Genomic DNA, 144,179 nt, shown 5'->3' with positions numbered 1-144,179 from the left:
ATCGCCACATTGTGTACCGTTATTCGTCACTCCACACAACATTTCTCCAGTATTCAATCGTCCAATATTTACACTCATTACACCAAACGCGGCGTCATTTGGCATTTACCGGCGTGATGTGAGCCTTATGAGTAGCTGCTTTCCCATGAAATCCCAGTTTTCTCATCTCCCGCCTAGCTATCATAGTACTTGTAGTGAATCCTGATGTAGTGTGGAATTCCTGTGTGATGGTCTGGCTAGATGTCTGCCTAATACACATTACGACCCTATTCAACTGTCGGCGGTCTCTGACAGTCAACAGATGAGGTCGGCTGTATGCTTTTTTGCTGTACGAGTCCCTTCACGTTTCCACTTCACTATCACATCGGGAACAGTGGACCTTGTAATGTTTAGGAGTGTGGAAATCTCGTGCACAGACGTATGACAGAAGTGATACCCAATCACCTGCCCACGTTCAAAGTCTGTGAGTTCCGCGGGGCGCCTATTGTTCTCTCTCACGATGTCTAATGACTAATGAGGTCGCTGATATGGAATACCTGACAGTAGGTAACAGTACAATGTACCTAATATGAAAAACGTATGTTTTTGAGGGTTCCTGATATTTTTAACCACATAGTGTATGTCTCTCGCATTCTTGTGCAGAATGTATCGCTTATCACCACCTTGACAACTCGCAACAAACTAAATAGAAAATTCACTAAATAAATGGCTACCATCACGTTTAAAGCTCACACTGGCTACGCCATTCAACGCAGAGCGATGAGAGAACCACTGAACGCTCACTTGATGTAGGAGAATGCTCGACGCAGATGCGCAGAACTAACCTAAACTCGACCGCCATCTTTCGTGACTCCCACTTTTTTCTGTTGACCAGGAATGCCCTTTTTGCCAGTGCCAGACTGCTTTTTATTTCCTCCGAGCTTCTTCGTCTTGGATTATTTTGCTGCATAAGTAACAGAATTCCCTAACTTAGTCTACTTCGTGATCACCAATTCTTGTGTTGAGATTCTCGCTGTTCTCGTCTCTGCTAGTTCTCCTTATTTTCATCTTTCTTCGATTCAGTCTCAAACCATTTTCCATTCTTCCGTATATTATTCTTGTCAATAAAATGTATGCATGAGCAAGTAAACTGACTGTGCGGCAAGCCTCACGATTGACGGCTCTTCCTGTCTTCGGAACCGTGTAGATTCCAGTCAACAGAAACTGTAGTTCGTGTTCACTTTCACTGAAGATAGCAGCGTCATCAGCGAATCTTATTTCACTCTTGAACCTTTCTTTTATTTCCGTCATTGCTTCTTCGATTTATAGCCTAAACAAGAGCGAAAGACTGTCTATCTCCCTTTCCAATATGAGCGTTTCCTTCTTGGTCTTCCAGTTTTATTCTTCTCCTTTGGTTATTGTAAATATTCAATATTACACGTCTATACCTATAGCTTATCCCTATCTTTCATAGAATTTTGAACATCATTCACTATATCACGCTTGCTTTTTCCAGGTCGCAAGTCCTCTGGATATGTCTTTGTTTTTCTTCATTCTTGCTTCCACTAGCAGTCGCAACGCCAGAACTGCCTGTCTGGTGCCTTTACCTTTCCTCAAGCCAAACTGATCGCCATCTAACAGACCCTCAGTTTTCTTTTCCATTCTTCTGTATATTATTCTTGCCAGCAAATTGGATGCATGAGCTGGTAAGCTGATTGTGCGGTAAGTCTCGCAGCTGACGGCTGTTCCTGTCTTCGGAATTGTGTGCATGATGTTTTTCCGAAAGTCTGATAGTATATCTCCAGTCTCACATGTTAATATACACCAATGTGAATAGTCGTTTTGATGCAACTTCCCCGCCAGCCGCTGTGGCCGAGCGGTTCTAGGCACTTCAGTCCGGAAACGCGCTGCTGCTGCGGTCGCAAGTTCGAATCCTGCCTCCGGCACTCTCAAACATCGAAGATGTATATATACAGACAGAGGTGACGAATGAGAATTTGTACCAGGGCAGGGGGGGGAGGCATGCTCGGGTAGTCGGTGCAATTTTCAAAACCACGGTGCCAGGTTGCTGTAGCGATTAGTGCATTTGCCTTGTGAACAGGAGACCCGGATTCGAATCCTGGCGTCGGTACAAATTTTCATTTGTCGCTTTAGTCTGCATATATATAAACACGGATTTTCATCATCAGTATACAGGGAAAGTCTACACTCACATATCGTGCAGCACTGCTTATAGCGTCTGCTCCTACGTAATAGACAGATGGTAATGAAAGGACAGACTGACCCATATCTCAACAGATATTGGTTTCTAGACAAATCCTTACAAGAATTTTTATTCTAGTTTTGATCAACACCAACTTCTGTAGGAATATATTAGACTTCTTTTAAACGGCCTGTATGTGCTCCTCAAGCCATTACACAGTATTTTCTGTCCTACTCCATTCTTGTATTGAAGGAGAAAAAAATGACTCAGCTCATTCCTCAGTACATGCCCTAGTTTCTCTTATCTTATTCTCATGACGCCCTAAGTGAGATCTGAGATTTGGTAACAGTCTTCATCGAACAGCGGCCCTCCTAACAATATTCTTCAGGAACAACGTCGCACTGTTGGCCAGAATCCTGAAAAACTGTCCATAAATAAATAAAAAGTTTGAAACTAAGAAATTTCGTTTAATAGGGTGGCTAGAGTAATGTTGGTGCTGTTGAATCATGGTCTTAAAAACGGCCAGCTGTCCCTTCTTCAGGTAGAATTTCAGGTCCAGTGTGGCAGTCGTTAGCGAGCCGAGTTGAGCTACCCGGGTTAGAAAACAACGTCGTTGAGATTAAATATTTTGTTCAGGAAAATGAGATCGAAGTTGTTCCAGAAGGTATTCTCATAATTAGGAACACTTATTTCATTATGTACTCATTAAATAAGTGAAGTAATGGTATTTGGAAGAGAGAAAGGAACCAATGGAAATATTACTTTGAATGGAGAACCCCTCAAAGTGGTAGAAAGTTTCACTTATTTAGGGAGTGAAATATCTAGGGATGGAAGAATAAGTAACGAAGTTAATAGGAGGTTACAGAAGGGAGGCAATTTCTACCAAACAATAAAACATCTGATTTGGAATAGTGAGGTTTCAGAAAGAGCAAAACTCCTTATGTATAAGAGTTATTACATCCCCATTGTCACCTATGGTGGAGAAACATGGACAATGACAGAAAGGGACTGGAGCAGACTGCAAGCAGGGGAAATGAAATTTCTCAGAGCAGTTAAGGGAAAAACAAGAATGGACAGACTAAGGAATGTAGAGATTAGAAAGGACTTCAAACAAGAATGTATGAGAGAAGAAATTGAAAGAAAGAGATTAAGATGGTATGGGCATGTTAAGAGGATGCATGGGCAGAGACTCCCCTAAATTATGGAAGAACTAAATATGGATGGGAAAAGACCTAGAGGGCGCCCAAGAACACGGTGGAAAATGGGAGTGAGAAAATCTGTTGAAACTGGCAGCAACTGGAGGAAGAAAAGTAGTGGGAGGGCCGAGCCAAATGGAGAGGACTCGTCAGCACCCAGACCCAGCAGTAGCTGAAGCGGGATTCAGATATAGATAGACTCATTAAATAACTATTTGCTTTTGTTAATTAACGTGTTGCCGTAACGCAAGCAAATAAATTGTAAAACGCGAGAAAAAAAGAGAGATAAGTGTTATATTCCTCGGCATTCCGCCTTCTATTTCATTCTGTCTTTAAGTACGCTCAATTGTTTTCCCGAATCGGCCTTAAAATCCAACTACTACCCGCAATGCTTGCTTTGAGTCGTTTTCAGAGTGACAGTTGGAAAATGCCGTTATTTACACTGAGAAAATGAAATTAAAATTTTAGTAAACTGTGAATAAAACACCCATACACACATAATCATAAAACTGTTATTTCTATAAGATTCATAATAAACTACTGCAAAATAAAAACATAATTACTACAATTTCATCAATCGGTCAACTGTTCGAAGACCTGCAGCAATCAACAAACAAATTAATAAGGAAATATTGCCAAATCTTTGCTAGAAAGTCTTCTCGCTTGAAAAATCTGCAGAATGTGTTCCGGAGATTTCTAGTAACAATCGAACCCTACACTTCTTCCTTGCGGAAACCATGTCCCAGGAAAGTGAAAACTTTGTCGTCGGAAGCTGTTTCCCTCATGGTAGCTGCTGCAGAGGATTATGAGGAATCAGAAGCTGAGATTGATGATGAGGATACAAGTGTCGGTGAGAAACAATATGAAGAAGGAAAAGAAGGTATGTATATAATAAGAAGATTAATATATATTTTCAGTAATAAAGACAGTAATAGTGGCAGTTTTATTATAAAGTTTACCATTAAAATTATACGTGTTCACCGAAAACATTTTTTTTTCCACTTCATTAATTTCTTTCATAATCAAATGGTTCAAATGGCTCTGAGCACTATGCAACTTAACTCCTGAGGTCATCAGTCCCCTAGAACTTAGAACTACTTAAACCTAACTAACCTAAGGACGTCACACAAATCCATGAACGAGGCAGGATTCGAACCTGTGGCCGTAGCGGTCGCTCGGTTCCAGACTTTAGCGCCTAGAACCGCTCGGTCACCCCGGCCGACCTTTCAGAATCTTTTCGTCATACTCTGCCATTTTGAATTTTTCAATTTTGATTTAAAAATCGCTATCAGAAAGGGCAGATACTCCATTTCTGGCAGTATTGGAGCAGATTTTGAAATTTTGATCAGATTCTGGCCCACTGAGCATCGAATTACTTCCAAAGACTCCCTGTTAAGCTGTCTGAGCCCTACTGCCACTTATTCGTAAAGACTGTACGGGCCTGTTATGATCCTAATACCATAGCTCTGAATGCATCCGTCGTCTGCGGCCGTGCTGACTTGATAAGGACTCCACACGCTGGATCAGTACTCTAAAATTGGTCGCACTAGCGTCTCGTATGCAATTTTCTTTGCAGGTACACTGCACATACCAGAACCCTACTACTTACACATCTAACTCTTCTATTCCTATCTCCTGAAACTTATTCTACATGTCCGTCCTAATCCATATAGCTTTTTCATATTACACCTACTCATTTAAACGTTGTGACATACCCTAGACGGTAGTCAGTAATCTTCTAATCGTATGTTATCTGGTTCTTTCTCTTTATTTTATAGCGACTGTGTTGTACCAGGTATATTCAGAAAGTAAGTGTACTAGATGTTTAAATTTTCTTTAGAAAAAGTGAATCTGAAAAAACAAATACTAGACGATATTGTTGATAAACTTGTTGACTATTTTCACACAAAATCGCCACTTCGTGCAGTGTGGTGAGTCGTGGCACAAGCTTTCTTTATGCCTTCCCCAAAGAGCTCTCCCACCAGCTCCTTCTCCCACTTCATAACTTCTTTCTGCTCCTGCTCGTCAGTTGAAAAATTTATTCCACTCATGTGTTCCTTCACGTAGTTGAAAATATAATCTAAAGGCACCAAGTCGCGGGAATATATGAGGTGGTTCAAAACACAACCAAATGAGTCCAACTGCCCCTTGGTAGCTAAGGCTGTGCGAGGATGGGCGTTGTCGTGTAACGAGCACACTCCGCTCGTCAGCATTCCATCCTTTCATTTTGAATGCTCCTTTTTGAGGTTTTTTGTGCCTCACGATCTCGTTGTGCATTAATGGCCTGTTACTGAGGCAGAAATTCGACCAAAACGACGCATTTTCGGTCCCAAAACATTAAGTACATGATATTTTTCCCGAAATTGTGGCTTCGACGAATTGTTTGGCGGATGAAAATTGCCCTGACCACTGTGACGACTCTTATTTTATCTCAGGCGTGTAATGAGCCACCCACGTTTTATCTCCAGTCGTAACAGAGCTCAGAAAATTCTCGCCTTCCAATTCAAGTCGCTCGAGAAACCCGAGGGCGCTTTCGACCCGATTTTTCTAGTACTCATCTGTCAGTTGTTTTGGGACCCATCCTCCGCACGGTTTCCAGTAGCCTAGAGTTTCTGTGAGTGTCTCGTAGAAGTGAGATCTGGAAAGTTATGGAAACATGGCGCAGATTTCACCCACAGCCAATCGGTGGTCTTCACAAGCATTTGCCTCGATTTCTTGCACCAATTCATCAGTCAAAATGGAAAGCTTTCCACACATTTGTTCGCCATGAACATTTTTTCTGCCTCCGCTAAACTCCGTACATCACTCGTTTTGTTCATAACGTCTTCGCCGTAAACTCTTTTGATTCGCGAAGAAATTTCGGTGGGTGTTATTCTTCCGCGAGTAGAAAGCAGACGACAACTACGTGGCTCGCACTTCGTGCCGATGTCTTTCACGCAACTGGATACTAGAACGTGAGTTTACATGCCACCATGTTCCTGCGATGCTCACAGTGGTGACGGGAGTCCGTTCTACAACCCACTATTGCCAATAACGACAGCCTCTTATGGTCACGGGACACTTACTTTCTCAACGTGCCTTGAATTAACGCACATTTAAAGAGAGTCGCCATTAATTAAACCAAGTGCAAACCTTTTTAAAACTCCTATCCTCACGAACCCTATACGAGCGGTACGTAGGGGTCTGTAGTACACTCCTGGAAATTGAAATAAGAACACCGTGAATTCATTGTCCCAGGAAGGGGAAACTTTATTGACACATTCCTGGGGTCAGATACATCACATGATCACACTGACAGAACCACAGGCACATAGACACAGGCAACAGAGCATGCACAATGTCGGCACTAGTACAGCAATGCAGGCTGCTATTCTCCCATGGAGACGATCGTAGAGATGCTGGATGTAGTCCTGTGGAACGGCTTGCCATGCCATTTCCACCTGGCGCCTCAGTTGGACCAGCGTTCGTGCTGGACCTGCAGACCGCGTGAGACGACGCTTCATCCAGTCCGAAACATGCTCAATGGGGGACAGATCCGGAGATCTTGCTGGCCAGGGTAGTTGACTTACACCTTCTAGAGCACGTTGGGTGGCATGGGATACATGTGGACGTGCATTGTCCTGTTGGAACAGTAAGTTCCCTTGCCGGTCTAGGAATGGTAGAACGATGGGTTCGATGACGGTTTGGATGTACCGTGCACTATTCAGTGTCCCCTCGACGATCACCAGAGGTGTACGGCCAGTGTAGGAGATCGCTCCCCACACCATGATGCCGGGTGTTGGCCCTGTGTGCCTCGGTCGTATGCAGTCCTGATTGTGGCGCTCAACTGCACGGCGCCAAACACGCATACGACCACCATTGGCACCAAGGCAGAAGAGACTCTCATCGCTGAAGACGTCTCCATTCGTCCCTCCATTCGCGCCTGTCGCGACACCACTGGAGGCGGGCTGCACGATGTTGGGGCGTGAGCGGAAGACGGCCTAACGGTGTGCGGGACCGTAGCCCAGCTTCATGGAGACGGTTGCGAATGGTCCTCGCCGATACCCCAGGAGAAACAGTGTCCCTAATTTGCTGGGAAGTGGCGGTGCGGTCCCCTACGGCACTGCGTAGGATCCTACGGTCTTGGCGTGCATCCGTGCGTCGCTGCGGTCCGGTCCCAGGTCGACGGGCACGTGCACCTTCCGCCGACTACTGGCGACAACATCGATGTACTGTGGAGACCTCACGCCCCACGTGTTGAGCAATTCGGCGGTACGTCCACCCGGCCTCCCGCATGCCCACTATACGCCCTCGCTCAAAGTCCGTCAACTGCACATACGGTTCACGTCCACGCTGTCGCTGCATGCTACCAGTGTTAAAGACTGCAATGGAGCTCCGTATGCCACGGCAAACTGGCTGACACTGACGGCGGCGGTGCACAAATGCTGCGCTGCTAGCGCCATTCGACGGCCAACACCGCGGTTCCTGGTGTGTCCGCTGTGCCGTGCGTGTGATCATTGCTTGTACAGCCCTCTCAGTGTCCGGAGCAAGTATGGTGGGTCTGACACACCGGTGTCAATGTGTTCTTTTTTCCATTTCCAGGAGTGTATATTCCTAAAGTCATCATTAACAGCCAGTTCATTTAAAGTTAATAGGCTTCCTCAGGATGCTTAACGTCTACCTTCAAGAGTCTTCCAGTTCAAGTCTTTTACTATCTCTGTGACAGTGACCATTCGTGCTGCCCTTCTCTGTATACGTTCAATATCCCCTGTTAGTTCTATCTGGTACTGCTCCCACACATATGAGCAGTATTCTAAAAACTGGTGACAAGAGTGATTTGTAACCAATCTCGTTTTTAGAGTGATGCACTTCCGCAGTATTCTACCAATTAACCGAACTCTATCACCTGCTTTACTCACAACTGATCATTCCCTTTTATATCCCTGCAGTGTCTTACACTCAGGTATTTGTATGAGTTGACCGATTCCAGCATTGACTCGTAGATATTATAGTCACAGGATACAACGTTTTTTTTTTTTCGTTTTGTGAAGTGCATAGTTTCACAATCCTGAACATTTAAAGCAAGCTGCATCTTTGCACCACTTTGAAATCTTATCAAGATATGACCGAAAATTTATGCAGCGTGTTTCAGGTAGTACTTCATTATAGGTAACTGCATCATCCACAAAAAGTCTACAAGTCTACAAGTTCATTAACATACAATATGGGCAACAACGATCCTAATACACTTCCCTGGGGACACCTGGAAATACTTGTACATCTGACGATGACTCTACATCCATAATAATTGCTGCATCCACCCTAACAAGAAGATTTCAATCCAGTCATAAAATACGTCATTTGATACCCGTATGATCGCACTTTTGACAGTAAGTGTGGTACTGAGTCAAATAATTTTCGGGAATCAAGAAATACTGCCTTCTTCTAAAGCTTTCAGTACGTCGTACGAGAAAAATTAGAGATGGGTTTCATATAATCCATGCTGGCTGGCGTTGAGGAGATCATTGTATTCAATCTACCTCATTATATTTGAGCTCAGAGTATGTTCTAAGATTCAACAACAAATCGATGTCAAGGATAGTGGACGATAGTTTAATGGATCACTTGCGCTATCCTCCTTCCAGAAGGGTGTGACCTGTGTTTTTTGTCCAAGAACTGGGCCTGGCTTTTTTCTCGATGGATCTACGACAGACTATAGTTAGAAGATGGGATAACTCAGCTGCAAACTCAATATAGAATCTGACAGGAATTCCAGTGGGCCCTGGAGCTTTGTTCAAATTTAACTAGTTCAGCTGTTTGTCAACGCTACCGACACTAATGCTTATTTTATCCATCTTTTCTGTGGAATGAGAATTAAATTGGGGCAGTTCGCCTCGATTTTAATTTGTACAGGAGGATTTAAAAACGGCGTTAAGAATTTCAACTTTTCCTTTGCTGCCCTAAATTTTAGTTGCTGCCTCATTCGCTAGGGACTGGACGGTAACTTTCATTTGACAACATTCTGTTACAGTTGTCACTGTAGGCATCAAGAAGTGCTCTCTTTAACAGCCAAATGCGTTTCGTTCAGCATCTCTCTATCTGTAGCCCTATTTTTTATTTTACACCTATTATGCAGTAATCTCTGTTTCTTTGGACATCTCTTTACAGTGACTGGATACTATCAAGGTTCCCTCCTATTATGATCATTTCTACTGGGTAAATGTCTATCCAGTGCATAGTCAACCATTCTTTTAAACTTGAGCCATAGTTCCTCTACATGCTCTTACCATGTGTTGAAAGTTTCAAGTTCCTCATAGAGATATAACACTAATTATTGTTTATCTACATTACTGAACATGTATATCTTTCTGCTTGCTTTAGTTGTCCTTTGTACTTTGGTAATCATTGTTACCACAACAGCGGCATGATCACTGATACCAGTTTCGTCGTGGACATCCTGAAAGAGGTGTGGCCTATTTGTTGCCATTACAACGAAAATATTTGCATCATGAGTTGGGTAACTAACTACGTGTTATACGTAGTTTTCAGAGAAGGCATTCGCTAATCTTTCACAATGTCTTATCATCCCCACCATCAATTTAACTGCAATTGACCCAATTAACTGTTGGATGATAAGGCCTCCACCGATGATAGCAGTATGATTGGGGAACTTACGTATAAGTTAACTGATATTTTCGCTAACATTTTCGATTACGTCAGGAGAGGAATCGGGAGGGCTATAGAAGGATCCAGTTGTCATTTTATATCAACGCCTGGTACTGAATCTTGCCAAGCAATCTCACATACAGCTTCAATTTATATCACGGTGGATTTGAGAGTCTTGTTTACTGCGACAGATACACCACCGTCATTTCCTGTTTGTCTATCCCTTCGATATTCACTTAAATTTTCCTCAAATATCTCGCTGCTGTCAATTTCAGTTTTCAACCAGCTTCCTGAACGTAGTATTATATGAGCTTCACTGCTTTTCATGAAGCCAATGCTTAGGCAGTTCATCATTAGTATACTCTCACTTGCGGGAGGTACTTTTTCGCTCTTGCACTGATGCTCCCTGGTTTCTTACAGCTATCGGTACCTGGATTGGATGGAGCGTCGTCTACTGTAACACACTACACACCTGATCCATTTAGGGTGACGCTACAGTTCTCAACCCTACGGCACAAATCCAGTAAGTCGCAGCCTAGCTTCTCTCACAACCTTCGAGGTCTCTGGTTCAGTCCTTCCACTCGACTGAAAACCAAAACGCCTCGATTAGTTCTGGATACAATGCTAAAAATTATGACCGTCGTTGAAACTCCACGCGCAATGCAGGTCTTCTCAGCCTTCGCTGACCTAGGAGCCCAGGCGAGAGGCAGCATTGGTTCCAATGTGCGTCACAATTTGCAGTTTTTTGCAGCCTGCTCCCTCAATGGCTGCTCTTCAGCATGTTAGGCCCCCATGAATACACACTGAGTGCACAAAGTGTTCTTTCCTGTCGCTTGCCGCGATTTCCCTAAGGGGTACCACCATTGGCTGTGTGTTTGAATTGCAAGCGATTAATAGACCCACACCCTTTTACGTTTGCCTCCTCTTGATGCCAGACAGAACACGTTTCCCCAAAACATTTGAAGTGAGTCTCACTGACTCACTTTCAGTTTCAGTGAAAGACAGTGTCTCAAATTTGTTGATTAGGGAGATCGGTACAACATCCTGAGTCCTCCCTGGTCCTCATCCACCCTGTACGGAACGCCTAAATGAAACCATCCCTTTTCTCGGGGGGCACCGAAAACGACGTTTCCAAGTGTGATAAGCAACTGGAACACACCGTTCACGCTCCTGACACACCACCGACGATTCAACTGTTCTCTAAGGACATCATGAGACCAACCCCACTGAATGTGATCGCACCAATTTGAAGGGTTGTACGAGCTCAGTTTTTACTCTCGTACACAAGGATGAACCGCCAGGGACCGCTCAAAACGATTCGACGAAATATGAACCTGAAGTTCTTTGGTGTGACGTCACGTGCGCTGCACTGCAGTTGAAATTGCTCGTTAATATTTTATAAAGTTTTAGTCTTCAGTTACTTATTTCAAAGTTTATTTATGTTAATATTTGATGTAAAAGTAACTTGTTAGGGGAGTTTCATTGATCTCAGTCTTGCTTTCTGTGTTATTGACTCGAGTGGTCTATTATTCGTGAGTGTGCTTACGTCATTCGTCTAAGCCTCACGTCTCAGTAGTGTGTTTACATTTTGCGGCGTGCACTGCAGCTGTAGCTGTTGTAAAGCTAAGTAGTGACAAACTCCTTTGTGCACTGTTATACAGTTACGAAATTTAAGAGTTTTCAGCGGTGTTTCGTGTCGTTTGTGGCGAAGTAACGAATTGATAAACTTTCGGAAACGTTCGCTCGCTGTGTTTTTTAGAGTTTTCTGTGCGTTGAAGTCGTTTAGTAAATTTCTAACTTTAGTTTTACTGCCGTTTCTTATTGTTTCTAGTGAAATATTTCAGTAAAATTTGCATTCAGTGTTTAAACTTCGTTTAGTGTTCCAGTGGCCGTTGGAACTTTTTGGTTTTAGCTAATAACTTTGTGAAGTTTTGTTGGTATTGGTATTAGCTGTGGTGTAGTAGTATTACAACAAGTAGTTGCTTTCTAAGCAGACAGAGAATTTCGAGACCGCTATTGTTAGTTCTATAAATAGTTCTACTGGTGTAAATGAACTTCGGTAACGTAGACGTATAGTTTTTTCCGTAACTGTAAAATCTTACCATGAGTGAGAAGTGTGGACTCTGTCGTAGGTTTGTGAGTAGTGGGTTACGGTGTGGGATTTGTGCAAAGTATTTTCATTGGGGGATGCAGTGGGGAAGCCAGTGGGCATTCTAGTGAGATCCTCTCCTGGGAATGCAGAATCTGTAGTAGAAATAAGTTAATAGAGGAGCAGGAGCGTAAGATCTGTGCCCTTCAAGTGCAGTTACAATGCGCAAAGGAGGAACTAGATAGGGTGAGGAGGGTGAAGGGTGGTGGGAATGGCAACTGGCAGTTGGCAAGAAGGTAGCTAGGGAAAGCAGGTATTCAGACAGTTTTACTTTGCGAATATGCACTAGATTTGACCAACTGTCAGAGTTGAGTATAGAGGAGCCTTGTAGATGTAGGGAACATGCAGCAGTCCTCAGCAATTAGGAATGGTTCAAATGGCTCTCAGCACTATGGGACTTAACATCTGCGGTCATCATTGTCCTAGACTTAGAACTATTTAAACCTAACTAAACTAAGGACATTCCTCACATCCATGCCCAAGTCAGGATTCGAATCTGTGACCGTAGCAGCAGTGCAATTCCGGACTGAAGCGCCTAGAACCGCACGGCCATCAGCAATTAGGAGGCCTAGGTTAGTTGCACAGTCCAGCAGAAAGGAGGTTCTACTGCTAGGTAGTTCTCACGGTAGAGCTGTGGGCCAGCAGTTGCAGAAAGTGTTGGGGAATTAGTACCAGGGCACCAGTATTGTGAAGCCTAGTGCAGGGTTAGCTCAAGTGACTGACAGCTTAGTGGAATTATGTAGGAATTTTACGGAGGAGGATCAGGTAGTTATAGTGGGTGGAGCCGGGAACAGTCTTGATAGGGACTGGGATTATGATGTAGGTGGTGACCTACTGAAACTGGTAGCACTAATGTGCATTTCGTGCAACTGTTTCAGCATCATGATCGGCCTCACCTTAATGCGGCTGTTAGGCGCGTTAACATGGGGCTGGGGAGAGCGCTTATGGAAGAGGTCATGGATCACATCTCAGTCGTGCCAGTTGGGTCCATCAGTAGATCGGGTTTCACTAGGCATGGCATGCATCTCAGTAGGGGAGGCTGGCTAAGCTTGTGTGTGTGTGTGGGGGGGGGGGGGGGGGGGTAGTGGTGGTAGTGTCACTCATGGAAAAATTCCTCTATTAGTTGGTGTTAGAGTTGCACCTTCTTTAGATTGAAGTCAGCTGATAGGTATACCTACTTAAAGGAAGTCCCTCTGAGAGCTCACCTTCTGAGGATGTAAGGTTTCCAAGTAGAGAAGAAATTAATATGTTTCATCAAAATAAGATGTATTAGAGATAAAGTTAGTGAACTGCTTATAGATTTGGACTCTGAAATTATTGGTATAACAGAGCAACACTTAAATAATTTGACAATTCAGATGCTTCCTTTACAAGGACACAGATTCGTTGGCTGTTTTTTTTTAAGGAGTTCCTTGCGGGGTGATGGAGTGGCTATGTACGTGAACGGGTAACTCTAAAATACTTCTGTTTGCTGATGACACTAGCTTGGTAGTAAAGGATGTTGTGTGCAACATTGACTCGGTTTCAAATAGTGCAGTACATGACATAAGTTCATGGCTTGCAGAAAATAAACTAACGCTAAATCACAGTACGTCTCAGTTTTTACAGTTTCTAACACACAATTCAACAAAACCAGACGCTTTACTTTCACACAACGGGCATATTAGTGAAACTGAACAGTTCCAATTTCTAGGTGTTCAGATAGATAGTAAGTTGTCGTGGAAAGCCCACATTCAGGATCTTGTTCAAAAACTTAATACTGCCATTTTTACTATTGTGGAAATGAGCGTTTGGCGTCATTGGCCGGGAGGCTCCTTACGGGAAAAGGTCACGCCGCCTTGGCGCAGGTCTTATTACATTCGACGCCACCACATTGGGCGACCTGCGCCCCAGATGGTGATTACATTATGATAAAGACAAAAGACGATAGTGTGAAACCCAGCTCGCGCTATTCGTCCACAAGACTCAGAGGGCCATAGACACGGGTTCCCAGGTAGATGCCGTGTTTCTTGACTTCGGAAAGGCGTTTTATACAGTTCCCCACAGTCGTTTAATGAACAAAGAGCATATGGACTATCAGACCAGTTGCGTGATTGGATTGAAGAGTTCCTAGATAACAGAACATAGTATGTCATTCTCAATGGAGAGAAGTCTTCTGAAAGTGATTTCAGGTGTGCCGCAGGGGAGTGTCGTAGGACCGTTGCTATTTACAATATATGTAAATGACCTTGTGGATAACATCAGAAGTTAACTGAGGCTTTTGCGGATAATGCTGTAGCATATCGAGAGGTTGTAGCAATAGAAAATTGTACTGAAATGCAGGAGGATCAGCAACGAATTGACACATGGTGCAGGGAATGGCAATTGAATGTCAATGTTGTTGTTGTTGTTGTGGTGGTCTTCAGTCCTGAGACTGATTTGATGCAGCTCTCCATGCTACTCTATCATGTGCAAGCTTCATCTCCCAGTACCTACTGCAACCTACATCCTTCTGAATCTGCTTAGTGTATTCGTCTCTTGGTCTCCCTCTACGATTTTTACCCTCCACGCTGCCCTCCAATACTAAATTGGTGATCCCTTGATGCCTCAGAACATGTCCTATCAACCAATCCCTTCTTCTGGTCAAGTTGTGCCACAAACTTCTCCCCAATCCTATTCAATACTTCCTCATTAGTTATGTAATCTACCCATCTAATCTTCAGCATTCTTCTGTAGCACCACATTTCGAAAGCTTCTATTCTCTTCTTGTCCAAACTATTTATCGTTCATGTTTCACTTCCATACATGGCTACACTCCATACAAATACTTTCAGAAATGACTCCCTGACACTTAAATCTATACTCGATGTTAACAAATTTCTCTTCTTCAGAAAAGCTTTCCTTGTCACTGCCAGTCTACATTTTATATCCTCTCTACTTCGACCATCATCAGTTATTTTGCTCCCCAAATAGCAAAACTCCTTTACTACTTTAATTGTCTCATTTCCTAATCTAATTCCCTCAGCATCATCCGACTTAATCCGACTACATTCCATTATCCTCGTTTTGCTTTTGTTGATGTTCATCTTATATCCTCTTCTCAAGACACTGTCCATTCCGTTCAATTGCTCTTCCAAGTCCTTAACTGTCAGACAGAATTACAATGTCATCGACGAACCTCAAAGTTTTTATTTCTTCTCCATGGATTTTAATACCTACTCCGAATTTTTCTTTTGTTTCCTTTACTGCTTGCTCAATATATAGATTGAATAACATCGGGAAGAGGCTACAACCCTGTCTTACTCCCTTCCCGATCACTGCTTCCCTTTCATGTCCCTCGACTCTTACAACTGCCATCTGGTTTATGTACAAATTGTAAAGTCTTTCGCTCCCTGTATTTTACCCCTGCCACCTTTAGAATTTGAAAGAGTATTCCAGTCAACATTGTAAAAAGCTTTCTTTAAGTCTACAAATGCTAGAAACGTAGGTTTGCCTTTCCTTAATCTTTCTTCTAAGGTAAGTCGTAAGGTCAGTATTGCCTCACGCGTTCAAATATTTCTACGGAACTGATCTTCCCCGATGTCGGCTTCTACTAGTTTTTCCATTCGTCTGTAAAGAATTCGTGTTAGTATTTTGCAGCTGTGGCTGCAAAATGTCAATGTAGACAAGTGTAATATGCTGCGAATACAAAGAAAGATAGATCCTTTGTCATTTAGCTACAGTATAGCAGGTCAGCAACCGGAAGCAGTTAATTCCATTAATTATCTGGGAGTAGGAATTAGGAGTGATCTAAAATGGAATGACCATATAAAACTAATCGTCGATAAAGCAGATGCCAGACTGAGATTCATTGGAAGAATCCTAAGGAAATGCAATCCGAAAACAAAGGAAGTAGATTACAGTACGCTTGTTCGCCCACTGCTTGAATACTGCTCAGCAGTGTGGGATCCGTATCAGATAGGGTTGATAGAAGAGATAGAGAAGATCCAACGGAGAGCAGCGCGCTTCGTTACAGGATCATTTAGTAATCGCGAAAGCGTTTCGGAGATGATAAACTCTAGTGGAAGACTCCGCAGGAGAGACGCTCAGTAGCTCGGTACGGGCTTTTGTTAAAGTTTCGAGAACATAGCTTCACCGAAGAGTCAAGCAGTATATTGCTCCCTCCTACGTGTATCTCGCAAAGAGATCATGAGGATAAAATCAGAGATATTAGAGCCCACACAGAAGCATACCGACCATCCTTCTTTCCACGAACAATACGAGACTGGAATAGAAGGGAGAACCAATAGATGTACTCAGGGTACCCTCCGCCACACACCGTCAGGTGGCTTGCAGAGTATGGATTTAGATGTAGACTGTAATAGAATGGAGAATCGATAGAGGTACTCAAGGCACCCTCCGCCACACATCTTTAGGTGGCTTGCGGAGTATAGATGTAGATGTATATGTAGAAGACAAAGCGGGAGTCTAACTCGGGCCCGTAGGACGGCAATCCGTCACGCTGACCTTTATGAGCGGAGGAGGGGGGGGGGGGGGGGGGAATTCTACATTTCTATTAGAACGGTATCTGAGGTCAGTGATCGTTCTACACGAAAATTAGTCTACTTTACTTACTTTCATTCGTTTGTCGTATGGTATTATGTTGGGGTAACTCTTCGCATTCTAAAAGGATATTTTTGTCTCAGAACCGGGAGGTTCGGTCAATAAGTGGTGGAAGCTCACGAATCTCTTGTCGACCTCTGTTCACGAGTCTGGATATTTTGATGTTGGCCTCTCAATATAAATATATTCCTTACTGTTATTTCTTGCTAACAATTAGCTTATTCCCAAGAATAAGCAGCTTACACTCGGTTAATACTCGGCAGAAATCAAACGTGCTTGTGGATCGGACTTCCTTAACTCTTGTGCAGAAAGGTGTGCAAGAAACTGCTGCGTCCATTTTCAATGAGCTACCACTCGAATTCAAAAATCTTATCAGTAACCCACGAGCATTCAAATCGAAACTGAAGTTTTTCCTCATGGGTCACTCCTCCTATTCTGCCGAGGAGTTCTTTGAAAAATTAAGCTGATTCTTATTGTATTGTTGATTGCGTTTATTTAATCTTATGGACTGACATTTTTCAGGTTCATAAACATTTATTTTTATCTGTTATTACTTTGTTGTAATTTGATGCACTGACACGTTCCGTGACCTTGGAGATTTGCTCCTCAATTTGTTCCTACGGAACTTGACGTGTAAATAAAATAAAGTAGCAAAGGTTGTTTCCGCTTTTACAGTCTTGTTTGACGGCCTCCTGTGGCGTGATCAAGGATGAGAGCGACATTTTCACGTTCACGAATAAAACGGCAAACCACACACTCGGTGCATCCGCGTACCTTTGTTGAACAATTTAAAAATGTACTTGTACATCTGTAAGGATGTCCTAGGCGACTGCAGGCAGGCTACGCTGCTACTCTTGCGCCTGATGCAGGCATGCGGAATCGGAGAGACGTCGAAGAGGTTGCCTACCTGCAAGTGCCTAAGATTTCATCACAGATTGTCTTCGTATAGGCACATTTTTAAAGTTCTCAACAAAGGCGGGAGGATGGTATCGAGTGTGTTACGAAACGGTGGGAGTGAGGGGGGAATCTTAGACTGACTTACTGCCGTTTTATTCACTCATGTGTCCATGTTGCACTCCATCCCCTGCTCCTCGCCCCCCCCTCTCCCACCTCGTGATCTCGCCACATGAAGGCACAAAAGACGAGGGCTGGAAAAGACACCCTTCGCTGCTTCGGATCACGTTCAGCTTCCGTCGAACTGTTTTGAACGGTCCCTAATGGTTCCAACCAGTATACCACAACATTAAGTTGGTCGCACTACACTCCAAAGAAAAGTGATAAGGTTCAACGAACTCGCAGACTACAGTTTCCTTGGAAAAGGGTTGAATCGTCTTCAGTGTCAAAGATAATAAAAAACGTAGTCTTGTTGCTCTTCGAACTACGAACTGTCATTTTTGAACACGAAATTTGTGGGAATCAACGCCCCAAGGGCAGTGGTGGTTGCATTGACCCGCTTTATGCCACCCCCAAACCCTTTTTAAGTCGATTCAGAGTGGCGGTGTATCTGAAATGTCTTCCTCTCCCACTCATAAGAAAGCCGTGCGATTTCAGCGCTGGGCGTCGTGGTTCTGACCTCCATCGCGGACACGTCAAAAGAAGGGTTGAAATTAGGGTGTGACAACCTTGATATCTTGTGAAACGTCCACGTGGCATTGGGCAGAATTGTGGCGAAATATGACGCTAATGTGATGTGGTCGAACACGACTCAGTCGAGCTCAAAGTTTCTTCTGTGTTGTCACATACGCATCAGAATTTATGGTGGTTCAACTTGGTATGATGTCTACAAGCAAGAGTCCTTCGGAAACAATAAACACCGTAGCAATAACTTTTCCAGCAGAAGGTGTGGTTTCGAATTTTTTTTTCTTGGGTGAATTTACATGATGCCACTCCATTGATTGCTTCTTCGTCTCTGGTGAAAAATGATGGAGCCATGTTTCATCACCTGTCACAATTCTTCCAAGGGATTCATCTCCACCATTCTCGTACTGTTCCAAAAGTTCTCTGCATACCGTTTTTCTTGTTTCTTTGTGAGCCACTATCAACATAGTGTGAACCCACCTGGCACAAACCTTTTTTAACGCCAACACTTTCAGTATTCTGCAAACATTTCCTTCCCCTATCCCAACGTAGCGTTACAATTCGTTCACTGGATGCGTCTGTCAGCAGTCACCAGTTCGTTAACTCTCTGCACATTGTCTGGAGGGTGTGCAGTACGAGGACTGCCGCTGCGAGGACAATCCTCAATATTGCCGTGCCCGATTTCATCATGTAACCTGCTTGCCCACCGACTAACTATACTGCGATCGATAACAGCATCTCCATAAACCTTTTTCAACCTCTTGTGGATGTTTCCCACTGTCTCGTTTTCACAGCATAGGAATTCTATGACAGCACGTTGCTTCTGACTAACGTCAGGTGTAACAGCCATCTTGAAGACATGCTGCGAAGTGCGCCACTCACAGGAACAGATTGAAAAAAGTTTGAAAACAAACTGGAAGGATGTATCTACACACTGTAAAACTTTCACACATGCAGAATGAAAACTGTATTTTTACAAAAATAGTGTACATTTCTTTTGGAGTGACCCTCGTAATAGAATAAGGGAAATCAGATCTCACTATTCGAGAATGCAATAATAGAGAATTATTCTGCAGGCGGTTTGATGAACACCCTGCTAGGAACATAAATTTGATTTGCAGAGTAGACTGTAGTGCAGTTGTTGCTCATTTGCTTTGTTTTGTAAACAACCATCTATTTAATCTGCCAGGAAGTTTCATATCAGCGCACACTCCGCTGCAGAGTGAAAATCTCATTCTGGAACCATCTATTTGTTAGTAAGCTATTTAGTAAGGTTTCAGCTCTCACCTGATACATATCTACAGAGTGGCAAGTTAGGTGTTTATCTTTTTCTCTATTTTCCATGTAGTGCATTTATTAAATTTCATGCGTGTTTATCTGTTTAAAAGGTTTAATCTCGCATTTTTGTAAGTGTAAATTCATTGTCTGTACAGCAATAGCTGCTCATTGAACAGCTATCTACATAGCTCATTAATGCATCAGCATCCATTGCTGAGACATCTGGAGGGTAGCCAGTTGCATATCTAGGATTGTCTGCTTTTACAGTTTACTTCTTCAGTTAGTCCTGCTAGGATGTGCGCATGTTGTGTGTGGATGCAGGAGGAGCTGGCCGCAGTTCACAAACAGCTGAATTTGCTTTTCGCTGTGGTCAGTCACCTTCAGGCTGCTGCCTCAGGGTGCAGCAGTGGCAGAGAATCAGGTGTATCGCATGAGGCACCTCAGGTGTCACTTGCTTTGCCCATGGCCTCTGCTTTGGAGCCACATCCCAGTGCAGCCAATGCGATGGATCTGCTCTCACAGCAGAGTGAGTGGCAGGTGGTAATGTTTGTGTCACTGTGGCCACTCCTTCAGCAGGATCCGAGCAGGCACACAGGGGGGAGGTATTTACTAGTTATTGGGAGCTCCAATTTTATGTGTATTATGGAGCCCCTTAGGCAGGTAGCATTCAGAGCAGGAAATAGTCAATGTGCACTCGGTGTGTCTGCCGGCAGAGGAGGAGGGGGGGGGGGGGGGCGAGCCTCATCCAAGATGTGGAGGCAGCCTTGTCAATGGCTCTCAAGAATGCAGGGTGCATGTTTTGGCTCACCTTGACACTATGATGCTTGCCTCATGGTGATCCTCAGTTCATATAGACAGCTGGCAGAGATGGTGAAGACTGCTGGCCTCATGCGCAGAGTGCAACTAGAGCTCACAATTTGCAGCATCATTCCCCAAAGTTGATCGGTGTCCTTTGGTTTTGAACCAAGTGGAGGGTCTCAACCAAAGGTTCATCGATGGTCTTGACTGCAGGTTTCTAGACCAGCGTTACTGTGTGGGGATTTGTCTCTCCTAGACAGATCAGGATTGCACTACACAAAGGAAGCAGCTACTCAGATTGCAGAGTTCTTGTGAAATGCACATGAAAGACTTTTAGGCTTGGCATTAGAGGTGCCCTTAGGAATACTTGTCAGTCGATAAGCAACAGGAGATGTCAGTGTTCAGAAGAAAGACACTTTGACTGTCACAGTTTCATCAATAAACTGTGAAAGTCTTTGTATTAAAGTTCCTGAATTTACTGCCCTCCGAGAAAGTTCTTGGACTCAAATTATTCTTGGGACCAAGAGCTGGCTGAAATCCAAAGTGGAAACCGCTGAGATATTTAGCGAGTCATGGAACGTAGATCTGAAAGAAAGATTAGAGGCCAGAGGAGAGTGAGTGTTCATTGCAATTGACAAAAATATTGTCTTTGTTGAAGTCAAAGTTGAATGTGACAGTGAAGTCATCAGGTTGTGTAATAACAAGTGTATGTGGAACAAAGTACATATTTGGATGATTTTACCAGCCACCCAATTCTGCAGTGACAGTTCTAGAGTCATTCTAAGAAAGTCTATGGTCAATAGGGCATAAATACCCACATCATGCAATACTGATTGGAGGAGACTTTAACCTGCTGAGTATAGACTGAGATGTCTATCATTGCAGGATGTACAGACACGGTCATGTGAAATACTTTTAAACACATTTTCTGAAATTTGTCTTGAGCAGCTAGCTCAGCAGCCCACACAGAATGGAAATATCTTAAACCTTGTAGCTACAAATAGGGAGGACCTTATCAACAACAGGGATTAGCTATCTTGATGTCATTATAGCAACTATGATTATGGAAGTTAATAAATTAGTCAAGAAGGCCAGGAGAGTGTTTCTGCTAGATAGGGTAGATAAGCAGTTGTTAACATCTCACACAGTCAATTGACTTCACTTATTTCCAGCAAGGTGGATGTAGAGGAACTATGTGCAAAGTTTAAGCAGATTGTAAACCATGGTCTGGAGTGTTATATTCCTAGTGAGTGGATGATGGATGGAAAAAACCCACAATGGTTTAGTAGCAAAATTCGGCACGTGCCAAGTAAGCAGAGACTGTTGCACTCTTGGTTCAAAAAGTAACACATAAATAACAAGCAAAGGTTAGTAGAGATTTGTTTGTCTGTGAAAAGATCTATGCAAGAAGCATACAACTACCACCACCCTCACACCTTAGCAAAATGTCTGGTAGAGAACCCGAGAAAATTCTGGTCACATGAAAAATTGTGATTCTAAGGCTTCCATTCAGCCCCTTGTTGATCAGTCTTGTGTGGCAGTTGAAGACAGCAAAACAAAAGCTGTAGTTTTAAATTTCACATTTAAGAAATCATTCACACAGACAATTGTACAAACATACCGTCATTTGACAGTTTGTCATCCTGTATGGATGAAATAGTAACAAGTATACCTGGTGTAGAGAAACATCTGAGGGATTTGAAAGCAAATAACTCACCAGGTCAGAATGGAATCCTAGTTTGATTTTACAAAGAGTAATCTACACCATTGGCCCCTTACCCAGCTTTCATTGATCAAGAGTCTCTCACCCAGTGCAAAGTCCCAAGCAACTGGAAAAACTGCAGGTGATTTCCATATATAAGAAAGGTAAAAGAACAGACCCACAAAATTACAGACCAATATCTCTAACCTCTGTTCGCTGCAGAATCCTTGAACATATTCTCAGTTCAAATTTAAAAAAAAACCTTTCTTGAGACTGAAAAGTTTGTCCACGCATCAACATGGTTTTAGAAAGCATTACTCGTGCAAAACTCAGATTGCTCTTTTCTCACATGATGTACAGTAGAACCCCCCTAATCCGACCTTGGATGGTCCGTCAGCCTGGTTAGTCCGACCACGCTCAGGCTCGCGAGTCTGTGCCGACTTGTCACTGATTGGACACCTGTCCGGCCATTGTTGCTGTGTCTATCGCTGTGCATATTGTTATACCTTACGTTACTGTGCAGTTTTATCCTTTGTTGGGAATAAAAACCGTCGTTGTTTGCTTTATTCAGTGTTCTCTACAGTACTTATTTCTGTAGATTCATTGTGTGTACAGTTGTTTTTCAACATGTGTGGGTTCGAACGTAAACACGTAACTCCTTCACTACATGAAAAATTTGCAGTGCTACAAAGACTGGACGAAGGAGAATCGCTCCAAAAAATTGCAAAGGAACTGAATGTGGGTGTTTCGACAATTAAGGATTGGAGGAAGAATCGGAAAGACATTGAATCCTATACAGTTACGATTGAAAGTGAAAACACTCTGAAGAATTGCAAAACATTAAAAAAGCCTAAACTGTAACTGCTTGATAACGCGTTGTGGATGTGGTCTTGTCAAGAAAGAAGAAAAGCAACTCCAATATTCGGGCCAATTCTCAAAGAAAAAGCGATGGTTTTGCACAAAAACTGGAAGCCGAAATTAAATTTGCTGCCAGTGAAACCTTGATTGATCGATGGAAAACTCGTCATGGTGTCAGATTTGCTTTTATTTCCGCTGAAAAACTATCTGCCGATGCCGCAGCTGCAATGGAGTTTTCTGTTAAGTTTCAAGATATTGTAGAAGAAAATGAACGGTTACCCTGCCAAGCGTATAACATCGACGAGACAGGGCTGAACTTCGAAATTTGGCCAACAAAAACGGTCGCAGCTTCAAATGAATCCGTGGTAGGGACGAAACTTATAAAAAATAGAATAACCGTCTTTCCTTGTAGCAATGCAGATGGTACCCACAAGCTCCCCCTTGTTCATCATTGGCAAATCTAAGAAGGCAAGGGCAATCAAAAATATTAACTTATCCTCCTTGCCGGTTTATTACCGCAATCAAAAATCTGCTTGAATGGACTGCAACCTTTTTAAATCCTGGTTTTTCGACGAGTTTGTGCCATCGGTCGAAAAAGACTTGAAGCAAAAAACCCTGCCTGTACGTGCTCTACTGCTATTTGATAACGCACCATCACATCCACCTGAGGAAGCTTTGGTGAAGGGGGACATAAAAGCTCTCTTTCTGCCTCCTAATGTGACCACTCATCCAACCAATGGATCATGGCGTTATCGAATGGTTAAAAAGGCGATATCGCAGAAAGTATATCAGATCAATCTTGGAAAAATCTGAAGGTCATAACTTATTTGAAACAATGAAATCCCCGAACATCAAAGAAGCTATCTATACAATCGCTGCAGCATGGGATGAACTGAAACCTGACACACTGTGGAAATCGTGCTGTAAGCTTTGGCCACAAGTTATGTCTGAAAATCAGCATACCGAAGGTGAGCAAAACAAAGGTGCACTGGAAAGAACCTAACGTTCCTGACAATGAAGTTGAAGAGTGGATCATCGAATGTGACAAAGACTGTGGCGCTTTTGAAGAGCTCAATGACTACCAGATTGTTGCTGCTGTTAGCCAGGAAACAGTCAATGGGGACTCGAACGGCGAAGACGAAGCCCCCACCCGGATTTCACACAGCGATTCACAAAACGCTTTTCACGTCGCCCTTCAATACATCGGGCAGACTCCAACTGCAATGGACGTTCTGTGGATAAAAAAAAATGGAGGGACACTGCTTCTAAATCTAGAATAACATCTGCTAAACAAAAACGCATCATTGACTTTTTCCAAGTAATTTGTTTTCGTTTCTCCTGTAAAAACAGCGCATACAGTGTAATAATTTCTTAGTTTATACATACAGTAGTTTATTTCTTTGTAAAAAATTTCTTTTTTATGTGCAGTGCTATAAACAGTTTTTAGTTTACAGTATATATTGTTTATACGTTAAGTACAGTACAGTACTGTAATTTGTTTGTCGTTTTTCCTTTTAAGACCAATACGTATTATTGTGTTTGTAGACATTTTTTTTAGTTAATATATTGTTTAACACTGTCTAAATACATCTTTTATATTACTGTATACGTGTTTTAGTTCTTAAATCGTTTAATTTTTTGTACTAATGTCATTTTATATTTTTTGCAATATTAGATTTTTCGGATAATCCGACCTTTTTTTCGTTCCGACCATGTTCCCGGTCCCGAAAGTGACGGATTAGAGGGGTTCTTCTGTACTGAGAACTATGGATGAAGGGCAATAGGCAGATTCCATATTTCTAAACTTCCCGAAGCATTTGACAATATGCCCCACTGCAGGCTGTTAATGAAGGTACGGGCATATGGAATAACTTCACACATATGTCTGAGTGGCTTGAAGATTTCTCAAATAATCGAACCCAGCATGTTGCCCTTGATGGAAAGTGTCCATCAGAGACAATACCCTTGTCTGCAGTGCTGCAGGGAAGTGTGGTAGGACCACTGTTGTTCTCTACATACATAAATGACAAGGTGGGCATCAATCTGTGTTTGAACCCTGGTGTATGCTAAGGTGTTAAAGTTGAGTGACTGAAGGAAGATACAAGACAACGTTAAAAAAATATCCGCTTGGTTTGATGAATGGCAGCTAGTCCTATGTGTGGAAAAATATAAGTTAATGCTGATCAGTAGGAAGATCAAATCTGTAATGTTCAGATACTGTCTTACCAGTGTCCTGCTTGTGCAGTCAAATCATTTAAATATCTGGGCATAATGTTGCAAAGCAATATGAAATGGAACCAGCATGTGAGAACTCTGACAAGGAAGGCAAATGGTCGACTTTAGTTTATTGGGAGAATTTTAGGAGTGGTTCACCTGTAAAGGAGGTCATATATAAGATGCTGGTGTGACCTATTCTTGAGTACTGCTAGAGTGTTTGGGATTCATACCAGGTCAGATTGAAGCAAGAAATCGAAGCAATTCAGAAGCAGGCTGCTAGATTCGTTACCAGTAGGTTGAAACATGTAAGTGTTATGGAGATGTTCCGAGTACTCAAATGGGAATCCCGGGAGGGAAGGTGACATTCTTTTCAAGAAATACTATTGAGAAAATTTTGAGAACCAGCATTTGAAGCTGACTGCTGCATGAATCTACTTCCACCAACATACATTTAAAGTAAGAACCACAAAGCTATGAGAAATTATGGCTCATATCTAGGCATACAGACAGCCATTTTTCCCTCGCTCTATTTGCAAATGGAACAGGAAAAGAAACTGACAAGTAGTGGTACAGGGTACTCTCTACCACACAGCTTTTGGTGTATTGATGTTGATGTAGGTGGGATTTATAGAACACACTGCCTAAATGAATAACAGCTGTCTCACCTTGAATGATTTATTGCAGTGCACTGCTGAAGTAGTTCTTCTAACTGCAATAAATTAACATACCAGCTCTTGTAAAATTTGCTTTACAAGTAACATATTGTAAATGAATTTCAGAGCACATTGAAACAAAAGTGTTGTGTGTAGTGCTAGTTAAATTTCACTTGATTCAAAATTTGTGAAGAAAAATTGATAGACGATGAATAACCACCAACCCCTGCATTACAATTTACCACTAAGGGTAGCATTAACTTGCATGAGCTAAGCCATTCAGTCCACCATAATAACAGGAGGAGGTAATTCATGGAAGGTCACTGAAATAATTAAATCACTGGATTAGTCTTGTAAAGAACTTTTGTTTCAAACAAGATACAAACCTTGAGACTGTCAATGATTTTCACCCAAGTGGTGCTACATGCAACCAAACAGTAGTTGATCCATGCTGAGGTCATCAATGATGCAAATAGTCTAATAAACTTATTCAGTAATAAATCCACAAACTATGTCCAATGACTAGCTAGCAATCAGTCACAAATACAGTTAGGAGATTAACAGCTATACATCAAGCCACAGTGATCAACAGTATTAGCATGAGAGTAAGCATCTAGAACTGATGACACCACATTTTGATACTAGCTGTTTATGAACGTTTCTCTGTGCCAATCTGTAACCAGTGGAATGGTCCATGTGAAACTCCACTGGTAATATTGATGCAAAGCTCAGTGAAAGCACAATTTGCCAGCAGTCTGCCAAAACTTCATCAGACATCGTTGAGCACTGGGTGGGGGTAAAAGTTCCTTTCACTTTATGCGACTCATAGGAATGGTAGTAGATAATAATGTGATGTGACCTGTGATGTACAGGTGAGATTACTGTTATGCTCCTTGCCAGTGGTGCTATAACAAAAAATGAAATGACTTCTTTTTCTGGTTAGGCCACTGGGAACCTGTCCTTATCACCCCACAACAGTGAACATTCACAGGTAAATCTACCTCTACATTCATAGTATGCAAGCCACAATACAGTTTGTGGCAAAGGATACCTTGCATCATTACTAGTCATTGCCTTTCTGCTTCCGCTCCCAAAGGGAGTGAGGGAAAAGTGACTATCTACACGGCTGTATAAGCCCTAATTTCTCTTAACTTGTCTTCACAGTCCTTAAAGGAAAACCACAGTGACATCAATAATATCCTTCTGTAGCCAGCCACAAATGCCCATTCTCTAAATTTTCTGAATGTTTCACAAAAAGAATGTTATCCTCCCTGCCATGATTCCCATTTGAGTTCAAGAAGTATCTTTATCATACTTGATTTGAGGTATTACATATCATTCTAGCAGCTGCAGTACAATTCAATAAAGAAGGCTGACACTACTCCCACATCTATCATGGAGGGCAGGCAACACACTGGGGGCTTGGAAATCATTTATTTGCTTCTAATGTATAAGCCACGCAAACCTGGTTAATAAAGCAAGTCGATACTGCTCCAACACAACAGGCCTGTGATGCAGGGAAATCTGTGTTGGGACCCAGCAGTTGGTTTCTTGCCCTTAACATGTAGGTAGGGCTGCAAAGCAGGTTGATTTGGCAGGTCAATACTGCTTCCATACAACATGCCCATTATGCAGGGCAATCTATACACCAGGGGCTGAGAAAACACATTTTCCCTCCCCTTTTGGAGCTAGGAGGTTATGAACCCCACTTGTCATCTGTTGTTGTTGTTGTGCCAGATGTGACTGAAATTGATCCAGATGTTCGAGAGGAGATCCCAGACATACACACGTACAAACTGCATTTTATATATGATAAATATATCTGCAGCAGAATACTGCATTCTGCTACTGAAAATTGGCAACAGTTCATAGAAAAGATTCATATTACATCTTAATTAAAGGGTTATTGAAGGTTATTGCAATTTCCTTAGCAACTAAGTCAATAACAAAACATTGACATATTGAGTAAGTAATTAAACACATGGAAGATAAATTTATTAAGGAATTACTTGTCAATGAATAATATTTAAGTTAATTGACAAAAATTGCATCTCAGAAGAATTTGTAAAGCCCACAAGTCAAAAGATAAGTGGCTGAAAGTATAAAGAACTATAAGCAGTATCATGCACAGCTTCATCATGCCACAGTGATTAGCGTATTCTACACCAGTTGCTTACCACCAAACAGCAGCCTTGGTTGACAGAGTACAGCAATCTGGTTCCCTGTCAGAGCTTGATGCTGCAAGACATGCAAGCAACTCTGGTAAGCTGTACTGAAGTCAAATTTAATTTGTTTATTTGTTTTGGCTGTGGTGAGTGTTGTGGGGTAGTTAAAGTGCAGTTTGTATATAGAGGACTTTTTATGGAGTTACCTCCAGCAGTGTGATAGTTATCACATTCAGATCCTTTGTTAGTCATTCAGCGTTTGTACATGCAATAGACTTTGTCAGGACATTTCCTTATTAATACCACAAAATAAAAATTTACACTGTTGTATTTGGCATTTCTAAAACTTCTTCTAAGTTGTGCAGTGTCTCCATGATTTGATTGACATGCTTAGCAGGAGAAGATCCGTTTAAAATTAGACATTATTTTCACAGTAAACCTGTTCTGCTTAGGAAGATGGAGGCGGCATTGAAGGCTCTTGCCGATTTAAATACTAAGTTAGAACAGACAAATAACAGACTAGATACTAGTAAATGTAAATATAGATGCTTAAGGTGTTAGGCTGGATACTATGAATGCATGTTTAAACACCCAAAGTGTATCAAAAAAATGATTCCTGAAATAATTACTGAGATGATCACTGAATTAAATAATGAGATAGCACAAGTAATAACTTAAAAATAGAATTAAAATCTGATTTACAGGCTCTTAAAAGCTGAATTAGAAGCAGTTAAGCAGATATTAGATGAATATGTGATTCCTGTGAAGAAAAGTTCAAAATAATAATATATCTACATAAGAAAATATCATTTTAAATATAACAATAGTTACATTTTGGTGTATTTGTACTGTCTGATTTCATTACAGATGTACAGCAAGCATATTGTGTTGAACTTAGCAGTGAGTTTAAAGCAACTTCAGACACTGTCAGTCTTAATATTTCAAACAAAAGTGGCAAGTTAAGCAAAGTAGAAATTTCATGTCCCACTTTTACAAACTTGGATGTATGTACTAATGATTTATCTGAGCAAGAGGATCAACAAAATGTTGAGTTAACTAGCAACACACCTCATTTGTTAGATGATGTATGTAATAAATCTATTTGGGAAAGGTTATTTAATTTTCATGCAAAACTTCAGCTCAACTGGTGGAACATACACTGAAGTGCCAAAGAAACTGGTATAGGCTTGTGTATTCAAATACAGAGATATGTAAACAGGCAGAATATAGCACTGCAGTCAGCAATGCCTATATAGGACAAGAAGTGCCTGGCACAGTTGTTAGATCAGTTATTGCTGCTACAATGGCAGGGTATCCAGATTTAAGTGAGTTTGAACATGGTGTTATAGTTGGCATATGAGCAATGGGACACAGCATCTCTGAAGTGGGGATTTCCCCATATGGCCATTTCACGAGTGTACCATGAATATCAAGAATCCAGTAAAACATCAAATCTCTGACATCACTGTGTCTGGAAAAAGATCTTGTAAGAATGGGACCAAGAACAACTGAAGAGAATCTTTCAACATAACAGAAGTGCAACCCTTCTTCAAATTGCTGCAGAGTTCAGTGCTAGGCCATCAACAAGTGTCAGCATGAGAACCATTCAATGAAAAATCATCAATATAGGCTTTCAGAGCCAAAGGTCCACTCATGTACACTTGAGCAAATGGCACAAAGCTTTAGACCTCGCCTACACCCGTCAGTACTGACATTGGACAACTGATGACTGGAAACATGTTGCCTGGTTGTATGAGTCTTGTTTCAAATTGTATCAAGTGGATGGACATGTACAGGTATGTAGACAACCTCATGAATCCATGGATCCTGTATGTCAGCAGGGGGCTGTTGAAGCTGGTGGAGGATCTGTAATGGTGCGAGGCGTGTGCAGCTGGAGTGGTATGGGACCCCTGATACATCTAGATAAGACTCTGACAGGTGACACATATGTAAGCATCCTGTCTGATCAACCTGTGCCCATTCATGTCCATTGTGCATTCCAACAGACTTGGGCAATGCCAGTAGGACAGTGTGAAACCCCACATGTCCAGAATTGCTGCAGAGATGTTCCAGGAACACTCTTCTGAGTTTAAACACTTCTGCTGGCCACCAAACTCCATAGACATGAATAATATTGAGTTTATCTGGGATGCCTTGCAGCATGCTGTTTGGAAGTGATCTCCACTGCCTTGTACTCGTATGGATTTATGGACAGTCCTGCAGGATTCATGGTGTCAGTTCCTCTAGCACTACTTCAGACATTAGTTGAATTCATGCAATGTCAGGTTGCACACCTCTACTTGCTTGTGGGGCCCTACATGATATTTGGCAGGTGTGCCTATTCTTTGATTCTTCAGTGCATTACATTTAGTTGATTGTGTCAATAATATAGACATAACTGAAAAGATTTTGGTAAACCATCATCTTATTTTTATGTGATAGTGTATTCTAAAGATAGAGTTTTAACATTAAGTATGGAAATTGCTTATGGAATGGACAGAGTGAGGTTTGACTGTAAATTCAAGTTTAAACAGTATGTTGCATCACTTGATGACTAAGTATTTATAAAAAATTAAAAAGAGATGAGAAGGAAGATTTGAAGTAGAATGTAGTTGACATCCTACCTGTATCAACCAAATTGAGTTACCTGATTTGACTGGTGTATCAAGAAGTGCATCTTGGGATGCATTTTTCAATGCAACTAGCACAAAGTTGTAGTTACACTCCATGTGTCATCAGAGATTCACATTCTTTGTGAATTTTGCAGAGTGATAGGCACAGGGGCCCAAGTTGAGTGTTATATTCCTTCATTTTTCACTTTTTTTCATAATGATCATTCCCTTATTTCCTATCCTGTCTGCTTTGAATCATATATAATTTTCCCATGTGGAAGTTTCATTCTATTTTATTTAAATCATATTTCCTTTTATGTCCCTATCATCTGTGGTGGATTCATGCTATACTTGTAGCTACCTCAATTTCAATGGGGAGATGGCTTTTTTCTTGCAGATTTTACTCAGTGTCTTTGACTACAAATTATCCATTTATTTTGTCTGAATATATGCTATTTGTGATGGATTGGGGTAATGTGTTTTGCTGGTTACATATTTTTAAGAGTGTTCAATGACTGTTCTGGAAATAAAACGTGAGATGATGCATGGCTGCCAGTTATTACTGATTGTCCAAAACTGTTATGGATAACAAAGCTATGGGAAGTTACTAAAAAATTAAGGAAATAGACAGTCTAAAATTTGATGATTTAAAAAATCCGAAAAAGTACTGATTACTTTTCAGTAATTGTATTCTATTAATTCCAGATATTATGATGTACAAGGTTCAGCACATTCAGAATCCCCATCAGAAGTAATCTTGTACTCTGTCAGTGGTTCAGGTATTGGCAATCCTTCCCCATGTAGGACTGGACATATGGCAGATAGAATGTTAAGATAGATCGCTGCCCACTTCTTTTTAGATATTCCCATCTTGATAGGAGGAACCATACATAAGTAGTAGTCACTGACATGGCTAGTTGGCTCATGCCAGATCAAGGGCACTGCAAAGGGCATTGAACGTCCTTTCCCATGCATCCAATTCCTGAGATTGCTGGCACAAGTGTTGCAAATCACATATGAAGCCCAGGGTTCATCCTGATCACATAATATGCACCCAAAATAACAACTGTAAGCTTTTTAATCAATGGAGTTATTTGCTTTTTGTGAATCAAATGTCACTTCTCCACTTACATAGCAAAATGTGTCAGCACACATTCTTATGCATCAAGGGATCATCAATTTAGTACTTAAGGGAAATGTGGAGGATAAAAATCATAGAGGGAGACCAAGAGATGAATACAGTAAGCACATTCAGAAGGATGTAGATTGCAGTAGTTATTCAGAGATGATTAGCAAGGAGAGCTGCATCAAAAACCGGCCGCGGTGGTCTTGCAGTTCTAAGCGCTGCAGTCCAAAACTGCAGGACTACTACGGTCGCAGGTTCGAACCCTGCCTCAGGCATGGACGTGTATGGTGTCCTTAGGTTAGTTAGGTTTAAGTAGTTCTAAGTTCTATGGGACTGATGACCTAAGATGTTAAGTCCCATAGTACTCAGAGCTGCATCAAACCAGTCTCTGGACTGAAGACGACAACAACAACAACAACACAAAATATTATATAACTTTTAGTGTCTAGGTATCTGCTGCAAGGATGATGAAGAGCACACATTATGTACTTATAAAAGAAGATAACCTAATATTGAGGGTACATGACAAAAGTCAAGAAAGGCAAAAATTTCTGAAATGTTCAGAGTGTCTCGTTATTGATACAAGCAGTCAAAATACGTGGATATGATGTTGCATTAAGGTTAAAGTAAATTCAAGCTGCAAACCAATAAAGAAACTGACATCAGATTTATCATTATGCAGAGATGACAATAAAAAAATTATGGAAGAATTCTGTTGTATGTCATACTGAACACATAATTATCACAATTAAGCAAATACAACTTGCATACATGACTATATTCTCAAACAACTGAAACCATACTCTGGTAAAGTGATGTGTAAACTCTCCATACACCCAGCGAGTGAATGATGGTCACAATAGTTGATTCATATACTAATACTAGTCAACAGCCATTTTGCATCTGGGATGTGATACATCAACCAGTATGTATTATGGTGTGTATAATCAAAATATACCTATCAAAATGTTTTAACAATACCATTTTTGAGTTTTTAAAGAGTTTTTAAAATTTTTCATATTCAGTAGTTCACTTTTTGCTGTTCTTCTGTTTTGATGTTTGTTTTTTATTTGCAGAGGAGAGCTAGAAGATCTACAAATTGTCAGTAAATGGTTGGTGTGGTAATCCAGTGGTGTGGAAGAGATCCTCAGTGAGTGTTTCCTATGAAAGATAGTGCAAACTTTTTGTGTTTAAAACTTAACTAAGAAAAATGGCAACTAGTAAATCTCATTGCTGTGTAAACCACCCCAACAACTTTTGCTATGTGTGTGAGAAATTAACTCCAAAGAAAACAAATCACTGATTTAGAAGGCATATAAATTGTATTCTGATTTCCTGTTGGTGATCAAGATAAAAGTTTTGCACCTCACATTGCCTGCATAACCTGTATTACAACCTTAACAGAGTGGTTGAAAAGAAAATGCTAAGCCATGCCATCCACTATTCTGATGGTGTGGTGTGAGCCTAATGACCATTATTCAGACTGTTACTTCTATTTTACAAATGTTTCAGGCCATTCAAGCAAAATTAGACATAAAGTACAGTATCAAAATGTATCTTCAGTGCATTTTCCTGTGCCCCATGATGAGGGGTTGCCTGTTCCTGTCTGTAACTTGAAAGCCCTGGACCCAGACACCATGTCAAGTGAATCAGAAAGTACTGAACCTATAAAAGAGTACTGTCCTCAATATCATGACACTTCACTTCAGCTCTTCAATCAAAAGGAATTGAAAGATTTTTTGTGGTCTAAAACTTTTGAAACAGCAAGCTGAACACTGGTGGGTGGAGACTGCAACAACGAAACCTTCTAGCTGCAAGGACAAAAATTTCCTGTGTCAGATCAAGAGGTGCTTCATTCACTCAATATTTTGATATGCCGAATTCAATGTGTGTATGCAGAGATGTCAATGGTCTGATGATGCAGTTAGGTGGGCATTATAATCCACAGGATTGGCAACTATTTATTGACTCCAGTAAAACCAGCTTGATACCAGTACTACTGCATAATGGCAATGATTTTCCATTGGTACCTTTGGCTTACACAGTTGATATGAAAAAACTTACGAAATCATGACTATGCTGCTAGAGGCAATCAAATATCAGGATCATGAATGGCAGCTTTACTGTGATTTAAAAGTTGTTGCACTCCTTACAGGCTGGATTCATTAAATACTGCTGCTTTTTGTGCCTTTGGGACATCTGTGACACCAAGAACCACTATACAGTCAAGGAATGGCCTATAAGAAAGTCATATGTCCCTTTAAATGTAAATGTGAACAATACCCCATTGGTTGAGCCCAATAAAATCATTTTGCCTCCCCTTCATATCAAGTTGGGTCTTATCAAGAACTCTGTAAAAGCTCTGGATAAAGGTGAGGCCTCCAATCACTTAAAGGAAAAGTTTCCCAAATTAAGTGAGGCAAAGCTGAAAGAGGGTATATTTGTTGGACCACAAATAAGAAACTCACAGATATCCAATTATTTGCTTGGTCTTCTTTTAAAGCTATTGTGTAGGGCTTTTTAGGTAACATAAGACAAAAACTATGTTACCATTGTGAATGATATGTTGGACAACTATAAGGACATGGGGGTGCAGAATGTCACTTAAAATTCACTTTTTACATTCTCACCTAGATTTCTTCCCGGAAAAAGCAATGAGTGTGGTGAATGCTTTCACCAAGACATTCTTACCATGGAACACCATTACTAAGGCCATTGGAACCTTTCAGTGATGGGTGACTACTGCTGGGGCCTTGTTAGAGGGATGAAATGGCAAACAAAAAAGAACTCCGTCATTGCATTTTTCGAAAACCAAAGACGATTAAAGGTGAAAATATGTTCTGAACTAATTTGAACTTTTTATTGGCATCATGCCCATATATACATAAAAATAGTATTGATTTCAAATGTTATGAATATATATTTTTGTTTGACTTAATTGTGTCAATTTTCATTATTACAATTCTTTATTCTGCTGTGTTTCTAGGAAATGTGATGTCATAGAGAAAAACTGATTTTACCAATGTATTCAGCACCCCAAAATTTACAAATCAGATGCAGACAAAATGTTTAAATTTGTTAACTAATGTAATTTAGTGTCTAAAAATAGGAAGCTGTTTGGAGGTTTTTGTTATCAATTTTTCGTGTGTTGCATGTACATATAGATTTCTTGTGCCTTCAAGGAGGGACTTTGGCCACATTATTACCTACGTTGCAGCGCTTGCATGGGCTTTGTTTTCTTCTTGAGTCAATGTCCTGGTTTGAAGGAGCACAGTGAACCACTTAGTTAAAGCACACATTGAAATAATTTGGCATGATGTACTTGCCAGACAGCAGAAGATACTGAAATTTCATTAATGCCATTCTTTTGTCAGAATTTAAGATATTTACATATCTTGTTCCCTGTATTGTCAAATATTGGAAGAGGAGAAGCCATTGTAGCTTGAGAGGAGATAGGCATGATTCTCATCACAGAAGATATGGTTTGTATTCATTTATCAAAGATTATTTGTTGAACTGCAACTGTGATGAATCCGATCAGATTTGCACCATAACAGTCTGAAGAAAATTTCATTTTTGGGTGTAGTCACTGAGTTGAGACAAGCCAACAAAATCTGACTGGAACACAAATCTACAGTCATGTATTATCTACAGCAGAACATTGTAGCTTGTTGATTGAACCCACAGGTAATAAATTTAGCAGCTCATCTGTGAATTGTGTTGATGTTTTTCTTTAGTCAAACCTGGAGTGGATCCCAAATAATCTAGCAATACTCAAGAATGGGCCACATTAGTGTTCTGTACATGGTCTCCTCTATATATGACCTAAACTTTCTAGAATTCTCACAATAAACTCAAATCAATCATTTGTCTTATCTACTACCAACTTTAAGTGCTCATTCCATTGCATATTGCTTTCAGAATTACACCTAGATATTAAAATGACATGACGGTGTCAAGCAATATGCCACTAACACTGTTTTTGAATATTACAGGATTGTTTATTCTGCTCATAAAGTCATCCTGATTCCCCTACAGTCATTCAAAGCTGGCACTTTCTATACACTCTAGCATCATCAGCAAACAATCACAGATAGCAACTCACACTGTCTGTCAGAACATACACATAAATAAAATAGAAAGAAACTTCCACATGGGAAAAATATATTAAAAACAAAGATTCCAAGACTTACCAAGTGGGAAAGCGCCGGCAGACAGGCACATGAACAAAACACACACACAGAATTACTGTGTGTGTGTTTGTGTGTTTTGTTCATGTGCCTGTCTGCCGGCGCTTTCCCGCTTGGTAAGAACATATACGTATCTAGAGAAAAAGAGTGGTTCAGTCATATTTCTGTGGGGCAGTCCTGATGATATCTTTGTCCCTAATGAACACATGCTGAATAGGACATTGTAGTAGTTGCACATTGACATTAGCTGCATTAAAAATACCTGCTGCGAGGTGGTGCTGCAGTCACAGTGACATACCATTTATCATGAAAAAAACTTTAATATGATATTTAAGAAATTTTCTTATCAGTGTTTGTTTTATTTAAAGTATGCAAATAACATTTCTTGGTTTGAACACTTTTTTAATTCTTACCAGTCGGCTGGTGTGGCCGTGCGGTTCTAGGCGCTTCAGTCTGGAACTACGTGACCGCTACAGTTGTAGGTTCAAATCCTGCCTTGGGCATGGATGTGTGTGATGTCCTTAGGTTAGTTAGGTTTAAGTAGTTCTAAGTTCTAGGGGACCGATGACCACAGATGTTAAGTCCCATAGTGCTCAGAGCCATATGAACCATTTTTGAATTCTTACCATCTGATAAATAATATGGGTTCCATTTTATGTACATTTTTGTAGATATCTCAAGATTTTTATGAGTGTTATCATGACATTAATAATTGCGTCTATTTTTATTCCTTCTAATGTCGTAGGAAAGATCTGATAGAAAGTAAATGCTTTTGTGTTAATGGGGATCACCCACAAAAAAGCATAAACATTGAGGTGTCAACCAACAAGCACACACATGAAGAAAGAAAATTTGCATTCTTTTGGAGTAATCCTTTATTGAGATAGATCTCTCTCTCTCTCTCTCTCTCTCTCTCTCTCTCTCTCTCTCTCTCTCTCTCTCTCTCTCTCTCTCTCACACACACACACACACACACACACACACACACACACACACACACACACACACACACACACACTCCATGGCGCCAGATGGATGCACAGTTATTATCGTATGCCCAGATGCCACCATGTAGGGGCATAGGTGTGTGTAGGCATGGCATGGATGTGTATGTGTGTGCAAGAGTGTATTTTCTCCGTCCATTTGTGCTTCAGCTCAAAATATGTTTATTCTCTTCAGTGTTGGAAATAACCACCATGCCTGCATTGTTATAGACACAAATTTAGTGAAGATGGCGGCATCCATATTATTACTGGCCTGACAGTCATCAATATGGCAGTGTGTCCATAGTATAATAAGTATAGCACTCTTTCCAACATTGAAGACAGAGTAATATTAAGAGTGTGGCACTCAGTGTTAAAAACATTAGTCGGGCAATATAACTCAACTGGAAATGCAGATACAATACAGACAGCCAAAAACTGAAAACATTGCAAAATGTCAAAAGGCAATAGCAACACACAGTCCATTGCCCCTTTCTCACAAACACTGTTTTCCTCCATGGCATATCTTACAGGAGCTCATAACATAAATGATTTGTTACCATCACTATAAGAGAGAGACTGAATCACAATTTTTCGAATCGAGTATCATGTCTGATTGACTAACACAAATTATCATGGCATCACCTCTACATGAATCCATCAGATTACTTCTCAGAAAAAGACCTTCAAACTCATGCTAACACCACATACATGGAACTGAGGTAATCTCCACTTACTCTTGAATTTTGTAAAAATTTGATACACAACTCCCGATCTTCCAACTCTGGCCATAATGTATGGCAATTAAATATTAATGATGCACCATCTGTACATACCATACTGTTGCTTTTTGCTAAATGGATGAGGTGATAAGACTGACGAATTATTAATGCTAGCTTCCCCCCGATTCCCAATTACCTTAACATTTGGTCACGCTTCCAGTTTGCTGTTGTCTCGACCATGGCTGCCAGAAAACTCCATTTTGTCTAGAAAGGGTTTCTAATAACTGAAAAGAACATTTATAGCAGGCAGCAGGGAAATTCTAAATATCAAGACAGACATATCTGGTAAAAATTTAAATATATTGTCCCAAAAGCATGTTTAAATGCAAGGTAGCCTATTTCAATAGAAAAATGGTTACCCCACCCATAATTAAGTCAAACCTGGCATGAAAATATATTCCTGCATGTCAAAACAAATGAAACAAGTAACTCAAACCTAAACATAAACAATTATCTGAATAACTCCTTCAACTCTTGTTTAGAGAGATCATGTTCTGAGAGTTATGTTAAAATGACTGAGATGGCTAGCACCTCATAGCTCATAGGTTGGTAGTAGTGGAGTGCCAATAATTCTGGGAAGGGTGGGATAGTTTAGTGTCTCTGGTATGAAGTAACCATGTCATGAATTTCAAACCAGTGGTTTGACTAGCCTTTATGGATTTTTTCCATCTTTCAAAATATCATGAACAATTGACTGAAGGCCAGAATGAGATTTTCACTCTGCAGTGGACTGTGCACTCATATGAAACTTCCTGGCAGATTAAAACTGTGTGCCGGGCTGAGACTCGAACTTGGGACCTTTGCCTTCCGCGGGCAAGAGCTCTACCAACTGAGCTACCCTAGCATGACTCACGCCCTGTCCTCACAGCCAGTACCTCATCTCCTACCTTCCAAACTGAAAATCTCATTCTGGAAACATCCCCCAGGCTGTGGTTAAGCCATGTCTCTGCAATATCCTTTCTTACAGGAGTGATAGTTCTGCTAGGTTTGCAGGAGAGCTTCTGTAAAGTTTGGAAGGTAGGAGATGAGGCACTGGCGGAAGTAAGGCTGTGAGGATGAGGCACGAGTTGTGCTAGCGTAGCTCAGTTGCTAGAGTACTTGCCCGCGAAAGGCAAAGGTCCCGAGATTGAGTCTCGGCCCGGCACAAAATTTTAATCTGCCAGGAAGTTTCAATTAACTGAAGGTTTGGAAAACTACACCACATGCACAAGATGACAGGTCTCTGGTTAGGTAAGCCTACAGTGTTCTCTAATTTCCAGGGGAAAATCATTTGATACCATTTATTTAACAATTAATTCCAAAATATTTTGAAATAATAACAACAATATCAAACTGTGACCTAAGTCAGTCAATTCATAATTTTATGGACACTATGAACCTGTGAACAGAATTGTAAATTATCTGTTATTGATACACGCTCTGTTCCTCAGGAAGCTGTACAGGCTGCAGGTGGCTATTTTGTAGGCCATGTGGCAGGTTGGAGGAAACCTCTAAGTGACCCCTTTGAAGGGCTCTGCATGAATACACAATCGTCGTTAATGATACAGAATTCTTCATAAATGTGAGTAACAATAACAGAAAACACAGTAAAGACAAATTGCAGACACGTCTGAAAATATATATCAACACTGAAAATGTTTACAGCAATACTCTCTTCACACTACTTCAGTATTAAATAAAATCATTCTCATCAACAAACATAATTACATCTTAAAATCTGACTACCTACTTTGTGGATTTATCCATGGATTTTACTACATGATTTATCCTCCTAACCTAATATACACTCCTGGAAATGGAAAAAAGAACACATTGACACCGGTGTGTCAGACCCACCATACTTGCTCCGGACACTGCGAGAGGGCTGTACAAGCAATGATCACACGCACGGCACAGCGGACACACCAGGAACCGCGGTGTTGGCCGTCGAATGGCGCTAGCTGCGCAGAATTTGTGCACCGCCGCCGTCAGTGTCAGCCAGTTTGCCGTGGCATACGGAGCTCCATCACAGTCTTTAACACTGGTAGCATGCCGCGACAGCGTGGCCGTCAACCGTATGTGCAGTTGACATACTTTGAGCGAGGGCGTATAGTGGGCATGTGGGAGGCCGGGTGGATGTACCGCCGAATTGCTCAACACGTGGGGCGTGAGGTCTCCACAGTACATAGATGTTGTCGCCAGTGGTCGGCGGAAGGTGCACGTGCCCGTCGACCTGGGATCGGACCGCAGCGACGCACTGATGCACGCCAAGACCATAGGATCCTACGCAGTGCCGTAGCGGACTGCACCGCCACTTCCCAGCAAATTAGGGACACTGTTGCTCCTGGGGTATCGGCGAGGACCATTCGCAACCGTCTCCATGAAGCTGGGCTACGGTCCCGCACATCATTAGGCCATCTTCCGCTCACGTCCCAACATCGTGCAGCCCGCCTCCAGTGGTGTCGCGACAGACGTGAATGGAGGGAAGAATGGAGACATGTCGTCTTCAGCGATGAGAGTCGCTTCTGCCTTGGTGCCAATGATGGTCGTATGCGTGTTTGGCGCCGTGCAGGTGAGCGCCACAATCAGGACTGCATACGACCGAGGCACACAGAGCCAACACCCGGCATCACTGTGGGGAGCGATCTCCTACACTAACCGTACACCTCTGGTGATCGTCGAGGGGACACTGAATAGTGCACGGTACATCCAAACCATCATCGAATCCATCATTCTACCATTCCTAGACCGGCAAGGGAACTTGCTGTTCCAACAGGACAATGCACGTCCGCATGTATCCCATGCCACCCAACGTGCTCTAGAAGCTGTAAGTCAACTACCCTGGCCAGCAAGATCTCCGGATCTGTCCCCCATTGAGCATGTTTGGGACTGGATGAAGTGTCGTCTCATGCGGTCTGCACGTCCAGCACGAACGCTGGTCCAACTGAGGCACCAGGTGGAAATGGCATGGCAAGCCGTTCCACAGGACTACATCCAGCATCTCTATGATCGTGTCCATTGGAAAATAGCAGCCTGCATTGCTGCGAAAGGTGGATATATACTGTACTAGTGCCGACATTGTGCATGCTCTGTTGCCTGTGTCTATGTGCCTGTGGTTCTGTTAGTGTGATCATGTGATGTATCTGACCCCAGGAATGTGTCAATAAAGTTTCTCCTTCCTGGGACAATGAATTCACGGTGTTCTTATTTCAATTTCCAGGAGTGTAATTATATGAACAAATTTATTTTTCAATCAGTAGTTCAGTTTTGTAATACTACTGTCATTGGGACAACTGTCTCATCCCAAAGAAATCTTGAAAATAATTAAATATTGCTTCATTCAGTAGCATTTCCTTCACTGAATGTGGACCTCCTCTCCTTTCATTTTCCTGATGTTAGATCCTATGCCACAAGGCTGTCACCAAAAACTGCACACTACACTATAATACTGGTCCTTCACAGTATGCTTTCCTTTTCCAGCACATTGCCCATGGACATTCATGGACATTATCCTCTAGGAGCAGAGGGGGGAGGGGGGAGGGGGGAGGTGGTAGTAGGGAGGTGGTAGTGGGTAGTAGGTAGTAGTAGTGTGGGTGGCTTCACGGCATCACTCACACCTGGGCACTCCACTCTCAGCTGAGTCTCAGTTTGTTTTCCCAAGGCTCTGAGAAACTCACAGCCAGCAGTCAGCTATCATCGATTAAGTGTTATAGTAACGGAGAGAAATGGAAGTCATTACAGCAATGTTCTACAACCCATTTAACTCTTTGTATAAAATGCTGGTGACTAACAACTATGTTGGCTCAGTTGACACAAAACACTCCTCAAGTACCAGAATTTCCAGTACACACATCTTCCAATACAACATACCAACAGAAAACTTGAAATTGCTATCCTAAAATTAAACAACAAAGCAAGTGGATTCCAACCAACTGTTATGTTTTCCTCCCCCCAGATTTTTTCTCTTTTTGCATATATCTTCAATAGCATTATTTTTATGACATGTGTACAGTATCTAAGTGCCAAATATTGACATACAATTTTTCTAATTTAGCTTTAGTATTTATTATATTCCTTTGATGATCAGTAGTTAATGAGCTAATTAGTTCATCATAATTACAAAGTGTGCTAATAACAGGCCCCAGTAATTTTGGAACTTTATCATTGTTCATATGTAAATATACACCCAATTACTAACTTTAAGATAAAGAAGAGAAAAATATACCAGTACATAAGTGAGTGAAATATCCAGACAGCTAATAATGAAAACATATTAGCAACTTCTGCCTTCATTTAGTTTTGGTGTAATTAGAATTCTTAGCTAAAATGTTGAACTGAAATAGAATCCCATACCTTGGGAAACTAGACAGTATAATTCAATAGCAAGTATTGTTGTATCTAAAAGTCCTCATTCATAATAATTTCTCTACATCATAATATTAATCGGGAACGTAAATGTTTTTATTGTAACTTGTTAAACTCTGGCAAACAACAGTAGATAACTGTACTTCTAATTATTGTAAGCTTATAAAAGAGTGGCTGTCAGAACTGATTTTCATCAGTCTACAGAAGGTTATGAAATGTGCAATATCTGTGTCCACAGATAAGGGGAATGTACTACAGACAAGTTAGAACAAAATGCTGTTTCTACAATGTGCTAAATTCCATGTCAGAGATTTTATTTAGTGACTGTTTTTATTTATTTACTGTGAACTTACAGTTAATCTCAAGAACTGTTTTAATCTTCAATAATGCATTCTGCAAACTGTGATAATAATATTGGACTATGAACTGCATTATTTTCAAAGTTTACTTACTGTGCACAATGTGTTCATCTTCATATGATTATCCACTTTGAAAGACAATGTAATTAGTCAATTCATTAATGATTTATTCACCACATGGAAATTATTGTGTATCAATGTGTTTATATTAGGTTGCTATAATAATTACATTATAGGACATTGAGTACAGTATATAGCTAACCATTTATCTATGCATAAATTTTTGTAAATGAGACTCAATATGGCCATAAACAGTGAGTTTCTCTCTTTTTCTCTTTATAATGGCAGAGAAATTTCACTCTTTTGATTTGTCAGTAGTATTTATGCAAGGCAATAAGTGTGAGGTTAAGTAAGCTGTCTTTTCTTGGTATTACTTTTGTTTTCTCACAACAAATGTTCAGTTATGAAATGCACAGCAGACAAGAAACTTATACTAACTCTTGTTTGTTCCATTGCTGTGTTGTGTACCATGTATATCTCTCTTAAGGAATTCAGCTGGCCCTTTTGTTCTGCTTTTAAATTTGTCCTTTTTTAAGTGATCTAATTGGTTCATGCAACACAACAGGCCTGGATGCTCTTTATTTGCTATCAACACTTTCCGATTTTCATTCTGCTGTGAGTGAATGTCTCCCTTTTCCTAACCCAATCCCACATCTTTCCATCCACATTTTCTGAGTCATGTGTTGCAAAGTAGATTCACCTCTCAAGTGGTTGTCCTTGGAGAGACAAATACAGTGTTTTAGTGTGGATATGACCAAGGATGGCATTTTGGAAATTGTCTGTCTAGTAAGATGAGTTTTAGCACCACAGTGTGATCCACTGATCTAATGTACTTTAAGGTGGGTGGGGTCTGTTGCATAGGTTACACCCAGTACCTCAGCAGCCATTTCCAGGGTGTACCATGCTAGAGGAGAGACATTTCATACTCTGTCTCCACTCTTATCTACTATGGGGGAATGCTTTCTTATACTACTGGCCATCTCCTTCTTCAATGACAACCTTTCATCTTCTGTTCCAGTCAACTATTCCCTATTGTTTAGGCTTTTGCTCTGCTCTCTTTGCTCTCAGTTTATAGACTGGAACTACCAGATCTCAGATAACCACAATTTAACACTCATCTAAGATAATAACTGAATGCTAATAGACACAGACAAGCAAACAAAAAATTATTACATTTACACTATATTGTGAACCATATAAATTTCTCCTTTTCAATAACAATTTGTGACAGACAATCATCATATCACGCACCAGATAAGTGCTTAACAAATGGCACAAGAACAAAAGACAAGCAGAAACTGAAAAGTAAAGTTGTAAAGAATATTCAACATTTTGTAAAGTGCTGTTTATATAGAGCAGTTGTAAGCTTTTGTCAATTTAGAAGACAAAAACAACATATTGCATTATTATATTTCACTAAAATGTTTATTCACTTTATACCTGTGTACTGAATGCAACTTAACCTTACCTCAGTCTCTTATACTGTTGACAGCAGTGAGCTTGTTGTATTGAGTTTGCTTTATTGGCTTCATTTTTCAGTTTTCGTGGTGTGAGTGCACCAGTTATTTATGTTCATTCTGTGTACAGCCATGTTCTGTTTAAAGTTTGACTTACATTCAGCTTACATGAAGATGAATAAATTGTGGATGTACAGGATCCAGAAATTTGGTAGTAAAAATTTCCAACTGTGGGAATATCAGTTGCAAATTATTTTTCACACTGAAAAAATGCTTGATATCAAGTGGAAACTGAGGCCAAATGAAGCTGATGAGAGTGTCACCACTCACGTCGTCTTAAATGCTCATTCTATCTACTGTGATGGAATTTCACCAATTGCAATCTGTTATGACGTGCACAAATGCAGCGGAAATGTGGGCCAGACTAAAGACTATTCATGAACAGCTATCTGCAGGTAATAAAATGGCCTTAAACCAGACATTTTTTGATCACAGAATGTTGCCAAAAGACACAATCGTACAATGCATTAATCAAGTTGAGTCCTTGGCACAAGCATTAGCTGATATTGGGGAACCTGTTGCACAAGCTGACAAAATGGCTAAAATTTTGGGAAGTCTGCCAGCAAAGTTTGCAATTTTTTTGCAATTACCTGGGACTTGTGTGCTGAAAATCAACAGATATTCGATAATTTGACTTTAAGGTTATTCAAAGAACAAAAACTTTTACAATGTAATGAAAACTCAACAGCCTTCACAGCAGTTAATGCAGGCAAAATGCACAAGTTCAGTTCAAATACCAGTAACAACAGTGTGTCTAACATGGTCAGTAGAAAAGATGTTGAATTTCACTACTGTCACTAAAAGCGAAATTTTAAATCTGAGTACAGAAAACTTTTAGCAAAACTTAATACAAAAACTTATACATCTGAGCACCAAGCTTTGAGTGCAGAACATGCGTATGCTTTTGCTCCAGGTTGTGAAAACATTTGGTCAGCTGACAGTAGTGCATCAAAATATATGAAGTTGCACAAAGAGTGGTTCAACACATTTAAGCCAATTGAGTTGGATGACTCATTTGTTCAAATTGGAGACAGCTCGATCATCAAAGCATTGGATCAATTGAAGTATTGTCATTAGTTGAGGGCAAATGGCAACCTCACACTTTTGAAAACACATTATATATTCCAAAGCTGAAAAAAAAAATATTTTCGGTGGGAGCAGATAAGAGGAATGAAAGTTATTTTTGATGACAATAGAATGGAAGTTTGCAGTTCAGGTCTAATTGCAGCAGGAATTGAGATGGACAATCAGTGCTATCAAATGTTGTTTAAATGTCCAAATGTACTACAAGCATATCCTGCTTTCCTGAACTCCACCATTATCTGGCATGAGAGACTTGGGCACATCAATTTCAGTAGTCTCATGAACATGGCTGATGTGAACTTAATACCTGGTTTCAATGTGGAGAAGTTGAAAATCTTCAGTGTGAACCATGTCAGTATGGCAAGATGGAGAGAAAATCATTTAATTCAAATTTGGAATCAAAATCAAAAGTTCCTGGTGAATTTATTCATGCAGATTTGAGTGGATGGATGAGAAAACAGTCTCTTGGAGGTGCATAATTGTACATAGTTTTCAAGGATGATTGCACTTCATACAGGTTCATGTATTTTCTTAAAAGTAAGCATGATACTTTCCCTGTGTTTTTGGAATTTCAGAGACTGACTGAAAGACAAACTGGAAGCAAAATAAATGTTCTGAGAAGTGACAATGGGACCGAATTTATAAATGAGCAATTTGAAGATTATTTCAAGCAAAATGGTATAATACATGAGAAAACAAGTTCCTATACATCACAGCAGAATGGCCAAATTGAAGACGAAAACAGGTCCATTACTGAGTGTGACTTGTCTCACGAATTGTGGGCTGAGGCCGTAAACTGTGCTGCATATATCTTAAATTGCTGACCATGCATTGCGAATGACAATGTTACGCCTCTTCTTGAGGACACATAAGGAAGTTTGGATCAGCAGCATACATACATGTTCCTGATAAATTTAGATTGAAATGGGATAGTAAATCAAAGAAATTTATCAAGGTTGGCTATGATGGGTACAGGCCTGAGTAAAAAAAGGTTACAATCTCCTGTAATGTCTATTTCAATGAAGAACAAACCCATAGCTTAAAGAACAAAGATATACTGAATTTTACCTGGGAGACCATGTTGCAGAAAATGTTCAAGAGGAATCTGAAGAGGATGATCCTGGTGAACACATGACAAAAAATCAAATGATGAATCTGAGAATCAGTCTAAACTGCAAGCACCTGCTCATTTTCGGGACCAAGATAGAGCTTGTTCTCCCATCATCTTTGAACCTCAAACTTTTGAAGAAACAATGGCATCATAAGAGTCATCAAAGTGGAAACAAGCAATGGAAGAGGAAATGACATCCTCGAAGAAGAACAAAACTTGGGATCTAATATCATTACCACACAACCACAAGGCAGTTGGATGTAAGTGGTTCTATTGGGTGAAGCAGAATTCTGAGGGAATAATTGACCACTTTAAAGCTAGATGATGTGCAAGAGGTTATTCATAATGAAAGGACATTGATTATGAAGACACATTCTCTCCTGTGGTCTGATATGATTCAATCAGAGTTTTATTAGGCATAGCAGCTTAATGATATATGGAAATTAGGCCGGTTGATATTCCTGAGTGGGGATTTGAAAGTAGTAGTTTACATCGAGCAACCAAAAGGTTTTGTTCTAGAAGGCTCAAATAAAGTTTACAAACTGAAGAAGAGTCTATATGGACTCCATCACCAAATGCAGACAAATGTGTTTTCCATGCTTTAACAGGTGACACTGATGTTTACCTGGCACTTTATGTGGATGACCGCTTACTGTTTTGTATGTCTCAAAAATACTGGAAAATGTTTTGACAGCACTGAGATCAATGTTTGAAATTACTGTGGGCAATGGAAAATACTTCTGTGGATTGGAAATTCAACACAGCCCTTCTACAAATAAATCTATGTAGGCCAGAAAGATAAATCAATTGTTTACTTCAGAAGTTCAGCATGGATGATTCCTAGGAGCATGGTGAGCAGGTTTTTACATAATCCGGGTCTCGATCATTGGCATGCTGTTAAAAGGATTATGAAGTATCTACAGCAGACCAGGGACCTGACCATAAGGTACAAAGCTGACTCTACTGGACTGGTATTCTACTCAGATGCCGACATTGCTGGTGTCTTTGACATTCGTAAGCCGACAACAGGCTATGTGAGCTTGTTAACAGGTAGGCCTGTGGCAAGGTGTTCACATCAGCAGAAATGTGTAAGCAGATCAACAATGGAGGCCAAATACATAGCAGCTTCAGATGCTGCTACTGAACTTGTTTGGTTGCGTAGTTTTCTCATTGACTTTGGTTTTCAATTAGACAAACCAGCAACACTCCATATTACAATCAAAGAGCTATTCACCTGATTAAAAACACAGAGCATCACAAACATGCCAAGCACCTTGACATTAAATACCATTATATACATGAACATGTTGAAAATAATGAGATTGAAGTGTGTTATGTTTACTCTAACAAATAGTTGGCAGACTTATTCACAAAACCTTTAACCACAGACAAATTCATATCAAACAAAAAAGCTCTTTCAATGATCTCAAAACAAACTCAATAAAACAAGAGTGGGAGTGTTGACAACAGTGAGCTTGTTGTGTTGTTTTCTTTGGTGGCTTCATTTTCAGTTTTCGTGGTGTGAATGCACCAGATATTTATGTTCATTCTGTGTGCAGCTGTGTTCTGTGACACTATAAAATTATATTTTTGCTTTTTTGCTTTTGTTGTTATAGTTACACTGTAACTTTTGGTTGCAATAAAGAAAGGAGCAATAAGTTATTTTTCCTCCTATATAGTGTTTTTTGCTCTGTGATTTTCTGCCAAACATAATTAAAGACATCAGATACAGTGAACGTTGAATGATATACTGGAAACATCACCTCTCATGGAAAATATTCAGTAATGTAAAGATTGGCTAACTCAGTAACATTTGTATTGCACATACATTATGAGTTTAATGCATAATTATATGCTAAATCATAAGTCAGTCACTTTTATTAAATAAGTCTACAAATAGTTACATGATCGTAATTTATTGTTAAACAGTGACCACTAAATACTCTATGTAGACAGAAAATAATGTCACACTGGACAAGTGTGGGAACTGCCACAAAGTAATGAGAGATGGTGGGCACTGAGAATACTTGCTAAATTTTTTTCATGTTGTGTACTGCGAAGCAACCTGCTTGCATGGATATATGGGTAGCCTTTGGCTCTGTAATAGCTGAACCTGTTGCTCCATGATTAAGGAAAGAAAGCTATAATATAATAAATAAATATTTAAAAAAATGTTTGGATATATGGAATTTATGAGATTAATTTTTCGGCACTTGGACAAGCATAATAAGCTGGGCTATGTCAGTAAATGGATTTATATTAGCTCTGCATGAACGAAATATTCATTTTCATGCCATATGTTTGTGCTTATCAATTAATAATACTATGTCCAGTTACCATATTCACCTACAAAATCTTGACCGTGCCCATGTTGCGTTAATTGGATCTTCGTGAATACTCAGATGTACACAGGTGGGCTTCAGTTCTCCTTATTACAGTACTACTTGGAACAATGACTCGTACGATCTTTCAGTTAATAAATAATACTATATTCTTTCCTTCAGTGCACATAAAACATACAGACTTTTCACTTATTCACATACCTAAAATGGCAACATCTGATTACACTCTAAAATAACATGCATCTACCTTCATTCATTAGCAGGAAGTGAGTCCTTCCTCTTACCAAGTAATAGGCAATACATTTTATGTTTTTAACATTTGAAAATCAAAAATACATGGTGGGTGCAGGCTCTATGCTGGGCTACTACTTCACCTTTTCTCTTTGCCTTTAAAGAAAATGAAAACATAAAAACAAGAAATGCAAAGGCACATCACAAATGCGCACCTACTGTATACTGTTGGAAATAAGTCTCTTTATTTAGGGAGACAGTATACAGTAGCCTTATTTACATTGGGGCTCATAGTTTGATCACTTAGTGCATGTCAGTAAAGTTTTAATACCCTTATGCTACTGCAAGTATATCTACAAAGCTTCATTTCTTTGTCCATTTCAAATTCCCAGATGTAAATACATTCACATACATTTATATTACATAACTGCACATCCATCTTATGCTTAGTCTGTTATTTATTCTAACATTTGTTAAGTTGTATGGTGTGAACAGGGGAAAATTTTTTAATTTCTTGAATTGGCCTTCCACCTTGTTCTTAAAAATTGTTTTTCTCACTTGCTTTTGGTTCATTGGCAGTTCTGAGAAGGTGTTTTTTCGGCACATGCTACCTCATTGTTCACTGCACTTATGGCCAGTACCAGCTCATTGTGCCCATCGTAGTGACCCAAGTGCCATGTGAGCAGCAGCACTTCCCTAGCATCCGTTATAATGTCACTCCAGACTTATGAAGTCGGTGTTGTATATTCCCTCCAGTCTGGAGACTGGATACGATGGATTCCAATGCTCAACCCTAAGAACACTAACACCTCATCTCGCACCTGAACGAGGTTTTCGGCCAGTGGAATTGAAGGTAAGGGCCGCACTGCAGAACTCAGCATTACCTTCCATTGTGCATTGTAGTTTGGCGATCCTCACACATCATCTAGTGGTTATACGGATTTCCTCTGATTTCTCCATTGCACATGCATCACACTTACTGTATTTATTTCGCTAGACTGTCGTGTTTACTTTTATCACAGCTCAGCCATTATTTTCACTATTATCAGCCCTTACTATTTTTATATCACTTCATATGTGAGAGTATTTTACTCATCCATCGCATTGCACTTCACATACATACATAAATGGTTCTTCTTCAAGAATAAAAATATCACATAAAATTCACAATAGTACATTCATTTTACATAGACACAGTCATTGACAATAATAAAGTTGACAAATGTACAATTCACATTCACATTTTATATATAACTACATGACATGCACCATCTTTCACACTAGTATGTAAATCAGAACGAATCTTGCATTTATTCTGAATATTTGCATTTTCTTTTCTTGTCTTGCAGGAGCAACCTCCTGCACATTTTTACCTTCACAACTATACATAGAAAATAGTACATATATTTTACATAGACATAGACATTGACATTGACAATATTAAAGTAGACAAATGTCCTATTCACACTAACATTTCATGTATGGGCTTCATGTTAGACACCATCTTACCCACTCATAAGTAAATTAGAAGGAATCTTGCATTTATTCTGAATATTTGCATTTTCTTTCTTGTCTTGCAGGACCAGCCTCCTGTGCATTTTTACCTTCACAAATAAACATGAAAATATGTTCCAGCACTACCCACTACATGGAGAGAGAGAAAAAAAGGATTTGCTAGTGTTTGCCTCAGAGATCAAGTTACTTCTAGAATTGCTACTTGTAGTACATTGTAAGTGTACTTATTCTATCCTTGGCATTTGATAAATCTTTGTATTACATACATTGTTGACAAGTGCTCATTTTTGAGTGAGTATGGGGAATGTTTTATCCCTTGACTATCCTGACTTCATCACTATTTGTTAATCATCATAATAATTCACATTCATGTACACATACTTCAAGCTGCATGTCCACCTTATTGGGGAAACAACATATACGTGTTTACCTTTGTAACATGTGACCGGTAATTTTACTGTATTTTTGTCATGTGTAATTCCACTCATAATTAATTCCCACTAAAGGAGAAGGCACTTAAGCTAAATGTACTTCTTTCGCTTCTGCATATGTTAAGAGCTCAGTGTAGAAAATATTGTTTCATTCCATTTTGTGTTCATCCCTCATACAAATTCTATATCATATTTTCATTCATATTCACCTTATAGTAGCTCAAGCTGTAACAGTTAGTCGCTAAGGAAATATTTTTCATACTAAGTTGTTTTACATTCTGATGTACACGTAGCAAATTACTGTGCTGTGGTGTATGTTAATTGCACCGTGTACCTTTGTTATTGCTGACTTCGCTGTCGCTTCTTTAATCTTCACTGCTTCTTCAAGATGTTCATTTTCACAATTACTTACCATACATGCAACATCATCATCATACTTTGTTTTCCACACTCATGCAATCAATCATTCATTCTAAGACTTAAAACTATATATCCTATTCTTTCTTATGTTGCCTCCGTGGCCCTTTCCTAGGTATCCCTGTAATATTACTCTTCACGTTCATCACCATATACCCATATAATTATTCATTAAAAATCTTCCACATAAATCTCCATTTATACCTATGTCTTACTTGCAGGGTTCCCACACTAGCACCACCGCCGTATTGGAATTGAGCATTTGGCGTCATTGGCCAGGAGGCCCCCTACGGGGCAGGTCTGGCTGCCTTTGTGCAGGTCTTATTGCATTCAACGCCACACTGGGTGACCTACGTGCCAGATGGGGATGAAATGATGATGAAGACAACACGACATCCAGTCCCTGGGTGGAGAAAATCCCCAACCCAGCCAGTAATCGACCCAGGGCCCCTTAGGATGAAAGGCTGTCACACTGACCATTCAGCTGTCAGGGCGGACACTGCCCTATTTATTTCTTCCCATAAATGTAAATAAACTCATATTACTCTTTCATTCTCTTCCTAGCTTCACTCCATGTATGGTGTCACCACAAGCATAGATTAACTAATTAATATCTCCAGTTGAATCTGAAATCTTTCACACTCACTCTATTTCCTAGTATTATCCAGCAGTGAAATTCATTTATTTCTCCATATTGCTTTTGAAACATATGGTACTTACCTCTGTTATTTTGTTTAAGTACATGTAATTATGTTGTGTCTATACCGTTTGGTTTTCGTATTTACTTAGCCTATATCCCACGTGTTGTACAATTCATGTTCACAGTTTTATTTTGCTGCTTTTGGTTTTCTTATAAGGTACCATGTAATTAATAGCAACTAACATAAATGAGTTCTGTAATACCAAATTTGTAGGTATGTATTCTCCCTGTACACCATGCTCACTACTTCTAATGTTGGGACGTTAAACACTAACCACCACCACCACAATGTTGTCTGTCAAGAAGCGCAGTTCTAAAAGTGCACAACTGCTCCTCTTGCTAATCTTTTGTAGTATGTTATTTTATAGTTTACATCTCAGTCACACACATTTTTCTGTGTGTTTATTTCATTCTACCTTTCTCATCGTCTCTTAATTATGTGCTGTTTGTGAGTCACTTAGACCTTAAGTTGTGTGCTAACTGCATTCTTTTATGTGTACATGTTGCTACTTCTCTATTAAACTTGTCTCAATCCTGTTGTGTATAGTCATATAGGTCATCTCCTGTGTATATTCTCTTCTACTTTGAGTACTTATACTTACTTCTAACTATGTGCATTCAATAGCCTATGTTAAGCTCACAAGTCTAGCGTATTCTATGCTCCTTATAGTTTACTTGCACCAATGCACTCCTTTTCTTAAAACTACATATGCTTAACCTAATGATATACTCTTAAAATTGGTGATTTTTACAGTATTGTCTCCAACTTGGAAATAAATGTCTCTATTAGTTTTGCTTGAGTAACTGATTTACGTTGTAGTAATCAGGTGATAGGTACGCCATTTAATATCACTTCTGTTTTGTCCAGTTGGCTGCAAGCCGTCGATGCCGATTCTCTTAAATTCTAAAATGGTTTCTGTCACAGTGTTCAGTGTGTCTTTGCACATATTAAAGGGGACATTGAATTCAACTTTGCATTTTGCACACTCTATCCCTACGATTAACTGTTAGCCACTTCGCACATAGTTGTTAAGGTACACTCCGCTTTAAGCGTGGCTGTGCATATCAGTACACTTCCCCACTTATGACTATTACTTAAAGCTCACGCACTGTAAATCCCTTTCTTTTCCATCACTCTTATTCAAGTTTTTTTGCCTGATGTAGTATAACAATGCTACGTAATGGTTTTCACTCGTTCAGTATTGTGTATAGTTGTTTTAGTTCTTGTTGTATATTCTGTGATTCCTTAAGGAATATCAAAAGGTTTCCTTTGCTTCTATAGATATTTAAGTTTTAAGAAAGTAAAATATCAAAATACAAGGAAATTTTCTATTCACTAGGCTGGATCTCATTCTTTGCATGTTAAATAGTAGAAGAAAATTGAACATTCCTTATTGGCTGGACAGAATAGTAGAAGAGGGAGAGGGTACCAGAAATATGAGTATTGTACTCCTAGCAGGAGAGGAACTGAGTGCCAGTCAGTTTATTCATCAAAGGGCAACAAACGTCCTACCTTAATGCGTTTTACTGATATTACAGATAAGAAAAGAATGAGACTTGAATTTTCATTTAATAAATTTTCGCAAATCTTTATGTGGATACATGCTTTTTATTTTACCATTTTTTATATTTCCTATCACGTAGCACCCAGGATGTGGCTTGTCAACCCAATGATATATGGAACAACATATAACAATTGCCATTTTTATTCAATGCTTTTAACTTCGATGATTTTGGGTCAGTTCTTAGTAGTACCTCCTGTCCAATCTGGAATTCTGTTACATTTTTCAATTACCTGCCATAAACTCCTTTCCTTATTTGAGCTTGCCCTTCAAATGTTATTAGCATTTGTTATACTTTCTCATCTAAGGCTATGTCTTTGTGTATCAGTTTTGCCCATTCATCTAGTTCCACCTTTTCAAACATAAGTTTGGCCAGTGTGTACCTTATTGATGTATCCTGAAACGGACCCAGGTATTCTATCCATTTCTTTTGATTCTGTGGTATATATGTCTGGAAAAACCTATTAAATTCATGAAAGCACCATTCAATGGGACTTGCTTCTGGGTTGAACTTGGATACTAAAATATGACATATGTTTTGTGATTTCAAAAATTATTTACATTGGTCACCTGTAAAATTTGAAGCATTATCAGTTAGTACTGCATTGGGTTTCCCAATGCATGTTACATAGTCTTCCATAATCCACCTTATGATTGATCCAGGCCTAATTGTTTTGACTGCATATAGTTGGCGATACTTACTAAAAATGTCATACAGGGCTACGATGTATTTGACCCCATCATGGTCTTGGAGATATGGTCCTGTGGCGTCAATTCGTACAAAATCCCTTGGTTGCTTTGGTGGTATTGGGTGTAGTACATTAAGATAGGTCCTATTCTGATGCTTGACCTTTCTAAAAACCGCACAGCATCTGATAACTTGCTCTATACATCGCCTCATATTAGGGAAATAACAATATGTAGAAATTTTAGCAGCACACTTTAGCACTCCATAGTGTCCACATGCGCAGTGCGTGTCTTGAATTGAGTCCACATATTCCTGAGGCGCACACACACACACACACACACACACACACACACACACACACACACACACACACACACACACACACACACCTTAACCATCTGTCAATCTCTTCTATGAAAAAGGACGTCATTATGTATGATGTAATACTGCTCTAAGCATTCGTGTGTTATAGATTGTAAATTTTTTATTACCTCGCACCATCTTGAGTCTTCTTCCTGCAAGCATTGCATGTTTTATCACATTTTGATATAATATGGTTTAAAAGTTCCATCATTTATTAAAAGTACCTTGAAATCTGATGATTGTTCCTCTAACTCATGGAAATCAATGAGGCCTTGGGGTAACCGTAATAGTGCATCTGCCAAAACATTCTGTTCCCCTTTTATGTACACTATTTCAAAATCAAACTCTTGGAGATAACATGCGCCACGTTGCTTTTCTCTTATGTAACAACTTACATGTAAGAAGAAAGGACAAAGCTTGATGATCACAGTAAACTGTAGTATGTTTTCCCCAAAGGTAATATTGAAATTTGCGAAATGCCCAAACTACCACTAACACTTCTAGCTCAGTTACAGAATAAGATCTTTCACATTCTGTGAGGGTTCTACTAGCAAAACTGATTGCATTGACTTCTTCTGTACTATCTTTTGTCATTATTTGAAACAGACATGTACTGAGCCCCTGATAACACTCATCGGTGATTAAACAAAAGTCCAACTCCATATCTGGGTGTTTAAGGATAGGTGCGTTAATCAGCGCCTGCTTAATCTGCTGAAAATCATTTTTGCATTCCTTAGTCCACAACCAACTGTGGTTTTTAGGCAATAAGTTTAATAATAGTGAACTACTGTTCAACAATTGTTGTGGCAGAAATTTTCTGAAATATTTGGCCAGTTCCAGAAAACCTTTAATTTGTTTCTTTGTGTAGGATGTTGGGAAATTGCATTTGCATCTAGTTTATGGTGGTCAGGTAAAACTCCTACTGGTGAAATGGTATGCCCTAAGAATTTTATTTTGTCTTTTCCGAATTCTGACTTTTTAAAGTTAACTGTGACATTGTATTCACCAAATTTTTGAGGAAGCTTTTCCAAAATACCTATATGTTCATCTCATGGTTGAGTCACAATTAATAGATCCTCAATGTAGAGTGTAACCTGGCTAAGCAGTTCCGGTCCAAGTACTCTGTCTAATGCTTCAATAAATACACCAGTGCACACGTTTAATCTGAAAAGTAGCACCCTAAACTGGTAGTTCCTCCTGGCATTTATGAAAGCTGTATACTTTCTACCCTCTTTATGTAATAAAATTTACCAGTATGAAGTCTTCAAATTGAGGGATGTTAAGAACCTAATACCATGAAACTTTAATAACTTCTTTTTTAAATTCTCTGGCCTTGTTCTTATAGGAATGATGATTTTGTTTATTTCTCTCTTGTCTAACACCAACTGCACCATTCCAGCAGTTTTACCAACTGCAAGAATCGGACTGCATGAAGGTGAGTGCGATGTTTCAATAGCCTTCCATCTAATCTTACGCTCTATTTCTTGTCTTACTGCTTCTTTCTTTGCCCAAGGACGACATTCTACAATAGGTTTCATGTGGGTACACTTTCATTTTACATTCATATCCCTTAACAACACTGGGTTGTTTACAAAAAATGGTATGATACTTAAAGAGGAATTTCGTCAATTCACTTCACTGTTCATTGTTAAGAGAAGTGGATTTACTAATTTTACTGTTTACTGTTTGCTCATCGAGGATCTCCTAACCAACTTCTTCAAGTTCCATTTCATTTGCCATTAAGTTTTGAGGGTAGATAAGTTTAACATGAATGTCAGGTATCTGCCTAGTCTAATTTGTCATTGAAGTTCTTATTAAGTCCACTGTCAGTGTGCGCTCTCCTACATGAAATTGACATTCCCCACAACCAATGTCTATTTTTACCCCACATCTTCTGAACACCTCCATACCAAGTATACAGTTCACTATAAGTTTGTCTATCAACAAGAAAGTACACTGCAAAATTACACCACATATACTAATGGGTATGCTGGCCTGTAATTTTATAACTTTTCTATTTACTTCCCGTTGTCGTTACGATCTTACAGTTCTCTATGGGTAGTGTGGGTACGTTTACTTCCCACACTATCTCTTTAAACAAGCTGGTCGACACCATGCTTGTTGATATACCAGTATCCAAAACAACTGGTACATCTATGTTTCCCACCTTTACCTTTAGTGGTGCTTGAATAACTTCACTTACCTTGCGTGTTGTCTCTTTCTTTTCAGTGAACAAATCTTCTTTCATTTCTGCAAGTTTGTTTCAGTGTCTACATCCTCCTTTCTATTTCTATTTGTGTTAGGGTTTATGTTGCTAATATTATTACTGTGGCACACTGTCAGTTCATTATCTTCTTCCTTTAGTCATGCTCGATTACTATTTTCTCGGGGTGGTAAAGGTATTGTTTAATTTTCTGCTGTTACTTCTTCTATGTTCACCATATGTTCATGTGCTCGCCAGTTCGTGTCCCGGTTGTTTCAGTTTGACTGTACAGGTTGCTGATTCTCTCTCAGATCCCTTTGTTTCACATTCCGATCCTGTTAATTTGCATTTCCTTGTCACCTAGTCACTCTCAGGTTTCTCCTATCTTGGCTATTGCCATACACGATGATGGGGATGATGGGGATGGGGATGATGATGGACCCGCACTGCCGTACTAAGCAAGGTCTTAGCGGAGGTGGTTTGTCATTGCCTTCCTCCAACCATAATGGGGATGAATGATGACAATGAGGACGACACAACACCCAGTCATCTCTAGGCAGGTGAAAATCCCTGACCCCACCAGGAATCGAACCCAGGACCCCATGCTCGGTAAGCGAGAACACTACCGCGAGACCATGAGCTGCGGTACCTATGAGGCTGATTTTTATTTTCATACCTTCGGTCATCCTGTGGTTGATAGGTAAACTTATTGTACAGACTTCCATTGTGGTGCAGTGGTGCATAAGGATGCCATTCACTCATACGCACACAACCATTACAGTTTCCAAAGGAATTTGGGTTGTGTTCATTACCATTAAGATAACTAGGCATGGCTTGCCCATCTTCATGAATCAGATCTATTGAGTTGAGCACTGAAAGAAAATACTGAAGATCATATTCAGGAATTGTTACTAATTTTTCCCTAACATTTGCAGGCAACTTGATCCTTAAGATTTTCAATACATTGACGTGAGATCAGATTATTCCAGTAGTGGGTCTTGTTTAGATATGTTTCAAAATAGTTTCTTAGCCCCCAAATCTTGGATGATATGATACTGGGTTAAATAACTCTCATCTTAATCTCTCCTGGATAGCTGTTGACCAGTATTTATCTAAAATGCATTATCAAAGTGATAACATGTCTCACAGAGTTCCAACATCTCTGTAGCCCACCTTCTGTGTGTCCTACCACATATTTGATCCTTTGACCTTCTGTCCAAGTCTCAAGCAATACATAGGGGCTCGGACAAACACTACCCGGTGTGTTAACTTTGTTTCATTTGAAAATACAGGAAACTGTTGATGTTTCATTAAATTCCTGTCCATTAACAATGCTGTCCAGCAGGATGGAGCAGCATTTACATGCATTGATGACATATCCATTTCACAAAAGTCAGCATACTGTCACGCAGCTTGGGTTGGGCATTGTTGTCTGCGCCACTGATTTCTCTCACCGGCTGATGGCTGCTTATAGCTCCGCTTACCACCCCCAATGGTAATATAACCATAGTTTATACTAAAAACAAAGATTCCAAGACTTACCAAGCGGGAAAGCGCCGGCAGACAGGCACAATGAACAAAACACACACACACACACACACACACACACACACACAGAATTACTAGCTTTCGCAACCGATGGTTGCTTCTTCGTGTGTGTGTGTGTGTGTGTGTGTGTGTGTGTGTGTGTGTGTGTGTGTGTGTGTGTGTTTTGCCCTCTCCCTTAAAACCCACATCCTTTTGTCTTTACCTCTCCTTCCTGAAGAAGCAACCATCGGTTGCGAAAGCTAGTAATTCTGTGTGTGTGTTTGTGTGTTTTGTTCATTGTGCCTGTCTGCTGGCGCTTTCCTGCTTGGTAAGTCTTGGAATCTTTGTTTTTAATATATTTTTCCCATGTGGAAGTTTCTTTCTATTTTATTTATATAACCATAGTTTGTTTGTTAACTATTTCATCCATTAACCTTTGTTCTACCTGTTTGATATCACGTTCTATGCATTTTAAAATTTCTTCTTCCTTGTCCCCCATTACTTCCTTTACCACTTCCACATAAGTACGCTGTTCACGTATGCATTTTTCGTGAATGTTGTGTTTCATCTTTTGCATTACGCTTTACTGTTTTATAAAGTTGCACAATGTCTGAGTTGATTCTCTTCTGTTCTAACTTCAGTAATCCTACCTCCATTGTGAGTTTCTCTACATTTTCTGGTAAGTCATCACAGAAAGAATGCAGGTTTGCTACTTTTGATTGTACATTATCTATGTTAGCCTGTGTATTCTTTTGCATGATCTGTAAATTATCCTGAGTTTCTCTGCTTCCGTATAGCTCCTGTCCATTTTTCTTCCACTATGCCTTTTAATTTTTCACTCATATCGTGAACTGAAGTTTGGACTTGTTCATTAATTTTCCTATCCATTTCAGTGGAGATTTGCGAAATCTGCTGTGTGAGCTTCGTATCCACATTATTGAGTTCTGTGCGCAAATTTCTTACCTCGTCTGAAATGTGTGCCATGTTTGTATTTACCTTCCCAATTTCAGACTTTACTGTGGTCATGTCTGCTTTCATATTATTCATGTCTGTCTGTATTGTGTCTAAACTCGCCATCTTTGAATTGATTGTGTTGTCTGTTAAGGCTCGAAATAAGGTTGCATATCTTCCCTAGTCACTTCTGGCCTACACCTGTCAGTATCTCCATCTGTACTACACATACTACTTTCATTTTAAATATTCCTTTGCCTTGAGGTGTAGCTGGCCGGAGTGGCCGTGCGGTTCTGGGCGCTACAGTCTGGAACCGCACGACTGCTATGGTTGCAGGTTCGAATCCTGCCTTGGGCATGGATGTGTGTGATGTCCTTAGGTTAGTTAGGTTTAAGTATTTCTAAGTTCAAGGGGACTGATGACCACTACAGTTAAGTACCATAGTGTTCAGAGCCATTTGAATCTTGAGGTGTCATTAATTTCATCTACTGTAATCAACATATTACTTGTAATGAAATGTTCCATATTCACGGGCGTCAAATGCAAAAATGGTATGTTGCACCCAGCATCCAAATAATCATCGCCTGATGATTCCAAACCACTCATTGTTGTGTTTTGCAAATGCAAGGCAACTACAATGGCATTTCAAATTTAGAATGCCACTTCCTTATTGTTTTGTCCATACATTATAGAAATCCTTGTGCCTCTGCAGTTACCAAAATTAATATTTTCTCTGTTTGGATTTTTACTTCCACACTATTTCTCATGTGACAGAATGCATATACAGCTATGTAATTGTAGTCTCAATTGTTGTTCATTCAATACACTTTTCGTACTGATAAAGAAATGTCATTCTCTCTACTTGATTGCAATTGTGTTAACCTCTGAAGCTTTAGGTTCTGGATTTTAGGAAATAGGTACTTGGATTTTCTAGTAGGTCTACTAGGAACGCATTTTCTACATGCATTGCACGGTCCTACCTTATATTTGTCTTTGACTGGTACTCCCTCTATTGTGCTTTGTTGTCCACTCTTGGTATTGTTGTCTTCTTACTTCTAATTTTTTATTATTTCTTTTTCTTTCAGTTAGTATTTTTCTAGTGTTACATCATCATCTCTGTCATGTCACCAGTGTACAAGGAACATAAACGAATTATTAATATACATGTATATTAAGTCTCTTAATGATACTAGTACTCAGTTTTGCCCACTATGTATCATGCCTGTCACTTGTTGCCATTTTATAGTATAATAAAAAAAAATTTTTTTATTGTTTGGATATATGGAGTAAATGAGATTAATTTTTCAGCACTCAGACAAGCACAATAAGTCTAGCTATGCCTGTAAGTGGATTAGTTCATACTAGTTCTCCATGAACGAAATATTCTTTTTCTTGCTGTAGATTTGTGCTTACCAATTAATAATACTATGTCCGATCACCATATCCAACTACAAAATTTTGGCCGTGTCCATGTTGCATTAATTGGATCTCCGTGAATACTCTGAAGTACACAGGTAGACTTCAGTTCTTCTTACTACAGTACTGATTGGAATAATGACTCATACAGACTTTCAATTAGTAAATAATACTATATTCTTTTCTTTAATGCACATAAAAATTACAGACTTTTCACTTATTCACATAACTAAAATGGCTACTTCTGATTACACTCTAAAATAATGTGGTTCTACCTTCTTTCAATAGCAGAAAGTGAGTCCTTCCTCTTACCAAGGAACAGGAAAAATATCGTGTGTTTTTTTAACATTTGAAAATAAAGAATACATTATGGTAGGTGCAGACTCTACACTGGACTACCATTTGTTTTTCTCTTTGCCTTTACAAATGAAAATATAAAAGTAAGAAATGCAAAAGGTACATCACAAAGACCATTTGCCAGTACCATAGTTGAGAATTGCAGTTGGCATCTATGGAGTTAGGACTGGGTAGATGATTGGACTGTGATCAAGACTCTTAGATCACACAAGATGTTAAAGAGATAATGCAACTGTGCTATCTCTAGTCTAGATGTCTCCAGCAGCTTCACTGCTATGGAGACTGTACTCAAAAGTATGTTGACAAACCAAGGAGTTCTGGAAAACTGACAAGATGGGAAAAGTTCAAACTAATGTCAGAAGTAGACAGATGGTTCTAAAGATTAACAAAGCCCTTCTGTTAGGGATTAGTCGTGGGAGAAAAATGTCTGAAGTAATACAGAACTTGCTTGGTAGTGAATATCAGGTAACTAGTCATGCCAAGTGCAGGGCTCTGCGATGTTACCTGGGATTACACACTCTAGAGAAAAATCTTTGTACAAACTTTCATGTTGTAATTATTGAGGGGGGGAGGGGGGGGGGGGTGCTGGGAACTGTTTAGACCATAACCTTGATTATGCAACTGATGATGATATTGGAGACATCACTGGGAATGCTCTTAAGACATCTATCTCTACATCTATAGTCTGCAAACCATCGTGAGATGCATGGCAGATGGTACGTGAAGATTGTCACTCTGTCAGCAATATGATGGGCCCTAGATGCAGCATTCCATTGAATCCATACATGCAGAAATTCATGAGTCACTCAGCATCTTTGGGTGATAATATAAAATATTTTCAAATGAAAAGGTGTAAAACTTTGTAACAACCAAATGTGTTGACATTTTCATATGCCACTTTGGGATAATGTAGTGAGACATCCAGGGTCAGGAAGCATGTGTCTTCACCTCCCTCTAAAAAATTCAAAGCTGAGCCCTCAGTAGGTATGGTGATGCTCACTGTCTTTTTCACTGTCCAGAGTCCAGTACCCATTGAATTCCTTGAGCATAGAAAAATCCTTAACAATAATATTCCATAGGATATGAAAGTCCATCAGAAGAAAATGGCCTGGGCTGCTCACATAGGGAGTGATTCTACTCCATGATAATGTGTCTCCACAAGTCTCCAAGATCACACAGTGTCACAGCGAAGTTCAAGTGGAAGCAGCTTGAGCATTGACCCTACAACCCAGATATGTCACCCTGCAACTTCCGTATCTTTGGTATGCTAAAAACATCTCAGAGGGAAGTGTTTCAACTCAGATGGTGAACTGAAGGACACAGTGGGAAACATGCTCCTGTCATAGCCACAGGAATTAGGGGATCAGGGAATCCTTCAGCTCATCAAACAGTGGGATAATTGTGCTCAGGCTCCTGGTGATTACTTTTGGATAAACACTCGATTATACCCGCAGTGTTGTTTCATACCTTTTCTTATTAACACCCCTCGTACGTCAAGGTGACTGATCACATTGTAGTACCACACAGAGAATGGTCTACATCTGAATGTTTCTGGTAAGAAGTTACTTGCACATCTAGTTTTCAGAACGTTGTCTGTCCAATTCCTGTGATTTCCAATAATTTCATTCAGCCTTTTGGTTAAATATTCCCCAAAGACAGAGCTGCTGATTAACTATAGACACAGTTGAAACAACAAATGCAGAAATATGAAACAGTATTTTGGCCAGTATTAAGATTAACAACATGTTGGGACTTTTCCATCAAAATGTAAGAAATTTGGTCAGTAAGAAAAATGAGTTACTCATTTCAATAAAGGATACTGAAAAATATAAAGGCATTTCTAGAGATTTATTATTCATAACTGAACATTATCTGAAAATAACAAAAATTGGACAGTTGCACCTAGATAGATATAAGTTAGCATCAGATTAAAACATAAACATAACAAGAAGAAAGAGGCAGTAGTTGTATATACAAAAAGTGAAATAAGGTTCCAGGATATAGACCTCAGTGAATTCTGCAATGAACAGTTATTTGAGTGCTGTACTTCAGTAATCCACTTGGAAACATATGAGACAGCAGTTCTGATAGTCTATAGCAGCAGTCAGTAAACTTTGTTGCTCAAGAACCAGTACTTACACTGAAGACAGTACCTTAGGCTGCATGTGTATCAGCCTTACTTTTCATTGCCAACCTGCATAAATTAGTATGTTATGAGGCCATGATGGGCCACTGGCTCCTAAGTACAGAACATTAAAAGTTGGCACCATTCAAAACAGTTTGCAATGTAGCAGCTTGAATTTGACTAACAATTTATTAAAATTTTTTCTTAAACTGTAACCATAAAAAGCAATATTGTGATATCAATCACACAAACAATGTTAAATGTCTTTGACTATCAATTAAAAGGAAATGAATGAATACACTTCAAGTTGCAGACAGGTAAAATTAAGACACTTACATAAAGCTTTTGGCCACAGCTGTCAACATTAAAAGAGAGACCCACACCATTCACATACACAAGCAAGCACACCCCACACACACACATGACTGCCATTTCCAGCACCTCAGCCTGAGATGTTGGAATTGGCTGTGTGTGTGTGTGTGTGTGTGTGTGTGTGTAAGGTGTGCTTGCTCATTGTGTGAATGGTGTGTGTCTCTCTCTTACTGATAAAGGCTGTAGCTGGGAGCTTTATCTAAGTGTCTTTTAATTGTGCCTGTCTGCAGCTTGACATGCCTTCCTTATGGTAAGTAGCTATCTGTCTTTTCTTACATTGTTGATATTCACACCTGGAGTCCATTGTTAGAAATGCACAAATAATTAATTTTGATAATGACAGAACCTAAGGAAATGAATTAAAATTTGTACTGTGGACAGGACTTGAACCCAGGTCTCCTGCTTATTAGCTAGCCATTCTACCACTGCAGCAGCACCACTAATACAGCTATATTGTCTTAAATCATCAGTATTTTTACCAAGCCTCTCCAGTGCTGGAATAGCACCCCAGCTTTGTATGTAATGGGGAAGTCCTGCCTGTTCCTCAGGTGTATGTGATCTATTGATCTGATGGAACTACTATCGCTTCAAACCACATGAGTCTCAATTTTATCTTCACTAATGATAGAAACTGAATAAATGAATAAAAAAGTACAATATCTTGAGAAAACTGTAATTCCATCAGGTCAGTAGAATAATTATTTGTTAAAGAAACTAAAAGCATAGTAAAGAATTTTTATAGTAGTTATAATGACTGTAATATTCAGAGGTTATATGGAAATGTCTTAAACTATTGAGTAGGCTGATAAGGAATCTGGGGATTCACTATGGGTTTTCAGTCCATTTTATGTGGATGGCCTTGGCACCGAGAGCTGACATTTGAAGGAATGGCAGCCTTGCATGTGGACACAACTGTCACATCTGGCAATGTTAATGTTTTATAAGAGCTAAAACTGTTCACATTCAAGTGAAAGTTGGTGTGATAGTGGCAGTTGTGTTGTAAAGTTGTCTTCAGAAATTACAGGTTTTGGAAGACAAGATTAGTCAACATTGATCTATGATCGAAGTTCAAGCCAACATTACATCCTGCAAGCAGCTTGGTCATATTAAATTACATCCATCTGGAAGAAGATATGAAGAACCTCTCTAGTTATCACTTTGTTGACTACAGCAGCAAAGCAGCTACTACAAAAACAATGTAAGAACTTTTTTGAAATCCAAGTGGATAGAACTGTATTGAATATCACAGTCCAAACTTCATACCCTATTATGGAATAGATTATATTATTTAAAATCATTTCTTAAAATAATTGTCCCATGTTCATAAACATTATCCTGTTTCCTTGTCACTGCTTTTTTTTATAATTTTGAGTAAAGATAAATGGACAAAAGATCATATTAATTTTCAAATATCATGACAATTAGTCCAGTGAAACTGTCAGAAAAAAAGCCTGTACCTTGCAAAAGGTGGGGTAGAAGATTTTATTTTTTTAACTCGTTCATATTGTTGGAAAGGTTAGAAAACCAAGTTTTGCCAACAAAATTTCTCTTGGGAAATCTTTCTGCAGTCAAAAACTTCAAAAATTTCGGACTTTTTTCAGTTTTTTCAAAATATCTGTTTCATTTGCTCCTATTGCTCTGACTTCTAGTTTCTTTTTGAAAGAGCACAAAATTCTCTGCAAATTTGATTCTTACCATTTTTTTCTACTCCCAGTATCTAAGGCACTACAGTGCGTCAAAAATCGAAATTTTTCAAATTTCAAGCAAAGTGGCAAATTACCTAATTTTTGAACACTGTTATTTCAGTTTCTATTTGTGTAGTATAAACATATTACTCATCATGTTATTTATTATAATTTACCATCTCACTCTGCTGCAGGGCCAGGACAAACAGCACCATATTCAGTAACTATGAACACATTCACGTCAGATTGCGTGAAGTTTATTTGTGTTACAATATGTAATACGATTGCATGCAGGTGTCGTACATTTTCTACAGTTGATTGACTTTAATGATCAGTTATAAGAAAAAGTGGCCACCTCTACCTATAGTATATGTTGAGACTCGAGGAAAAAATGAATTTATCAGAATATGAGAAGTTCACAACTAAAGGACATTTTACAATCTGGCGATCAGAAAAGTCTTGGTCAAGGGTTCCTTCTGACATGACTATAGAACAAACGTTTATGAGAACCATGAAGAGTTCTGGAGGACTAACTTCTGGCTGAGGAATCACGGATAGTGTATTAACCAGATGGACATTGGGTATGATTCACATGCAGAACATTTGTGAAGAAATTGAGTTGTATTGCGAAGTGAGCACAGTAACGTCAGAACAGCATGTAGATGCAAGAAGTTGTCGCATCGAACGAGATGGCATATACTTGCATAAGCTGTGTGATTGGTTTTCAGTGCACCCTCCCTTCCCTGAAAGTGATTTTATAATGTCTATCAGCAGTGGTGTTGTCGGTACGGAGGATGTTAATTGTCATATGTGTCACAAAGAGGGGGAAAAGGGCATGAAAAGAATAATTGGTGACAATTTCCATGATGTAAAGTTCCGTAGAAAAGATAAAGTTGTGACTCTCTTTTCTGCATTCAATTCTGTAAAAGCTGGGTGCACTAAAATTACTCCTGTTGATCCTTTAACGCTTTTCCAAAGGATTTGTTTAATGAAACAAAGTGAAGAAGAGTTAAAAGCCTTTCTGAAATATGAACTTGCTCCTTACCCAATGTCCCCATTCTCAGAAAAAGGCATGCGAAAAGGAACAAAATCTTCATTCTATAATGCCTTCGTTACAGTGGAAGATGTGAAGTCAGGTGGACTGAGTAAATTTTTTGTCATTGATGGAGGGTACCTTATCCACAGAGTGACTTGGACTCGAAATGTTTGCTTCAAGTCGATAGCCCAAAGCTATGTTTCTTACCTGCAATGTCATTTTGGATCTCAATTTGCTATTGTATTTGATGGGTATCCGTGTGAGGGAGACAAATGTAGCACAAAGAGTGCTGAGAGGGTTGGTAGGTCCAAAAAACATTCTTCAATTGACATTGTGGTTGAATCAGAGATGGTGAATCAAGTCCCTCAGGACAAGTTCTTGTACAATGAATGAAACAAGATGTGTTTGATCACACTTCTTAAAAGGAATTTCTGGAGTGTAGCATTGAAGTGCAACAGGCACAAGAAGATGCTCACATTATGATTGTAACATCTGCCATTTCAAGAACCAAAGATTTTGGAAGTGTTGTCATTGTAGGAGAAGATGTTGACCTGCTTGTGCTCATGATAGGTTTGGAGCAAGGCATTGAAAACTTTTTTCTTAAAGCCAGGAATAGGAAATGCAGAAGACAAGTGGTTTTCCACTGCATCTTACAAGTTTGACAGTGAATATATTCTGATCACTCATGCATTTACAACATCCGCTCCTTGTTTTTTTTTTTTTTTTTTTTTTTTTTTTCCCCCTCAAGGAAAAATTAAGTGCTGCAATATTGTTGTGAAAAATGAACACCTAACCTCAGCACTTTGCATGTTCAATAAACCACATGCTACCTGTGAAGAAATAACAGCAGGAGAACAGGTTACCATCGCATTGTATAGTGGAGGTGTCAGCAGTTCCCACACACTAGACCATTTGCGGTACCAGCTATTCGCCAAATCTGCCACAAAAAGCAAACTGAATCTTGCACGGTTGCCACCTACACAAGATGCTGCACAACATTATTTGTTGTGGACTTACCAACAAGTCCAAAGTTGGATGGGAAACTACAAACCTCCTGGAATCACAGTGACCACGGTCCAATACCTGTTATAATGAGCCAAGATCCAGCACTGCAGAAAAGCGGGTTTGAAATGTTCCAAGAAATGTGTTGGGATCAACTGTGAAAAGTGCCAAAATTTTTATATGAAGACAGTGAAGAAGATGTTATGGAGGATGTTGAGGAAACCACTGACGAAATCAACGAGCTTGCCGAGACTGACTCACTGTGTAAAGAAGAAGTCATCTGGGATCAACTCTATGTACAGACACTGAATCTGTAACTCAAGGTATTTCTGGTGACACTGAGGAAACTGGTACACCAAAACGTTGGAAGTGATGCTCATATTTGTCTCAAGTGCGCTGAAGTGCGATATTACAAGTATTACACACCCAGAACTGTCAACATTTTTAGTAACTGACAGTGCATTTTAATTGTAATAAAACTACTTATTTTTAATGTCAACTGTGTGTCTTTTATACACAAGAATAATTACCTACCTAATTAGGTTGCCTATTGCAGCTAATAATAGTTCAGTTCCCTGAGACAATTTATTTTGTGTGTGTGTGTGTGTGTGTGTGTGTGTGTGTGTGTGTGTGTGTGTGTGTGTGTGTGTCTTAATCATGTATTTTTATATTTATAGTTCTACAAATACCAGGGCTGAGTTGGCTCATAGTGAACTTCAGGTAGTGATGTAAGAATCGCAATAGTTGGGTGCCCAGCTATCCTCATGTTGCATACAGAGAAATTGCATACCTGAAAGTGAGGTGGTAAATTCCAACATATAACATGATGTATACTTTATTTATACTACACAAACAGAAACTGAAAAAAATTGTGTTGAAAAATAAGGTACCTTGCCACTATGCTCAAAATTAGAAAAATTGGTATTTTTTGAGAAGCTGTAGCGCCTTAGACATTGGGAGTAGAAAAAAATGACAAGAATCAAATTTGTAGAGAATTTTGTGCTCTTTAAAAAAGAAAATAGACGTTAAAGCAATAGGAGCAAAAAACTGAGATATTTTGAAAAAACTGAAAAAAGGTCAAAATTTTCTAAGTTTTTTGACTGCAGAAAGTAATCCCAAGTGAAATTTTGTTGGCAAAACTCGGTTTTCTAATCTTTCCAACCATATGAACTAGTTGAAAAAATAAACTCTTCTACCTCACCTTTTGCAAGGTATAGCTACTATTTGACTGGACTAAATGGCAGATTTTTGTTATTTTGATTAATGTTATTTTTGATAGAAATGACAGTTTTAAATCTATTTGTATTTCTCTGGAGTTTATTGCTTGCATTGCCAATTTTGTTTCTGATATTGGTCTTGAGACTATATTCGAAATTTTGTGAGTTATTTAATTTTCACTACAGTAATTCGTAACTGCAAATTTTAAATATGGTAGCAATTGAGCTACACAGTAATCTCACAGCTATATTGATTCCAAGCAGAATAATGACAGTTTTAATTAAAGAGCAGAATAAATGCCAGTGACCAACTGAGTGACAAAAGGAATCAGTTTTTTCTAAGAAGAGATCAGGTGTTGTGTTAAATGATTTATTGTGGTTGTGCAAGGTAGTGACTGGTTTGCACACTATTCAGTTATAAAAAGAATGATACAGCAGCCTGTTTTATGTAGCATGTAATTGTCAAAACACTGGATTGCCCATAGCTAAATATCATAATATGTACCAAATTTAATAGCTTTTAAAGAGAACAAAATGAACATATTACCTAATAATTGTTATTTTCTAGTTCAAAAGAAATTCTTTCCCAATTAAAGACATTTCAAAATGTGACTACATGCAATTTGTGTACTTCATAATTTAAAAGAATTGGTCTCATGTGAAATCAGCAGGTTTGGTTACAACTTCATGTCAGCTGTTCTCTGTTTCAGGTTGCTGCTGCCCTCAGCGACCCCAAAGTTCTGAACTGTAACTGCCTGATGAAGCATTGTTGTGCTGTCTTCATAAGCAAGAGGACAATTAACTGAAAACAGAAACTTTACTTATATGTAACTGCATTATGCAATCTGAGACATGATTACAAATGTTTACTAAATGTTTTGAATTTCATTTTTCTTCTGCTCATTATATATATAATTGATTAACCATTTATGCAGTGTAGCACAGTTGCTTACATACAAGTGTTAAATCTTTTAAACTATAAACTGGAATACAAAGTCCAATACACCACATTAGCTGTACTTATTAAACTGAGTTTAAGACTCTCACAGCCAGTTTCTCAAGTTGCATCTTCTGGTGTACATCTGTGCAGAAAATTTTATGGATTAATTCTTTGATAATAGTGAAATGAAATTATCTGAGATATTTTCAAAGTAGTGAGTCAGTATGTTTAAATAAGGAAGAAAAGATGTGCATCTGTTTAGGAAACTAGATGTGAATCATACACATTCTCCAAAGAATGGATCTATTAACATATAGTAAATAAGAATTGTAATTTCATACCAAAAGATTGTTACTTATAATGCCATGTCATATGATGTAGGTAGCTTTTACAGAAGGCCACAGAGTAACAGTTGCAAAGTTCTCTGCCTTCTTCAATTGGTAAAACCATCATCAGTGATGAATGTTCAGTTTATAAAAGCAAAGCAAAGGAATGGAATTAGGAATCAGAAACTGATCTTTAACTACAAAATAGTGAAGCAGTAACTAAAATTTAAAAAAGATATGGATATAGTCTCTTGTAAATGGAAAAACTGACAAAACTGGGGGTGACCTTTGATAAAATCACGAACTTCCATCACTTGATAGATTAAAATATGTTCCTGTGGACCTATGTGAAGTATTGGACAGTGCCCCTCATAAATGTTACCCCTGAAAATATTGGGTCCTGGAGTAATTGAAGAATAAAAATAATGTTACTGACAAAAATTAATAAAACTGGAAGAAAATGTGGAGTGTTTGGTGGAAGAAATTGCCTTTCTCACTATTAATAAAGAATGATTAAAGGAGGCAATTTCTTCCACCAAACACTACATTTTATTCCATTTTTTCACTGGTTAGTCAGGACAATAACCATAAGAACTACCACCATATTCCTTAAAATGGTCCCTTTCTAGAAAGAACCAGTAAACATTTTAAAAAGTATGATATATATATATATATATATATATATATATATATATATATATATATATATATATATATATATATATATATGTTGCATTTTTTATCCTGCATAATATAGGTGCCAAATATAGACACACTGAACAGTCACTTAGTAACCCATATAAGAACATACAGGTTTATTCAATTTCCTGTAATGACTGTTCACAGAATTTTTGGGCAAACTGGTAGAGGTTTTGACATTCACTTTAAAGAAAATCTCCATCTGAACAGTTCAAAATCCACACTAACATCTCAGTTGATAAGCAACATTCTATTTCAGATCTCCACAATAACTTGGAGATACTACATAAAGAGACAAAGGGTGGTATTTTAAATGTGTTTGAGGACTTGTATATATGTGTTATAAAAGTTCAGAAGGGAGTCCTCTGACAATTCTCTCAACAAAGAAACAGGATTAATACACAGAGTTTTATTGACTAATTTTGACTGTTTGAATTTTTGAAGTAAGCGGTCTCAGCATCTAACTAGTTGGATAGCTTATGACAGGCTTTTTATTTACATTAATGTTTGAGTTTACTCCCACTGTCAGTCCACATTTAGGTCATACTGATTCCTTTGTTGCATATACTGTTTTTGTGATACAGAAATAAGTAGCAAGATCAAAATTTTTTCACCTTAGAAACATTATTACATTTTTTTATCAGCCATGTTCTGTTCTTATGTACATGGATAGTTTGAGTCTAATAGATGATGTTGTGGTAACAGTTCTTCAGCAGTGCACTAGCAGCACACTTTGGTTCTCTATGTTGACCGTTTTAGTCTGACTTCCTTAACTGTATCAGTACCCAGATGGCAGCCGCCACACATGTTTTGTCAGGCACCTAGTAGCTTGTATTGTCAGCCACTATAATTACTATTATGTTGGTGACAAACACACAGAAGTGTGTCAGCTTGCAGTAAGCTGAACTACAGCACATCCTTCCTCCTTTGAATCACTGGTAGCCTTCAAAATGTGTTAAAAAAATTTTATTCGCTATATTTTTATAGATTACTTTCATTAATTTTCATCATTAACTTCATTTATTTTTATTTTTCAGTCACTCCAGGATCCAATAGTTTCCTAGTTAACATTGATGAGGGGGCTAAGGAAACCTAAACTGTTGGAACAAGCCTTGGAAGGCCCAATGGTACCGACCAGTCGCTGTGTCATCCTCAGCCTACAAATGTCACTGTATGTGGATATGGAGGGGTATGTGGACAGCACACCGCTCTCCTGGTTGTATGTCAGTTTACAAGACCAGAGCTGCTATTTCTCAATCAAGTAGCTCCTCAGTTTGCCTCACAAGGGCTGAGTGTACCCCGCTTGCCAACAGCACTCGGCAGACCGGATGGTCACCCATGCAAGTGCTAGCCCAGCCTGACAGTGCTTAAATTAGATGATCTGGTGGAAACAGGTGCTACCACTGAGCCAAGGCCATTGGCATTTATGAGGGGTACTGTCTACTATTTCACATAGGCCCACTGGATCATATTTTAATTGGTCAAGTGATGATAGTTCATCACGATTTTAACACAGGTCACTCCCATTCTTGTCAGTTGTTCCATGTTACATGGTACTACCCCCAACTATTTTTTTTTTATTTTAGTTACTGCTTCACTATTTTTTAGTTAAGGATCAGTTTCTGATTCCTAATTCCATTCCTTCATTTTTATAAACTGGACATTCACCATCTTTTGGTATGAAATTACAAATTTTAATTATTATATATGAGTAGACCCATTCTTTATGGAATGTATGTGATCCCCTCCTAGTTTCATAACCAGATGCATATTTTCTCATCCTTATTTAAACCTATTAACTCAGTACTTTGAAAATGTCTCAGAGAATTTCATTTCCCCAATATTAAGGAGTTAATTTATTAAAATTTCTGTATAGATGTACACCAGAAGATACAACTTAAAAGTTGTGAAACCAGCTGTGTGTGTCTCTAATCAATTTAAGTATGTACAACTAATGTGGTGTATTGAACTTTCCATTCTGGTTTATATTTTAAAAAGTTTTAATGTTGTTTGATATGTAAGCACCTGTGTTATACTGCATGAATGGCCAATCTATTATGTATAACTGCTTTAGATGTAGCTGACCTAGTTTTAAAATTATTTTTGGTCACTGCATTGTGTTACATCAGCCTTAATTCAGTTTCATATTTGTTTGCTACAAAAGGTACAAAATTTGAATATAATGCACTTTCATAAATCTACATTACTTCAGAATCAAAATTTATACAATAGCAGCTGTCTATTATGAGTCATGCACATTAGGGATATGTCAGTACTGAAAGACAAACAATAAAACATACCTTCTCACATCCTCTTAACTCTACAGTGACCATTCTACTTACTCTCTGCCACTGAAATAGGTGGCCAGCTTTACTTAGCTCATAGCTAAATTCATCAACATCAATTTAAATTAACAATAAAAGAGATTTCTGGACAGAACAATATGTAAAATAACAGAAAGGCAATATCTCACCTAAAGCAGATCAATGTGTGGAGCACAGTAAAACATAATGGAAAACACCATTTACATTGGCTCTCAACCACTAGCTCCTTTTCCAGTAATAATACACACATTTGCACACTCAACCACACAGACCCCCAAATGCATATTCCAATGTCCACAGCAATACTCTGTGGTCAATGGAGTGTGTGTTTGGGTGTCAGTGTGGTTGTGTTCACAAATGTGTGTACTTTTGCAGGAAAAAGAGCTGGTCTTGACAGCTAGTGTTAATTCTATTCTGTGTTATGAGTTACTGTGCTCCACGCATCAATCTGCTATAGGTGACTGGTTGCCATTCCCTTATTTTATACACAGCTCAATTAAAATTAAGCACATCTGAAAATATTACTGTTTCTGTAAGTGTGTTCGTTTTTTGCAGAGCTGTAAAATTTACACTGTTAATGTTAGTTGATGTTTTTGGATTCAACTGTTAGTTGCTCATTGCATATTACTAATAAAATACAGCTGAGAACTGATGGCCATACAAATGCTTGATCATGGTCATATGTGGCCTGTAGGCTGTAGTTTGATGGCCACTGGTCTATAGCCAACAACAGAAAATATTTTAAAATTCATTAAGGAATTAGAGTAAGTGTAAATAACTGAGAAGAGACTGTATGTTGAGATTCCAATAGAGATTTCATTTTGGATAGTCCTGTTTGAAGGCAATTTGAGTTACATATTTCCAGCTTTGATCTGACCCATTGAGGAACTTCTCCAAGAAGATAGGAGGGCATAGTGCAACAATGATTGATAATTTATTTATAAATCTCAATGTCTGTAATGAAATAGATGTGAGCCCCATGATAAATGGATCATTCAAGTACGGAGGACAAGTGTCAGCAATAAAACATCCCCTATGAATCAGGTAAAACAAGTAAAGGAAAGCAAAAAAATCATAGAACTGTAAATGCTGACTCACAGTATTCAGAGAGAGTTTACAAGATAAAAACTGAGAAGTGATTTACCAAGGACACACAGTAGATGAGAAATTTAATTCTTTCTTAAAAGTTTCCTTACATCATTATGAATCCAATTTTCCTTCACAACAGATCTGTTGAAGCCAAGAAATAGGTTGGCTGACATTTGAAATAAGAAATATTGTAGTGAAAAATTCTTCAGTGTGTCACAAAAAATAAACAAAATATATAAACCATGTACTACAGACGAAAATCAAAGTCCAAGGCAAGGATAAATTGGAACATTAATGAGTTTGAAATGAATAAACTCAGTAAGGCAAATGATACTGAACTTCTTGATGACATTAGCAGCAAGATAACTGATATGACATTTGAATCATTGGGTACTAAATTCAATGATGTCTTCTAATAGCAGCTTCAAAATTAAGAAATTGTCAATTGAAAGTAGATCCAGTAAATTTACTTAGAAAGGTGATGCATACATCATCACCAACCATCAGTTTTGCCAACTCATCTGTTAGAACTATTACAAAAAACATGTCACTAAAGAGAAATAATATTTCTGACTATCTCAAGCAAAGTACTAAAGTCTTGTGCAGACTTGGCAGTGGCACCCTTCAGCTGCCTTTTTAATGAGTTAATTTATTTCCAAGGTGTGTGTGCCGAAATGCTGAAGTATGAATTAGTAACACCAGTTTACAAAAGTGGAGTTAAGTTCCTCACCTTTGTAAGGTGTGTTCCATAAGTGACACAACCAATTTTTTCCCATCATGACAATTTGCTGCACTGTTTCCAACCAGCTGGACTATGTGAAGCGGATGTTAGCTTTAGAAGTAGACCAATGTCAATCACCTATGAGCAGATGGAGAGTCAGGATATGTGTTTCAGAAAACCCAATTTTGAAGTTACTTAACATCGTCCAATGGATCATTCTGTGGAGCAACATTACACAATCAAATTTTGCATTAATTCTGGAAAGTTCACCACTGAAATATTTCCATTAATTCAGTAGACCATTGGGACTGATTGTTTGTCAAATCAGAAGTTGTTCAAGGTGGGCTGAGAGGAGGTCATTGATGAGCCCTACAGTGGACATCCATCAATCCCCTAAATCAAAGAAAATTTGATGCATATGTGTGACTGTAAAATGCCACCCTTAAATGTGAGAGAGGAGGGAAGCATTTTAATTACTACTGATGCTGAGTGAGAAAAAACATAGTTTCTTTAGTTCTGTCCATAGCTGGACAGTAGTAATAGTGAATTCTCAGTCATGCCACTGGAGAAACTTAATAATTTCGGCCTCCACCATTCACAAGTATGAAGGTGAGTGAAAACTAGAAAATTTCAATAACAGTTAATGAAAGTTCACATAATAACTTAGCTGCTCCATTTGATGAGATACTCAACTTTGATATCATCGGGGTTGTTGCTTCAGAAAGTCCCAAAATTCAGCATGACTGTTGTACTCATTTTTTAAGTAAATACAGAGTATATCACTCTTCTTGTCATATATTGCGAATTTTTATCATGTTCATTGGTGGAATATACACTGGCCATCTAATAGCATCCAAAAGACTTTCACACAGACAGATTCCAAAAGACAATCATGCAGTCACATCATGGCTCATACACCACTTCTTTTTATATAAAATTAAACACTCAAACACATTGTTAAATGCCATATTTACATAATAACAATTGGAAGGCATGAGATGATTTTAGTTACTTACATAAAAATATGGACCACATTTTTCTCTATACGTTCTGAAATTCAATTTGGAAAAGTTTGCTTAATTTCATAGACAATTTCAATGAATTTTACAGTACAATAATTTAAATTACATTTTAGTTAATCATAAGCAAATCAATTTGAGTAAAATATTGTTAACAGTATTTTGGTTTGTTCTCAAGTAGAGCTACCATTTTAAATAATCATAATGAATGAACATTGTAGCTTTTCAAAAAAAGAGAAGTAAATTTTCAAGAATATGTGGTGCAACATGATTGCACAGTTCATATCACAGAATTTAGATTGTTAACAGTCAGCTTAGGTACTCCCCTTAGGTGTTAATACATGGGTTGAAACTTAAATAGTGGCAACTATTTATTCACCACCTATACAAAAGAGTTAAATGTTTGCATCTGTTACTGTCCTTCAAAGTAGTCGCCAGTGTTTTGTAGAACCCGTTGCCAGTGATGTGTAAGGCATAGTATACAATTAGCAGAGCCTGTTCTGTTGATGGTGCGAATGAGGCGGTCTAAAGTTGTTGATGATTCTCATGTACAACTGTGATGGTGTTATCCTAATGCATTACATCCCTCCACCACAGACCATCAATGCACAGTATTACTGTTCAGTTTTGGAGCATCACTTGTGGCCAGCTTTGCAAAAAAAGCGACACACTTTCTGCGCAACCCACCAATCATTTTGTACAACAATGCCTGGGTGCATACAGCACAAGCTGTGACTGCTCTGTTCGGTCGATGGGACTGGGAAATACTGTACCATCCATCATACTCCACCAACTTAAGTCCTTGTGACTTTTATTTCATTCAATCAGAACTGTTCCAGAGATTCAACAGGTAGTAGACTGCTTCGTTTGCACCATCAACAGAACAGCCTCTGCTAATGGTATACTATGCCTTCCACATCACTGGCAATGCATTCTCCACAATGCTGGTGACTACTTTGAAGGACAGTAACAGGTGCAAACATGTAACTATTTTGTACCAGATGGGAAAAATAGTTGCCACTATTTAAGTTCCAACGCTCATATAAATTGGGTAGCACATTAATGTGAAATTTAATCTGGGATAGTAAACTCATTTGTACCAATTTTTTTTACTGCAGTTTACTACTGGAACTGAGTACAGACATAATGGTATGAAGTCCAGAAAGTTATAATTCAAGATATAGTGACCTCTTCGGAGAAGATGTCGTGAGGAAGCAGTTTCTGATAAGAATGGGAAGGTAGTTCCATTTCAACTGTAGGAATTCTGACTAACAGCTGAACCTTCAATTGATGGCAGAAAATCTAAACATGACTAAAATAACCATTTATTGTACTGTAAATTAAGATTTTAACATGACAAAAGTGTGTGCCAAACTGGTCCCAAAAAGTGTTGACTGATGAATAAAAGGACTTGTGTGTGTTCTAATGCCAAGAACACATGTAAATGTTTGAGAATGGTCATAATGAAAAACATAGGTATCACTAGTGATGAGTGGCAGATTTTAGAGTACAATACAGAGACAAAAAGGCACTGTTCAGAGTGCCACATCCCAGCATCACACTGCCCCAAGAAGGCACACATGAGCAAATCCATAATCTAAACCATGCTCACTGTCTTCTTTGACTTCAGAGGCATTGTCCACCACAAATTTGTACCTACTGGGACCACTGTGTATGCATATTTCTACTTGGAAGTACTCAAAAGCCTGGAAAGGACGTTTACACACTGCCAAAGCAACATTAACTTTGTTGTCAACGAATTTCTGTCCAGGATCCACAGCCTGTATCCTCATCATCAGCCCTACAGTCCTGACCTAGCTACCAAGGACGTTTTTTGTTTCATTGGTTAAAAGGAGATGTGAAAGGGAAACATTTGGACACAACTGTAAAAAAATCAAAGCTCATGTTACATCAGTTCTAAAGTACTTCACAGAGAAGGCCTTCCAGAATACTTTCCAAGCCTAGAAATACTACCTCCAGAAGTGTATCGATGCAGGAAAATGGTATGCACAGGTTGGCTGTTGGACAGTGGTCAGGATTCAGTGGTATCCAGTTGAGAGGATGGTTGTAAGGACAAAATGTATTGATGCTGTCAAATTTGCTGGTTCTCCAGATTTGTTGCTAAAGACTAATTGATACATCAATACCTGAGAAGTCCACCAACAGACTGAGTGTACATGGTCCCCAATAGGATAGAAATGATGTATGTTCAGCTCAAGAGCTGGATGGCAAGAGAGAGAGATCTCTTTGCTTCAATATGCTCCCCATTTCACACCCAGATGTCACGTGTCCCTCTCCAAGCCTTTTGATTGCTGGACAGCTTCCACCAGTATTATTCTGTAAGTATTAAATCATCAGCAGTGTCAAGTCAAAAAGCATCACCTCATCAGCATTGCCGACCGTGAGAGTGGAGCTTGCCCAGCAGCACATGGTATCTGGTCCTAGCCAGCCCACATCAAGGCACAGATCACAAGAAAAATTTAGTGACTCAAATGACAAATAAAAAAGTGCTTTGAAAATTTAAATTACATACAGTCTGTCAACCCAACGTATCTCCTCCCCCTTCCCAGGAGCAGAGAATCTGGTCCGAACTAGGATGTAAACTGATAATACTCCCTTGGCCGTTGAAATTTATTGGGAACACTATTCAGTAAGGGAGGGTGAACCAGATCAAAAATGGATTTAAGTGAAGCAAAGTTATAATGATACAATATAATGGAAGCTGTAATAAAGGTATACAATTTATAGTATAGTTGTGTGATGTGGATTCAGTTCCATAACCAGCTTTACAATGACAGCTGCAAAACAGGCAAGGTGGAATGGTGGTGTAGTGGTCTGGCAACATGGAGTATAGAGGAGTGCTACCACAATTATCCACAGTACAGTGAACAATAAACTATTACCAATGAGGACAAACAGCAGACTATGCACTGCTACAGTTGTGAAAGGACAAGGGGGTGTCTTCATTTACATAAGAAAAAGGGCTAGTTCACAATCAGTGACACCAGTGTGTAGTGATAAAGTGAGCCACATGTAATAATTTATCTGAATACAAAGCTGAAGTTCATTATGTTGCATAACAGGTCAAATCTGCCAGTCTTTGCTAACAATCAAGATTTTATTCATCTGCCAAGCAATTTGTTTTTGCATAACAGTCCATGCCAGAGGAAAAATATGGAGGCATAAACATTCAAACTCACTACTAGATCAAGTGACAGTAAAAATATCTGTGTATTTAATGTGCCAGAAATCTCAGGCAATGTACTGTAGCAGCATTTTAGCAGTAAGGTAGACTTTATTCCTGAATGGACTAAATCATCTGGATAGGTGCCAAGTGATATGAAACACACACATCAAAAAAAGTTTTGCATCACCTTGGTTCCGAGAGTTATGGAATCTGTACAGAAAACATAAATATCATTTCTGCCTTTTTTATTGCTCATGAAAACCACACACTGCATGTTGCACCACCATACAGTGAGACCTTCAGAGGTACATCTACTACCAAGTAGCACATCCTCTTGCATTGATGTATGCCTGTATTCATCATGTCATACTATCCACAAGTTCATCAAGGCACTGTCCCGCTCCTCAATGGTGATTCAGCATAGATCCCTCACAGTGGTTGGTGGATCACATCATCCGTAAGCAACCCTTTTCAATCTATTTAAGGCATGTTTGATAGGGTTCATGTCTGGAGAACATGCTGGCCACTCTAGTCAAGTGATGTCGTCATCCTGAAAGAAGTCATTCACACATGATTGGGGAACAACTTGTCATCCATGAAAGGATACCTCGCAAATGTGCTGCCGATACGGTTGCACTGTCAGTAGGAGGATGGCGTTCACATATTGTACAGCCATTATGGCACCTTCCATGACCACCAGCGGCATACATCAGCCCCAAAAAATGCCACCTCAAAACAGCAGGGAACCTACACCTTGCTGCACTCACTGAACAGTATATCTAAGGTGTTCAGACTGAACAGTTTGCCTCCAAACACGTCTCCGACAATTGTCTGATTGAAGGTATATGTGACACTCATTGGTGAAGAGAATGTGATGCCAGTCCTGAGCATTCCATTCAGCATGTTGTTGGGCCCATCTGTACCGCACTGCATGGTGTCGTGGTTACATAGATGGACCTCGCCACAGATGTCGGGAGTGAAGTTGCACATCATGCAGCCTATTGTACACAACTTGGATAGATCCCCTGGATTGTCACTAAGTCATACTGGATAAAATTTGTAATCTCACTGTGCTGCTATACTAAGTAGCTACACTGAGGATCTGCCTATTGGTAGCAAGAAGGTTATCCTGGATACGCATAAGCTGTACGTGTTGATGAACTGTAGAATCATGATTTTCAATTGCGAAAGGCGTAACCTGTTGGATGGCCTTATTCCCCTGATCAGTGCCTGACTGATCAGTAGTACCAAATATGTCTTCTTCATTGCTCCACAAGTATTGACTATTGAACCAAGCTTGTTTAACATGATGGGGCAGTAAAGCATCACAAACACATTGCATGTGTTCTTCTGCAGTAGTAATTACTTGTCTTAAGTATCATAGCACACAAAGGTTTGACTTTGTCCAAACTGTTCTAGCAGTGGTTCACAAGTTGGCAGGTGCTCTTTAACTTGTTGTGGTACTACTTTGTCTTTCCTGAGTAACATAAGGTTAACGCTCACAATCCGATGAGGAGTATATAGTAGATTGTCCAGCCATTCAAACATTATGCCAGAAGTTGAAGAATGGTTTTGAAATGGTAGAATTCTAACACCACTGATATACAAAGTAAACAGAATACATTACTCATTTCAGTTGGCTGGTGGCACTACGTGAAAACACAACAGCTCAGGTAGTTGAACCAACAAGCGAGGGTGTCACCAGTTTGGGACATGTTGGCAGTTGCGTACCACAGATCCAGCTACCTAAAAATGCACCATTACACAGTGCTAAAGCTTGAAGGGAAACTCCTGTGGCTGGATTAAATTTATAACAATAAAACAGCATGCTCCACACAAGGCATCTGGCAATAAATAAGCTTACTAGTGGTTACCTGTAGTGTGTTATGCCAAGTGAGTACAAGTGCTTCAGTGATGGTAAGTTTGTTTGGCTTGGACTTGAACACTCAGCTGAATGTTCATGGCATGTGGTGACCTTACACTCTAGTGCAGAACCTATGCACAACCACCAAGTTAACAGAAAATAACAAATTGTATAGATAAAAAAATCTACTCACCAAGCAATAGCAGAACACATGTATAAATGTATTTAAAATTGCAAGCTTTCAGAGCAAGTGGCTCCTTGATCTGGCATAAATGGTGAAGGAAAAGGACTGGTTCTGAAAGCTTGAAAATTTAAATACTTTTATATGTATACTCTCCTGCCACCTCTTGGGGAGTACATTTTTCTATCTATCCAATTACATTATATTTTCCAAAATTGATTATTTTTGTAGAAACTAATAAATGGATAGCAGAAAATAATAAATTGATATCATAAATTGAGTGGGCTACTGATACTTCAGTAGTATCTCAAATAGTGTTGACTTGGTGTAGGATTTCTTCAAGTGTTATGCTTTTTCTTTTCCCAAAGACATGTTATTTGGTCACTGAGTGCAAAAACAAGTGAGATCACATTGCAGCATAATCCAGTGATGTGTTCATCAGAAGTGTTTCTTTTAACTCACTTGCAGTGAAATGCTGGTTCTTGTGGGGTTGAGCTGAATTATATTGATGTGCGGCAGTGGTTGTTGACGATTGATTTAAATACAGTGATAATGATTCCAAATGTAATAAGTCTCTACAAACTGAGAGCAAAATCAAATGATGTCAAATTAATTTGCCTCTTCTTTCTTGACCTCTAGTATTTGCTACTTACTTTTATAAAAAATTACTGTGTTCAAAGAGGCTGCTAGGTATAGGTGGTCCTTCAGTGCTTAAAATGTTTCTATAATGGTGTATAGATAGTCATTAAGGTGGCAAATGTGCAAGAGGTTTTGTCTCCAGACATACGCATAATATATGGGTAATTAGACTGAAAAATCATTGTATAGTCAGGAGCACTAGTATTGTAGCAGGCTATGTCTGACAATGTGTCTTTAACTGAGGTGCAAGCAGCTTTTTGATGACTCAGGTGAGCAATGCCAAGTGTTTGATAAGCCATGTACAGCATGAGTACTGTTACATGGCTTCAAATTTCATTAATGTCTTAGAGACATTGTTCTAAACACCTTGCACTATGCAGCAGGGAAGGGATACATGGAGTTAATAACATGTCTTACATATTGAATATTTAAATGTGCCTGCAGATACATGGGCCAATAATGGTCCTGTACTTGTGTTAAACTGGGGTGCAACTTACTTTCATTAGGTGTTTCTTTAGGGGTGCAGGAGGGCAAGAATGAAGAACATCAATAGCAATGAGGAAATGTTCCTTGAAGGCGGCATCTCAGAAGACAAAATAACATAAATTTGAATTTAATTCAGCAGTAGTACACATCAAATTTGTTGTACCTTAAGTAGACAGTAGGAAATGGTGCCTTTAGTTTCTGAAAATGGTATCTTTGAGATAATAACCTCCAACAAAGACAAAACACATGTCAATGATTCTGTTTCCTTTTTAGAACATACTCGTAGGATGAAGAAGAATTTTATATTACCGTCAAGAGTTTACAGTTAAAACAAAAACTTGCACATTGGCAATTATTGGTAATGAGGTCAAAATTAAATGTAACAGTCCTAATTCTTTCTTGGAGCAGCTCAAGAACTGGATGTGGACTGCAGTATGCATGGATGGCCTAACAGGCAACACTTCCTAATTGAACTAGGCGGTCTGTCTTGTTGCATTCATAGAGCACACATATTTGAACTATTAGGTCTACACAAACATTCTAGTTGATCAGATAGGGAGCTGCTGTGAAAGTGTCTGCCATCATAGTGAAAATATATGTAGCTTGAACAAGAACTGACATTGACGAGTGATATTCTAATGATCTTTCTTCTTATGACCAATGAATAATGAAGAAAACATGGTCTTCAACCAGTAGAAGAAGAAAATATTGGTACAATGTAATTAATACACCAGTATCCAAATAGTAGAGTAACAGATTTACTGAAGACCATGTGCGAGTTGTATCATGGTGCAAATTTTGTAGGTTTGGTTCACAGTGTTCCAACAGTGGTATTACATGCAGTAAGATGCACTGGTGCTCCGTGGTGAAGCATAATATGGGCATTATCAAAAAAGGAATGTATGGTGTGAACTATGGTCTGATTATGCCCAGCTGTGGCATGTGCTCGCACTAATCTCACTGGCAAAGTAGAATTCGTTTTCAAAGGATGAGGATTTTGTAATTAATCAGGAATACAATGTTGTAATACAATAATGTGACTGATAGTTATCACTCTACTGCTTAGTAAACAAATATAATGAACTACAAAATTTTCAACAAATTAAATTGTGAAAAAAGGAGTACTGGACCAGAGAAAGCTTAGTTATGAAATATGATCGACAGTGACATTGACAGAATTTCAGTGTAACAAGAATCTGTGATTCTGAGATTTATTAGTGACCTGATGTCTGAGTTTTCAATTAGGATCCCAGTATTAGCTCCACCCCCATTTAAACAAGATGTTTGCAAAAGCATATGATGAAACAGTCAACTTTGTTAAGGGCATGTTCCTCTGCCAAATGTGCCTGTTTCGAGGGTGACAGGGGCAACCAAAATTCAATAGAAAATATTGGCTACCTATTGAGCCCTTTTACCTGAACTGTTTGACAACACTGTCATACTAACAGGAGAGTGGTTAAAAACCACTATCCAATGCTTTACCTGAATATTTATATTGCTAGTACAGAGTAAACTATCTACGAGACAGATTTAACCATGATTTATTGCACAATAGTCATTCTTGTTTCTACGCTCACCCATTAGGGAGAGCAGCAAAGGTACCAACAAAGAAGAAAACTCCAATTTTTACAGTGGAAAATCCAGGGTAGAATGTAACAACATTATGAGGAGCATCTCCACTATATGGGGAGTAGCAACTATCCTTTTCATGAAATGTTACTCTAATTTTTATTGTTGATAACATGAGCAGCTTGTCATAACTGAGGATTATACAGTATGAGTCAAAAGTACAAGAGGTGGTTGTTCTGTATGGAAAAATCTGGTGGGGGGGGGGGGGGGGGGGGGGAAAGTAAGACAGTTCAGACAGTAAGAAAAGGTTGCCAATTTATACGAAAAGTTTTGAAAAAGTAGTAACTTAGATTGATTCTTTTGTAGTGGGATAGTCTGTCAATGGATAGACCAAAATGTGGACTAAGATTTCACTTCTGAATCAATTACAGATAAAGCTTATCAGTTTCCAGCAAACCCCGTCTTATGTAATCATAGGATGGATGGTAGACAAACATCAGATACAATGAACAGTGACCTGATTAGCAATATTAAACAAAAACTTATTCCAATGCAGAGCATTACATGTACTTGGAGCTGTGGGCAGTGCCTGGTCACACAAAATCTTATCCAGTATTTCACAATTGGCCAGATCAAGCAAGAGCCATGAATTGACAATATCACTAACAGGATTGGCCACATGTAGTGCCATGTTGACAGCTGACTTCTCTGCTGTGCAGGTTTTAGTTTACCATAATTATTCTTATTTGGCATTCTTTCACAGTTTGGGAGTTTTCCTTGAGTCCCCAAATAACCTTATATTACTGTTTCATAGATCAACATAAATTTCCTCTTAGTAATACAGAAAAGTGTGTAACTGTATTGTTGCACCACTATCAAATCAGCTATACAAAACACTGCACACTTACAACAGACTATGAAGACAAAAGACTTGCATTTTCTGGGTATACTCTCCTTTACACGCAGAAAACAAACATTGGCTAATGAACATGATTGGTGTTAAACAGTAATAGATGTTTATATCTTGTATGTGTAGGGACTTGGTTGCTATTAAAGTTATATGGTTTGAATTGTCTACAGAAGTTCGCCACAACTTCCAAACACTGTTGTTTCATTAGTTATTGTCACTGACTAATGTTTACTAATGAAAAATCTTGTTTGTGTTTGCACAAAGAAATATAGTAGGCCCTAGCAGTAAAAATCCATCAAAACTGTATTAGACTGTTAGAATGCAAATCTCAAACTTGGTTGTGTACTAACTGATCCATTGGCAACAGGTAAATGAAACACAGTTTATGATGTAAACATCTTCAGGTGCACACCAAAACCCTACATCATTTGTAGTAGCTAATAAATGACAGTGAAAAAAATATCTTTTCACATATGTTTCCAGTTTTGCTTTATACTAATGACCATCCATAGCTAAGTTTTGCTAATGAAACCTTAACATGTACAGATGGTTTAAACATAGCTGCGTATTTTTTTTTTAACTGTTGTAGTGTAAAACTGGTCAGTGAACCTTGTATCACTACTGTGTCTCTCACCTGTCACCTGTAAAGGTGTAGTTGAACTTCTAGGTCTTTGAAGAAGCAGCATATTGCACACACACACACACACACACACACACACACACACACACACACACACACACACACACACACACACAACTGAAAGACACATGACTACAATATCTGGCCACTTAGGCCAGATGACAAGCAACTGTGCACAATGAGAGGAGCAGTCTGAGTAATAGGGCTACGGAGGAGGCTGGGGTGGATAGGGGGAGGGGTAGCAAGATAGGGGCAGGAGACAGTAAAGTGCTGCTTGCGGGAACATGCAGGGACATGAGGGAAGGACCCTAGTAGTCTCCTAACCTGTTGGGCCTTAAAGCTATGGTTCTAAAGTGTGTCACATACCTGGTAAATTACACCAAAATGCTGACACATTCAGTCAGAAAGTCAGAATGGTGAAGACAGATGATGGGTTGCAAGAGGTACAGGAGAAACATGTAGAATGTCACCAGTATGGTTCCCTTCAGATTTTGTTACAGAGGCTGCCACATTGCATTATAAGATGCCTCTTGGGAACAGGGTAGTAATTACCAAGGAACTGCAATAATGACAGCTTACAAGGATGCTATAGTTGATGAACAGCCTCAAATGCTAGAACAGCTACACGATTTTTCTGGAAAGGCAGACAGACTGATGATGAAAAATCTATACGGAACTGTTTGCCTTGTGCATAGAGGGGTAACCTAGGAGCTAGAACCTCCTTTATCAGAAGCAGTTGATAGTTTCCCAGTACCCACTAATGTTAAAGAATTGTATAGGTTCTTTGAACTTGTGAATTATTACCATAGATTCATCAAGGATTATGCCATGCTAACTAATCCACTAAGTTGTTGAAAATAAGTGCAGTTTCTGAGGATACAGAAGAATGCAAGTTAACTATGAAACAGATCAAAAATGTACTGCCAAGTTCTTCACTATTAATATACCCAGTCTTAAAAGGCCTTTTATCCTTTCAACTAACACCTCAGACTTTTCTGTCAAGCTGGTCTCAGTCAAGAATAAAATGGCGAGAAATAGCCATTGGATATGCTTCCTGCCTGCTTAATCAGGCAGAGAAAAATTATAGTACAACACAGAAAGAGGTACTGACACTTATGTTTAGAGTCATCTATTTCAAATGTGGTGTCTGTTCTTTAAAATATGTCCAAAAGAACAGAAACCACACTTCTTTATGTTCACCTGATGGTGGCTAATGGTACCTTCAGTATGGTTGAGTGCTGTGTCACAAACTCTTGCAAGACTCAGGTGAAGCTGTGCACAATGCGGATGATGCATGGTGGTTGCTACATATGTAGGGTGTAACAGGTTGAGATTTGGATTGGATGGAAAATGTGCTCGGGTAGCTAAACTGATTATGGCAATCGCTTGCATAAAGCAGGAAATCTGGATTCAAGTTCCAGACAGCACGAATTTTCACTTTTTGTCATTGGATTTATTTCAGTGAATGATTATGTCATATATTTCAAATGTTATTTGTATGGAAGAAAATTCACTATGGCCACTGACCATGATGGTTTTTTGAGGTAGAGTGTAAGTGTCAGGTGTTGTCATTTTATTTACAGCTCTCACATTGACAAACAGACAATAGGTCACTTCCCCATGGATTGATTTCTTTGGCATGACAATGACTGTTGAGCCCTACGGCCTGCTGAAGCTTATATTATATCTGCATCTAACTGATGTTTGACAGTATTTTCCACAATAGAATGTAAAAGACAAGGAATCTGATAAATCCTCTGAAACAGGATACAACAACTTTCATCCTGACTCAGTTAGGTACACCTACTTTTTATATAACTTATTACTAAGAAGTGGAACAACTGTACACACTTTTCTCACTGGCAACTGCTTTTTCTTTTCACATTTGTACTGATACCGTCACTGTAATTCTACTTTCCATTCTCTTGTAAATACCTCTACTTCTTTCTGCCCAAAATTAATAGTACACACTGGAACACGAAATTTCTTTCCCAAAGCCTCTGCTCTGCTCTTTACGCAAATTTGTAAACTATCCAGTACGTTGTTTTGACAGAACAGATCAACCAAAAAGGTAGATCTCCTTGATTTTTTGGGCTTTTGATGTCTATCCACAGAAATGCCACTACTAATTGTGACAGGAGTGGTAGTTTTAAGTGTTAAGGTTTGCGAATCTGTGGAAACCTGCGAAACAGGCCTTTTTTAAATTGTTTTAAGGCCCCTCCTACCACTGAAACAGGTGGTTAATTCACCGAATCAAACAGTTTGTGTTTTATAATCTATCACACACTGGTACTGATCTGAGAAGTTGTTTCCTAGGATAACATCAGAATCCCTTATACCCTTCCACACTACTTCCACGTCAAAACCCAACTCCTACTGTGTTTGTGACTACCCAAAACACACTGCTGCTGGCACTATCACTTCCTTGCCCAGAAGCAGCTTCAGTGCCCACTTGAAGCCATGAGAAACAAATAAAATGCTAAGCTGTGGAACTGTATCAGCTAAAACTTTAACAGTCCTCTCATGACTGTTCCGTTGTAATACTACTTTTGTAATCTCATCTACATCCTTTTAACAGACAGGATTCATCACTTTTACTGAGGTTGGAGTTGGGTGGCAAGGCCTGCACCCAACTCATGCCATTTCCCTGTTGTGGTCCCTTATACTGTCTGTAATTTCACAGAAGGTTCCTCTATTGATTATACTGCCTTCATGCCTGGGGACAGATATTGCCAATGTGCCCTATTTCATAGCAATTGGGACAATATGGTGCTCGGCACTGGTCAGCGGTATGCCTGGTTTTTTACAGCACCTACAGGGTGTGTCATTAGTGGGACATGATTCAGTGTTATGTGGTGGAGCAGAAGAAAATCTTCCCACCTCCTCGTGTAGTAGGGCTAATGTCACAGCTTCGTGTAAAGACATTGGTGAGACTCTTAAGTCTCACTACCTATTTATAGGTTTATACCTCTGATAAAAAATCAACCATGCAAACCTCAGGTCCTTCTATCAACATGTCATTTCATGTCACTTCTGGTCCCAGCACACATGTGCAAATGTCACCATCCATATTTGGTCAGCAAAAGCCTCCAAGTCCTCACCTGGCTTTTGCCACATTGGACAGATGGTCCCTCTAATAGCAAACACCTTTCTCATCTGAGTAGTGCTCTAATAACCCTCATCCCAGAACTTCAAACTTTCTTGCATCTCTCACTGTGCCTGCAGATTCAACATATGTATGAGCATCCACTGTGAGCTTCAACTTTTCTTCATTTAAAAAAAAAATCCAAATAGCCAGGAACTAATATTTCCTACATCATGGTCACCTTGCAAAAGTGTAGTTACATTTTCATTTGTATTCCCCAATTAAAAGGGGATCAAAGTTAGAGCAGGAAAACTGTTCACAGTAGTAGAAATGGAGGTCACAGAACTAACTGCAGACTTCTATGGAACTTCTGCAGGAGTTTGACTACTTTTTGCATGAAACTTCCTGGCAGATTAAAACTGTGTGCCCGACCAAGACTCGAACTCGGAACCTTTGCCTTTCGCGGGCAAGTGCTCTACCAACTGAGCTACCGAAGCACGACTCACGCCCAGCACAGGTAGGAGACGGATACTGGCAGAAGTAAAGCTGTGAGTGCCGGGCGTGAGTCGTGCTTCGGTAGCTCAGTTGGTAGAGCACTTGCCCGCGAAAGGCAAAGGTCCCGAGTTCGAGTCTCGGTCGGGCACACAGTTTTAATCTGCCAGGAAGTTTCATATCAGCGCACACTCCGCTGCAGAGTGAAAATCTCATTCTGGAAACATCCCCCAGGCTGTGGCTAAGCCATGTCTCCGCAGTATCCATTCTTTCAGGAGTGCTAGTTCTACATGGTTCGCAGAAGAGCTTCTGTAAAGTTTGGAAGGTAGGAGACGGATACTGGCAGAAGTAAAGCTGTGAGTGCCGGGCGTGAGTCGTGCTTCGGTAGCTCAGTTGGTAGAGCACTTGCCCGCGAAAGGCAAAGGTCCCGAGTTCGAGTCTCGGTCGGGCACACAGTTTTAATCTGCCAGGAAGTTTCATATCAGCGCACACTCCGCTGCAGAGTGAAAATCTCATTCTTCTACTTTTTGCATAGTTGCCTAAAACCTCAATACCTCGCATTGCACTCCTAACTGAATGTTTTTAAGAGTGAGCTTGCTAATCTCTGACAACTGTAGCAACACTACATTTGGTGGGTTCTTGTTTTTCTTATTGTCTAGAACCTAAGTCAGGCTTGGTTACAAATCAGGGAAAGATAATTGCTTACTGATCACTTAGAAAGGACTCAACAGAGAAAATCAACATTCAGACAGAAAATAAAGCTTTTCCTGTCCACAACGATGCTCAAAGTATACTTGTGTGAAGCGACCGCAGAAGACAAGTGTGCAGTGCCAGCAGTTCTTACATTAATTTTGACGTGTGGAATTCATGACAGCAGTTGCAATGACAGTGTGATGCAGAAGTAGTATGTAGGTAGCAGACACAATGCGCAGGACCATCACTGAAATGTCTGCTTGTTGATGTGACATCAACATCTGGTGATGCCACAAGATCCATCACAATTCTGGCATCAATGGTGATTGGTGCAAGCTGTGCTCCATTGAGTGGCAAGGTGACAGGCAGCCTAGGCACTATGCTGGCAGTGAATGGCTGGCTCTATACAATCCGCCATTGCAGCAGGGCAGGGCAGAGTGCGACCGAATGTAACTCATGCACATACACAATCCATGTGCTGCACAAAGGGGCATCTAATGTCAATGAAAGAAGGAAAAATGCTTCACAATGAAGTCAGGCTCTAACTTGTCACACTGACTACAACAGGCAGGAGTAGCTCAGACTAAAATGATGTGCAGACCATAGCTCTCATCCAAGGATTTCCTGTGCAGCAACCATCTGCACAGGATGAATAGTATGTATACTGGATCAAACAGTGTGAACTACCCCAAGTTCTGACACAGGTTGTAGAAGTTGGCCATTAGAAAACAGTGGGTATCCAGGTGAGAAGACTATTGGAAGAGCAAAAATACTTGTTCTCTAAAAGTGACCAGTTCTCCAGTTTTATTGCTAAAAACTAATGAATACATCGCTGTCTGGTGAGGTCAGTGATGGACTGAGTGGACATGGGGACCAACAGGATAAGAAAGGTATGTTTGCTAAGGTCAACAGCTGGCTGACAAGAGAGGCAGAACTCTTTGCTCCACCATGTTCCCCACTTCTCACCCAGACTTCATGTCACCCTCTAAAGTCCCTGATTGGCGGGCTGCTTCTACTGATGATATTCTGAAAGTATTACCTCATTAGCAATGTCAAGCCAGAGTCACCTTGTCAGCAATACTGACTGTGAGAGTAAAGTTTGCCCAGCAGCTTGTGAACAGGGTATGGGTTCGTGTTGACATCTGGTTGTAATCTGGTACCAGCTGGCTCATGTCAAGCCACAGCTTACAAGAGAAACTTGGTCATCTCAAATGACAAACAAAAATTTGCTTTAAAAATCTATCTTCCATACAGTTGACCAGCACACCTTGTGCAGCTACTCCAAAAATTTTTGACTGTACCAATATGTCGAATACATGATTTTTTTATTTTTTTATTTATATTTTATTTTCATTTTTGCCACATTACTTATGGAACCCACCTTGTAATTACATCTCTCCCACTCAGTTGGTAGGACATGTGTTGAGGCATCAAGGGATCACCAATTAAGTATTGGAGGGCAGTGTGGAGGGTAAAAAACGTAGAAGGAGAAAAAGAGATGAATACACTAAGCAGGTTCAGAAGGATGTAGGTTGCAATAAGTACTGGGAGATGAAGAAGCTTGCACAGGATAGAGTAGCATGGAGAGCTGCATCAAACCAGTCTCAGGACTGAAGACCACAACAACAACACGCAGAAGATTGGTTCAGTGGCACATTTGAAAGCAGATCAAGCTATTTGACAAAGCACTTTATCAGATTTACATTTGACATGTGCCTGTCTGTTGCTCTACATCTCTCCTTTGTTGTTACAGCTGTCACAGTTAGCGATCAGTGGGCGTATGCTGGACGAGGTTGTATGTGTGAAGTTTCTGGGAATCTACGTACATAATAAAAGGAGGTGACACTAGCATATGGGTAAGTTAACCAGAAAGCTGTGTTTTGCCTGCTTTACACATACATATCTCTCTCAATACATTGATCTGCAGATAGAATTGCTAGCATACCTTCCCTCATGTCAGTTCTGTCTTACTACATAATCCTTTGGACCATATCAGCTAAAATGAAAAAGATATTTATTCTTCATAAGTAAACACTTAAGAATTAAAGGAGACCACTAAATTATTATATAGAAGTATGCAGTAAGCATAATGCATGAAGTTGATAACCAAACTTCTTGCCTCTTTAGACAGCTGTGGATTATTACACTTCATGCCATTACATATAGTCCTGAATGTGTTTTTGGTTAATAACAAGGATTCAGTAAGGGGTTTTATATTGTGGTGTAAAAAATCTATAACAAGCTGTTTGTGGATATCAGACAAAGAATTGAAAATCACTGCATATTTTAAAATAAAGTAAGTGAATATCTTATTTAGAATTTTCCACCACTTATCAGAATATATGGAATTAATAATCTAAATTCTACATAACTCCTTACTTTGACAGATAAACAGCTTATAATGTACTATATACATTTACATAAGTGCATTGTTTGAAATATTACATAAAAACTGCAGATGAGTACTATATGATGAGAAGTACTTTTATAAAAGTAGCTGTTTTTCTCCTAAAATACATATGTAATGCAGTCTAGATGTAATTGCCATAATTATAGGTTTGAGTAGATTTGTGCTAGTCAAAATTTGTTGTTAATATCCTTTACAGGAGTAGCCACCAATGGCTGCTTCTGCCTGTTAATGTGCAACTCACTCATTCCATATCCCTGAAGTCTCTTCTTCCATGACAGAATTTGCGGTACCCAGTCCGTGAATGAATGAGTGAATCTTTTGATAAGATTCTGCTGAAGTGGCCACTGAAGGCTTGAGGTATTACCCTTTTGACAGAAAAGCACTTTTCACTTAGTATCTCTCTATCTGTAGCCTATGCTTTGTTTTACACTTGTTGTACTGTAGTCACTATTCAGAAGTTTTTTTTACAGAGACTGTATGATCAAGAGTTCATCCCATCACAAATCATTCTACTAGGTAGTGCTTGGTTAACTATTAAATTGAGCCACAGTTCTTCTACATTCTTATGCTCAGGGCTAAACATTTTGAGTTCTTCCTTGAGGTATGAGATTACTGCGTCTTTATATACTTCACTGAAAACATAAATCTACATACTTGTTTTAGTTGCCCTTTTATTTTACCAACCATTGTTGCTACAGCCACCTCATGGTCAGCAATACCAGTTTCATTATGGACTTCCTCATAGAAGTTATGTTTGTTTACTGCTGTTAGATCCAATATAATCATCATGAATGGACTTGCAAACTACCTGTTTACTATTGTTTTGCAGTATGTTCTGTGATTCCCAATGCTTAAACTGTAACTACCAAAAATCGACTGAACCAGCAGCACATACTCCGATACTTTCACACAAAAGTCACCACACAAGAAAAACTTCACATTTGGATGCTGTCCTTGGTCTGGGTAAGAGTTTGCATGGCCTAAAAGTTACTTATATGAGGGTGCACAGATACCTGAACTTAAGTCACTTCAGTGTAACAATTTGTAATTCTAGAGATGTGCTGTGTTAGTACAAAGAGTTGCATTGAATTTCATTTTGAGTATCAGTTATTCAGTGCACTTTAGTGAATTGTTAGATGTTGGAAATTTGTTTAGTTTAACAAGTAAGTGCACTGTGCAACACCACAGGCACAAATTAAATGTCGCAAGCCTGTGCTGTGCTCACTTTAATTGCACTGCTATTCCAAATCACATTTCATTATTGTGCATATTATCAGCCTTTGGAAGGCCGTAATTTCTAAATAGCTTGTTTTTAGTGAAACTAACATTGAACATATTTCCAGTGTCAGCCTACATCCTTGTACTAGCAGATTGCCACGTTTGTGCTGATGCTACAAAAGTGAGAAGGAAAGTACGAGAGAATTGTTTGTAATGGATCTGAATTAAGTCATTCATTTACATAAGCCACTAGGTGTGCTGACTGAAATTTAATCTTTAACGAGAAGGCTGGCAGAATCTTTGCAGTGGGAACTCATTCACAGTCCCATTGATTCTGTGGATGAATTTCTCAACATGATTGAAAAAATAGATAGGGCTTTGTTTATAGGCCTAGGTATACTGAGAATGGTAGGAATCAGGATAGGGAACACACTCATAATGTTAATGGAAACAATGGCAACAGATGCACAGACAACAGGAATGGTTTGGGCACTGTAATGAAGACAGAAACTGGAGAAACAGACAGCAGGAAAATAGAAGAAATTATGGGGAGATGAGAAAGAACTTTGATCACAGAACAAAAGATAAGATGGAAAAGGATAGGAAAGAAAGTCGGTACCAGTTACCATGATAGGCAGTGGGGAAACTAACTGAGAACTCACTAAATATCTGCAGGGAGGCTAGTGACAATGCAATAAATAGGACCAGACAGGATTCCAATGTGCTGAACAGGGACTGTAGAAAAGAGTGTAAGGAAAGTGTTACATGTAATATGGAAACTGTCTTTGGTAATACATGGATGTGGGGAAGTCATAATGATTAGTGCAGAAGATCTAAGGGGGAAAGAGTAGGGAAATTTATTAAAATTAGTAATGACAATAAGTACAACAGTTATTTTATTGGGGAGTTATTTGACAGCCATGAAGTGGGTGAATTAGAAGATAGGAATACAATGGAAGCAATGTCATTAAATGTCACTGAGACAGAGGCAGTGCTTATGCCAGAAATGGAAACAGATGTTAATATGGAACTGAGGGGCAATGTAATTAATAAAATTAATAACAATGAAATTAATTGTAAGGAGGTAGTATGTGCTGATGTAAGAATGAATCATAAGGGGAAGTCACCGAATATTGTATGGGAGCATGTTCGGAATGAGGCATGCATTGATTATCAATGTTCGTAGCAACTATGATGTGGGTAATGATGTACACTTGTCATCATAAAAAGAACTGCTCTCAGAAGGACCTGAACAATCCACTGCAAACTGGATGGGTCTGTGGTACACCATCACCTATGCCTATGATTGCTCGTGCACAGTTAGCCATGTACCTGAGAAGTGTGTGTGGGGCTGTGGGATTGTGCCCATCGGTTGATACAATAAAGACCCATGCAGCTGTGCTGGCTGACAACAGCAGATAGCTTCACTAGAGTGTTACCTGAATATGCAGTACACCCTGGCAAGATATTTAATAGCAGGCTGTCCAGCTAGATGAGTTCAGTAGGGACTGCACTGCAGATTGCAGCAGGCTTGATTGTTCTCTCATCTTACTGCATGCCACACTGACCATATGGTCTCCACCATTGCCCATTGTTGTCAGCAGAAGATAAGGAAGGCATTTGTTCATTACATGTAGTATCTAGACGTCCAACAAGTACTACTACAAAGGAGGACCAACAGATGGTCTGTCACATGTGAACAAATGTGATAGGGGCTGCTCAGCAGGCTGTTTTGCCTCCAAAACAACATCTCATAAGTGCTAATATCAGTCACAACAAGTTACATGATGCATCGCTTACCACACACTAACAGTTACAACACCTAGCACTCACATCCATGTAGTGTCACACCTTACTTGTCAGTTGTTGGCAGTGACAGACTTGGGAGCCTGCAGACACTGCAGTGTGTCATCTTTAGTCTTGGAAGTGATAAACACTAGGACCATGTTTGGATGTGCAGTGGAGTGTGCATCATAGAGCAGTTTGTGCTGTCCTATCGCACATCCCACCGGCCTCGTGTAATGGTTTGGGATCTGAGATCTCATGGTGACCGTTGACCATTAGTGTCCCTAATGGGATCCATACAACTACACTGTAAATGGAGAAGGTAGTGCAACTGTTGGCGCTGCCATTCATGAATGGCCAAGTCCGTGCCCTACTTCAACAGGACAACACTTGTCCTCATACTGCTGTCATCTCCCAAGCATGCCTTCAAGCTATGGATACTCTGCTGTGGTGAGCCACATCCTGTGATCTCTCTCCAATCGAGAATATGTGGGATGGCATGGAGCATGTCATCAAGGCTCCATCTCCACCCATCAATTGATGGAAACTGTGCACTCAGGTGCAAGCAACATGGAATGAAGTATCACAGGACTACACATGAGACCCATAAAATTCCATGCCACAACATCTGGATACACATATTCACAACCACGAGGGCTTGACACCATACCAGCATGCACATTTTATGGCCCTATAAGGCAATAAATGATGGTCCTTCAAAGTTGAAAGCATAATCATTTCATTGTATGGCACCATCTACCTACCTGCCTCCTAATAATGATTGCAACCCACCTTGTCATTCTGGCTGCTGTCTTTTTGATTACAATCAGTGTATTTGTTAATGATTTGTGCATACAAGTGGGTGTATATGATAATACTAACTGTAGTAAAGATAAGTTGGAGAGTGAAATAGGAATGAGCTGTAATAATGGAAATGATATTAATGAGGTCTGTCCTGAAAAACAAGGTGAGACTCTTGTTTTTGTGGAGGAAAACCATGTGGTTCTGAATTGGATATTAGTAGTGAACGGAAGGGAAAGGAGAAAACAGCATTAATGATCTGGTATCTTATGGGAAATGCATAAAATGTTACTTTCTGAGGAGTCAGATTATTTGATATTTAAAGTTGTCAGTAAGCTGGAGGACTTGAGTAGAGGGAAGAATATTGAATTTTAATTATTTTAATTATTTAGTAATTTGCTTAAGGAAGATGCAGAGATTGAATTTGTGAAGGTATATAACAGTATGTGTGTAATGAATAAAGACAGCAGACAAGAAAATGAGGCTGACTTGTTAATAAAAGTGAAATTTGTAGCGCTTCTACCAAGTCTTAGATGAAATTTTCAAGAAGCTGCTGTGGAACCTGTGGAATGTTGCATTAGCTACCACTGGCTAATAAGCTTGAGGTGGCAAGATATAGGTTATAGCAACATGTACACAAAAGGATTGTGAGATGGGCTACCTGTGCTCTGCAAAACCTGTACTGTACAGTATTAATAGTCAAAGTGGGCAGGACAGTGTTACCGTACCAGTGCTACAACTATGTTATGAACTACATGACAAGGAGCCAGGCAATAGTGCAAAAAATGCAACCTGGGGCACTATACAACTATGAATTTTGAGATTGTGGCATTGGGAGTCTAGCAGTACTACCATAAATCCAAGGCTATACTAGATGACAATACAATTGGTAGCCACCAGCTGCAGCCATGGGCTGAAAACTGGGAGGGGGTAGCAGTCTCTGGTACTAAGTCCACCTGGGGTACTTCGTGCTACAGCACGGCAGATCTGCCATTGACACCAGCTGATGCCAAACTTCTGCCAGGAGGGGCAGTGGGCAGTACCCTGTGCGTGACAGTCATCCCTTACCACCACAAAAGATGTGAGCCATTTCTGGGCATTTGCATTCAACTTCACAAGGCCGATGCACCAAGAAAAGGAGCACACAGCTGCTGTCAGAGCCTTGGCCTACTGATGAGCCATCAGCTCACTTTCCAGGTCTGATGTTAGCATCATTGGGTGCCGATACAAGTAACGCCCAACTGGAGTGAGGGGGAGGGGAGGGGGCGGGGGGGGGGGGGGGGGGGCAGTCAGCCACTGACACCTGCTATGTTGGAGTGACTGCCTCTCATTAATGATGCAGAAATGTTGTAATTAAGAGCAATAAAGCATTTTCTCAACCGCCAGTCTTTCACTGGGCTCCACACAGCCTATAACTCTGAGTGGTGTCAGAAGAACTGATGTCACTGCCACTGAACAGTGGAGGGTGTGCCAATCCCAATAGTGTGACTTCTGAGCTGTAGCCAGCAGTACCCTCATTGTGGATTGAGTGAATCTGTTGTTTGTGTTTTGCGACAGACATGGGGTCAAGAATTGGGGGTCATCACAGCTTCAGAATTACCTTTCGCGAGGACAGAAAAACTGGTGGGTGTTTCTCAGTTCAGGGGTAATTTTAAGGATAATTGTGGGGATCAGTGATTAGAGTCTGTGAGGTGGACATAGTGTAATTTGCTTGGGAATTCCACCCCTTACACAAGTCTGTGGCAGTTTTTCCATTTTATGTATCATCAGTTGGCAATAGGGTGAGACAATGCGTGGTGTCCAGGTGCTTCATGATATGAGTATTTTAAAGTTGCTGATTAAGGAGCATTCTTTTGCTGTTATTATGTTTTTAAAACATGAGTAAAGGTAGTGCAATGCCAGAATCAGAGACATAAGGTGTCACTGGTCCGAAAGCTGTGCAATCATTAGTTAATGAAGTAGCATGATTAAGAGCAGAAATTATGAGCTGACAGTGAGGACTGAGGAGTTGGGATTATTAAGATCACAGAGTCTAGGATTAGATGCGGCTGTTGTGAACCTTGTTACTCATTTTCCTGTTGGGGCATCTGAGGATGTGTTATCAATTGTCTAGGGTCTCATCATCTGCTGAGAGGGTTGGTCGGATGAGCAGTCACTACAAGTAGTGAGATTGCACCTATCAGGAGAAGCAAAGTCCTTTGTACAATGCACAGAAGCACTAAACAGGACAAAAACTTTTGAACAGACAAAATAATGATTATTGTAAGGGCAAAAGAAGCAGGATAGTGCACAGTTTTTTCATGAACAGTTAAATGTTATTGCTAAAAGGTCTAATGACCCATAATTAAGAAAATTAATGTGCACACTTACGAATTAACACAGTCATGAAGCAAACAAGGAGTTGTTACAGGAAGCTGAATAAATGGCACTTGATGCATTTCTAAGGAGTTTGGCACCGGAAATGTCTAGGAGGTGTGCACTTGTGCACCTAAGGATCTCCATGCAGCTGTGAAGGTGGCAATGGATTTTGAAGAAACTGACGTTGCAACAGGGTGAGAGATAGGTGAAGTGTGTTTGTGGCTAATGTAAAATTTTTTAATTGTGGATGTATGGGGCATGTTTAGAGTCAGTGGTATGAGCCATGAAAGAACAGGAATGGTATGAACCATCAGCGGCAATATAAGAATGACAATAGGGGTGGTCAGAGAGGTAACAAGCACCCAGTAAACTCAAAAGGGAACCCAAGAAATGCCAAAAGGTGTTCTCAATAAAAACGAATTCAGAAAATACGAAGGCAGAGGTGGAATGTGCCAGTGTACAGCAGGTTGACATAGGTATAAGATTGTTGGTCACAGGTGTGCATGTGTCTGTGGCCTTGAGGGATTCAGTACATAGAAGGCAATAGGACCTACAATGTTATAACTTGTGTAAGTTGAGGGTAATGATATACGGCTGCTGGGGTTAGTAATGGTGAATTTTAAATTGGAGGCAATAAAATTAGGCAGTGTGTAGAAGCATTTGTATCGGGGTCATGCCATAACTAAACTGATCTTTGATGACATGTGGTGTGATGTAATGGGAATACATTCTAGCTAGGGGTAGCTGTCATCTATGCTGATCTGTCGCAAGGAGCATCTATTACAATCGGCTGTCCAGTTAAACCACAAGCAATGACATTAAGGCCTAATGCACATGATCATGTGCGAGTGGTACTAGGAAGGGGCTGTGGGTGAGTATGGAACCTGACTTACTATTTGGTGAGTTGTGTATAGTGGAACAGCTGGAGGGTAGTGACTTAGAGGCAGGGTGTTGCTTAGTGGGACAAAGTGTTGTATACTTACAAGAAAAGGACAGTGGCAAGGTAATAGCCATCAATTTGGATAATTCTGAAGGCGACATTTCTATCAATGTTCATGATTATGAAAGTGGAAGACTGCTGCACAGGAGGTGTGAGATATGAACAGGCACAGGATGCTGCTACGATTGTAATGAGTGAGAAGGTTAAGCATTTAAAAGAAACAGGGAGAGCATATATGGAAGAACTTTTGTCGGAGTTTCAACATTTATTTTTTTCCAAAGGGCTGCTGCCTGCGACACCTGTGACGCAACATGGGATTCCTACTGGGAATGAAGCACCAGTGTACTGCAAACTGTACAGAATACCATGCTACTGATTTTAGAATAATTTATCAGTCTGCAGCTAGTCAATGGTATACAGAATAAAGTAGTAGCGGGACCGAGGCCCGTAGCAGTCTGGTCCCTTCAATCCCACAAACCAACCAACCAACCAAAGTAGTAGCCCATAATGGACAGTAAGTGTAACTGTACTCAAAAAATCTAAGGACAATTCAAGAAAGTATCAATTTTTCTGAGACTATCACTATTTGAACAGTAAGATGCCCACAGATGCATACCACATTCCGAACATCATGGAAACAGAATTTCACATAAGAGCATATACAGTTTGAAGAACAGAGGTTGCATTCTTGTCTACGGTTGAGAGTGAGAATGTAATATTAGTATTTCTCAGTAACGTCAATATGCTGTAAGTAATATTTATTCTGTTTAGTTCAATACACGACCAGAAAATTTGTTTGTTACAGTGTTGTATTTTACAATTTGTACATTGTACTGAGTTTTCCCATATTAATGGTCTAAACATCTCTACTGATTTCAATAAAGTTTCTAGTCTGTCTTATTCTATTCTATTCTTGAGCCATGAGAAAATAAACACTGATCTGGAATATTTAGTAATTTCACACAAGAAATAAAATTAAGGAAACAACATTGTGGTCTCATGAAGAACATAAATGAATGAAGTTTTTACATCAGTTCAAACCCATTTAGAAGAGCATTCAGTTCGGTATGGAAATGGAGAATGATGGTTGTCTAACTTCCCTGGATCTGGATTTTATTGTCGGATGGAAGAATAGTGGTTCTCTGGGATATTCAGTTTATCACAGCCTTCTCATACTAACTTACATTTGCAATCATCAAGTTGTCAGCATCTGGCATGACCTGTGAGTGTACTTAAAATACTTGCATACAGAGCTTACATTGTGTCATATCCAAATAGTTTGCGTAAAGACTCCTGGGATCAGTGAAGGATGATTTGTTATTGGGGAAGGCCAAAATCTGGAAATACGGTGCAAATGTCATATGGCTTACATAGGCCACATGACATGCACCATGGAAGAACACTCCACTCACTTTATACAACCAAAGAAGGCTGCCACTGCCAAACATTCAGTTCACCACCAGGTATTTAATGGGTATGATAAAATATAAACTTTGAGCACAGCAACATAATTTTGGGGCTTCATTATTATTAAAGAATCCATGGAAATATGCTGGGTGGGAAATCTGATGAACTGTTTACGAGCTACCAGTTGGATAATGCATGGAACCCGATCATTTCTGCAATTGGTTCCCTACAGAGAAAACAGAGTGGATTGATGCCACGGAGAACAACAATCCTGAGGACAGCCGATTTCTGAAACCGCATTGCTGAGGGACCTGCTATAGGGTAGTGTAGTCATTCTGCAACCATTATCTTAATACAGGATGAGATGCAGACAGCACGCTAATAAATTGTGAGATGAGAGAAATCGTCTTCAGTCTTCGATGGTTCACCTGCAGGTTCTGGAACTATAATAGCAATGGCTGGAGGGGAGGCAACAGTTTTTCCAAGGAACACTACTGAGAAAATTTAGAGGACCGGATATTTGAGGCTGATTGCAGAAGATTCTACTGCTGCTAACATACGTTTTACTTAAAGGCCATGAAGATATGATACTAGAAATTAGGGCTCATATAAAGGCATATAGGCAGATGTTTTTCTCTAATCCTATTTTTGAGTGGAACAGGGAGGGAAAGGACTAATCATGGTAAAGGGTGTCATCTGTCGCACACTGTACTGTGACTTGTGCATTATTTATGCAGATGTAGAAGACAGCTGGCATGTGCCCAGTTGATGACTGGCAGCAAGCCCGAAACTTCTTTGAATAGATTGATATAGTTCATAAATGTACTGTATAAAATTATATCTCATGGCTACTAAAATTTCAGTGTTCAGTTATTTCATACACTATTACTTCATTATCAATACAAATCGCACATCATATGTACAAATATTGTATTAACATAATCTAAGAAACAAATAGAAATTAAGTGAAACTGACACAGAACAACATCTCAGTTGGTGGGTTGTTGAAATAGAAGTCAACACAAGCATTGTTAAAGGAACCAAGCCAAAATGAGCATTCATTTATTTACAGAGGCCATCAAAACAAACACATATCCAATATATCTCCACTGTTTTAGCCGCATCAGATTGTTTGATTTCTCTATTCTGGAGTGAGTTTCTGTTTAAAGTTGATAGCAGGCATGTAATACAAACTTGGGAATCTTCTGAATTTCAAAGGAAATTGGGTGTATACTTCCTATATTTCATCTTAATATCTGGATCGTGTAAAGAAAATTATATTCTTAATCACATTTGTCTTTCCACTGATCTTAATTTTATCACTACAGGGTACACTACATGTGAATATCAAAAATTCATTTCTAAATAAACTCTATGTGCAAGCAGGTTAAAAAGAACACCACTGATTAACTAGACATAAGTATAACAACAGTACAAAACGTTATTAGTTATTGCCTGGGCAAAGTTTATTATAACTGCTTCTAGTCCTTAATACATTGCTAAATGAATTCCAGAACTCTGAACATTTTTTCTCCTTAACTGAGACCTAAATGGAAACAAATACAAATGAACAACGTTTCTATGGGTATACTAATTCATCAACAATACATCTCATGAAACAGTAGATACCGTACACTTAATACTGCGTCCAAATTCATAAAATCTGTGATATATGCTTATGAGTGTATGTACAATAAAACTTGCTATCTCATTGCGTGCAAACTTTAGATTCTTGTTTTTTTTCTGTGGAGGGACAATTCAATCATTTCGACGTAATCTACCTCAATAAACAGAAGTAAACTTCTGAAACTTCAAACTGCGTTAAGTTCTGTAAGACAAAAGGACTGCCCTTTTATTGTTTCAATGAATACGCTATGCAGTAGCTAACATTGCCGTTAAAGGAGTAACAATAGCAATTAGCTGAACTCCGGACTGACTAGTTCATTTTCTGCTTTTCATGTCAGTATTTCGTGATGGCTACGTGTCATACCTAAAATCTGCAGAGATTTGCGTAATTATAAGACGTGATCACAGGATAGATACGGAGAGGAGTAGAGGACTGAACGAAGAAAAGTACATTTGATCGGAAGTCACGGAATACAAAATTTAACATAGCTTGCGTCTACTTGTTGGCAAAGTTTATCACAAATTCGCTTAATCGTCTGAAAACAGATCGAAACCTACAATATACGCCGCGAAAAGACAAGCTCCAGGCCCTTTTTATAGAGCTTACTTTAGCTAACTTGGCCTCTGTCACAGCACTTTTTCTTTCTGGCTTACACAGTCATTAGGCTGCTCGATGATTTTAACTTGCTTTTTCCTGTCAAACTAAACCTATTGCATCGTCGAAGCATATTACGAACGCAAGCGTCTGTCATAGATTAAGTTAGGGACATTTTATACTGTACTCCGTTATGTTGGCAATGTGTGCGTGTGTTTGGTTAAAATGGCAGTCTGACAGAAATTTGTTAGTTTCTTTCAAATTCTCTTGTTTAAATGTCAATTACCTTTTTCTGTTGTGCGTTGTTACTAGCAGTTTATAAATATTCGCGGATTATGTCAAATTAATGGTAAGTGTCTGAAGCTCCAGGTGAAAGATATCTCTGAAGTGTAATCTGTATTCGCGTAAACATCCCAGCCGAAACTTTTTAGTTCTATTATTGATCAGCGAGATTTTGCATCCGGGATTAAAATTTTAGATTTCGCTAATAAAGTCTTGCGCTTTACTCCATTACAGGCACCACATACCTATGGGATGGGCAACCCACCCATCACCTATGCACTTTGATTCTTTGAAAATTGTTCCTGAACATTTAGTGGAAAGAATCAAGCTGGAAGATACAATATTTCGCGATTCGTCGCAGAATGCTCCAGGCAGTCCAATGTATTCAGCAGCAGCACTTAACGCTGTGTCCTTCAACTCCTGGGGCATTACAAATCAGTGCAGTGTGAATGGAATTGCTACAGCTACTACCAATGGTGTATCCACCAAAGTACAAACGACTAATGAATCGAATGAACTTGCGGATAATGCATTAAATAGACATGGTAATAGAGCACCTAGTACCTCTAACAGAAATATGAATAATAGTTTTATGTCCACAACTATGTTTTTAATGAATGAGTGCCTCCAACAAAACAGCACACACCAGTCACATTTAAATGCAAAGAAACACGATATATTTAATATAGCGTGTGAAAAAGGGTGTAATTGTGACAGCACAAATTCTTTATTTCGTGCAGGTAATAGCCTGATGTTTGGTGCTGACAAGCATGTTGGGGCCAAGCACTTCATGACACCATGTGGTCCTCTTCAGCTAACAGCCCAAGAGTGTGGTGAATTCCTTCTGAAGAAAGCATCAGTTACTTCCAACTTACTAGGACCAGATACTGCTAACATAGGACAACAACCAGTCAGTGCAGGTAACACCAATGCCACCGGTGTTACACATATAAAAGGCAGACCATTGGAGGGAGAAGCAACTGATGACACACAGTCATCAAACAATAGCAACGGCAAATTAACCATAACTACTGGCCATAACTTAAGTGGTGGCCATAGATATAGGTTGGATAAAGAACGACCGTTCTCATGTCCAGAATGTGGTAAATCATTTCTTCTCAAGCATCACCTTGTCACACATGCTAGGGTTCACACTGGTGAACGCCCACATGTATGCCCTGAATGTGGAAAAAGTTTTGCCCATAAACACTGTCTCAGCACACATCTACTACTACACAGCAGTGAACGTCCATATAAATGTTTGGAATGTAAAAAGTCATTTACATTAAAGCACCATCTAGTTACACATGCTCGTGTGCACAGCAGGGACCGGCCATTCATATGCCAGGAATGTGGAAGAACATTTCCACAGAAAAGACATCTTGTAACACACTCAAAGTTTCATTCTGGAGAACGGCCGTTTGTTTGTGATGAATGTGGTGAATCATTTTCTCAGAAGGATCATCTTGTGATTCATTCCCGGTTCCATGGTGGTTTGCATCCTTATGTGTGTCCAGACTGTGGCAGTACATTCACACGCAAGTTTGAATTGGTGAATCATGGACGGCTTCATGGGAGAGTTCCTCACTCTTGTGAAGTCTGTGGGAAGGAATTCTTGCAGAAAAGAACACTTCTAGCACACACAAGGTTGCATACTGGAGATGACAGACCCTTTGTTTGCCAGCATTGTGGGGAGGCATTTTCACGTAAACCAGAGCTTGTTGAGCATTCCAAAATTCACACGGGAGACAAACCATTTGTGTGTAGGTAAGTATCACCATACAAAATTGAATACTTAAATATTCTATTGATCTGAATTTCCTAAGTCTTAAGAAATGTGAAACAGAATTCAGTCTTAGTAATGCAGCACTGAGTTTACTGGACTTGTGTGTGTGTGTGTGTTTTTTTTTTATGTCATTCTCTTCCTGTGTTACACACAACGCAACAGCATAAAATTTATTCCCCAGCTATTTACCAAAAATTAACTTTTGTCAACGTAGTTTCCTTTTTAACAGGGGAAAAGGAACGGAGAGAAACTGAAAGCACCATTGGTTTTAAGGCTTTTGAATTCCTTTAAAATGACTTCATATCTTAAAATGTCTATTTCACATGTTAAAAGTATGTTTTAGTGGCAGTGTGGATCAACTTAGAAGAAGGGAAAGCTGGCTAGTGTGTGACAGTGTGCCTCTGCCCCCTACCTAAAATCGTGGTTATAGATATTGAGAACAGTATAACCTGTGGTCTAGGATTGATAGGCAGCTGTTTATTTGGGTGTGCGGTGGCAAAGCCTATGAATGTGGAAATGAAACAAAGATCAGGGGAACAGATTGACCTGTACCATAACTTGTTGTATATGTTCACATCAGTTTTATGCACTTTCTTACAAAAAACTTAAAGTGCAAGATAAGTTCAGAAGATCAATATTAGATAAAGAACAAGTCTTTTAATGTGTATTATGTACATATATTGTACATAAACTATGGAAAATATAAGGTCATCCATTAGGCCCTAAACAATTTTTTTCTGGAAAGGTACCAGTATGTACATTTTGCCTTACACAGTGTAATTAAAAGTGATAGTAACTAGCTTATTGCTTCATGGCGATAAGATGTTAACAGTAAGACATGCCAATAACTTACATTCAGATCAAAACAGAAAAAAATGTGTATAACATAAGTGTACTGATGTCTTGGTCACTGTTTGAAGTAACCCAGTGGGAAAAACATAAGGGAAAAGATGTATAATACATAAACAGAGTTAATGAACAATTTAATTCTTTGTTAAACACATTACTCGAGTGCATTAATGAACAATTTAATTCTTTGTTAAACATGTTCCTTGAGCAATTTGAGTCCTGGGTTTTCATTGTAACAAATATGGATAAAATTAAACAAGCAGTGTTGAGGGATGGCTAACATAAGATTTAGGTATGTTACACCAATAAGAGAAATCTTTACCTAATTCTACAGGCAAGGAGTAAGAAAGTCTTAAAACTAACTCACAATGACTATTGGGAAATCCTCCTGTCCGATAGAAACAGCAAAACATGCGTAGCGTATTATGCATAAAACACTCGAAGAACAAAGTAAATAATAATTTTATAGTATTTGTTTAGTTTCATTTATTTATTTGTCTTATAATAATTATGCACAAAAGTGTAGGACATGACAGACACGTTACAGAAATATTTACACATACACATACACTTGCAAGGAAAGAAGTTCATGCCAGGAAAGAAGTTAAGCTCGGATTGGATAAAAATTGGGCTTTTCGAGCAGAAGCATCAACGCATTTGCTTTAACTGATACTGGCAGATGATGGAAAACCTAAACCTTTCATTCTTAAAACTTCACTATTATTCCTATGTGGGTCTCACATCATCAAGTAAAAGTGCATTTATGGACCAATGTGAGTGAGATGTAGGTAGCCAATGAAATTCTCGAGTGTAATTTTCTATGGTATTAAAATGAATTGCTGGTATTTAGTTGTATAAGGTTAAATTTTAATCACATCATTGAATTTTTTGGCTATATCAGAAAGAAGACATTGAAGTACATTGCTGAAGTGATGAATGTATGTTTTAGGTTATGCTAAATATTAGTTCATTATGGAGAGCTTATTTTCATGTTGAGATTTGTTGTCTTCGCCAGCTGACAATCAAATTCACATATTCCATCCTAATTGAGACTTCGGGGTAAGCTACAGATTGGTAAGTCACCACAACCAGGTTTTTGCTTTCACATTCATTGGCTTCGTCAACTCATGAATAACCAAGGTGTCAGACTACGTTACAGGTTAGTCTATTAGCACATCTTGGTTTTTCCAGTCGCCAAAGAAATATGAAAATCATTATACAAGCTTGAAATTCGTAATAAATACATCAATAAAAGTTGTTCTGGCATTCTCCGTATTGAAAACAAATGTAATCAATTTGTATCTTATGCTGAAAGAAATCGTGAGTATCAGCGATTTTTGTCGGCTACTTTATACTATTATAATATCTAGTTGGACCAATGTCCATGAATTGCCATTATCTGCACACAATGCAAGAGCTGCCAATTCTGCAAATGTGCTTTAGCCCATCACTGAATTCCTGTACCTGAAAGGAAAGAGAAAACTATACACACTAAGGGGGGGGGGGGGGGGGGGGGAGAGAAAGCTTTCTTCTGTAAATGCATACTGTCTGTGTGAAAACACACCCATATAGTGAGTGCAGCTATGAGCCAAAATATTTGTTTAAATTGTAAAAAATGATTATCAAATAGAAATGTTTGTAATTCTGCTGTAATTTCCCTTCCTCTACTGGGCTTGTGGTTTATGCTGGCAGTGAATTATGGAGAAGGATTCCATTGTAGCTCACATATCTTCGAATTTCAGTTTTTTTCCTACTCATTTTTCATGGAGGGTCCTACAACAGTTCCATGTATTGCAAATATGATAGTCACAGTAAATTTGAAAATCTCCAGATTGGCACCAAATATTCGATGCCCACTTTCATTTGTAGAGGCAAGGTCATGTAAGTAGTCTACATAAAACTTTTTTTAACAAGGGTTTGCATTAAGTGACTTTGCACTGAAGCATGAGTATATGCACTTCAAGAACTTAATCAGCAATATTATACTGTTCATTGTTACAATTCTCCAGTCATGAATGCGAAGATTGAGTCAATCCTACCAATTAGAAATACATGTACAATGAAATGGGAATTCATTAATAAAACAGAGAAAAGTTTTGTATGCCATTTATGTAAATGAGGAATACCATGGAATCTAGTAAGATCCGTTTTGGTACCCCTATTTTCTTTTCCTTCAGGTCTGATGTGAATTTGATCTTATGAGAAAATTTGTGTTCCAAACACATTATTCTGTTTTGTATATGTAATTTAAACTACACATTTTGCTTATTTCCTAATTTTTCCAGTTTGTCTGAGATAAATTTATTACTAAAGCATATAAAAGATCTAGATTGACTTCTAGCACTATAAAATAAAAAAAGGTACATTGAAAATGCTAATTCCTCTGGTAGTAATAATATTTGTAGTGTAGTATTATATTTTAATTAAAATAAGCTTGATGGTAGGAGCAGGATACTGCCCAATCTTAGTTCTCTTTTGACTGCCATGTATTCAGTGTTGCCTGCCTTATAGCTACATGCAGAGCCTTGTCTAAAGTGGCTGTCCAGTGGCAACTCTGCACCCCACCAGTGCAATCAGTGTCACAGTTATTTTATTTCAGATATAAAATGCTTCACTGATTTGATAAGACCTTGACTGAGCTATCTTTTGTATCAGCTCATGAGTGAAGAGATGTCTTCTGATAGAGTATATGTAATAAGTAATGTAACAATTTTTTTTTCTTGGCCACTTTTGGTTGAAAAAATGCAGAATTCTTGGTGCGACATCACAGAATACGCTTGCTTCAGGCCCTATAGCTTCATGTTGTTCTCATAGTTGGCACTGCTATACATAGCCTTCAAAATTGTGTCTGTAATGGAGATGCATTCCAACCAGAGAAGTGCCATTGAGTTTCTTTTGGCAGAAAACCGGAGCCTCTAAGTGCTAGGAGAATGTCTGGGGAGACGTGGCAGTGAACAAAAGTATAGTGAGTCATTGGGCAAGGCATCTGTCATCCTCGCATCAAGGTCAAACGAACCTGTCTGGTCTCCCACATGTCAGCTGGCTACACACTGCTGTGAGACGTGCAGTGTTGGAAACCCTGGACACTTTCATTTGAGGTGGTCAACAGATCGCAAAAAAACTCCTTGATGAACAACTGGACATCTCTGTTGGTAGTGCTGACACACTTGTCCACCAGTTGGGGTCCTCAAAGGTGTGAGCTCACTAGGTTCATTACAGCCTAACAGAAGTTCTCACACCTTTTGACTTCCATATGCTTGGCCCAATGAAGGATGCAATCCAGGGGAACAGTACATGGATGACAGGGAGGTTAATGGTGCAGCAAGGCATTGGCTCCAACATCAACCAGTAGAGTGGTACAATGTGGGCACACAGACCCACTCGGTAAGGTAGTGTGAGGCTGCCACATTGAATGGAGTATGTTGAAAAATAGGGTTTTGTAGCCAAAACAGTGGGGGTTAATATGGTGTATTTGAAACCTGAATAAAACCAACCTGATTTAAGAAAAGAAGTGTTATTTTACTTATGGTATGCCTCTCATAGCTTACTAATAGTGACTTCCATCTATAAAAAGGGGCAGACAAACCATCTCTTACTACAGACCCATTTCTCCCCAAGCAGCCTGCTCTAAACTTTTGGAATACATGTCCTGCAGTGGAATACTGACTCGTTTTGTACAGCGTAACTAGCTGCTTGCCTCTTAATATGTCACAAAGAATTCTTAGAGACATCCACATTAGTGGTAGGCAATGTAAACCTCATAATTCCATTTGTTAAATTTTACAGGTGAAGCAAAAATGGTTTCTTAAAAATAACATAAAGTGATACAGAAAGTTGCTACGTGTGTAACTGTATAGTTGAAGCCTAGTTATGGACAGAAAAGAGAAACCCATGCACATACAGATCTCTAATTATAGAGTTACTGGTTACTGGAATTACAAGTTTTCACAGACAGATAGAGTTACGAGGTTTTCATTGCCCACTATTGATCATGAAACTAGAAATGAATTACTGGAAGAGCTAAACAACAAGAACTATTCTCATGGTACCTCATGTGACTTGCCAAGGCATTTGATTTTGTAGGAAACTAAAATTTTGTGGCTTTAATGTAGCCCTCTTGCATGCATAGGGTCTTATATTCATAACAGGAAGGGAAGTGTTAATTAACAAATAGCGGAGAAGTACTAAAGCTAAACTCAGAATGGGGGAATGATAAGTATGTAGTCAGATATTCAGGCCACTCTTGTTCCTTAACTATAAGAGAGACATTCCAGTGACTTTAAAGAACTGTTGAGAAACTGTGCTAATGAAGGACCAGATAAAGCCCAAATGGTACCTAAACATCACTGCAAATGGTTTACAGGAACAGTTATATAATTAATTACACAAAGACTCATATTATGCAACTTAAAACAAACTGAATTTACCTGCCAGTTCCAGAAATAGGCATTAATGATCATACATAAAATGAAATACTGTGTGTGTGTTCCCTGGGTTTTAGCCAGATAATGAACAAAACTTGAGTCAAAACATCGAAAAAAGTAATCAAGAATATGATTTTGACTTGCTAAGCACTTAGAAATAACCCTCATTATGTTGACCTAAAGACTAGAATATTAGCTTATTTTGTGTACTTCCACTCCCTTTTGGTCAGTAGAAATATCCCTCATTGTGTAGGCCTAAACACTAGGGTATTAGTTTATTTTGCTTACTTCCATTCTCTTTGGTTTGTGGAATTATCTTCTGGGACCAGGGAGCTCAAGGAAATAAAATATTTACTCAGCCAAAGTATATAATAAAAATAATTTCCAAAATCAATAAATTATTTCTTACAATACTGAGACATGTCTACGCATGTTTCCATTCAGTCACCAGATCATACCTGTACCAGCTGTGTGTCAAAGGGTTGACTTTGTGAACCAGATTGTCATAATGATTGATAATGAAGGCTTTGATGTTGACTGAATCTTGTTCACAGGTGACGCACATTTCCACTTTAGTGGATTCATGAATAAATAAAACTGAAGGTTTTCGGGGTTCTAAAAATCCTCGTTTGTTGGAACCAAAATCATTGCAGTCTCTCAAAGTTACCATATGGCTGCTGTATGCAACAGTGACATTAGTGCTTCTTTCTATGCAAGAATTGCTGACTAGTGAAAGTTACATTATACTTGGAACAATTTTCCATCACACAGCAAGTGTTGGATGTTTGACCAGGCATCAAGTGCCTCATTCAAGATGGGGCCAACCCACACCATACTGAACAGATGTTCCAGTTTCTTGATTTCTACTAGGGGAATAATCATTGGAGCTGAATTATCCCAAACTTACCGGCACAAAGATGATTGGCCTCCATGCTCACTCAGCCTTTACTCTTTATGACTTCTTTTTGTACACTGGACTCGCATTCGGAAGGACGAGAGTTCAATCCCTTTTCCAGCCATCCTGATTTAGGTTTTCCATGTTTTCCCTAAATTGTTTCAGGCAAATGCCTCGATGGTTCCTTTGAAAGGGCACGGCCGATTTCCTTCCCAATCCTTTGCTTGCGCTCCGTCTCTAATGACCTCGTTGTCGACGGGATGTTAAACACTAACCACCACCACTTCTTTTTGTATGGCACCAGAACTATCCCATCACTCAGAACGAGCTTGAATCATCTATCTGTGTGACAACTGACTCTATTTCCATTGAGACAGTACGAGATGTGATGGCAAATTACACTCTTCATTTGTTCCATCTGTCTACTGCAAGTGGTAGACCTTTTGATAAGATTGTGATGTGATTGCGGAGACTGTTTGCAGAGGTCAATAAACATACCATGTGGTGTATTGTATCGATCTGTGTTTCCATGTTATTTAATTTTATTGAAGACACATACCTTAAGTTATTCTTAGAAGCCACAGGAAAACTATATTTTAATGGAGATTTGAGCCCTGCTCCTTTTGGATGCAGTTTAATGTCATGGAAAGGAAACAAGAGAAAAAAAAAAATGCCTTAGGAAAAAAAAATCAAGGGAGAAGAAATAAAAACCTTTAAGTTTGCAGATGACAGCAAAGGGCTTGGAAGAATAGTTGAATGAAATGGACAGTGTCTTGAAAGGAGTATATAAGATAAACATCAACAAAAGCAAAACGAGGATAATGGAATGCAATTGAATTAAATCAGCTGATGCTGAGGGAGTTCGATTAGGAAATCAGACACTTAAAGTAGTAGATGAGTTTTACTATTTGGGTATCAAAATAACTGATGATGGCTGAAGTAGGGAGGATATAAAATGTAGACTGGCAATGGCAAGGAAACCAGTTCTGCAGAAGGGAAATTTGTTAACATCAAGTTTAGATTCAAATGTCAGGAAGCCCTTTCTGAAAGTATTTGTTTGGAATGTAGCCATTTGTGGAAGTGAAACGTGGACGATAAACAGTGTAGACAAGAAGAGAATAGAAGCTTCAAAATGTGATGCTACAGAAGAATACTGAAGATTAGATGGGTGGATCACATAACTAATGAAGAGATACTGAATAGAATTGAGGAGAAGAGGAATTTGTGGCACAACTTGACTAGAAGAAGGGATAAGTTGGTAGGACACATTCTGAGGCATCAAGGAATCACCAGTTTAGTATTGGAGGGAAGTGTGGAGGATAAAAATCATGGAGGGAGACCAAGAGATGAATACACTAAACAGATTCAGAATGATGTAGGTTGCAATAGTTACTCAGAGATGAAGAGGCTTGCACAGGATAGAATAGCATGAAGAACTGCATCAAACCAGTCTTTGGACAGAAGACCACAACAGCTACAACAACAACAGCAGCAGACCAAATGGAAATTATTTTTTATATGTCATATTTTGGTCATACACTATCTGATCAAAAGTATCTGGATACCCTTATATAATGCAGAATTGGCCACCAGATGTCACAAGAGGTGAACATACCTGTATAAAGGGAGGTGGGAGTGTTGTATAAAGGGAGATGGGAGTGTTATGTTGTCAGTAGAGGAGCAGATACAGCAGAATGGGTCAGTCAGGATAGCTCATAGACAGCAAATGCAGACTAACCATTGAATGTCATCTGAGTAACAAATCTATCAGGAACATTTGAACCCTTCTAAAGCCCCACAAGTCAACTTTTGGCAATGTGATTGTGACATGGAAATGTGAAGGAGCAACCACGGCGAAACCAAGACTAGGCAGACCTCATGTACTGACAGACAGGAACCAAAAAGTATTGTAGAGGGTAGTTGTAAAAAATCACATGAAATCAGCAGAACAAACCATTCTCGAGTTCCAAAGTTCTGTCAGATGACCAACTACCACAGTGACTGTGGGTAGGATGTTATAAAAAATGGGGCACAATGCTTGAACATCACCTCATAAGCAGAATATTTCTGTAGCCTGTGCTAAGTGATGCTGGAGGTGGTGTAAAGAGTGACACCACTGGACAGTGGGTGACTGAAAACAAGTGATTTGGAATGATGAATCACTATATTCCCAGTGACAACCTGATGAGGGTGGGATTGGATTTAATGAATTCCTGGAGAATGTTACCTGCTGTCATTTGTAGTACCAACAGGGAAGTACAAAGGTGGTTGTGTTAAGTATGAAGGTGTTTTTTGTGGTTAAGGTGTAGTCTTCTTATTCCTCTTAACAAAATACTGAATGTGGAAGGATATGAACACAATTTATAGCATGGTGTATTGCATACAACAGAGAAAAATTTCCGAGGCAGTGATTGTTTGTATCAGCATAACAATAGACCATAAAGTATCTGTGGCAGTTGCTTGTGGACAATAACATTCCTGAAATTGATTGGCCTGCCCACAGTCTCATCCTGAACCCAATGGATCACCTTTGAGCTGAGTTAAAACAGTCGACTTTGCTTCAGGCACCAGCATCCAACATCTGTATTTTGACTCTTGAGGAAGAATGGTATGTCATTCCTCCACATACTTCATTAAACATATACCCAGTAGATTTCAAGCTGTCATAAAGGCAAATGATGGACACACCCCATATTGACATTCTTTAATAACTGTACAGATACTTTTCACCAAGTAGTGAAGAGGGACAGCAGCCTTTGCAGGGGCAACAGTCTGGATGATTGACTGATCTGGCCTTGTAACATTAACCAAAACGGCCTTGCTGTTGTGGTACTGTGAACGGCTGAAAGCAAGGGGAAACTACAGCCGTAATTTTACCCAAGGACATGCAGCTTTACTGTATGGTTAAACGATGATCGCGTCCTCTTGGGTAAAATATTCTGGAGGTAAAATAGTCCCCATTCAGATCTCTGGGTGGGGACTACTCAAGAGGACGTCATTATCAGGAGAAAGAAAACTGGCATTCTACGGATCGGAGCGTGGAAAGTCAGATCCCTTAATCGGGCAGGTAGGTTAGAAAATTTAAAAAGAGGAATGGATAGGTTAAAGTTAGATATAGTGGGAATTAGTGAAGTTCGGTGGGAGGAGGAACAAGACTTTTGGTCAGGTGAATATAGGGTTATAAACACAAAATCAAATAGGGGTAATGCAGGAGTAGGTTTAATAATGAATAGGAAAATAGGAGTGCGTGTAAGCTACTACAAACAGCATAGTGAACACATTATTGTGGCCTAGATACGAAGCCCACACCTACTACAGTACTACAAGTTTATATGCCAACTAGCTCTGCAGATGACAAAGAAATTGAAGAAATGTGTGACGAGATAAAAGAAATTATTCAGGTAGTGAAGGGAGACGAAAATTTAATAGACATGGGTGACTGGAATTCGAGTGTAGGAAAAGGGAGAGAAGGAAACGTAGTAGGGGAATATGTATTGGGGGAGAGAAATGAAAGAGGAAGCCGCCTTTTAGAATTTTGCACAGATCATAACTTAATCATAGCTAACACTTGGTTCAAGAATCATAAAAGAAGGTTGTATACATGGAAGAATCCTGGAGATACTAGAAGGTACCAGATAGATTCTATAATGGTAAAACAGAGATTTAGGAACCAGGTCTTAAATTGTAAGACATTTCCAGGGGCAGATATGGACTCTGACCACAATCTATTGGTTATGAACTGTAGATTACAACTGAAGAATCTGCAAAAAGGTGGGATTTAAGGAGATGGGACCTGGATAAACTGACTAAACCAGACGTTGTACAGAGTTTCAGGGAGAGCATAAGGGAACAATTGACAGGAATGGGGCAAAGAAATACAGTAGAAGACGAATGGGTAGATCTGAGGGATGAGGTAGTGAAGGTAGCAGAGGATCAAGTAGGTAAAAAGACGAGTAGTAGTAGAAATCCTTGGGTAACAGAAGAAATATTGAATTTAATTGATGAAAGGAGAAAATATAAAAATGCAGTAAATGAAGCAGGCAAAAAGGAGTACAAGCGTCTCAAAAATGAGATCGACAGGAAGTGCAAAATGGCTAAGCAGGGATGGCTACAGGACAAATGTAAGGATGTAAAGGCCTATCTCACTAGGGGTAAGATAGATACTGCCTACAGGAAAATTAAAGAGACCTCTGAGTTGAAACAAGTCCCCGGGAGTAGACAACATTCCATTAGAACTACTGACAGCCTTGGGAGAGCCAGTCCTGACAAAACTCTACCATCTGGTGAGCAAGATGTATGAGACAGGCGTAATACCCTCAGACTTCAAGAAGAATATAATAATTCCAATCCCAAAGAAAACAGGTGTTGACAGATGTGAAAATTTCTGAACTATCAGTTTAATAAGTCACAGCTGCAAAATACTAACACAAATTATTTACAGACGAATGGAAAAACTGGTAAAAGCCGACCTCGGGGAAGATCAGTTTGGATTCCATAGAAATGTTGGAACACGTGAGGCAATACTGACGTTATGACTTATCTTAGAAGAAAGATTAAGGAAAGGCAAACCTACGTTTCTAGCATTTGTAGACTTAGAGAAAGCTTTTGACAATGTTGACTGGAATACTCTCTTTCAAATTCTAAAGGTGGCAGGGGTAAAATACAGGGAGTGAAAGGCTATTTACAATTTGTACAGAAACCAGATGGCAGTTATAAGAGATGAGGGGCATGAAAGGGAAGCAGTGGTTGGGAAGGGAGTGAGACAGGGTTTTAGCCTCTCCCCAATGTTACTCAATCTGTATATTGAGCAAGCTGTAAAGGAAACAAAAGAAAAGTTTGGAGTAGGCATTAAAATCCATGGAGAAGAAATAAAAACTTTGAGGTTAGCCGATCACATCGTAATTCGATCAGAGACAGCAAAGGACTTGGAAGAGCAGTTGAACGGAATGGACAGTGTCTTGAAAGGAGGATATAAGATGAACATGAACAAAAGCAAAACGAGGATAATGGAATGTAGTCGAATTAAGTCGGGTGATGCTGAGGGAATTAGATTAGGAAATGAGACAATTAAAGTAGTAAAGGAGTTTTGCTATTTGGGGAGCAAAATCACTGATGATGGTCGAAGTAGAGACGATATAAAATGTAGACTGGAAATGGAAAAGAAAGCATTTCTGAAGAAGAGAAATTTGTTAACATCGAGTATAGATTTAAGTGTCAGGAAGCCGTTTCTCGAAGTGTTTGTATGGAGTGTAGCCATGTATGGAAGTGATACATGCACAATAAATAGTTTGGACAAGAAGAGAATAGAAGCTTTCGAAATGTGGTGCTACAGAAGAATGTTGAATATTAGGTGGATAGATCACATAACTAATGAGGAGATACTGAATAAGATTGGGGAGAAGAGAAGTTTGTGGCACAACTTGACTAGAAGAAGGGATCGGTTGGTAGGACATGCCCTGAGGCATCAAGGGATCACAAATTTATCATTGGAGGGCAGTATGGAGGGTAAAAATTGTAGAGGGACACCAAGTTATTAACAGGCAAGTATAAAAACTTCAAAGTCTTAGAAGAATCTCCTGAAAGAAATTCATTGTAAGTGGTATGAAAGATACCAAATGGTCATAATTAAATTGCAGGTACGCACAGAGGTCCAGTGTGGGCTGTAATTATCATATGGCAACGAAACCTGGTATATTTGCCAATGTGCTAATAGAGAACTGATTTATGCTGGGAAAAACTTTGATCCAGTTTTGGCCAACTGGTGAAAATCTGACACTGTACAGCTTCTTGACAACATCTCCGCTGCTCATATTGAACAAATTGTATAAGTGGTGATTGATAATGAATCTAGATTATGCCTTTTCAATTGTTTGACCTTTTCTGCCCATGTCCCATTCCTAAATCTATTACATATGGAGACATTTCTATATGTTATCTTTACATTCAGAGTGCCATATTTGCACCTAGTAGCCAAAATTGGAACTCATTTTTTTTTTTCTAACATGTATCAGTTCCACATTAATGCATTAGAACATCTACTGAGTTTTACTGCCATATGATCATCACAGCCCACAGTGGACCTCTGTGAGGAACTGCACTTTAATTATAATCACACAGTACTACAATTTTCTAATGGACTAAAATTTTTATCTTGTATCCAACAAAGTGAGGAACATTTTCTGTAAAGTTGGATAAGCTTGAGTTTTTTTATCAGTTGATCAATGTGTTGATTTTTTTAGTCTGTAAGGGCACCAACTAATTTTGCACTTGAAGGTTCCTAGTAAGTACCCAGTCATGTTTATTCCAAGATCTGTGAGTCATTGTTATTTGTTTGGTATTACATAATATGTATTTGTCTAAGACTGAGATAAAAAGTGCTGTTAACAGTTATAAGAACATACAACACAGTCATAAGCATGTTAAACTATAGTTATACTGTGTGTGATATGATTGAGTTTTGGGCTTGTAACTAGTATACTGCTACTGCACATTTGTTTTTAAAAAACATCATAGCATCTGATACGTGTTTTAATGATTCTGGAAGATGTTTATATGGGTCAAAAGCAGTAGCAGACCAGGTAGGAAACCAGGTGAGATGCGATATTTTATTTGACTGTACCCTAAGTTTACCCTGCTCCTTTGTCATAGCCTGTGTTAATGTGCTTTTCTGTATTCCTTTGTGGCGAGGAAACTCAGGCCCTGAAAATGAGATGCTATTGATACTATAATATAGATTACAAAGTAAAGTTTTGTCATCTACTCTGAGTATTTTAACAAGATCATAGTAGAAAAAACAGGCACACTGAAAAGTCATAAAAACTGGAATGATTTGAATTATCTCCTATCTGATAAATGTATTTATACTGTATTTTTGAGAGTTTTGGGAAATATTCCTTGGGTCATTATCAGACTATATATCAAGATGTGCCATGTCAGGTCTTTTCAGACTCTGTGATGATGTGTTACTTTCAACAAAAATTCAGTTAATTCGGGCACAACTATGAATTTTGTAACTGTGTCCTATGGACAGTGTTGAAGTTCCTTCCTTTCAACAACTGATCAAACTGATCCATCAGAAACTCGAAATAGCTTGGCATATGAATTCTGTAAAGAGTTTGCAAACAATGTGAAAAAAATTCCAAAATTCAACCCACCTTCATTCAAAATCACTAAAAAGTGAGACTGCCTCACAAAAGTTGAGACAAAGTGATGGAAAATTATGTCTGTAAAAACGACTGCCCTTTATCATGAAAATGTGAACATTGTTTTTATGACTTTATTTAACCTACAGTATTCAGTTTACTTCTGGAAATGTTCTTTACATTTACTTTTGGTGTTGCATTTCTCCACACTGCTGGAGAAGGTTCATGTGAAAATGGCTGTTTGAATGTTAAGAAACAAAAAATAATAAAGTGAAAAAAATAGACATGAAACATGGTACTATTTGAACTGACTCATATAAATAACTCTATGTTAAAAAATAACTAATTTCATGTGTGTAATGGTCACATTGTATACTGCAACTCTTGAAATGTTCCACCGGATGACTGCATTATTAGGCACACCACTTGTGCTTATTTGTTTATACACATTCTGCAAAATATCAGCTTGTACACATCTCTCATGATTTGTGCAGAATATATCACTACATATGAATAGTATGCTGCTCACCACATTGAAGACGCTTTCAGCAGCATACAAGCACATTTAAAAGCAGGTTGTTGTATAAGCTATAAGATTTAGCTGTTCATCAGGTGAAGAAACAAACACACACACACACACACACACAGACACATTTTCATGTATGCGTAACACACACACAGATGGCCATTGTCACTTCCAGTTGTTGAATGGGACCTCAGCACCCTGAAGATGACGGGTAACCATGTGTGTGTGAGTCGGATGTATATGAAAATGTGTATTGTGTCTCTTCATCTGATGAAGGACGTTGTCCAACAGGCTATACAACAGTCTTCTTTTAAATGTGCCAGCACACTGCTCATCACCTCCTCTATGTGGTGAGTAGTAGTTCACCATAATTCATATTGTTATAAAATCATGGATCTTTCACAACACGGTGTTGAAGGGGCAGACTGGGAAAAATAGTCAACAGAATTTATCATATATCAGTAGTTTTTGCTCTTTCACTGCATTGTGGTACCTCCATGAAAGTTTTGTGAATTAGTTATGGTAACTTTGTAGATAGGAGGAGGCTGAACCTCATACACAGTTATTCCTTGGAATCTGAGCTAAAAATAGAGATAATGAATCGAGAACAAAGACAAGTTATTTACTAGCAAAGTGATGTATACACCGCTGGATATTACAGTTGCTCACCATGAAGGTGGTGCACGACAAACATCAAATCTGCATGACGTGCCCTATGTGTGTGGATATGCAAATGATTATAATTTCTGTTTAAAGCCAGGTTGACTATTAATTAACCATAACTCTTCCAAAAATTTTGAAAGATTTAGCAGAGACCACCGTCAGTCAGTAATTTTGGTTGACTTACTTTTGTAATGTAGGAACTTGCAGCATATTCCAAGGTACAAACCTCATCTTTAGGCTGCAGTGTCAACACAAAAAAGTTAAACAAAATTACATATCGATATTCAGGTTGTTGGCATGTGCTGCAGCCATCCTGCAGAGAAAGAATAGGAAAACCTAATATGATAATATATTGGTCTGGTGTTCACATTATCTTCTTCTTCTTTTTCCATTTAAATGTTCACTCACGTTGTTTGTATGAAATGGCTGTATTGTTGTGATGTGTTCAGTTATTGCTGTGGCTTCTTGGACCTTGTTAACCACTGTTTATGAAAGTTATTAATATATAACAATTGATACAGCTTAATGTATCACAAGACAGCCATTTTATATACACAAAGTGAGTGATTATTTAGAAAAAAGGATTATTTGGACAGCAAACCAACATATGATCATATTAGTTTTTGAAATGATAATTAAATGGACACCCTAGCTGCTAACAGGCATTGATGAAGTACATCAATGCCTGTTTGGAGCTAGGGTGTCCATTTAATTATCATTTCATTTCTAGCAAAGCTGCATGGTCATCTACGGTAACTGTTCTTTTGGGAACAGATACTATCGTCATATATTCGTTTTTTCTTCACTTTCTCTGAGGATGACCACAACACATGCAAAGACTGTAAAACCAAGTTCAGTATTTATGTGTACTTTTGTTAAATGTTTTTCATATTACCACTGCAATCTGAAGATTAGGGTTAGACTTCAAAATGTGTTACTACATTAAATACTTTTAAGTTGTTGTTGTTGTTGTTGTTGTTGTTGTGGTCTTCAGTCCTGAGACTGGTTTGATGCAGCTCTCCACACACCCCTATCCTGTGCAAGCTTCTTCATCTTCCAGTACCTACTGTAACCTACATCCTTCTGAATCTTTTAGTGTATTCATCTCTTGGTCTCCCTCTATGATTTTTACCCTCAGATGCTAAATTTGTCATCTCTTGATGCCTCAGAACATGTCCAACCAACCGGTCCCTTCTTCTTATCAAGTTGTGCCACAAACTCCTCTTCTCCCCAATTCTATTCAATAGCTCCTCAATAGTTATGTGATATACCCATCTAATCTTCAGCATTCGTCTGTAGCACTACATTTTGAAAGCTTCTATTCTCTTCTTGTCCGAACTATTTATCGTCCATGTTTCACTTTCATACATGGCTACACTCCATACAAATACTTTCAGAAAAGACTTCTGACACTTAAATCAATACTCGATGTTAACAAACTTCTCTTCTTCAGGAACGCTTTCCTTGCCATTGCCAGTTTACATTTTATATCCTCTCTACTTCGACCATCATCAGTGATTTTGCTCCCCAAATAGCAAAAGTCCTTTACTACTTTAAGTGTCTCATTTCCTAATCTAATTCCCTCAGCATCACCCGACTTAATTCGACTACATTCCATTATCCTCGTTTTGCTTTTGTTGATGTTCATCTTATATCCTCCTTTCAAGACACTGTCCATTCCGTTCAACTGCTCTTCCAAGTCCTTTACTGTCTCTGACAGAATTACAATGTCATCAGCTAACCTCAAAGTTTATATTTCTTCTCCATGGATTTTAATACTTACTCCAAATTTTACTTTTGTTTCCTTTACTGCTTGCTCAATATTCAGATTGAATAACATCGAGGGATAGGCTACAACCCTGTCTCACTCCCTTCCCAACCACTGCTTCCCTTTCATGCCCCTCGACTCTTATAACTGCCATCTGGTATCTGTACAAATTGTAAATAGCCTTTCGCTCCCTGTATTTGACCCCTGCCACCTTTAGAATTTGAAAGAGAGTATTCCAGTCAACATTGTCAAAAGCTTTCTCTAAGTCTACAAATGCTAGAAACGTAGGTTTGCCTTTCCTTAATCTTTCTTCTAAGATAAGTCATAACGTCAGTATTGCCTCTCATGTTCCAATATTTCTAAGGAACCCAAACTGATCTTCCCCGAGGTCGGCTTTTACCACTTTTTCCATTCGTCTGTAAAGAATTCACATTAGTATTTTGCAGGTGTGACTTATTAAACTGAGAGTTCAGTAATTTTCACACCTGTTTTCTTTGGGATTGGAATTATTATATTCTTCTTGAAGTCTGATGGTATTACCCCTGTCTCATGCATCTTGCTCACCACATGGTGGTGTTGTGTCAGGACTGGCTCTCCCAAGGCCGTCAGTAGTTCTAAACGAATGTTGTCTACTGCCGGAACCTTGTTTCAACTTAGGTCTTTCAGTGCTCTGTCAAACTCTTCACGCAGTATGATATCTCCCATTTCGTTTTCATCTACATCCTCTTCCATTTCCATAATATTGTCCTTAAGTACATCACCCTTGTATAGACCCTCTATATACTCCTTCCACCTTTCTGCTTTCACTTCTTTGCTTAGAACTGGGTTTCCATCTGAGCTCTTGATATTCATACAAGTGGTTTCCTCTTCTCCAAAGGTCTCTTTAATTTTCCTGTAGGAAGTATCTAACTTACCCCTAGTGAGATAGGCCTTTACATCCTTACATTTGTCCTGTAGCCATCCCTGCTTAGCCATTTTGCACTTCCTGTCGATCTCATTTTTGAGACGCTTGTACTCCTTTTTGCCTGCTTCATTTACTGCATTTTTATATTTTCTCCTTTCATCAATTCAATATTTCTTCTGTTACCCAAGGATTTCTACTACTACTCCTCTTTTTACCTACTTGATCCTCTGCTACCTTCACTACTTCATCCCTCAGATCTACCCATTCGTCTTCTACTGTATTTCTTTGCCCCATTCCTGTCAATTGTTCCCTTATGCTCTCCCTGAAACTCTGTACAACGTCTGGTTTAGTCAGTTTATCCAGGTCCCATCTCCTTAAATCCCACCTTTTTGCAGTTTCTTCAGTTGTAATCTACAGTTCATAACCAATAGATTGTGGTCAGAGTCCACATCTGCCCCTGGAAATGTCTTACAATTTAAGACCTGGTTCCTAAATCTCTGTTTTACCATTATAGAATCTATCGGGTACCTTCTAGTATCTCCAGGATTCTTCCATGTATACAACCTTCTTTTATGATTCTTGAACCAAGTGTTAGCTATGATTAAGTTATGATCTGTGCAAAATTCTAAAAGGCGGCTTCATCTTTCATTTCTTAGCCCCAATCCATATTCATCTACTATGATTCCTTTCTCCCTTTTCCTACTGCCGAATTCCAGTCACCTATGACTATTAAATTTTTGTCTCCCTTCACTACCTGAATAATTTCTTTTATCTCATCATGCATTTCATCATCTGCAGAGCTAGTTGTCATATAAACTTGTACTACTGTAGTAGGGGTGGGCTTTGTGTCTATCTTGGCCGCAATAATATGTTCACTATGCTGTTTGTAGTAGCTTACCTGCACTCATATTTTTCTATTCATTATTAAACCACCTCCTGCATTACCCCAATTTGATTTTGTATTTATAATCCTATATTCACCTGACCAAGAGTCTTGTTCCCCCTTCCACTGAACTTCACTAATTCCCACTATATCTAACTTTAACCTATCCATTCCCCTTTTTAAATTTTCTAACCTACCTGCCCGATTAAGGGATCTGACTTTCCACGCTCCGATCCGTAGAATGCCAGTTTTCTTTCTCCTGATAATGACATCCTCTTGAGTAGTCCCCACCCAGAGATCTGAATGGGGACTATTTTACCTCCAGAATATTTTACCCAAGAGGACGCGATCATCATTTAACCATACAGTAAAGCTGCATGGCCTTGGGAAAAATTACGGCTCTAGTTTCCCCTTGCTTTCAGCCATTTGCAGTACCAGCACAGCAAGGCCGTTTTGGTTGCTGTTTTAAGTAAGTCAACAAAAAGCTGTGACTAGTAGCAGTCTCTGAAAAGCATTTTCAGATAAGGATTTCATCACAGCTGCATGAAGTAGATGGGAAAAATTTATAAATAAGGATTTTCTTATTCAGCCATCACATTTGTATGTTGTTTGTTTGTTTGTGATAAGATTGTGCTGTGCCTCACATAAGAAGGTAAAAGTTCTTATCATCACAACAACAGCAGGATTATGTGCTATTGAGACTGTGATATGCTTCTTCATTGACCGGAACCACAACTGTCACGTGAACATGGAATCAATGAGTCCCAAGGGCAATAATGATTTCCATGCAAGATGTCAGTATCTCCATGTAATTAGCGTCTGACATGACAGATTTATTGTTTGTTCAGCAGTTTAAACAAGTACAGCAATATCATATCCTTTAAGTCAGGAAATTGACTTGTTTGCTGAAACACAAGTATCCACTGAGGTAGTACAACAATTGGAGCTCCACAGACTGTTAGCACGGGGACCATTGATGGGGCTTTCCTTTATGTGGAAGCAGAGGGAATTGTGCTACCAGTGGTGGACCCAGTGACAAACTACACACAGGAGCAGCACCACCTATCACCTGCCACGAGGATTTATTAACTTTGGCATAGAGTCAAAGCAATGTGGAATAACTGTACCTGTATGTGTCAACTGAACTCAGTTCGACTTGATGCCCATCTGAGTTAAGAGACATTGTCGGTACCAGAGGTGGCAGCACCAAGTATTAAATTTCACATGCTGATGGCACCAAATTACCTAAAAATTAAATAACATATGCTTTCTACTAGTAAAATTTTGTTGTTTTCTATCCTTCCTGGTGCTCAAATGTTAATCGCCAGCAATGTATACAAGCAGTACTATGTTTTGCACCCTTGTTTCACAATCCTTGGCTTTGTTATTGTTTCCATTAGTTACTTTAGCATGCATCCCTTGCAGTGAATAGAAATAGTATAAGTGACACTACTGCTAAACAACTATGGCTGCACTTAAATGTTTATTTCATGTACATATTTCAGACCAACATAATTTTTCATCAGTTGTTCCATCAAAGATAGATTAAAACACAATGTGAAAATAAACTTTATAATAGGATTACACAATTACAAATAAAACATGTGGCAGAAAACAATGTTATAAAATAAAGGTATGAGGAACACACACACACACACACACACACACACACACACACACACACACACACGCACACACGACCACACTCTCTGGCTGCCGGTCTCAGAGCCTGGCCTTGGCAGTCAGATACTGTGGTCATATGTGTGTGAGTTGCATTTGTGTGTGCGTGTGTGTGTGTGTGTGTGTGTGTGTGTGTGTGTGTGTGTGTGTGTGTGTGTTTTGTCTATTGTGATGAAGGCCTGTTTGGCTGAAAGCTTTGTTTGACAAGTGATTTTGTTGTGGCTATCAGCGACTCAACATCTCCACTATATAGTGAGTAGCAACTATGTGTCTCATGATATTGTCATAATTCCATCTTGGATTTTCCGTTGTTTATTTTATATAATGTTTTTGGCAGTGGTGCTGTTATTTGTACCTGTTTACTTTCTTTTATCTTGCTTGTGCCGATATTGCATTTTCATTTCTCTAGGACAGAGTTGAAAATGGATTTTGTTGCCCAAAATGTCCAGTGTGAGAAATAAAAGTTCATAGTGCAGTTGCAAGTGCCATTTAAACAAATTCTGCATTGCACATGTTTTCAGATGTGTGCCTGTGCTAGGCAACTTGCCGGTTTTTTCTAATATGTGGTTTTGCCACGGTGTTAGTGTGTCTGACCCCTGGCCAATCTGAAAGTGATATTAAAGTTGAACTTCTATACTTGGTAATTGTGAGAGTTAAAAAATAATATGACAATCACATAACGCTTCCAGACTTTTTCTTTATTATAGCAAAGTTCCGCTTGATAAGTCTTTACCCTTTGTTATATTAGTGTTTAAAATGTTTATTCATTTACATTTCATTTCCCTTTATTATAAATGAATAAACTTTAATGTTTCAAATAATTTTGAGATTTATAATTACTGAAGTTCTTTGACCTGATATCTGCAGAGAATGTGGGAACTGCTTCTCGAGCCGGGAGGGCCTCGCACTCCACTACCGGCTGCACGCAGGAGACCGTAATGTGGTGGCAGATCTCTGCGGCTTGGCATCAGCTCTGCAGCAGCAGCCAGCTCATTTCTTATGTCCACAACCTCTCCCCCCTCCACCACCTCCACATCCTCCTGTCAGCAAAGCTTCACCTGTTCCTCACACACATACACCACCAGCTGTGGCTGGTCATGGCTATCCAAAGCCTAAACCACACGTTTGCCCTGACTGTGGTAAGTGCTTCACTCAAAAGCATGGCCTAGCACAACATAATCGTCGCCATAGTGGTGGATCCTGTGACATTAAGCGGCATATATGTGAGAAATGTGGCAAAGCATTCTATCAAAAAAATCATCTAGCTCTACACTCCCGTCAGCATATGGATCCACAGCAACAGCAACAACAGCAGCAGCAAAGGCAACAACAACAGCAGCAGCAGCAACATCAGCAGCAGCAGCAACAACAACAACAACATCAGCAGCAACAGCATCAACAACAGCAACAGCAGCATCAACACCAGCAGCAGCAACACCAGCAGCAGCAACATCAGCAGCAGCAAACCCAATCCCAGCCTTCCACATCAGCAGCAGCAGCGGCAGCTGCTGCAGCGGCCGCTGCAGCAGCAGCTGCTGCAGTTGCAAACAAATCATATGAAGTTCTTGTGCCTGCACAGCCTGATGCCCAAGGACCTCCTCGGGAGGTAAAACCTTTTGAGAGCCTCATGCCAGCTCCTGGAGAATAACACTGCTGGAAGTAAGGCTGATTTTTTTTAGATTTTGTAGATGTAGGGTTTCATACCTACTACAGTTAGTGTTGAGCAGTTCGTACATGTTAGTCACTTGCCGGTCCACTGCCATTTTGTCTGTAATAGACAGCTTATTAGCTGTTTTTATCGCTCTTCTTTTATAAGGCAGCAATTTCGTGAATCGTGCATGTAAAATATAATCTTTGCTTGATAGCAGGCAGCCATTTTACAGAGTTTGTGTCCCAGTTGTTTAATTCATGTCTGTGATGTGTGTGATTGTTTTGTGGAGAGTAAATTAATTTTATTGATGAAATGTGAATATTGGAAATATTTTTAGATCAATTGGGTCAGAAACTTAAAGTTTTTGGTAGTATACATCATGTGACATTCCCATTCACAAGTGCTAGAAGACAGATCATACATTCATTGATGGTCGACATCAGTTAAAAGAAGTATATTAGTATTACACTCAGTTTGATAAACTTTTTTCTAGTGCAGCTGCCAAATTAATTTTAAAAGTTTTCTTTTTCTGAATTGTTTGTCAAAACATTTGTTTGAATTGCAAAAAGCATTGTGATTGTATTACATTGCAATTTTTTCCATCAGAAAACCTTCTGCTGATTGTAACACTTGATTGTCATGAAAGCAAAAGAACTGAATGATATCTTTAGCTGATAGTTGGCCTGCAATAACAATTGCCAACATTATATTTCATACAAACAAATTTTCTCAGTGTCACAGTTCTAAACTGATCAGCAGTTTTCTAGTACTTAAAATTGTCAGTTTTAAATAAAAATTAACTTATTGCAAATTATTGTTGGAACATCTCTTAGCTAATTATATAATGTGTATTTACTAACAGGTTTATTATGTGTATAATACTTTTGCTGGTATTTTCTGTGACATCACTTGCAGTGGACATCCAGCATCTGAAACCAACCAGATTTAGGTTTACTTGAATTCCATAAATTACTTCAAGCAAATTTTACATTGGTTCTTTTGAGAACTTCCTATTTGCCTTCAGTAGAGCTAGAGCGTCATTTCCAACAACACTAACAGTGATGGATAGTAAACTGTTAACTGTCCTTTCCACTTTAAGCTATTGTTGAATTATCAGTGTCATGTTCCTTCCCAAGTATGTCAGTCTGTTACAGAAGAGCAGCATATTCCAGTAACTGTTTGGCAGTATTCAAAATAGAATGTTGTAGGTAACCAAATTTGAGAATGACAAGAGAAGTGAAGCAAACTACTTGTGGTATGGTGAAGATTGTATTGTAACTGATACTAAAGCTTCTAGAATGAATCTTCCACTATGTAGTGTAATTTGAACTTCTTTTTCTGAGTGACTTTCCCCCTCCTTTTCTTCCCTCCCATCAGTCATCTGACTGATTTGACATGACCTACCATGAATTCCTTTCTTGTGCCAAGCTCTTCGTCTCAGAGTAGTGCTTACACCCAACACTGTCAATTATTTGTTGGATGTATTTCAGTCTCAGTCTTAACTTATAGTTTTTACAGCTCACTGTAGTACCGCCACACACCGTCAGGTGGTTTGAAGAGTATGGATGTAGATGTAGATACCATGAAAGTTATTTCCTGATCTCTGAACCTTTTAATAAATGTCCTGTCATCCTGTCTTTTCTTTTGTCAATGTTTTCCAAGTATTTCTATCATCACTGATTCTATGAAGAACCTCCTTGTTTCTTGTCAGTCCACCTAGTGTTCATTATATGTCTGTAGTACAACATCTCAAATGTTTCATCCTTTTTTCCTCAACTTTTCTCACAGTTCATGATTCATTTCCATACAATGCTGTACTCTAGACATGCATTGTCAAAAATGTCTTTCTCTAATTAAGACCAGTGTTTCATACTGGTTGACTTGTTTTGGCCAGGAATGCTCTCTTTTCCTAGCCTGTTTTTTATGTCCTCTTTGCTTTGTCCATTATGGGTCATTTTGCTTCCAAGGTAGCAGAATTCTTTCACTTCATCTGTCCCTTCTGCTGATGTCATTGGTGAATCTTATCTTTGATATTTTTTCACCCTGAGTTTTATCCCAACTCTTAAACTTAACATTTATTTTTGTCATTGCTTCATTGATGTACAGATTGAACAGTAGGGGAGAGAAGGCTGCATTCTTGTCTTACACCTTTCTAAATCCAAGCACTTAGTTCTTGGTCTTCCGTTCTTCTTGTCCTATCATGGTTCTTAATACACATTGTATATTTCCCTTCTTTCCCTGTAGCCTACACCTATTTTCCTGGAAGTTTTGAACATCTTGCACCATTATACATTGTCAAACCCTTCTTTTAGGTCAACAGATCCTATGAAAGTATCCTGATTTTTCTTAAGTCTTGCTTCCATTATCAGAGGCAATGTCCAAAGTGCTTCTCTGGTGCCTTTATCTTTCCTAAAGCCAAACAGATCATATGTTATTAGTGTTAGCAACTTTGATGCATGAACTGTTGACCAGATTGTAGGATAGTTTTCATATCTATACACCCTTGCTGTCTTTAAAATTATGTGGGTGGCATTTTTCCAAAAGTTGGATGGCACATCTCTAGCCTCACATATTCTACACACCAACTTGAATATTTATTTGGTTGCCACTTCCCCCAATGATTTCAAAGTTCTGGATGAATTTAACAGCAGAATTCTCGTTGTACAACTAATGTTGATTCCTTTACTTTTAATTTCACTTGAGGTTGCTTTGGCTTTTCTGTATGCTGTATACATTGCTATATTCCTGTCATTTCTTGAACGTTCTTGTTCTTCTTTGTTTCATCAATCTGCTGAAGTATTTCTTTTGTTACCCTAGTTTTTCTTTGCAGTTACCTTCTTTGCGCATATATTTGTCTGTCAAACTTCTGTCATTGCCCTTTTTTTAGAGCTGTCCATTCCTCTTCAACTGAAATGCCATCTTAAGCTTCAGTCTTCTCATTGATTGTGATCTGAGTCTATACCTACTCCTGTGCATGCTTCACAATCCAATATCTGATTTCAGAATCTTGGTCGGACTATGACGTTATCCGGATGGAATCTTTCTGTGCCTCCAGGCATTTTCCTCTTGTGAGTTTTGAACAGAGTATTTGCTATTACCAGTTGAAGATAATTGCAGAGCTCTATTAATCATTCTCCTTTCTTATTCCTGCTACCAAGCCAGTATTCTGCCGTAATCTTGCCTTCTACTCCTTCCCCTACTACTGCATTCCAGACACTCATGATTATTAGATTTCATCTAATGGTTATGAGATTCCATCTCCCTTTATGTACTGAACTACATTTTCAGTATCCTCTTATACTTTCTCTTTGTCATCTGCTTGAGGCGTCAATGAGTATACCTGAACAGTCATTCTTGGCATTGATTTGCAGTCAGTTCTGATCAGAATAATCCTATCACTTAATTGTTTGAAGTAACTCACTCGCTGTTCTACCTTCCTATTCATAATGAATCCTACTCCAACTGTACCATTTTCTGCTGCTGTAGAAATTACCCTATCTTCGTCTGACCAGAAATCCTCATCTTCTTTTCATTTCACTTCACAAATACCCACTATATTTAGATTGAGCCTTTGCATTTTGCTTTTCAGATTTTCTAGGTTCCCTGTCACATTCAAGCTTCTGACATTCACAAAATTTTGCCCTCTCATTCATTATTCAGTCTTTTTCTCATGACTGCCCTTAGCAGTCCCCTTGTGGATATCAGAATGATGAATTTACATGGAGTCTTTTGTCAATGGAGAGAGCATTATGACACTTTTTCAATTACAGGCATGTGTCCTTATGGATATGCATTGTGTGTTTTTAATGCAGTGACTTTCTGTACCATCTGCATCCTCATGATGTTGATCATTACTGATGCTTCCATGTTTTATGGGCAGTTTCTCAGGTGAGGGCAGGAGGGTTCCCTGAGTGTTTTACTACTCCTCTGTCCTCTTTGAAAAGACTGTTGGCAGAACAATGGTAACTACTTTTGCCAAAAGTCTTTGGTCGCCATTGCTGACATTTTACAAGAGAAGTGAAGTTGCTACTCACCATATAGCTGAGATGCTGAGTCGCGACAGGCACAATAAAAAGATTCACACAATCATAGCTTTCGGCCATTAAGGCCTTTGTCAGCAGCAAGCGCAACTTGCACACATGTCTGCAGTCTCAGAGAGCTGAAACTACACTGCAGCATCTCCGCTATATGGTGAGTAGCAACTTTCCTTCTCTCGTATTGTTACATTCCATCCTGGATTTTCCATTGTTTGATTGCTGATATTTTTGTATTCCAAGTTTAAGCAGTGGCTGGGATTGAACTCAAGTCCCAGGATGTTTCGGTTACGAGCCAGGGATGCTATCCCTACACTGTTGTGTCTAACCAACCAACTATTCACACATAACTCTGAGCCCACTCTCACAATTTCAGTTATTCTACTATCTTTCTCTTACTTTCTGCATTCCACAGAAATTCTTCTACATACTCTGCTGGAATAGTTAAAGCTGTAATAAATTACTGCTAATTCAAAAGTTTCTATATTAGAAAAAATTATGATCCAAGATCTAATATTTTGGTTTGTTTTCTGTTTATAATTTGCATTATTACTACAGATAATCACTTACATGAAGACCATGATTGAAATGCAGTTATGGCAGTAAAGGAGTCATTTACCGAAGATTGATTCGAACACCATAGATACACTAGGCATGTTCCTGGTACAGTTCCTGTGCACTGTCTTACACAGAAATTAGTGTATGAGAAAGATGCAACTGAGTGTGAAATAAAAAGTACAGTGATCTGATAATATGTCTTAATACTGTCACCATACTTCTAGCTAAAGTGTTAGGTGCTTTTAGCAAGGATATATTTAATGCTGCTTTTACACTCCATAAGCTTCTATTCAGCAGTGACAAAAGACACTCACTGTATGTGTCATTTAGTTCCATTAACACATAGAGGGAGGTGAAATGTTCGGATATAAATCTCCACACAGACTTTACTCCTGATCTTCATTGCATCACTCCTTCTGTGGCAACACTCACAAAGAAAAATGAATGGATGACCCATGTGAGATGTAGTCAGCTTCATGTCTTATTATCCTTCCATTGCTCTGTAGAATATTGTTCAAACACTGTTCTTGAAATTTTGTTAATCATTTAAAATAGAGAGTACCTCTTTTATATCATTGTATTGATGGAACTGATGACCCAAATCCAAACATATCTATTCTAAAACTCTAAGGAACTGGCTTAAGTTTGATTTGTATCTTCAAAAAACGCCACAGTTTCTCTGTTGTAGATTGGTTTATCTGTTATATTCTTTCCAATCAACTGTTTACGTTCGTTCACTTCCATGTACTGTCATATACTTTCAGAATTTTTGATTAAGTTAATCTTACTCCAGGGATGAGTCACTGATGCAGTAATCAAGCTAAATTACTGTGTTATTTCCTGGTAACATACATTATCTGACTTTCCTTTCTCTGTTATGCTTGAATTGGTACACCCTTTGTTACACCCAGTACAATCATGAAACAGCTTTCATACCTGAACAGTCAGGCACTGGTATTTGTTGACATCAGAATTTCTTATGTTTTGCGTTTGTTAAGTCCATACCAGCAGTTTGTTGTTTGTGAGTAATCTTTCTGAACGAACACCACACACAGCCTTAAATTCTGAAGTAAATGAAAGTCTTGTAGTGAGTAAAATATTCAGATGTGTCATACTAAGCCCTGCAGTACATACTGCCAAGTGTTGTTAGCTATTGTTACTGCCATGTAGAGGGTGTCCAAAATGTAACTAGCCTAATGGGAAAATATCTGAATTGCAACCATTGTTGAAAGTAGCTTCTATTATATAATTCACATAAGTGAATATGATATTGCATGTTCTTAAGCACATGCTGTATTGTTTGTTGAGAAACTGCAGCAACACATTCAAGTTGTTTCTAAAATTTGAGAATGGTGTTAAAATGAGTCTTGTAAGAAGCATTCCTTAAGGTATTCCCAAAAGAAAAAGTTATTGGAGATAAACCAATCCTTTTGATATCACTTGTCCATGAAAATACTGATCCTTTGTTGTCAGCTGTCTGAGCAGTAGCTTGTCCTGTTGTTATCACTTATGACATACCTGGTCTTCAGCTGCAGTGTTTGCAAATTATTGTGCTCTATATATGTAGTGCAGATTGTTCACTGCGCAATGAGAGAACATGATGGTGGTGGTGATGATGATGGTGGTGATGATGATTCACCTAGTTTACACTACATATCAAACTCCCACGTGTAGAGATGACCAACTCTGTGTAGCAGGAGGGGCACTGGGGCTTGATAGCTGGCATTATTGTTGTCGGCTTCTAAGTGCAAAGTGCTAAAGGCTGCTGTCATGAGTAGCTTGAAGCAACAGTCACCTACAGCTGTACATATGTAAACAAAAGTTTGTTATGTAATTGGTTGTGGCATACATGCAAAGTCTACTTTAAGTGTCAAGGCTGTTCTCTTCACTGTATGGACTGTAGTGTTAATGTAGATATTCAGTAGCCCAAATGAATGATTTTTTTTTTCTTTCAAACAATGGGAACTCCAGGTAGCAATATCAACAATGTAGGAAAGATGGATTCTTACTTACCATAAAGAAGACATGTCAAATTGCAGACAGGCATGATTAATAGACACATTTAGCTGGCTGAGATGCTGGAATTGGCTGTCGTGTGTGCATCAGGTGTGCTTTCTCGTGTGTGTGCGTGTGAAAGTTGTGTGTGTCTCCCTCTCTTTACCAATGGAGGCTGTGGCCAACAGCTGTATGTGAGTGTCTTTTAATCATGCCTGTCTGCAACTTGAAATTTTATGCTTTCATATATCTTTTAAAGGGGAATTGTGCCTAGTCAGACCAAAACACACCGTTGAGTTCTTTCCCACGTGGCATTACAGATGACATGAACCATGACTCGAAAACTACATATTTTCCAATATCTTCATGTAACCACTCATGTACAGCATGATTTTTGTACAAGTGTCAATACAGTTTTAAATTACTAAACAAATGTATCTTTAAACACTTGCACAGTGCATTGTGGAGAGAGCAAACTGGCTAGATAGGCATCACACAAACTTCTCAGCATTCATAGAATATGCAGATGGTATGTTGATCAAATTTTGTTGTGTTAGCACTAACAGTTTACTTATTTTGGCAGCATCTGCTACTTTTTCTATCTACTAGAACTTCTCATATAGCTGTTTAATGGTAGCCTTGTTAGTGACTCCTCATCAAACTATTTTGTGAAGGCATTCTGTATTTTTGCACATCTAATGTACTGGGTACTAATGAATACTTCCTTCTGTAACAAATGAACCATTTCATCCTCAGTTAAGCGAGAGCCAGATTTGCAACAAAAAGGAAAAAAAATTCTTTTTGAAAACCCTGTACAACAATTTTTCAGGCAAGTAATACACAGATGAAACCCATTCATTTCATATCAAAATATAAGCATTTGTGTAAATGACTCACAGTTAATGGCTTATGAAAATTTCTACTTGTCTTTACAATACTATACCGGCATGTAATTATATAACTCCGGAACTGTTGCATGTGATGTGCAGATATTACTATTAATAAGCTGGAATGTTCTCATGTTTCCAATTATTTGAAAGGTATCACAGGAATATAAACCTTATCTGTAATATTATTCTTTTGTTGTAGATGCACAGCATTTTAGCTGTTCTGATTTGAATACTTTAGGAATGTATTCATGATTACTTTTATATGAAATTTTTGAGTAAATGTATGCTGCAGCTACCCCAAATGAGTTGGTTAGGTTTTGCAAAGATGAGATCAGTAAATTATTGTTAAACATTTTCTTTTGGGTTCATGTAGCTATTACATGTAAATGCACTGACTTTACAGTGTGATTAATAAAGAAAAATTGAAAAAGTTGTATTTTCCAGGCTGTCATGGAAGTGACATAAAATAATCTATAAGATATCTCAAGCATTCAAGCCTCACTTTCAGCTTGAATCTGAAAGCCAAAGGTGAAGCTTGAATGCTTTTCTCAGATGTCTTAACTCTTGATATAGGAATTGCTGTAAAGCTTTAACTTTCTTATTTTTTTTTTTTTGTTATCAGTGACAGCTACTGTTCCCTGTTTTTCTGATACACCTTTTTCATTTTTCTGTTTGGCACTTACATTTTATTTGACTTTTTGTACTCTATTCATCACTTTAAGATTGTGTCCATTAAAGATGCCAGAGAACCAGTAGATTAAAAAATGCAGATATTGTCTTTTTTAATTTTTTTTATGAATGTGGATGTTTTCCATATTAGAAGCAAATCGGAAGGTTAGAAACTTAACTTTGTTGTATGTATGTATGTATGTATGTATGTGAAGTTACGAATTATGTGAGTAAATTGTGTAAATGCATTGGCACGACTGAGTGGTATGTGTTAGTAAAATTACAAAATAATGCGACAGGATTGAATTATCTCATTGTTTATGCAGTACTCTTGGTTGACCTTTACTGTTTACTATGGATCCATATAGCCACAAAATGAGCTGTATTTTTGCACATAATATGTTGTCATTTATTAGATAACTGTGTTGAGCTACAGCAGGAAACCTGCCTAATGTGGAACTTCTAGGACTGAAGTATGGGTTTTGGAATGAACAGAGAGATATTGAAGGGAGGATCCAAGTGCTAGTCAGTTTAGAATTTCATGCTGACAGTAATAGTCATGGCTTTCTTCAGCATTCACCTGTTTATCACATAGCTCTTAAAATTAGAAGCATTATCTCATGAATGGCCACTAATAATGTTAGAAGAGAGAGTGTTCGATCAGTGGACTTTCCTAAATCAAAGTAACATGAATGAGATGGCAGAAAGTTTATTGAGGCAATAATCATAGCCTATTGGCATAACTTAATAATCAAAATTGAATGTATTTTTCATGTTTTCCCTCTTGTTTAATTGAATCTCTCTCCATTTATTAAATGCAACTTCATCAGTATTGTAGTCAAATTATATTTTTTAGTTTTGTGGAAAATCACAAAATTCAGTTGTATAATATTTTGTGTTGTGTTATGATTGGAAAACTTATTAATGTGCTTCAAATTCAGTTAAGTGACAAGTTTTTAGACACCAATTAATAATATTCATGATAATGTTTGTTTTGTTATACAAACACCATGAAGAGAGCAAAATTGTTCAATTATTATGTAAATAGTATAAGTACATAGTATTAAATCAAGACATAAATCATGAGAAATGTTCACACATATTACAGCATCTATTTTCTCAAGTATCTGTTTTCATTATATGAATGATTTAGGAGTAAAGACACCACTCACCAAATAGCAGGATGTAGAGTCATCAACAGGCACACACAAAAGAGAAAGAAAACTTGTTAGCATTTGGAATCAAAACTACACACACATATGCTGTGATTGCCGGTTAGCAATGTTTGTGTGTGTTTTATGTATGTACTTGTACTGCAGCTTGTCACAAAGGATTGATTTTGATGCTAGCAAGTTTTCTTTCTCTTTTGTGTGTGCATGTTGATGACTCAAAAGCTTCTGCTGTTCTGTGAGCTGTCTTCTTTACTCCTGAATTATTTACATTCTACCAGAACATTCATACATATTTTCATAATTTCTTTTATTTTTCTAAGGTACTTTTGTTTTCCTTTCATGTTTGTGCGTAATGTAGTTTAGGGGGTTGATGGGGAGGAGAGTAAGTTTATATCTACTTTGAAAAGGAAGTTAAGCTTACTATACGCAATATTTTGACCACATTATTCATTAACTGAATTTCTGATATTGTGAGTTGAGTGCACTGCTATTTTCCACTTCATATTTTACATACTAATTCTTCACCATATGTCAAATCTAAAAGGACTTCAGAATGTATATGAGAGTTAAACAAAAAATTAATTTGATGCCTTTTCATGAAGACACCCCTGAACATAAGAAATGGTTTTGAATCTGCTGTTCTTTGAATTGAGAAACTTGGTGAAGGAATGCTTGATCTATCTGAAACCATGCAGCTCTCATTTCATGTTTTAATTTCTGTGTGATTTTGTTCATCAGTTTTCTTTGAAAACTGAAATAGCATTGTAACCTCATCACTTTCCATGTGTCCCAGTAATCGTCTTTGCTGTGTTGATAATTTGTTAGCAGAGGAACAAATAGTCAGATTGACAAATGCAATATTGTTTCATCTACAATTTCTGAGTTCTTTAGTCTCTTTCAGCCATATCTTCAGAAGTTTTTTGATTTGTAGGCTTTGAATGATTCATTTTCTATATCATATATATGATTGCTTTGTGACAGAGGAATTCTTTGTGACTGTTTCAAAATATGAGCTTTCCATTGGCAAGGCCGAAATTTAACATTCATTAAATTTATTCTATTATTTACCTGAATCTAGTAGTGATAATAACAAGGCACCCTATTGCTTCTTCATCTTCAGCCTGGCAGCAACTCCGTGAGCAGTCATTTTATGAGATATATGGGCATTAAGGATAATGCTGTAAATATTTCAGCAACTGCAATTGAATTACATCACAGTATTACTGAGTAATAATGCATTATAATGGGACATTTTTATTACCGTTTCACCATGAATGTATTAATGACAAATATTTCTGATGACATAAACCAGAGGAACACAGAAGTGTTGGCACAGATGAGGATGACAGTGATGAAAGCGCAAGTTTCACTGTACATTTTGTTTGCTTATCTGACATGTTAGTGAATTTAATGAGGTGTTTTATTAAATTGTTGTAGTGAAGGAATCCATTAGCATTTAATACATGAAAAATATGTTGTAGGAAGAGGAAAGGAAAAGAGAGAAAGAAGAAGTGAAGCTCTTTTTTTTTTTTGTGTGTGTGTGTGTGTGTGTGTGTGTGTGTGTGTGTGTGTGTGTGTGTGTGTGTGTGTGTGTGTGAAAGGGGGGGGGGGGATGCTGAAATACAAAAGTGAACAGTTTCCATTCTAAATCATTACATTTTGTATAATAATTGTACGTGTTGACATGTCTGTTAAACTTTGGAAAATGGTGCACAGATAAGAGTAAAACCATTTGTTTCAGAAAATGGTTAAGTCTGGGTACTCTGCTGACTATTTGAATATATCTCATTGTATCTCATTCCAGAAAGGTAAAGGGAACTGTTTTTCAGTCATTAGTTCCTTTAAAAATGATCTTAATAAATAATAGTACAAAGTATTCTGTGGGTGTCTGAGTTGAAAATGTAACAAATTTGTGTGCCCTCTGAAAGTTTACAGCAAAGTTGTATATCAGTTATGTTTAATTAACTAAATAGAAAATCTGAAAAGAATGATAAATCTCAATAATGTATGAAGTAATTGTACTACATTTTCTTGTAGTTTTCATTTCCACGAGAACTAGTGCAGAAGTAGGGAAATGACGGTGAATTGCCCACCCAGTAAATTGTGATGAAATTGTAGTATTACAGTTACCTATTGTCTGAATACTGCTACAGTATACACTTTAATGTATAGAATACTTAGTATTTAGTGTTATATTTGACTTTGGAGTGCTACATGTACAATAAGTTTTATTACTGTAGCTGCTTTTAGTGATAATGTAAATATAAGAGATGCGGTATGTTAGAAGAAATGGTGCACACACAAATGCAGCTTATGACAATAGTGGTATTACAGCATGACAGTTCTGTTTTTATGTAGGTTTTGTACACATACATATCAGATTGGCGTCATGAGACGATAAGTTCCTTCTATTCGTGTTATCTTGCAGATTTTTCTTTTTCCTTTGTGCATTTTGTTTCTCTGTGTATTTCACACAGTTCTTGATTTGTATTAATACAACAAGTATTGTGTATGTTTTTAGAGATTTTGTAGTGATGCAGTATTTTTTAGTACCTATTTCATTCCTGAAAGCAACTTTTAAGCAATACACGAACATTCAGTCTTAGAGCGAAGATAATGTTTAACTTTTTAATATAACTGTAGATACAAAAATGCAACAAATGTTTTATTTAAAAAATAGTTTTTACAATATATAAAGAACACTTACATTATGCTTTCTGCTAACATATGTGTCAGATCATTCTGAAAGTATTTGCATAAAAGTAAGGAATGTCTGTATTAACATCACTGTGAGAATACACAAAAAATATTAAATTTGTGTAGTTTCCACAAAATTTAATCTCTCCAACTGACTGTCTTTTCCTTATTGTATATTTAAATTGAGATTAATATTTTCTTACAGAAGCACTGTGAACATCTTATTACAGATTTTATAACACATCTTATAAAAAAAAGATATGTTATCCCGTGTCTTTAATACCAAATAGCAGTTATACTTGACCTAGAAAGAATAGCTTTGATTCTCAGTGGTGAAACTAATTCTCAACACTAGCATTCATGTATTAATGCCTTTGTAACCACTTGCTTGGTTAAGTGGTGAGAAGAGATGTTGTACTTGATGCTCTGACCACAAAGCTGAACCTGAGTGTCCTGCATTAAATTCTCAACCTCTCATCAGTGTTTTGTGGCATGAAGGCAAGGACACTTGCCTTTAGCAACCCATTTGCACAACAGAACTTCAAATTTATGGCTGTCCTCAGAATTTTCTAAGAGGAATAGACTTTGTGGTGTTACAGATTGATCCGAGTAAAACAATGATAAAGTACCATCACTAACACCACACTATGAAATCAATGTAAGTGTTACTATATTATCTCCATATGCACTCGACTAGCCTCTTACATTCCGTTGTGAAGAGGATTTTGAGTACTGCTACCATTCCCCTCCTTTCCTATTCCACATGTGAATACCTTTTGTGAGAGGCAGTGATTTGTCTGTGACTGTGATTATGGGTGGTTGTTTGACATCAAAATTGGTATGGGTGCATAACTATAGTTATTTAATAAATGTGACTGTTTCTAGTCATTGTTGCCAATTGTGTAATTAAACTGTAATTAGGCTTTTTACCTATTTATGTGCTATATATCACATTTGTATAGATAGCCATCTTCCAGTCCCTGTGTTAACAATTGAGTTTCTGCATGTCTCCCACACATTATAGTACTGTTTTCTGGCATTGAAGATTCCTTACATATTACAGCATCAATCATGACCAGCCTAATGAACCTTCTGATATTACCCTCCAGGTAATTTATACATGTTGCAAATAGTAACACTTGCGTGTGATGTGACCAAAGCTCCTTTCACATCTGACAGTTTCTCACCATTAAGACTGACATATTGACTTGTGGATGAGACAGTATTGTATCCAAAGGAAAATTCACTTATAAAAAACTACAAAATTTCAAGAAGACAGAATGACTGGCAAATTCCTACTTTCATTAGGCACAATTTGTAGTACTGCCAATAAACACATGTAAAATTAGAAGCAACTTTCCCAACTTTGCAGAGGTCTAGGAAGGAAGGTCACTAAGACCCCAGGTTTAGAGGCATCCACCTGTTGTGAGGGAAAGCCTCTTTCCTTCCTGAGAGAAAAACATAACAGTTTCAGAAACTTGTGTAATTTTTTGTACTTTGTGTGTATCTGCCAGCAGTATTAAGAATTTCGCGTCCTGTAGGTGAATACTGACAGCTATTTCGTCTCCTTGAGATATTATAGTAAATATTTTCTGTGGCTAACTTTTAGAAGTACTGTTCTTGTGGATTTTTCAAGTAACGTCAGTTCTTTAGGCTGATGGTTTGTATTTCACTGTATGTGAGAGTCACTATGAAATTCTGGGTACAGGAATGCTGTTACCTTCACAGATCTTCTGTATAAATTACACAATCCTTCAAGCTGTGTACATTGGTGCATCTTCTCAGTCCACATAACTGCATAATATGCATCCTTCGGGAGGTACCAGAATAGCTTCATAGGCAGGCACAGATGCTTTGAGGACACCAAATGGTGCCCATGAATGGCATATTTTGTTTGTGGAAAGAAGAAGTAGAAAAAAAAAGAAATAAGGTGTGTGTGTGTGGGGGGGGGGGGGGGGGATATGCTCAGATTCAAGACAGTTAAAGAAATACATATACAGATATGCAAGCTGATATACAATTTCTGTTACAGGCTTCTAGGGGCTATACAAGAGAATTAGTAGACAAAATTTTGATAGGAAACCATGTCCAGAAATGTACCGTTTGTATGTAAAATAAGTTTGGAAATTTAGATAACTTGCACATCTCCCATGTCACAGCATGAACACAAGGGAGACAATGAACTCTGACCTGTGCACATCGCCCAAACCCATGTTGTGGGCATTGTTTTGAGTACTCGTCATCAAGTTCTCTTCTTTGTTATCAAACACATCACCTTCAAAGACAAGAATGCAGTGTGTCGATGTAGCACCATAACCAATCCTCCTAGTTCCAAACCTACCAGTTTCTTATTGCTAGTTGGACAAAAATGGTGTATGACTGGGACTGTCGACAACACCCTCCTCTCAATTTGTGTGTGTACTGTGAATCAGGAAATTTGAAAGTGATCCATTCTTCAAAATAATTTTACACCCAAACAGTACATTTTCAGACATGGGTTTCTTAACCAAGCTTTATTTGCTAAGTCACCTGTACAATTATTAGAAGCTTGTAATAGTAATTGTGAAACATCCTGTATATTGCATGCTCTGAGTGGTGGCACAATGTTGTGAGGGAAAATTTGCAAGGTCCTGACATCAGTTGATTCTCCAAGGTTCATCTGAACAAATGAAGGTGACATACTCCAGCATACCAGGCTGTGACTGTGTTTTCCTTTCTTCAACTGTAACTGCAGGTAAAAAAGTGGTCCCCTTTATTGTTCGTATTTCATCATAATACTTATCCTCTTTTGTTGGACAATAATCATTAGGAAAATATGCATGTATGATAGCTGCTGTGGATCATGGGATAGTCATATTTTGTTCCAAGCTAATGCTATATATATATATATATATATATATATATATATATATATATATATATATATATATTAAAAATAAAGATTCCAAGACTTACCAAGCGGGAAAGCGCCGGCAGACAGGCACATGAACAAAACACACAAACACACACACAGAATTACAAGCTTTCGCAACTGGCAGTTGCTTCGTCAGGAAGGAAGGAAGGAGAGGGAAAAATGAAAGGGTGTGGGTTTTAAGGGAGAGGGTAAGGAGTCATTCCAATCCCGGGAGCGGAAAGACTTCCCTTAGGGGAAAAAAAGGACAGGTGTACACTCGCACACACACACACACACATATCCATCCGCACATACACAGACACAAGCAGACATATTTATTTACGTCATTATATATATATATATATAATATAATTCCACCAGAATGGAACCTGTAATTCATCTATTAAAATGCAGGTGTTTCTTTTTCTGGTTTAAACTGTATTGTATCCAATGATTTCATATCTTCCTGACATTGAGAGTCATCATGTAAAATCTAAAAGTTGACCACTTATGCAGTCCTCTATGTTATACTGACCATGTTAGTCAGTGTACTGGAAATCCCTTATAATCATTCTATCAATTTAAGATGTGACTTCTTTGGTAGTGTATGTTGCTGGATGCTTAAAATAATGTCATTTTCCTAGGAAATGCAGAGGTGTTTCTGGACATATTAAGACTTTCAATAGTGGATGTAGCTAGGTGAGACCCTTTCTGGAAGGGCAACAATGGATCAGTACACAGTCATTCTCAGAATTTCCAGAGTGACCTCATAAATAGCAATGCAAATATGTGTATGTTGTGCAATTATGTTGGTGTGAGTGATTTTTAAAGATCATAGACAAATACAGGAGGTGCAAAGTAAAATGAGATTTTTTTTTAAAGTAGGAAAAGTGCACCATTTAAAAGCTGTAAGTCAAAACATTTCTTAGCATTAGCACAGGTTACAGTAACCCTAAAAAAGCCAGTTGGAACCACCTGGAAACAAGGCAACCCTGCTAAGAGAGGAATAAATATACTATCATACAAGTATTTCCATGCATTATTGTTCCACAGTTTCACACCTATTTTCTACTGATGGCCTTTCCTTTCCTTATGTACACTGTAAGTGAACAGTCTATGTGCTTTATCTTGCCATGCATCCTCACTCACATATGCTTGGTAAATGGCAGGTAATCAAGATTTAAGAGAGTTTAAACATGGTGTTACAGTTGCCGCACGAGCCATGGGACACAGCTTCTCTGAGGTAGTGATGAAGTGGGGATTTTCCTGTACAACCATTTCATGAATGTACCATGAATACAAAACAGCAAATCTCCGACATCATTATGGCCAGAAAACAATCCTGCAAGATTGGGACCAATGACAGCTGAAGAGAATTGTTCAACATAACAGAAGTGCAACCCTTCCACAAATTGCAGCAGATTTCCGTGCTGGGCCATCAACAAGTGTCAGCATGCAAGCCGTTCAATGAAATGTCATTGATATAGGCTTTTGGAGCTAAAGGCTCACTTGTGTACACTTGATGACAGCACAACACAAAGCTTTATGCCTTGCCTGGACCTGTCAGCACCAACATTGGACTGTTGATGACTGGAAATATGTTGTCTGGTGGGATGAGTCTCATCCAGCTATATCGAGTTGATGGACGTGTACATGTATGGAGACAATCTCATGAATCCATGGACCCTGCAAGTCAGCAGGAGACTCTTCAAGCTGGTGGAGGCTCTGTAATGGTATGGGACGTGTGCAGTTGGGGTTATATGGGACCTCTGATACATCTAGATAGGACTCTGACAGGTGATACATACATAAGCATCCTATCTGTTCACCTGCATCCATTCATGTCCATTGTGCATTTTGACATGCTTGGGCAATTCCAGCTAAACAGTGAGACACCCTACATGTCCAGAAATGCTACAGAGTGGCTCCAGGAACACTATTCTGAGTTTATACACTTCTGCTGGCCACCAAACTTCTCAGACATGAACATTACATTATTGAGCATATCCGGGATGCCTGCGACATGCTGTTCAGAAGGTATCTCTGCCCTCTCGTACTCTTACGGATTTATTCATGCTGTCAATTCCCTTCAGTGCTACATCAGACATAAGTTGAATCTATGCCGCATCATGTCGAGGCACTCCTGCCTGCTTTTGGGGGCCCTATACAATATTAGGCAGGTGTACTAGTTTCTTTGGCTCTTCAGTGGTAATTGGAATCAGCTGTAGCCTCAATGTGCTGCCTTATTGTACGCTTCTCTCTCTTGATATGAAGTCTCCTGTCCTTACCCTCAGTGTTCTGTGTTGTAGATATGCTGTCATCTAACATGCTACTCTTTCATGAAGATCTAGTCCTTTCAGTTTTGTTTACAGTACCATGTCATTCACCCTACTAAAGTTTTGGAGAGATCTAGTAGCCCTCCCCTGCAAATCGCTTCTGATGTATCCTGCTGAAAATCAGCTAGCTGTGACTCACATGAAACCCTGCTTAGCATCCATGCTGGCTCCTACATCAACACCATACTTCTTGCAAACATTCTCTTACATATTCATCTGATTCCTTCAAATATTTTACTTACAAAACAGGTAAGACTAATTGATCTATAGTTTTTGCCATTGTCCCTTGCTCCTTTTTCCTTTGTATACAGGCATAATTATTTTATATGTGGTTGTAATTTTCAGCTACTGTAGTATATATTTCAGAATGAAATTTTGTCATCCGTTCAAAGATATTTTTATTTGGCCTTACTGGTTTCAACAAATTAATTTGTCATCTTCAGAAGACCAAAAAATCTTTAGATCTTGGCTATACACTTGGGTACGATATAAGAGGTGCATTAGAGAAACTTACTTAGTATTGGTTTTCAGATATCAGTGTTGTCTTCATAGAAGCAAAATGCCATGATATTTCCAGAAATTTGCATATTGTATGTGATAATTGTAAACACAGACTGACAATTTACAGTAACTGAATCACCTCTGTATACATGTCAAGCAGTTGAGCTAGCAGCAAGGAGCATATGTAAAGACATATAAGAAGTATAACTAAGGTACATAAAGGAGTTTATGTATTACATTTGAAAAAAAGAAAAGAAAAGAAACATGGCATACAGTTGTAATATATAAAAGGAAGGTCTAGTTTCCACATTTTATAAGATATGTTATGCAATCAAAATAACATCTATATTTTAATGCTAGTTGATTATTCAATTTATTTATTTATTTATTTATTTATTATTATTTTTTTTTTTTAATTTAGGTGAAACTGTTTATATATTTCAAATTTTTCTAAAAGGTTCATTCTGCAGCCATTGCCAACTATATACAAAATTTCCATGTTAAGCAAGGGCAGAGGAAGATGAGTGTGTTTCTTGATTTTTAGATGTTCTGCAAAAGTTGACTCGCATGAATCCTCACTGTCTTTGTTGGCCTTATACTTGCATGTTTTGATATTACAAATCTTCCCATCAACATTTCTATAGACAAAATGATCCTTATTATTGAAG

The 144,179-nt window shown here is 38.7% G+C and overlaps 1 protein-coding gene and 1 long non-coding RNA gene across 3 annotated transcripts; one reads left to right on the top strand and one right to left on the bottom strand.

The window, feature by feature from the left end:
• Positions 1 to 68,698: 68,698 nt before the first annotated feature.
• On the bottom strand, positions 68,699 to 102,408 carry LOC126336768 (uncharacterized). The gene is made up of 3 exons (XR_007564992.1): positions 102,326 to 102,408; positions 74,418 to 74,546; positions 68,699 to 69,111 (listed from the first exon to the last, which is right to left on the bottom strand). It is a non-coding gene; the product is annotated as an uncharacterized LOC126336768 (long non-coding RNA).
• A 106-nt stretch (positions 102,409 to 102,514) lies between these two features.
• Positions 102,515 to 137,918, top strand: LOC126336754 (zinc finger protein 260-like). Of its 2 annotated transcripts, XM_050000770.1 has the most exons (4): positions 102,515 to 102,662; positions 102,830 to 103,140; positions 103,336 to 104,362; positions 124,983 to 137,918. In XM_050000770.1, exons 2-4 carry the CDS (start codon positions 102,843 to 102,845, stop codon positions 125,761 to 125,763), a joined length of 2,106 nt encoding a protein of 701 aa, XP_049856727.1. In that variant the 5' UTR covers positions 102,515 to 102,662; positions 102,830 to 102,842; the 3' UTR covers positions 125,764 to 137,918. The 2 variants fall into 2 exon arrangements, with proteins under 2 accessions (XP_049856727.1, XP_049856717.1); XM_050000760.1 differs by having other exon boundaries at positions 102,830 to 104,362.
• Positions 137,919 to 144,179: the final 6,261 nt, after the last annotated feature.

Source organism: Schistocerca gregaria, chromosome 1 (assembly GCF_023897955.1).
Source record: "Schistocerca gregaria isolate iqSchGreg1 chromosome 1, iqSchGreg1.2, whole genome shotgun sequence".
In the NCBI taxonomy this organism is placed as follows: Eukaryota; Metazoa; Arthropoda; class Insecta; order Orthoptera; family Acrididae; genus Schistocerca; species Schistocerca gregaria.
Note: the sequence above shows the minus strand (reverse complement) of the source record. Positions and strands in the feature narration are given on the sequence as shown.

Excerpts from the sequence above, each read along its gene's own strand:
- LOC126336754 (XM_050000760.1), top strand. The coding sequence starts at position 102,843 with ATGGGATGGGCAACCCACCCATCACCTATGCACTTTGATTCTTTGAAA. Across the intron at positions 104,363-124,982 it reads GACAAACCATTTGTGTGTAG|AGAATGTGGGAACTGCTTCT; the intron begins GTAAGTATCACC and ends TGATATCTGCAG.